General features: G+C 44.3%; 3 protein-coding genes across 7 annotated transcripts in view; 1 reads left to right on the top strand and 2 right to left on the bottom strand.

Moving 5' to 3' along the window:
* Nucleotides 1-10,792, bottom strand: part of LAMP2 (lysosomal associated membrane protein 2) — an 87,838-nt gene extending 77,046 nt beyond the window's left edge. For all 4 annotated transcript variants that reach the window (XR_013272343.1, XM_077477247.1, XM_077477466.1 and 1 more), the window contains exon 1: nucleotides 10,638-10,792. Coding sequence is in view for 3 of the 4 variants with exons in the window: in XM_077477247.1 (XP_077333373.1) it covers nucleotides 10,638-10,683 (46 nt within the window). In the remaining variant the exon portion in view is untranslated. The remainder of the gene's footprint in view (nucleotides 1-10,637) is intronic.
* A 36,132-nt stretch (nucleotides 10,793-46,924) lies between these two features.
* On the bottom strand, nucleotides 46,925-113,827 carry CUL4B (cullin 4B). Of its 2 annotated transcripts, none has more exons than XM_077477027.1 (21): nucleotides 113,629-113,827; nucleotides 112,951-113,367; nucleotides 100,802-100,917; nucleotides 98,889-98,992; nucleotides 96,810-96,879; nucleotides 95,225-95,298; nucleotides 90,771-90,933; nucleotides 89,954-90,043; nucleotides 89,555-89,637; nucleotides 85,902-85,969; nucleotides 84,866-84,984; nucleotides 81,850-82,042; nucleotides 80,952-81,056; nucleotides 77,077-77,187; nucleotides 74,245-74,330; nucleotides 74,039-74,146; nucleotides 70,456-70,569; nucleotides 67,557-67,662; nucleotides 67,287-67,459; nucleotides 60,851-61,003; nucleotides 46,925-49,159 (listed from the first exon to the last, which is right to left on the bottom strand). In XM_077477027.1, the coding sequence occupies exons 1-21, from the start codon at nucleotides 113,810-113,812 to the stop codon at nucleotides 49,064-49,066; spliced, it is 2,733 nt and encodes a 910-aa protein (XP_077333153.1). In that variant the 5' UTR covers nucleotides 113,813-113,827; the 3' UTR covers nucleotides 46,925-49,063. The 2 variants fall into 2 exon arrangements, with proteins under 2 accessions (XP_077333153.1, XP_077333241.1); XM_077477115.1 differs by lacking the exon at nucleotides 113,629-113,827 and adding an exon at nucleotides 102,245-102,401 and having other exon boundaries at nucleotides 112,951-113,082.
* Nucleotides 113,828-134,676: 20,849 nt separating this feature from the next.
* Nucleotides 134,677-144,179, top strand: part of MCTS1 (MCTS1 re-initiation and release factor) — a 34,817-nt gene continuing 25,314 nt past the window's right edge. Inside the window, exon 1 of the mRNA XM_077476906.1 lies at nucleotides 134,677-134,859. Coding sequence (XP_077333032.1) covers nucleotides 134,849-134,859 — 11 coding nt within the window. The 5' untranslated portion in view covers nucleotides 134,677-134,848. The remainder of the gene's footprint in view (nucleotides 134,860-144,179) is intronic.

Raw genomic sequence — 144,179 nt, 5'->3', positions numbered from 1 at the left:
TTTTTAAATGGATGGTGGCTCTCCACTGCCCACCATTATACTTAGGCAGCCAGGGGATGAACAAGAGAAATCACTTGATTACCCCATTCACTCTGTATTCAGACTGCTGTGTATGCTGAGAGGACCTAGTCACTGTCTGGATGATAAAATGCTACCCGGCTCTTTTTGTTGAGTTGGATAGTGCCAACAGAGCCATCCAAAGCTCTAAATTTCAGCTAAAGCATGAAGAGCGGTATTTTGTATATATATATTGATTACCGACGGCGGCACTCACACGTTATAGGACATCAAGTTAAGTTCCCTACTTTAAAGCGAAGCTACAGTCTCCCCCTCCCTATTATTCTGAAAGCTGGCTTCCTAGCATTAACCAAAATAGAATCTACTGAATCCGAAAGCCCACACTCCTTCAGAATGTGGCTCTCAATAGCCAAACCGTTAAATTTAGCTTTTGTAAGGTAGGATCGAATACTGGACCTTGCAAGCGAAGGTCTGGCGATGGTGGTAGAGTCTATGTGTCCCCTACTGCCATCTTTACAATCTCTGCATACCAAGATGTCCTGGGCCACAAGAATCGCCACCTTCCATTCCTGTTTGATCCTGAGAAGAAGTCGCGGAAGCAACAGAACAGGAGGAATGCATAAATCAGTGAAAACTGATCCCATGGAAAAACCAAGGAATCTGTTCCGCATGCCAGTGGATCCTTTCTCCTTAACACAAAGTTGTTGATCTTTTTGTTGAACCTGGACGCAAACAGTTCCACGTCTGGAATTCCCCATCTTTGACATATTGATAGAAAAAGGTCGGGGTGAAGAGACCATTCTCCTGGGAACAACTGTTGGTGACTCAAGTAGTCCGCCTGCCAATTTTCTATTCCTGGAATAGTGGAATGATTCACCTCTCTCTGGGCCGCATGACTTCTCGTGCCCTCTTGGTGATTGATATAGGCCACTGCTGTGGCATTGTCAGAATGGATCCGGACAGGACAATTCCGTAATCTGAGTGTCCATGCTTTCAGGGACAGACAAGCTGCCTGAATCTCTAGAATATTGATGGACAAGGTCATTTCTGATTTGGACTATCTTCCCTGGACAGACACGTCAGACTGCTCCCCAACCCACAAGGCTGGCATCTGTTACCACTTCCCAGGTAACTGGTAGAAAGGATTTTTCTTTTTGGAGATTCTTGGTTATCTACCAAACTGAGGCTTTGACGTACTTTTTGGGATAAACACATTGGCAAGTCTAGAGCTTGGACCTTCTTGTTCCATGTTGACAGGATACTGTTTTGCAGCAGTCTCTAATGTGCATAAGGAACGGCCTCAAATGAAGCCACCATCTTTCCCAACAATCTCATGCAAAGTCGAATAGAAGGATTCTTCTTTGCTTTGACCACCTGAATCAGTTCCCTTACGGAGCTGATCTTTGCCTGGGGCAAAAACACCCTCTTCTGAGCTGCATCTATGATCAGTACTCCAATCTCCTAGATTGTTTTAAGGAAGATTTCTCTAGGTTGAGAATCCAAGCTAGGTATTCCAAGTAGCTGACCAAACTTTGGTTTAAGAGGGCTACCGACTGATCTATCAAGAGTAGATCGTCTAAGAAAGCTAGAATCGTAATACCCCGAGCCCTTAATCTGGCTAAAGGGGGAGCCAAGAGCTTTGTAAACACTCGAGATGCAGTAGCTAGACCGAAAGGCAGCCTTACAAAATCTGGAAGCGTAGATATTTCTGGTGACCAATTTTTCAACCATAGAATTCTACCCACATGCACCAGCCCTAGCATAAGTCATGAGGCCTGGAAAATAGAATCTCTCAGTGACTATTGTAAAACATAGCACCTCTGATATCCTGGCCAAATCTTGGACCTGCTGATCAGGAATAATCTCGAGCACCTGTTTAAACTGGTCTTTTAGGCTGGGTTCACACCGCCGCGGCAGCGAGAACCGGATGGGATTCGCACCGCACTGCAGTGCAAATCACATCCGATCTCTGTGCGATGCGAGTTCAGCCATACAGATAGTATGGCTGAATTCGCATCGCACCCGCCACAAACTCGCACGGGACCCTTTTTTTGGTCCGCAGCACAATCGGATCGGATCGATTCCTGTCCGAGTTTGCAGATCGCACTGCGATATGCGGACTCATCTGGGGGTGTCATTAACATTTCACTGACACTCCCAGCAGTCCGCATAGGGCAGTGTGAACTGCCGGCGGGAGGCATGCGATGCGGGAAAACGCCGCGGATTCGCAGTGTTCCCGCATCGCTCCGGTGTGAACCTAGCCTTAAAGACTGACACACCGATTGCTGCCAGCGCAGGCTGAACCTGCTAGAGAAATAGTTTTTAAATAGGAAATCCAACTTCTTATCCATTGGATCCTTCAGCATTTGAGCATTGCCTCCCGGACAAGTCAAGTTTTTATGCATAGAGGATATAGTAGCGCCAATTGCTGGAATCCCCCATTTTTCTTATTAAACTTTTCCTCCATTAGGATAAAGTGTTGAAAACTTTTTTTGGAGGAATAAACTGTTTATCTGGGTGCTCCCACTTAGAATACATAAGCTTTTTTAGTAATGAATGGATAGGAAAAGCATGAATAGCTTGGGGAGGCTTTAGTGATCCCAAACACAAAGTGGGCTCATCGACTGACTCCGCTACTGGCAGCAAAAATGTGAAACAAACCAATTCAATGAGAGATTGTACCAACAACCTTTCTTGTGAACCCGATCCTTCCGTATTAAACTCTTCAGAAGAGGAGTCATCAGCCTCTTCCTGGTCCCGTGAGAGAAATTCATCTCTTGCCTCCTGTTACTCAGTTTGAGGGTCCTGGGTAATGGAAGGGGACCGGTCACACTTAGGCTCGGTTCACACAGGGGCGGCATGACTTGCAGCGCGACTCACAGACGTGACCTACAAACGACTTCTGTATAGAAGTCAATGCAAGTCGCCCCAAAAGTAGTACAGGAACCTTTTTTCTAAGTCGGAGCGACTTGAGTCGCTCCTATTAGAACGGTTCCATAGTACAGAACGGAGCGCGACTTGTCGGGCGGCGAAGTCGCCTGGACAAGTCACCCCTGTGTGAACCGAGCCTTAGTCCGACTCTGGGATGTGATTAACACATCAATCTTTTGTTCCAAGCCTAAAATGGTTGAGGAAAAAAACCTCTTCAGTAATATATAGAGGGGCTGCTGTTTTAAGAGCAGCTCGAACACCAGACATCCCTGATGGCTCACTCTGACCAGCCATTTCACTCTCAGGGGAGGATTCCTTCTTTTTAGAGATTGTTCTAGGCTTCCTTGTAGCTGTAGAAGTCCTTTTTTTTTAGGTGTTTTTACCCCCCCCCCCCCCCTTTCCAACCATAGCCCGATGGACAAAGCAGAGGTACTACCAGAAGGAACGCATCCACTGCTTGAGCAATAGTCCAGCCCTGCAGCTGCTATTAATGCTCAGCCTGATGCAATAGTAAATGTGTCAAAAGGAATGCCTGTGTCACCAAACCAATTGCATGCCCCTCTTTGCTCGGGTCCCTCTGTCAACTTGCAGCAGCAACAATGGAGCTTTTAAAAAGCACATTCCCGCACTGGACGTTGGAGGACGCCAATGTTGCACTAAGCCCCGCCCCCTGTCACGTTCAGCCCCTTCCTCTTTTTTTTTTTTTAAATCATTCTGTGAGGAGGACAATGGAGAGGAGGTTCCGTTAACAAACCTTCAGGAGCCAGGGACCCCACAATCCTGGACCTGCAATAGTAATCCCGCCAGTAAAACTTTTTGGCTCCAATACCAAAAGTACTGGATCCCGGGATCCAGCTCTCTATAAAGAGAAGGCAAACCCTTGTTTCTTTGGACACGAGGCACGGGTACCATTCAAATCGGCCTAAAAGGACACTTTGAATGGATCCGGCTCCATAGCTAGCCCCAGCAAGGATTGCTTCAGTTGAGCTCAGCACAGCACATCTTCACTCGTGACCAACACCTCTTAGACACTAGCGAAAAAAACTGAGGTACGCCCAGTAGTTGGAGGGGTTATATAGGGAGTGGACTTCTTGTCTTAGGCTTGATTCACACTAACGCGTTTTTTGATGCATTTTGCAGAAATGCAGGGAAATTTTTTAACATGTGTTCCTATGGAACATGTTCACATCAATGCATTTTTGTGCCTCTGCGTTTTTTGGAAAGGGTCGGGGACATTTTTTCATGCAAAATGCAGCGTTTTGCATGTAATAGAAGTCAATGGACCTGCATCAAAAAACACAAGTACCGCCTTTTTACCACGTTTTTACAGCAATTTTGCCACGATTTGCTTTTTTTCCCCACTGTATATATCTGGTTGCTAAGCAACTACAGTGTAAAAAAATAAATAAAAAAACGCAAAACGGGGAAAAAATAAATCGTGGAAAATACGTGTGTCCAAAAACGCGACAAGCACCGCAAAAACGCTCAAAAGCAACATGCATAGATGTGAATCGAGCCTTAGGCTGTGCCAGTGTCCATCACCTGAAGGTGGACTATAACCCACAGTAACTACTATGGCTCTGTGTTCCCTGATGTATGATAAGAAAGAAAGATGTGGCAGCAGAGGGTACATGCTACAGAGTTGCATGGTTTACCAACGTTATGGGAGAACGCCTCTCCACATGGTGAAGAGGTGCGACACCACCCTGCCTCTCCACCTCATCCAATCAGAGAACACCTTTTTTACATTAGGAAAAAATATAAGGCATTCTTGAATGGTACCTGTGCACAGGACCCAGAGGATAGCGTGGATCATTGTTAGAGGTCGACCGATATAACGGCGGATATTTGGCGTTTTTTGATTAATCAGCATCGGCCGATTGTGCTGATAAAAAAGGCTGATTAGCGCGACTTGCAAAAGACTTCTGTAATAGAAGGCAATGCAAGTTGCCTGAAGTCTGTGGAGCCACTTGTCTCCTCTCTGGGCAGTCTGCCAAGAAAAGATCAAAGAGATACAATGTTTCTTCTTCTTCAATGAACTAAACTTGTGTGTAGAAGTTCTCAGTTTAACCATTTAAAGCGGGAGTCCACCGGGACTCCGCGTTTTTTTTTTTTTTTTTTTTTTAAAAGCCAGCAGCTACAAATACTGCAGCTGCTGACTTTTAAAATAGTGACACTTACCTGTCCAGCGCGCCCGCGATGTCGGCACCCGAAGCCGATCTCTAGGTCGCCTGTCGGGTCCTGCCGCCGCCATCTTGGGTATGGGAATCAGGAAATGGAGCCTTTCGGCTTCATTTCCCGGTTCCCTACTGCGCATGCGCGAATCGCGCTGCGCAATAAGGACGCTCCCCGCTGCCTCTGGGATCTGTGTGTTTCCCAGCAGGCAGCGGGGCACTTGCGGGAAGGGGCGGGCACTTGCGGAAAGGGGCATAAGTTACGCCCCTTTCCGCAGAGAGCTATCCCGGAAGTGGGTGCAGTTACCTGGATTATCCAGGTAACTGCACCCCCCTCCCCCCTGAAAGGTGCCGATTGTGGCACCGGAGGGTTCCGATGAGCGGAAGGTCCACTTTAGGGTGGACCTCCGCTTTAAAGACTAAATCTTTTCTGACACTTGTTGCTTACAAATAAAAATCCTGTCTTTTCTGCTAGAAAATCACTTAGAACCCCCAGAAATATTATATATATACTGGCACTGTACATGTTTGTTTTATGTGTGTGTGTGTGTGTGTGTGTGTGTGTGTGTGTGTGTGTGTGTGTGTGTGTGTGTGTGTGTGTGTGTGTGTGTGTGTGTGTGTATATATATATATTTTTTTTTTTTTTTTTAGCAGAGACCCTAGGGAATAAAATAGCGGTTGTTGCAATATTTTATGTCAAACGTTATTTGCGCAGCAGTCTTTCAAACGCTTTTTTTGGAAAAAAATACACTAATGATAAAAAAAAAAAACGAAAACAGTAAAGTTAGCCCATTTTTTTCATCCAAAAGTTTTGAGTACCTGTTTTTTGTGTAATTATTATATAGGTTTTTTTTTAAATCTAAATTATACATACAAGTGAACTGATTGGAGGTTTGTTTTGTTTAATAAATGTTTAAATGTAAGAAATTTTCTGTATCACTTATTACTTAAGGCTGCTTTCACGCTGGAGCAGGCAGGCGTTGACGGTAAAAAGCTGCTAATTTTAGCGGTGCTATTTGGCTGCTAGCGGGGCACTTACAACCCAGCTAGCGCCTGAGGAAGGGGTTAAATGCACCCGTGAAGCACCGCTGCCAAACTGCATTGCAGGTGCTTCAAAAGCGGTGCCCATTCATTTCAATGGGCAGGAGTGGTGGAGGAGCGGTATACACGGCTCCAAAGATGCTGCAGGCCCAGAAGTGCAGAATCCCATACTAGGTATGTGATCCGGCACAGCAAAGCCGCCTTGCCTCCGTATATGTACACTAGAGTGCGATTCTCATTTTAGTCAGAATCGTGTAGTTTTTTTTGCTTATGTAGCGGGTGTCTCACTCTATAACCCACAACCCCGCCAAGCTGGCCGAAACAATCTACACAGGCTTTCCAGCTAGGGAGAGCTGCCTGACAGCAGCTGCAAGGGGGATTTTTTTACCCCCCCCCCCCCCCCCCCCCCCGCCAGCAGCTCCCCCAGGGGATATCATTATACTTAGAATAAAGATCACGATTCTTGCAGCATTACATCTTCTTTTACATTATACAAAAGAAAATTAAAGCGTATTTTTTCCCCAAAAAAATTGCGTTTGAAAGAGCGTTACGCAAATACAGTGCAACAAGCACCATTTTATTCTCTAGGGTCTCTGAGGGAAAAAAATATATATATAATATAATGTTGCAAGTAATTTTCTAGCAAAAAAAAATACTGATTTTTAAAATGTAAGCAACAAATTTCAGAAAAAAGTTTAGTCTTTAAGTGGTTAAACTGACCTCATTTACAGATGGACTTCATCCCTTTGATCCAAGAACAAAAATGTTTACAATGTTTCTCTTCATCTCTGCTGTTGAGATAAACTTGGCAGGCTGCCTGGATCTATTTTTTGTCAGTTGTCAGAAGTGAGCAGAGAACTCTCTTCACTTGTTTCATAGAATCTGGAAATGCCATTTAGGATGGGGAAGGGAGTAGAATCGAGATTTCGATTCTTCAGCACTTCACACCAGATGCAGTTCCGTGCGCTTTTTTTCTGCAAAGAAAAAAAAAAAGCATGCAGTGTTTTCCATGTATTCCAATGGCTCTAGTTCACGCAAATACAGTCAGTTCCAGTCAGTTTCTGCACCTGGACCTGACTGTATAGGTGTGAACTAGAGCCATTGGAATACATGGAAAACACTGCATGCTTTTTTTTATGCAGAGAAAAAAAAAAAAAAAAAAAAAAAAGAAGCGCACGGAACTGCATCTGGTGTGAACTAGTACTATTAATCGCGCAGCTCTAATGTACAGTAAAGGTCGGCAAGCGGGTAAATTCACAACGGGGTCAATTGTACATAAAAACAAAACCCGCTAAAAGCAGCAGCACCGCTTCATTGCTCTCCAGCTACTGCAAGTATTCCATTGGTCAGATGAGCGGAATACCCGTTTTTCCACATGACACGCGGTGGCTCCTTTCAGCGTTCTATAGAGACGTACAAGCCAGCAAGAGACGACACAGCGTACAGCAGAAACAAAGGGAAATACTCGCAGTGAATGGGCAGCAGCAACAAGCCCAGATGGGAGGAAGGGGCTGGAAAGTTATTTCTATTCACACTTCTTTTAGCGCAGGATAGGCAAGCATTGAGAGGTGGAGATCTACCTGGAAAATCACCAGGATTCACAGCCCGCTTTTTTTTTTTTTTTATTTTTTTTTTTTTTACCACTTCCCAATCGGGCCATAGCCAAATGATGGCTACAGCACGATTGGCTAGTTCTGGGAGGGCGTGCACCGACTTCCTCACAAACCCGCACTTCCCACACACCCCTTGGGGCATGCACCTGGAAGTGTCCATGATCGCCGGGTCCTCCCGACCCAGTGCATCATGGATCGGGGTAGAGGGCCAATGACTGTGGCCCTTTACCACAGGATCGCCAATGACATAGCAGTCACTTGTCAACAAACCGGCGCATGTCAGGTACAGCGATCTCCTCACAATCAGATGGCATGGGAGTGAGCACCCCATGCCATCCGATTCTGGTGTGGACAAAAAATAAATAAAATAAAAGGGTTCCTGCACAAGTTTGGTATGCATGCAGTGCAAATTGAGCCACACAAACCCACGGCTCAACTGGCGCCCCACTCAAACCCACGGCTCAACTGGCGCCCCCACTCAAACCCACGGCTCAACTGGCGCCCCCACTCAAACCCACGGCTCAACTGGCGCCCCCACTCAAACCCACGGCTCAACTGGCGCCCCCACTCAAACCCACGGCTCAACTGGCGCCCCCACTCAAACCCACGGCTCAACTGGCGCCCCCACTCAAACCCACGGCTCAACTGGCGCCCCCACTCAAACCGACGGCTCAACTGGCGCCCCCACTCAAACCCACGGCTCAACTGGCGCCCCCACTCAAACCCACGGCTCAACTGGCACCCCACGGCTCAACTGGCACACCACTCAAATCCACAGTTTAAATGGCACCCCACTCAAACCCACGGCTCAACTGGCACCCCACTCAAACCCACGGCTCAACTGGCACCCCACTCAAACCCACGGCTCCACTGGCACCCCACTCAAACCCACGGCTCAACTGGCACCCCACTCAAACCCACGGCTCAACTGGCACCCCACTCAAACCCACGGCTCAACTGGCACCCCACTCAAACCCACGGCTCCACTGGCACCCCACTCAAACCCACGGCTCCACTGGCACCCCACTCAAACCCACGGCTCCACTGGCACCCCACGGCTCCACTGGCACCCCACTCAAACACACGGCTCCACTGGCACCCCACTCAAACCCACGGCTCCACTGGCACCCCACTCAAACCCACGGCTCCACTGGCACCCCACTCAAACCCACGGCTCCACTGGCACCCCACTCAAACCCACGGCTCCACTGGCACCCCACTCAAACCCACGGCTCCACTGGCACCCCACTCAAACCCACGGCTCCACTGGCACCCCACTCAAACCCACGGCTCCACTGGCACCCCACTCAAACCCACGGCTCCACTGGCACCCCACTCAAACCCACGGCTCCACTGGCACCCCACTCAAACCCACGGCTCAACTGGCACCCCACTCAAACCCACGGCTCAACTGGCACCCCACTCAAACCCACGGCTCAACTGGCACCCCACTCAAACCCACGGCTCAACTGGCACCCCACTCAAACCCACGGCTCAAATGGCACCCCAGAGATACTGCATGTAATTTTCACAGGAACGTGCTGCGATTCTTGTGTGAATTACTTGGCGTCCCGCACGAGTGTGAACCCAGGCTCACGGTGGACAGTGTCAGTTTATTTTTTTAAATTATGTTTTTTTTATTATTTATACAGTTTTTTGCGTTTTCTTAGGAGCTTTGTTGGAGGCCTTTGGTGAAATATTTGGGACCTAAACAGACCCCTGATGTCTCACTTTCAGACCAAGAAAACGACCAAGGACAGAGATTCCCCAGTCTCTTTCTCTGCAGCCTCAGCTGCCCTGGACAGCGAATGAATGGGAAGTGCTTTGCGCTGAGCTGCTTCCTGTTCATTCACAAACAGAAGCATAGTAAGCAGTTTACTATGCTTCCGTTATGAATGAGCAGAGCGAGTGATCAGTACTGATCACCCACTGTGTTGATTCAAAGAAGGAATAGGCCAGTAAATGACATATTTACCAGCCTCTTGCTAGCTTTCTATCCTTAAACGTCCTCCACAGCAGCATGCACCGTGGTCCAAAAGGTGAACTCATCCTTTAAGTAAATGTTTACCATCTGCCATTTGTATGTTCTTAAAACACTCAAAGCACTTAAAGTGTAACTAAATGTAAAATAGTTTTTAGTTTCAGATAGTGAAGAGAATAGCTAGAAGACCTGTTCTATATTTCTGTTTATATAGCAGTCTGATGACCATACACTATACAATCTGATTGTACATCCTCCTTTACAGCTACCATTGACCATGTAGGGCAAGGAGCCTTGTTGGTTTGGTAAGTCTAGAGGAGATTGTGATTAGATTGTATAGTGTATGGTCAGCTTAAGGAATGTGGATTGAGCTTCAGATAGCAAACGAGGCCTAATAGAGGGCAAATCTTCCAATGGGGACACGCCAGGATTCCTTCACTTTGCAGGGATTTCCTCTCACTTCCTGTGTTGGCTTTGGGACAGGAAGTGAAGGGAAATCTCCCCAATGAGAGGTCTGGGAGGGGTTAGAAGCCTCCCTTAGGCTTTCTGAAATGGAAAGAAAAGTTTTATCCTTAGTGCTACTTGAAGAAGAGGTCCGGCGCCCCTCCACCGGTCTTCTCCTTCCAACAATAAAAGCTGACAGGGGCTCCAGTGATAATAAGACACAATGTGATGACAAGTCTCCCCCGACAGCATGTTGTGTAATTGCCCGCTCATGTGACTGCTGACAATGACAAGGCTGCCCATTGTTTTCTAATGCGATGGTCTCCCCCGGTGTCACCTCCCTCCTGAGGATCGCACAAGTCTCTCCTCCATCTGTCATCCCAGCCCCGCTGTTTACCGCCCCCCGGCAGCCCTACACCCGCCTCTCCCACTTACCGAGGCCCAGCAGGCACAGCGTCACATAACACAGACAGCGCTCCATCGTCTCCGTACAGCTCGTCTACTCCGATCACACCGACTGCACCACACTCCGCACAGTCACATGACAGCCCGACCCCGCCCACCGCTCTGACCTCACCTTTATTTCTTGTGTTCACAGAACTGCATAGTAAGCGGGCGGGCGAGAAAACATCTCATTATATTCTCCTCTAGTCACACCCGTACTCTTACCTGCAGCTTGTGTGACACCAATGTAACCCCGCACTGTGTGTATCTAATAATATCAGACGGTATCAATGTTCAAAACGACGTGTTATCGGTGAATGCAGGAGGGGTACGGCTAACAGAAAATTTTTGTAACAGTAAGTGCTGAGTCAAATGTGTCTGGCAGGAGAGGTCATTGTGTTACACAACAGCTCACTACCTGAGCCGCTCATCCAATCCACAGTCACACTTCCTCTTCTGGTGGGCACTCATCTATGGTCACACTTCCTCTGGGCACTCATCCACAGTCACACTTCCTCTGGGCACTCATCCACAGTCACACTTCCTCTGGGCACTCATCCACAGTCACACTTCCTCTTCTGGTGGGCACTCATCTATTGTCACACTTCCTCTGGGCACTCATCCACAGTCACACTTCCTCTGGGCACTCATCCACAGTCACACTTCCTCTGGGCACTCATCCACAGTCACACTTCCTCCTCTGGTGGGCACTCATCTATTGTCACACTTCCTCTGGGCACTTATCCACTGTCACACATTTATGGTCACACTTCCTCCTCTGGGCACTCATCCACAGTCACACTTCCTCTGGGCACTCATCTATTGTCACGCTTCCTCTGGGCACTCATCTATTGTCACGCTTCCTCTGGGCACTCATCTATTGTCACGCTTCCTCTGGGCACTCATCTATTGTCACGCTTCCTCTGGGCACTCATCCACGGTCACGCTTCCACTGGGCACTTATCCACTGGCACACTTCCTCTGGGCACTGATCTACGGTCACACTTCCTCTGGGCACTGATCTACGGTCACACTTCCTCTGGGCACTGATCTACGGTCACACTTCCACTGGGCACTCATCCATGGTCACACTTCCTCCTCTGGGCACTTATCCACGGTCACACTTCCTCCTCTGGGCACTCATCCACGGTCACACTTCCTCTGGCCACTCATCCACGGTCACACTTCCTCTGGCCACTCATCCCCTTCACATTACCTCTTGGCATTTATCCACAGTCACACTTCCTCTGGGCACTTATCCATAGTCACACTTCCTCTGGGCACTCATCTACAGTCACAATTCCAATGGGCACTCATCCACGCTCACACTTCCTCCTCTGGGCACTCATCTATGGTCACACTTCCTCTGGCCACTCATCCAATCCACAGTCACACTTCCTCTGGCCATTCATCCCCTTCACAGTCACACTTCCTCTGGCCTTCTGCGCAGCCAAAATCTTAGTAAATGTTAAGCAACGTACATGCTATTGCATGGGTGGAACAGGCACACCTCTAAACTTGACAATTTTTTTTTTTTTTTACGCTGGCTCACCTTTATGTATTTTTTAAGGAGATTTGCACACGGGTCATGTTAGTATATGTTACATTGCCAACATGTGACATACACCTTGTTAAAATTATGTAAAAAGACTCTCACTCCTCCTAAAAGGGCATTTAACCTTCCCTCTCTAATGCACATGATTTCCATGGGCTACCTTTTGCTTTTAAAGGTGAACTCCACTCCATTCTCCAAAGGCTGTGAGCTGCCTTCACCAATCCAAACCACATCCTTTTTCAGAGCATACAACAGGGCCAGCTAGGAAAGGGACGAGAAGAGCGATCACCCAACCCCCTCCTGAACCATACAAGGCCACATGCACTCAACATAGCTGACTGCCTTTGGGGCATGTTGGGCTCAGCCCAATACCAACCACAAAGCACCTTGTACCCACTAGTATAAAGGGGTTTTCCACATTCTGTAAAGTCCCCTGTCTGCAGACCCCACTACCCCAGCCTAGGGTTGTGTGGAAAAGGCCCTTGTCCCCCTGTATATGGGAACAAGGTGGTTGAATTTTAGGGTGCCCGAGCCCCTCCTGCCCCCAAGTATCCACCTCTCTTTCATGGGCTGGCTTGCTGTGTGTTTGGTTAGGGGTTTGTTAGTGTGTGGGAGGTGCACACAATTTTTTTTTTAGTTTGGGGTGGTATTTTTCACGTGGGGGTTCTCGTTTTAAGCCTTAATAGACCCAAATGGCCTTGTATGTATTGGGGGGCAGGCTATTTTTTGTTTCATGTTAAAATCTTATAGCTGCAATGTAGATTTGTAAGTTTTCTCTAGAGCCGTACATCTTTGAAGCAGCATTTTGGATACATGCCACAAATGCACCACTTTACAGGCAGAGTAAGCCCCCCCCAAGTTAATAGGTTTCAACCTCCCTGGTGGTTTTCCAGAGTGTGTCTCGGAGTTAAATTTCAGCACCATTAGCGGTAACCCCCGAGCCTCGGGATTGCATTGCAGGATCCTGGTGCGGTATACTTACCTTGTCCCCAGGATCCTGCAATGTCCCCCCACTGTGTCCGTGGGCTCTGTCCTCCGCCTGATGCCTCTCTGTGGTGGGCTCTGTTCCCTGCAAGCACCGCGACGCACGGGGGGCGGAGCCCGGCAGCAAATTAAATTTTTTTAAAAATCATAATACATAAAGTACAGTTTAATCTTACAGATTACATTACTGTATGAAATTATTTCACATCCCTTTTGTCCCTAGTGCTTTGTCCAATGCCCTGCATGCAGTTTTATATTATATTTTATATATAGATATATATATATACTGTTCTTTCTGCCTGGAAACTTTAGATTGTCCATAGCAACCAAAAAGTGTCCCTTCCCATCAAAAGTGTTTTTAGACCAGCTAGAAAACAGCGATAATAAATTAAAACACTTGCAGAATTGAGCGATAGTGAATCGGAAGGAAATTAATTTATATTATATTATTATTTTTTATAATTATTTATTATATTATAATTTATGATTTTGTGTTTCAAACTTTATCATACCCGGGGTGTCTACTAGACTCTTGTTTGGACAGATTTAAGCATCTTAAAACAAAAAAAAAACATTTGAAAAAAAAAACCTTTTTTTACTCACCAGAAACCCCTGTTGCTAGGCAGTCTTCCTAATCTGCCTCTTCCTATTCTGCGGCACTGTTTCTTCAATTCCTCCTCCTCGGCGAGCGGCCCCGTTGTCTTCTGGGACATGTGTGTTTCCCAGGAAACAACAGGGCAATTCCCCAAGCGCTACGCGGCTCACGCATGCACAGTAGGAAATTGGCAGTGAAGCCACAAGGCTCCATTGCCTGTTTCCCTTAGTTAGGATGGCGGCGCCGGCAGCACCCGATCCAAGGGATGGATCAGCCTCAGGGCGGCCGACATCGCGGGCTCGCTGGACAGGTATGTTTCTTTGATTTAATTGTCTGTGCTGCTTTATTTTGCAAAACCTTCCTCAAGCTGTTGTGACTAATAAATGTTTAAATCCTTAAGAGACTGTCCGTTTGTGGGCGCAGTCCTTTTAACTCCTGTTATTTTCCTCTGCAAAATGGTCAGACCTCAAAACCATATTCTGTTAGTGTCTCAAATTAACACACATGTGTTTTTTGCTTTCCTTGCTCTTTTCCAAGTCCTGTTTTGTTGACCAATAAAATTTGTAGCTTTATGTGTTTTGTTAATTTTCATGCTACAGATTTCCCAGCTGCAGCTCAAAGTGATTGTAAGGGGGTTTTTTTTGTTTTGTTTTTTAATAACAAACATATACTTACCTCCACTGTGCAGCTTGTTTTGCACAGAGTAGCTCCGAACCTCGTTTTCTGCGGTCCCTGTTGGCTCTCGCGGCTCCTCCCCACATCAGACATCCCCCTAGGAGAAGCACTCTCCCGGGGGGTTACCTTGCAGGCGCGCTCCCAAGTCCATCATTCGGCATCCATAGCCATCGAATTTATGCCTCAACCCGGCCCCCGTGTCACTGTATTTGATTGACAGCAGTGGGAGCCAATGACAGCAGTGGGACGCTGCTGCATTAAAAAATGTTTTCCACCTTAATGTTTGCCCTCAAGGAACGAGCTGGAAAGTCTTGTAAACTACCATTCGTAATCTAGAATTAACATCCGTGATGCAGCACCTGATGAAATGTCAAACTGCAGCGCACATTCTCATCTTCTTTAATGGGACAATAATGAAGCTGCTTTGCTGGGGATACTGATGTGGTTATGCCAAACGTATTCTAAAAGGCATTTGTTTTGTACAATCTGAAAATCGCGAATCAACACTCATCAAAATTATATTAGCAGAAGGGGTCCAAAGAGTGGCACTTGAGAAATTAACTTCTTCTTTATACTCTCATAGTACGTCACTACGTTCTAAACGACAATTTGCGGATAGTTAGTATGCTAGACAAAATCCTCCAAATGCACGTGTAAAGTCAGGTGTCCCAATACTTTTGGCTAGATAGTATCTGCCAAGATTTACAATGGCGGTGGAACCCTCCTACACGTAAATACTACATTTAGACATAGTTTTAGGACCTGAGTCAGGAGTTATGTTTAACATCATAGGGAGATGAGACAACTTCTCTACATGACGCGGCATGTTTGGGATTCAAACCCAGACCCTCAGAGATGCTAAGCAAAAGTTTAAACCTCTAAGGCTGGATTCACACCTATGCAGTTTTAGTGCGGTTTGCATTTTGCAGATTTGCACTACAGTCCATTTACCATGGTTTCCTATGGAACAGGTTCTGTAGTGCAAATCTGCAAAATGCAAAAAGCACTAAAAATACCATAGGTGTGAATCCAGCCTAAACCACGGAGCTGCTACATGTGAAAACCTCCTACACATAAATACACATTAGCACAAGAATCAATGGCTGAAACGTGCATTGAACTATATAGCGACGATTTTCACTCTCAAAAACACATTTTAGCCCAGAGCTAATTTTGGTATTTAGCGAGCCCTGTGAAAAAGCCATGGGAGTTAAAATGAGAGTAGATTGCATGTCTGAGCATGCTCAGTTGTGTTGGCACTTAGTAGTACAAGAACGGGGAATTTATCTCTTCTTAGACTTTTAAAGATATTTACGTGTAGAAATAATTTTTTCACAGTTTAAAAGTAGATTATCTTTAAACAATATACAGCATATTTCAGTATCATTTAGGCAATTATATTGTGCTCTAAACATTATTTCCATGTGCACTACTCCAGGGTTTTAGCAGAGTAATGCCCCATACACACGGTCGGACATTCCGACAACAAAATCCATCAGAACGTGGTGATGTACAACACGTACGACGGGACTATAAAGAGGGGCAGTAGCCAATAGCTTTCGTCTCAGAATTCTGAGCATGTGTGGCACTTTGTTAGTCGGAATTGTCTACACGCAATCGGAATTTAAAACGATCAGATTTTGTTGTCGGAAAATTTTAGATCCTGCTCTCAAACTTTGTGTGTCAGAAATTCAGACGGAAAAAGTCTGATGGAGCCCACGCATGATCGGATTTTACAACAACAAGATCCGATCGCACATTTTCGGTCGGAAAGTCCGACCGTGTGTACATGGCATAAGGGTTTGGGCACTATTTGTCTTCAGGGAGCTATAGTAAATTCGATTTTGGGAGTATTTTTTCAACATCGCTATAGTGAATACCGTTGTACCGTCTAATTAGCGCCAATTCGTGGCAATTAGAACAGCACCGCTATAGTAAATAACCCCCTGTATCTCACAATAGTGAGTACACTGCTCACATTTTTGTAAATATTTTAATGAATAATTATATATTTAATATATAATATTATTTGAATATTTAATTACATTTAATAAACATCTGAAAAGTGAGCCGTGCCTTTGTATTCAGCCCCCTTTACTCTGATACCCCTAAGATCTAGCGGAACCAATAGCCTTCAGAAGTCATTTAATTAGTAAATAGAGTCCACGTGGGTGTCATTTAAATTCAGTATTGTGACAGAAGTCACTTTTGGGTGCAGGGTGACCAAGAAAGGAATGAACCCTGAGAATGATTGTATTACTTCAAATGGGACAGTAATATTCATTAACAATAGCTCTCAAGCAATATGAAGATTTTATCCCCTGTACACTGTGTGATCTATGGCCAGGAAGTATAACTCCTAATATGTGCATTCCAGGAAGTTCAATGTAAGAGACCGACTGTCTATTGCTTAACCACTTGCTTACTGGGCACTTAAACCCCCCTCAGTCCTAGACCAATTTTCAGCTTTCAGCGCTGATGCACTTTGAATGACAATTGCGCGGGCATACAACACTGTACCCAAATGAAATTTTTATCATTTTTTTCCCACAAATAGAGATTTCTTTTGGTGGTATTTAATCACAGCTGGGAGTTTTATTTTTTGCTAAACAAACAAAAAAAGATGCAAAAAAAAAAATCATGTTTAATAGTTTGTTATAAAATTTTGCAAACGGGTCATTTTTCTCCTTCATTGAAGTGCGCTGATGAGGCGGCACTGATAGGCTGCATTGGTGGGCACTGATAGGCTGCATTGGTGGGCACTGATAGGCATAGTTAAAGCGGAGGTCCACCCTAAAATGGACCTTCCGCTCATCGGATTCCTCCCCCCCTCCGGCGCCACAATTGGCACCTTTCAGGGGGGAGGGGGGTGCAGTTACCTGGATAATTCAGGTAACTGCACCCACTTCCGGGCTAGCTCTCTGCGGAAAGGGGCGTACATTACGCCCCTTTCCGCAAGTGCCTGCCCCCTTCCGCAAGTGCCCCGCTGTCTGCTGGGAAACACACAGATCCCAGAGGCAGCGGGGACCGTCCTCATTGCGCAGCGCGGCTCGCGCATGCGCAGTAGGGAACCGGGAAATGAAGCCGAAAAGGCTCCATTTCCTGATTCCCATACCCAAGATGGCGGCGGCAGCACTGGAGTGTCGATCTAGAGATCGGCTTCGGGTGCCGACATCGCGGGCGCACTGGACAGGTAAGTGTCACTATTTTAAAAGTCAGCAGCTGCAGTATTTGTAGCTGCTGACTTTAAAAATAAAATAAAAAAACGCGGAGTCCCGGCGGACTCCCGCTTTAAGGCGGCACTAATAGGCACAGATAAGGCGGCACCGATGGGCACAGATAAGGCGGCACTGATGGGCAAAGACGGGGACAGATAAGATGGCACGGATGGGTGGCACTAAGGGGCACTGATAGGTACCAATGATAGATGGGACTGATGGGCACTGATAGGTGGCACTGATAGGTGGCACTGCTGGGCACGGATATGTGGCACTGGGGTGCAGCACCTTTGTTGAGGCAGATTGTGGGCACTGCTGGGTGGCACTGTGGGCACTGCTGGGTGGCACTGACAGGGGGGACACATTTTTTATTAATGTGGCAAAGCAGGGGGCAGGTGGGCACTGGCAGGGGGCAGGTGGGCACTGGCAGGGCTGGCCGTGATCGGGACTGATGTCCCGATCACGGCCGCCGGTGATCGGCTTTTTTTTTTCTCCTCGCGCTGACAGCCGATTGCCGGCTCCGTTATATCACATGATCAGCTGTCATTGGCTGACAGCTGATCACGTGATAAGGGGTCGGGATTGACCCCTTGCATGGATCGGTGATCAGGCGAGTCTCGTTGACTCGCCGATCACAGGGGGCGCGCAGGCCGCTCGTGCAGAGGACTACATCAATAGACGTAGTCCCGGCAAAGGAGATCCGCGCTGTAGCCATCATTTGGCTATAGCGCGGGTCTCAAGTGGTTAACGATGTTGCTTTTGGCTCATAGGTAAATCGTGTTAATCTTGTCTGAGGCAGTTTTCCCTTCACCTATTAATAAGTGTGCTAATTAACTCACCTGTTGTCCACTATGGGAGGTATTGACAGACAGAAAAATGTGTATTGGGGGCTCATTATGTAACCATTGTGTGATGTTGTGGGTGGATCCGGGTCATTGTTCACGTGGCGCCTGCAGTATTCTCAAGTGTATAAAAAGAGCCTGCATTCGTTTCAATAAAGAGTCTGATTCCTGTTTGACCCTCCATACAGAGCCTTGTCTCGTACTTGGGGAGGGTGGAAGAAATATTCATGTGTTTCTTGTTCAGCTGATTGGAGCGTTCGGTAGCTGCCTTTGTGTTTGGAAATGGAATGTCCTAAACGGCTTTAACCCCTTTCATACTCGGGTGTCGTTACAAATATAACTACAGCTGTTCTGTGAAGCCCTCAGGGGATTGTTAGAGAACCTTAGTGAAGAACAAACAGCATCATGAAGGCCAAGGAACACACCAGACAAATCAAGGATAAAGTTGTGGAGAAGTTTAAAGCAGGGTTAGGTTATAAAAAAAAAAATATCCCAAGCTTTGAACTCATGGAGCACTGTTCAACCCATCATCCGAAAATGGAAAGAGTATGGCACAACTGCAAACCTACCAAGACATGGCCGTCCACCTAAACTGAAAGGCCAGGCAAGGAGAGCATTAAATAAGGTGTACATCACCCTGAACACACCATCCCCACCGTGAAACAGGGTGGTGGCAGCATCATGTTGTGGGGATGCTTTTCCTCAGCAGGGACAGGGAAGCTGGTCAGAGTTGATGGGAAGATGGATGGAGCCAAATACAAGGCAATCTTAGAAGAAAACCTATTATAGTCTGCAAAAGACTCGAGACTGGGGCAGAGGTTCACCTTTCAGCAGGACAACAACCCTAAACATACAGCCAGAGTTACAATGGAATGGTTAAGATCAAAGCCTAGTCATGTGTTAGAATACCCCAGTCAAAGTCCAGACCTAAATCCAATTAAGAATCTGTGGCAAGACTTGAAAATTGCTGTTAACAGGTGCTCTCGATCCAATCTGACAGAGCTCAAGCTTTTTTTTTTGCACAGAAGAATGGGCAAAATTTTTACTCTCTCTATGTGCAAAGCTGGTAGACATACCCAAAAAGACTTGCAGATGTAATTGCAGCGAAAGGTGTTTCTACAAAGTATTGACTCAGAGGGGCTGAATACAAATGTACACCACACTTTTCACCTATTTATTTGTAAAAAAAAAAAAACATTTCACATTTATGTACCACTGTGTGTTGGTCTATCACATTAAATCCCAATAAAATACATTTACGACTTTGTTACTAAAAATTACAAAATGTATAAAATTTCAAGGGGTATAAATACTTTTTCAAGGCACTGTATGTTTGGGGGTTCTAAGTCATTTTATTGCAAAAAATACATGATAGAAAATTGATTTTTACTTGTAAACAACAAGTGTCAGAAAAAGGCCTGGTCAGCAGTGGCGTAACTAGAACCTTCAGGGCCCTGATGCAAGAAACCATGAAGGGCCCCCCTGAACCCCAGCCAGGGCCCTTCCCTCCGAGTCCGGCGGTGGAACTCCAGGGCATGGTCACAGGTATGACCTTTGTGAGCCCTGTAGTTCCTCCACTGGTTGGGGAGAACAGACATCGGACTGAGTGGCAATGCATGGAGCAGGAGAGGGGTACTCTGAGGGGCTGGCCGAGGACACAGGTCATGCGGGGAATGCACAACTAAAGAGCAGCCAGTGCGATAGTAGAGCATGGAGCTCTGCTAGTCCCCCTCCACCTCCAGCCACCCGTGTGCATGGTGCACTGGTACCCCTAGCTGCCTATGCTGCTGCCGGCCATATGTAGAGGGGGCTGCATGGGCCCCCTGCATCACAGGGCCCGGTTGCGGTCGCGACTGCTGCACCCCCTATAGTTACGCCCCTGCTGGTCAGGCAAGTGGTTATCATCAAGAGTTAACTGAAGTTCAGGCGTTTGTTCAAACAAAAAGGTACCCCATGTGTAAAGCAGTGACCCTGTTCAAGGTGCCTAGCATACGCTAGAAGAACCCACCCCAGGCCAGGCCTCCTATGTGACCCACATTTGTACAACAAGGAGGGGGACATAGGAGAAATATCAACCCCCTACCCTTACAAAAGGACCATTGCCATAGCAATACCACATGAACAGGAAAACAGAACCAAAAGGAGAAGGTTATAGACTAAACAGTGGCTGAAGAACCGTGATACGTTTTCCTACATTACATTTTTACAAGAACTGAAGGAGAATAATCTGGATGATTTTCAGAACTATTTATGGGTGCCCGATGAGGCCTTTCAGGTGTTACTAAGCTATGTGTGATAATAAAATAGGATATGATGTTCAGACAAAGCATTACAGCAGAGCACAGACAACCCTTTGTGTCAGGTCACCTTAAGGCGAGGTGACAAGTGCACACCGTAGGATCAGGAGTGCACAGGAAGGTTGTGGACCCTACGGCTGACTGCTGCAGACGGGGGACAGATCCCACTGGGGTTAGAGCGTAAGATTCCCTGGGGCGCGGAGTCTAAGAGCCAGCAGGTGTTCACCAGCGCCTCTGGTGGTGAGGATGGACTTGGCTGCAACTGGCTCCAGGTCGCGACCCCCAGGGTCCCCCAGCTCACACCCACAGTAGGCAACAGGAGGATAGGGATGGTGAGGGACAAAGCCAAGGTTGGGGCCACAAGCAGACAAGAATAGTCGGGGACACGCCAAAAGGTCAGGATCACAGGCAAACAGGGATAGTCAAAACATGCCAAAGTCGGTAACGGAAAACAGTAGAAGAGCAAACGGCAGGAAACAGGAAACTAACACACAAAAGCAATACACAATGGTTGATCAGCACTGATGGCCTGCAGTGCACAGGATAATATAGGGCTCCCGGATAGGGCCTGGGGTGGAGCCATGCTTAGAGGAGAGGTTATAAAAACCACCAGGTGGAAGTGTCTGGCCTCTTAGTCTGAAGACATGAGGGGAGGTAAGCAAACACAGGAAGATCACTGCATAACCATGACACTTTGGTTCCTGGCAACAGGAAGAAGCTTTGAGGACCTCAAATTCAGGACAGGAACATAAGCCCAGTCGCCAAGGAGAATTATGCCACAAACCTGTGAAGCTCAGAAGGTCATACAAAATGAATATTTTTTTTACATTTTATTTATATATATTTCACAGAGGGGAATGCCACAATCAGAAGGTAGCCAGGAGACAGAGGCTCAAAAGGTAGGTCCTCCATGCAATAAGTGGACTAAACTCTCCACGGTAATCTGGAAAAGGGAAACCTAGCAGTAACACTAACATGGCAGATGTAGGAACGGCAGTGAAGTAAACAGAACAACATCACGCAGAGCAGGACATCTCAGGTTCGGCGAGCATTCAGCCAGGTGGAAACAGCATCAGGGGAGTCAAAGAAACTGGTACGATTTCCATCCACGATTCAGAGCCTGCTTGGATACAGCAAGCTAAATTTGATGCCCTTTTCTTGGAGGCGTCTGCGGATCTCCTTGCACGATCTGCGGCGTTGTTGGATCTCTGGAGAATAATCTGGAAAAAGGAGACTCTTAGAATTTTGGTAGCGGAGGTCTGGCTTATTCCTGGCAGCCGCCAAGTCTCAGTCGCAGTCTCTATAATTCATCAGGCAAAGCAGGAATGTCCGCGCTGAAGGATGCAGAATCGGCAGAGTGGGGGGGACCCTATGGGCTCTCTCCACCACAAATGTGTGTGAAAGATCTCGCAGATCCAGAAGTTGAGCCAGGAAGGTTTCTGTAAACTCTGCTGGCTTGGAGCCTTCCGTAAGCTCTGGCAGGCCCAGGATCCGCACATTGCAGCGTAGATGATTTTCAGTGGCTTTGTCCTGGAGTGCTCTCACCTGCAGCTGTAGTGCATTGAGGTGAGTAGAACCAATCCAGACCACATCCTCCACCCATGATATGCATTCCTCTGCCTCAGACATGCAGGAGCGGAACTTGTCCATGTCTTGTCTTATTAAGCTGACATCCATAGTCAGCCCATCAATCTTTGCTGTAAGGGCCTCTTTAGTGGCATGGATCGCGGCCAGGATCTCCACCCCTGTGAGGCCAGCAGCCGCCGGGTTCCCGGGGGTGTCTGCATTCGAGCTGACAGTGCTAGGCCTCGTGTCCAAGATGGCCGCAGAAGAAGAGGGGTGGGGAGTATCGACCTGTGATCTTGTGGCACGCAACATGTCCTGGGGCTTTCAGATCGTTGGAGGAATGTAGTTCTGTCTCGGGGGACCCAGGGTGAAATATGGGGTGACTAGAAAAGGAGGAAAACAGCCCGGATGGTATGTCAGGATTCTTACAGGATCAGAGCTGAAGGGCCTCTTCCTCTATCACATCCCAGCCACACCCCCATACAAGAAGAATATTAGGTACTTATTAAACTATAACTTTTTACAACTGATATATAAAATACAATAGAGATTTCAGAGGTCACGTGAGAATTTATTTACCAAACATTAGTCTAACACAAAAATGTTATTAAAGTATAACTAAAAAGGCAAAACTTTTCTTTTTAGTTTTGGATGGAGTGGGGATCGATTAGAACACCTGTCACTTTTTATTGCGGTCAGTGTCCCCGTTAGGGAGATTTACCCCAATTGTCCTGTTTACCACTATCAGTGAAAGTAAAATAAATTCCCAAATTTTGGGTTGTCCCCAGAAAGGTAATAGAGGAGAAATCTTTCAATGGGGACACTAGTTCCAGTGACCGGGGGGGGGGGGGGGTCCCCAAGGAATTCCCTTTATTTGCAGGGATTTCCTCCCACTTCTTGTTAGATTATGGGACAGGAAGTGAAGAGAACTCTCCACAATGGGACACACCATACCATACCATACAAATTATACCAAAATGTGCCTAAGCAAGCTTTATTTGTTGCAAATGTCATAACAATCATTTAAAAATGGTAACAAATTAAATCTAAAACAAACTCTGGATACATTGCCAATGACGTATGATGATAGTCCATTTCCCAGGTGTTTTGTGTACAATCCTGTTGTGGTAATAGTACATGACAGTGATGTGCTTGTTGAGGTTGGCGAGATAGATTCCCATGTGTGGTATTTTATTCTGCCAGGTGTTTATTTTTAATTTTTTTATGAGCTCCCCTTGCACTCCCTTATTAAGCAGCTAAATCTGTATTGATTCAAGCAGTTGTCTTTGGTTTTCGGACATCCAGTGTGCGTTTTTTGCAGTTAGTTCCCCATAAATCATCACATTCATCCCTCTTCTGATTCATCACAGCAGATGCTTGTAAAAGGAAGGTGCTAGTTGAATCTTGTAGCAGTATTATTTTGTGCATTGCAACTGATGATGATGTTAATGTTTGTTATTCATTGAGGAATAGAACCTGTGTAAAAAAAAAAGGAAATAAAAAAATCATATAAAGTATCTTTCTTTAAGTTTAACCGATTGCCTCATGGCGATATACGTCGGCAGAAGAGCTTGTACAGGCAAACTAATGTACCTGTACGTTGGCCTTTAGGAAACGGCCTGCGGACGTGAGTCAGGTCGCAGGTCCCACAGACTCGATCGCCGCGGAGATACCCGCGATCGTCTCACGGAGAGGAAGAACGGGGAGATGCTAATGTAAACAAGCATCTCCCTGTTCTGCCTAGTGACAGTGTCACTGATCTCTGCTCCCTGTGATCGGGAGCAGAGATCAGTGACGTGTCACATGTAGCCACACCCCCCCCCCCACAGTTAGAAACACTTCTCAGGACACACTTAACCCCTTCACTGCCAGTGTAATTTATACAGGAATCAGTGCATTTGTATAGCACTGATTGCTGTATTAATGACAATGGTCCCAAAAATGTGTCAAAAATGTCTGATATGTCTGCCATAAAAAAAATCGCTGATCGCCGTCATTACTAGTAAAAAGAAAAAAAAAATTAATAAACGAAGTCCCAGTACTCGCATGCAAAACCGGAGCGACCACCACTTTATCAGTAGTTTGACTGCGGGTCTGAGTCTGCAACTTGTCTGAAGGGAGAAAAACTCTTGCTTCCCTGGAGTCCAACAGCAAACCTAGGTACTCCAGAAGCTGGGTCGGCACAATCACCAACGTCTTTAGGTTCAACAGCCACCCAAATTCCTGCATGGTCTGCATGGTGATTGCCACATCCTCCTCTAATTTTGAGGTGGAAGATGCTCTCAGGAGGAGATCGTCTTGGTAGCCTACGATCGCGATCCCACATTGTCACAGCAAAGCCTATACTGGAGCCAGTACCTTGGTAAAGACTCGGGGGGCTGATGCCAGACCAAAGGGAAGAGCCACAAATTGGTAATGGGCTTCCCCGACTGCAAAACGCAGAAACTTTTGATGCCGAAGGCATATGGGTATGTGCAGGTACGCATCCTGGATGTCTAAGGACGCCAGGGAGTCCCCTTGATGGAGTGCAGCGACTACTGAACCTCTGCACTTTTAAAAAGTGATTGAGGGCTTTTAAGTCCAAGATTGTGGTTCCCAAGAAGGAAGGGGTACATCCAAACAGATTTGAGTAGAATCCCTGGAAGCGTTCAGAGTCTGGAATCGGTACAATCACCCCGCGATTCAGCAAATCCCTTACCGCCCCCAACAGGGCCTCCCGGCGAGCCCGGGATACGGGTATGCCGGAGGTGAAGAATCTGTTTGGCAGCCAAGATAGAAACTCCATCTTGTAGTCTGTGGAGATCAGATCGCAGACCCATTGGTCGGATAACCAGGAGGACCACCAGGCTGCAAACTCCCGAAGGCGACCCCCCACCCGAGACATGGGTGGGGGCAAACCTTCATGCGGTAGCACTTTTATTCGCAGGCTTGCGGTTCCAGGGACGTTTTTGACCATCCGTGGGCATCCTGTTGGGCTGGGGACATTTAGTCGAAGCTCTGGGCGGACAAAAAAAGCCGTTTGTGAGCGGAAAAAGAGGGCCCTTGCCTACGGCGTGGCTCCTTAGCTTTCCTGGCCTGTGGGAGTAATGTACTCTTACCACCAGTCGCATTTTTAATAATGTCATCTAACGAGGCTCCAAAGAGCCAGTCGCCAAGGAAAGGAAGATCCGTCAGGGCTTTTTGGGATGCCTGGTCAGCAGACCAGCATTTTAGCCAAATTAGGCGCCTCAGCACCACAGCCGACACTGAAGCCCTGGATAACAGAGGGAGAGTATACAGGGCCGCGTCACAGACGCACTTAAGGACTTGCACTAGTTGGTCTGCTAGTTCCACGCAGACAGGGGAAGCCTGTTGCTCTCCCAATTCGCGGTGCAAAAGTTTTGCCCACTCAGTTAGTGTCTGCGACACAAGTGCAGATGCCAGTATAGGTCGCACTGCTGACCCCACGACCAAAAACAAGGAACGAGCCACCGCCTCGGGCCTTCCTGTCCGTGGGATCCTTGAATGCAGGAGTCCCCTCAACCGGGATCGTGGTTACTTTATTTAACCTGGATACTGGGGGGTCCACGACCGAAGGCTTTCCTCAAAGGGGTAACGCACCTCCATGTATTTGGGGACCGAAAAGGTCAGTTGCGTGCGACCCCATTCCTTCTCAATTAACTTGTCAAAATAAGTCAGATGCGGGAATACCTTAGGTGAACGTGCTGGCTTGTGGGACCCAAAAGGGACCGGTACATCAGAAGATGAATCCGCTGGCTCCTGAATCTTCAGGGTATCACGCACAGCTGTGATAAGTGCTCCAACAAGCGATTTGTCGCGCACGGACCCGGACGGGGACTCATCCTCTCTGTCCGAACGGTCCTGGTCAGCGTCATCTGACAAGACAGAGCAGAGGTCACCGGCCTCAGCAGGACCAGTGTCTGCGTCAGAGCTCTCCTCAGAGGATGGGGGGGGCAGGGGCCGCTTTTTAGCACCTTTCTTCCAACAAACCGCCTCTATCTTGGCAACGAACGTATTGAGGACCGCCGTCAGGGTGTCCATGGGAACCACGCAGTCCGCAGGTGACCCGGTTGCAATTGCCTGGATTTCGGGGGAAGAAACACCAGTTTCTGAAGCCATGCTGACCCTACCCTGTCTGCCACCCGAAGGGGACTTAGGACAGTGACAGTCCCAACCTCCTTGCTGCCGCTGACTGAGGGGTTCTAACCCACCGGACTCACCGCCCTGAGGAGTTCCGCGCTGTATACAGCAGTGCCTGTAGCCCCCCAGCTGATGATGCTTGCTGCTGTGAAAGGTTCACCTGTTCAGACCTCCTTTCATGCAGGAGGCTACAGTTTTAATTTCCTACTTACTGGCTCACCATACTTTGATGAGAGTGGGACTCCAATCAATGGGAGTCCATGCAGTTTAAATTCGGTTCGCTCGGCCTCTGTCCTCCAGGCTATTTGTTTGGCTCTACATCATAGCCACGTACTTTGTGGACACTCACGGCAGTCTTGTGCGCAGGCTATATCCACACTGCTTTATTTCCCTTCTGTTTGGTAACGATCAACGCAGGCATATCTATTCAGGACCAAGACTTGAGGATCCTATGATAACCCCTACTGCTGTCCACGAGAGTATCACTCACTCAGAGACATCGGTCATTCCTGAGGCGGTTATAGTGTTACATCATTGCAGAGGAGGTGACCTGGCATCCAGTATATTTACTGCAGGGATTGATGGCCCCCTGGTGGCTTGATATGTGTGTTTACACCATTGTTCCAGAGAAGTAAAAGAGTGGAAGACCCCCTGGTGGTGGAGAACAAGATAAACAGCAGAATTCCCGTAGTTTGATGCAATTTAACAAAGGAGTGGAGGTGAGTTCTGAGAGCCCAGATTTTGATCTCCCTGATTATTTTGTTCTCTTCTATGTGTGGGAACCAGCTTTTTCTATATATATTTACTGAGACATTTTTTTATTTACTATTTGAGAGACTTTCCATAACCGAATTGATGAGATGATGCATGCGTTTTGTAGTATTTAGTATTGCCATATGCTTTTTTACATCACTTAGAATTGCTACTGGTGACTTACTCCGTGTTGCCTATAATCATTTATATATTCTAGTTAAATTTTTTTTATATACACATTATTGTTTGCGCAGGATCATTATGTACTTTATTTATGTAGTATTATGTGAATACTATTAGACCCTGCTGCATATGTATAGCACTTTTAGGTGTATTTATACGTGTATATTTTATATCACTTCGAGCACTTTATTACTGATGATATCACTATTATTGAGGATACTTATTTATTTATAGTGCACTGGTTTTTATACTATTAGCACTGAAAATAATATTAAAGAGGTATAAGGCCTTATTTATCATTTATTATTTCTTGTACTTTTTTTTTATTTATTACATGTAGAACTTTCTCATTTATTTAGTAGCGCGAAGGCCATCTATACACATTGTTTCACCGCTTTTTTTCTTTTACAAGTAATGTTTACATTCCTTGTAATAGGAATAAAAGTGACTTTTTAAAAAAAAAAACAGTGTAAAAAAAAAAAAGGCAAAATAAATAAGAAAAATAAATTTTTAAAACTGGCCCTGTCCCGCCAAGCTTGCGTGCAGAAGTGAGCATATACGTGAGTAGCGTCCGTATATGAAAAACAGGGTTCAAACCACACACGTGAGGTATCGCCACAATCGGTAGAGCGAGAGCAATAATTCTAGCCCTAGACCTCCTCTAACTTAAAACATGCAACCTGCAAACATTTTTACACGTCACCTATGGAGATTTTTAAGGGTAAAAGTTTGTCGCTATTCCATGAGCGGGCACAATTTTGAAGCGTGACATGTTGGGTATCAATTTACTTGGCGTAACATTATATTTCACAATATAAAATAAAATTGGACTAACTTTACTGGTGTTTCATTTTTTTATTCAAAAAAGTGTATTTGTCCAAAAAAAAAAGTGTGCTTGTAAGACCGCTGCACAAATACGGTGTGACAGAAAGTATTACAACGACCGCCATTTTATTCTCTAGGGTGTTAGAAAAAAAAAATGTGCATCCAATAAAGGTGAGATTCCTGTTTGAACGAACACACAGCCTGCCTGGTGTTTGTTCTGAGCTATCAGAACTGTATTTGAACGGCACATAGCTGTAGTTTGAATCCCAGAGCATCTGGGATTCATAACCAAACCATCAGACGTTGCGATCTACAATCTGATTCAATAGCTGCAGAAGAGTGTCGGGAGAGTAGAACCGAGCGAGCAGAGGCTTTTTACATTGGTTGGCAGCGGTGGGATTTACTCTCCAGTTACTGGGACACTCCAAACTACCACAATGAATGACCAGCTATGCAGCCTGCAGGAAAGCCAAGCTGAAAGACTTACTTGAGAGCCGTGGAGGGACCATTGGGACAAAGAACACGGCCACCCTGATCAGTGAGCTAGCCGAGATGGATCAGAGCGATGGTGATGCAGGACCTCGGTCAGTTGAAGACTTGTTTCAGCAATGAGTTCAAGAGCGGTTGGCATTATATGGTGCTAACCCATCAGAGACCACAATACAGAATGCCATTAGAGACATCCAGCTGCAGGGTGAGCAACAAGAGAGAGAACAATAGTGGCAACATTATTATTATTATTAGTAACGATTTATATAGCACCAACAGTTTACGCAGCGCTTTACAATGTATAGGGGGGACAACACAATTACAGTACAGTTCAATACAAAAGGTACAGGAAGGCCCGGCTCGTAGAGCTTACATTCTAAAGGGAGGGGGTGGTGGTACAAAAGGTAATAGCTGCAGAGAATGATTTGATGGGTGGCAACATGAGTGGAGAATGGCAGAAATACGGCAATTGGAGACAAGACCTAAATATACAGCGCCTTTCCGGCGTTCAAACCATTTAAAAAAGGAGAGGAGGAAATTGAAGCGTTCCTGCAGGACTTTAAGAGACTATGCCAGATACATGCAGTACTGTCCCAAGATTGGGTCCCCTTACTGGCGAGTAATTTAACTGACAGAGCGGCTGATGCATATCGGGCCCTGGAGGACGAGGATGCTAAAGATTATGACCTGGTAATTATGATCGGATGAATATCTGGACTCTCGAAGAGGGGATCGAACCATCAGCAAGCCCCTGGGCTTCCCCTGTAGTATTAGACCCAAAACAGCGTGGCACGATCCGATTTTGTGTGGACTATAGGCGACTGAATGAGTGTACTGTGACAGATGCCTACCCTATGCCCCCAGTGGATGAATTGCTGGACAAAATAGCACAGGGACATTATCTGATGACTATTGACTTGTGTAAGGGCTACTGGCAGATTCCCTTTGGAAGCGGAAGCAATTCCAAAGTTAGCCTTCATCACCCCGTTCGGCCTTTACCAGTTTCGGGTAATGCCATTCGGGATGAAGAATGCTCCGGCTACCTTCCAGCGGATGATAGATGAACCCCTCGATGGTCTGCAAGATTTTGCATGCGCATATCTAGACGACATTGTAATCTATAGCCAGACATGGGAGGAACTTCTTAGACACCTGGGAATAGTGCTAGATAGGATCCAAGCCGCTGACCTGACCCTGAAGCCAGACAAATGTAATATCAGGATGCCTGAGGTTCAATATCTGGGACATAGAGTGGGATGTGGGAAGCAGAGGCCAGAACCTGCAAAAATCAAGGCTGTCCTAAACTGTCCATTTTCCAGAACCAAGACCCGGGTACTTGCATTTTTAGGGACAGCAGGGTACTACAGGAAGTTTGTACCCCACTATAGTGACATAGATAAACCCATGATGGACCTGACCAAAAAGGCTCTCCCTAGACAGGTCCTGTGATCCCTGGATTGCAAGACAGCGTCTCCTCATTTAAAAACCGCCCTAATGCAAGCTCCCATACTGGCGGCACCGATCCTAAAAAACGCTTTGTCATTCATATAGACGCCTCCATGTTCAGACTAGTAGCTGTACTAAGTCAAGTTGCCGATGACGGGAAAGAGCAACCAGTGGCATATCTCAGCAGCAAGTTGTAACCCAGTGAAGTTGGATATGCTGTTGTGGAAAATGAGTGTTTGGCCTTAGGCTGGGCTTTAAAGAAATTGCACCCCTACATGTATGGATGCTCTTTTACCGTCATGACAGACCTTAATCCCTTGATATGGCTTAACCGGGTGGCGGGAGAGAACGGTGTTTTTTGGGGTGGGGTGTTTAAACTGCCATGTATAAAAATGTGTTGTGTGCATCCAGTAAAGGTGAGAGTCTTGCTTGAACTTACATAGAGCCTGCCTGGTGTTTGTTCTGAGCTATCACAACTGGATTCAAGTGGAACATAGCTGTAGTTCGAATCCCGAAGCATCGGATGACCAAACTATCAGATGTTGCGATTTGAAATTGGATTCAATAGCCGCACAGGAGTGTCGGGAGAGTGGAACCGAGCAAACAGGCGCTCGTTACACTACTCATTCAACATGGCATAGGTATTGCATAGCTTCTTAGCTAATGCGACTTCTGAGATAACATAGAAATCTATGGGCTGGTGCAGGAGCCTAGTGCAGGAACTTAATGTACATAGTCCTGTTGAAAATAATGTGATTTTCCTTGTCATAAAAGTAGGAAAAAAGGAACCAGAAAGCATTAAAAAAAATAAAATAAATTTATATATATATATATATACACATACACACATACACACATACACACATACATACACACACACACACACACACATATACATACACACACACCATCTGGACTGCTTTTTTTTTCCATTTGAACCTTCAACAATTTGCGTTTTTTTTTTTTATAAATTCAAATTATTTTTGCTTTGAGATAAGATTACATCAACAAAGCCTATTGGGCATACCCAGGCTTGAAATTGAAAACAAGGTCAAAAACACACAATAACCCATTAACACAAGGTATCTGGTAATCAAGGTCACAATGACTTCATACTACATAGCTGAAAAATGCAAAGTAGATATCTGAGGATTGTCCATCAGTGAACAAAACCCAGCAAGAGGAAAAACTCAGAAGCAAAACAGTGCATATTATGGAGGCATTGCTGACGACGCAACAGTATCCCTGGATTCTGTCTAATTATCCCATTCCTTTGAGAATTTTTGCAGGCATCCCCTAAATTCATGGGCACATTTGTACAATGGGATTGTGTTGTTGACAATAGACTTCCAATAATATAAGGTAGGTGCCGGGGGAGATTTCCATTTTAGTAGTATGGACTGAAGTGCATAAAACAATAATAGACCTACTAGAGTTCTCATTGCCCTGGAGGTAGCTAATAAATGAACTAGTCCTAAGATACATACGTCTATTGATAGTGGCACTGCTACAGTAGTGACCTTGCAGATACAATGAGAAACCACTGCCCAGAACACATGCAGAAAGGTGGCAGGATCTGCCATGCATCACCAGCCTTGTGAGTGATAAATCCTATGTTACCTCTGAGGCATTAGATAAATTCTATGAAAAAATTGAAACTGCATTAGCCTGTCTCCAGCGGAGACCAAGTTACGCATGGGATAGTCCCATACGTCTTCCCAGTGCTCTGAATCTAGTTCTGGAACCTCTGCACGCCAGGAGCCTATCTAAGGCCATAATGTATGGTGGGTTAAAGGGTCCTGTGTATGGAGGAAAGTGGTTTCTCTAGTATGTCCGCAAGTAGTAGGTAAACAATTGATGGAGCAATGGTTACAGACTGGTTACCAAATTGCATTTGAAAGGCATGTTGCAGCTGGAGATAGCTGAATACAAATTAGGGAGGGCATATTTTTTAGGATGTCAAAGTCAGGAGCACACCCCCTTAGCAAATTTGGCTATGGTATTTAATCCCCATAGGGTCAGGGAACAAGGAGAAATGTTCAAGGGAGGGGTTAAGCCAAAATGGTGTATGAGGTGAAAAAGTAAGGACTCCGGGTGCTGAAGTTGCGATGCCTTAACTGCTCAGACTGAGTGGCCTCTATATAGTATGTTACGGAGTGCTTCATAAGAGCCAAGCTGCGCTGCCTCAAGCACAACAGCAGCGTTGGTCTTGTCCACTACCAACCAGTAGTGGGCCAAAGTAAAGCAGCAAGGTAGTAAGTAAATAAATTTGGGCACGCCAGTCCACACTCAGTCCAAGGTCTTTGCAGTATCGTCAGCCAAAACCTAGGTCTTCGCGATCCCCACAAGAATTAGGTCATTACAGATTCAAATTGTCTAAAGTATTTCCTAGGGATCCACACTGGGGCATGGTGAAGGACATACAGAATAGAAGGGAGCAACTTCATTTTAATAAGATTAATCCTGCCCACGAGGGAGAGGGGACCCCGCCAATAAATGTTACTTTGTTATAGTCAAGAGTGGCAGCAAACTCAGGGTAATATAGTATTTTGCTGGGGAGGATAGCACTACCCCTAGATATTTGGCAGAAGAGGTCCACCTTAGGGGCAAATCAGGATCAGCTTTCAATCTATGGGCAGGATGAGGGATTTATCCCAATTGACCTGACAATGGCGAATACATGAAAAGCAATGCCAGGGCTTCCTTAAGGGAGGGCTTGGGGTCTTCCAAAAAGAGCAACATGTTGGCGCTTAACGCTACTTTTTCCACTAATGGCACCTGCCTTAATACCTTTAATAAGGGTAGAATTACGTATGGCCTGAGCTTTTGGCTCCATCATGAGCGCAAATAGCATCAGGGATAACAGGCATCCCTTCCAAAAGGGAAACACTTCAGACAGTTCACCTACCAATTTTACTTGCGCCAGGGAAACCCTATAAAGGATTTTAATCCAGTTACGGAAACGTGGACCAAAGCCCATTACCTCCAGTACAGCAGACATGTAGATCCAACCCACTGAGTCAGAGGCTCTCTCTATGTCAAGCAGGGCCAGGACCCTAGAGGCCAGTTCGCTAGGTAGGAGCTACACATGTGTCAGAACTCTGCGTAAGTTAATGTCTGTCGATTTTCTGGGGACAAAGCCAGTCTGAACAATACCAACTAGTAATGGTAAGAATTTGGTCTCATGACTAACACTTTGGTCAAGATTTTAAAGTCATAATTCAAAACAGAGATTGGGCTATAAGACGCGCAAAGCTTGGGGTCTTTCCCTGGTTTGGGAATTGGTATAATGTGAGCCTGATATATCGATGATGGTAGGGCTTGGGACTAATAGCTCTTTGAATACACCTCCCTAAGCCTTGGGCCTATGTGTTCAACTTGTAATTTATACCAGTCTCCCGGTAACCTGTCAGGTCCGGAAGTTTTTTGAGGGGGGAAGAGAGAGAGAGAGAGAGAGAGAGAGAGAGAGAGAGAGAGAGAGAGAGAGAGAGAGAGAGAGAGAGAGAGAGAGAGAGAGAGAGAGAGAGAGAGAGAGAGAGAGAGAGAGAGAGAGAGAGAGAGAGAGAGAGAGAGAGAGAGAGAGAGAGAGAGAGAGAGAGAGAGAGAGAGAGAGAGAGAGAGAGAGAGAGAGAGAGAGAGAGAGAGAGAGAGAGAGAGAGAGAGAGAGAGAATTGCCTTTGCAATTTTGGTAATGGAAATGTGTCTAAAGAGGCAACTTCCTCAGCGGACAAAGATAACAGATAGACTGCCCAGTAAGGACGGGAGATCTGGGGGAGAGCCTTTGTGCTAGAAGGACTGAAAAAAAAAAACCTGAAATGCATTTAAAATGGCAGAAGGGTCCATAAGAGAGCCCCCAGCATCTGAAAGCAGTTTGGAGACCATCAGATGGCAGGAGTCTCCATCTAGGTTGGCCAGCAGCTTATCTTTCTTGTCCCCAGACTCGAACAGCCTCCCTGCCTGAAGAGCAGCCTCTACATGAGTGAGGGACGCAAGATGAATTTCCAGGTCTCTATGGGCCTCTGCCAAAGTGGAGTAATTGTCTCTAGTAGGTGAGGACACAAATTCAGAAGCTGCCTCGGACTGAGCCTGTTTGAGCAAGGTCCGCTGGGAGTTATATTCAACCCTTGTAGCTTTGATGGCCGATATATACTGACCTCGGGTAAACGCTTTAAAGGCATCCCACCCCATTTGGGGGGGGGGGGGGGTGCCAAGGATTAATTTACCTCCCAGTATTGTGTGTCCTTCAGTAGCTCCTGTACCCTGTCATTATGTAGCCATTTAGAGTCTAGGCACCAACAGCCCAAGGATCTACCTTTACAATAATTTCCATTGAGGAGTGGTCTGAAATGCCAGCCAGCAAGTAGCAGACTACCTATATGGAAGACACCAGCCTAGAGCTGAACAATGCAAGAGCCAGATTTATGTGAAGCGGAGTAGTGTGAGTAAAAACGATGTAAAGGATACTTATTTCTACAGATCTTCGGTCAAAAGGTTTGAGCCTAGGACCCTAGTTCTACACAGGACAATCGCTGAGGATTCGAGGAGTCCAAGTAAGCTTGCAAGACAGAATTAAAGTCCCCAGCCTATACAACTCTAGTGAGTTGCAGAGGCGCTAGTTTCCCCTGGATAGTATACAGTATGCCTGTAGAAAAAGGGGGAAGGACATATAAATTGACAAACGCATATTTCACTGCACCAATCTCCAGAACTAGAATAATGTATCTGCCCCATGGATCTAAAGACACATGTAGCACTTTATATGCAAGAGATTTATTTAGAAGGTTGGCGACCCCCTGGCATAACTGGAATAAGTAGCGTGAAAGACCTGTTGCTCCCAGGCTCTGCAGAGGAACAATATCTTGTTCCCCAGAATGTGAGTCTACTGCAAAAAAAAAAAAAAAAAAAAAAAGAAGAATGAATATGGGGTTTATGAGTTTTAAAGAATTTAAACATCTGGGACTTTCTAAATGTGTTGTTTAGACCCCCTCATATTCCAAGAAACTAACTTCAACTCCATAGGGATTTATAGTTGATGAAAGTAGCAAAATGGACACTGGGGACCTAAGAATATGGGGAAAGCCCAGAACCCTCTAATTGGTGGAAAAGGGAGCCCTCCCACCCGGGGGGGGCAGGGGTCACCACACCTTAGAGTTTAACAGCCCTGAGGGAAATGACCATAGTTAAAAGCACACCAGCGAAGGAGACTGTACAATAATTGAGGCAATTGGTTACCATAGAATACAAAACATAGTGAACATTAACATAGTGAATACAATAAGGTAGCAAACCCCAACAACTATCCCAGTCAGTTTGATACCCTTAACAGGCAGAACTTCAGACTCCCTTGTAGAACTCCAGAATGTGGCAATGTAGTGCCTCTGATGCCTCTTCAGAAAGAGAAACTTGGGGGGTTAGGTACGTAAAATGAGTGTGTGTCTAACAAGGTAGCTCCAGGGTAGAAGGAGCCAGAAGAAACGTCTAGTCCCATGACGATCTCTTATGTTCAATAGCTCAAACAAGAGAAGGACCATAATCAGAGCATAGGTCAAACATCAGCTTCAGAGTAGAAATTGCCAACCTGGGACGGTGGGTATGTCTTCCCTGAGAAACTTAGGAGCCAACCAGTAACAGAGTAGGTAATGAGCTCATAGGGGCTAGATAACAAAAGACTAGTGACTGGATAGACCTCTGAATGTGTGGATCTAAAAGGAAGATGGCAGTTGCAGGGCAGCTTTCTTAAAGCAACCTGCAGGGTGTTCAGCCAGTCGTCTGCATCAGCCGGGGAGTCAAAGAATCTGACTGAGCCATTGTGAGGGACCCTCAGACAGCTAGGATATAACATGCTGTATTTAATGTCCTTCTCACGTAGACACTTACGGACCTCGTTAAAGGATTTCCTCTTGCGCTGCAGCTCGGGCGAAAAATCCAGGAACAGTAGGACAGAGGAGATGCCATACGGAAGCACAGGTTTTTGCGAGCCTCAGAGAGAATTCTGTCGCAATCCCTGAAGATAAGGAAGTGGACCAAGAAGGGTCGGGATTTGCACCAGGGATAGTGTGGCTCGTGGGCACGCTCTATGACATAGGCTGGGGGGGGGGGACTATCCCCAAAGCCCAGCTGTGGGAAAACCAAATTAACATTCTAATAAGATTTTCAAAATTTTTACCCAAAGTATGGCTTCCATAAGCGGCTTAGTGGGCCTAGCCTTTAAAGAGATTATTTCCTAACAAAGCTAGCAAGCTTAACGAGCTAAAAAAAAAGAGCCTTGGCCCTGAAAAAAAAGCCTTTCCCCAAATGAGCCGTGCCCCCAATAAACCCAACAAGCCTTTGCCCTAATGATCCCATACAAGTCTTGGCCCAAACAAGCCTTACACCTAAAGACCCCAACAATCCTGGCCCCCGATGAGCCAAACAAGTCTTGCTGCTAATGTTCCTAATGAGTCTAGCTTTTGATGAGCCCAACAAGCCTTGCACCCAATTAGCCTGTTTCTAATGATCATAACAAGCCTTGCCCCTACCGATCTCAACAAGTCTTGCCACCGACGAGCCTTGCCCGTAATGAGCTTCGTCCCTAGCAAGCCTTCCCCCAACAAGCTTTTTCAATAATGAGCCTAAGAAGCCTTGTCTCAACGAACATTGTCCCAATGGGCTGTGCCCCCAATGAGCCCAATTAGACCTTTTGTCTCGATCAAGCCTTGCTTTTAACAAGCTTATCCAATAATTGAACTAACAAACCTTGCCCCTAACGAGCCTAACCCCAATGAACAGTGACCCTAATAAGCCCTGCCCCTAACAATACACCATGGCTGAAATATTGTTTCAACTCATCACTAATCAACTGTTCACCTCCATGTTCCTACATCTCAGAAACAGGGCATCACACCATCATATAAAGCTATCTTTCTGTATGGGCGCGGACCAAAGAGTTCCTAGTCAGGGGCTGGGGAGGAACTCTGTGTGGAAACAACACAGAAAAAACATACAATATATGTTACTATACATCTGCCCATATAGTGTTCTTATCCACATTTAAAAATCCAACACTTTCAGATTTTTGAGCCATGCAAACACACCACAGTCAAAAAGGTAGAGCGGCTGAAAGACAGCTCTCCCACTCAGTGCTTGAAGCCCTAGAATGTTACTTTTTTTTCTAGTTTTTGTTGGCAGATCATTATCCTACTCCGAGCAGTTTGGTTCTATATGTATGTACTCAGAATGGATGAACTGTTAATACACCATTTTACTAATGCAGATATACAAAGTGCAGAGACAGCAACAGGCAAGAAATGTAAACTACCCAGAACTTTTTATTAAGAACTTGGTATTTGTGTGTGTTGGGGAGAGTGTTGGCGGACATGGGGTGATGCGACTTAAAAAAGGTAGGTGGGTAGTGATGTGGGGGGGATGTAAAGTGGGGGCAAGTTCTGTAAAGCGCAGCAGTTCTGTTGGGGGGGGTGATGTAAAGAGGGGCAGTGCTGTGGAGGGTCATGTAAAGGGGAGGCAGTTTGATGAGAAAGGGCAGACGACACTAATGTGAAGGGGGGAGACTGAAGACACTGTTGTAAAAACAGGGTTGTTATATAGGGGATGGAAAAAGTCATTACATAAGGTACACTGCCCGTAACATGACCTGTGACTAGAGAATCCTTTGACTCATCCAGCCCATTCACAGATCTTGTTCTAGGCAAGGGGTTATGATCTAAAAATCATAAAGATTCAATCAGTACATTTTTTTCTTTCAGCAGGAGGTTCAAATCCCATGTATGTCCAATGACTGAGATCCTTCACATCACATCTCCCTCATCACAATCCTGTTCTTAAATCAGTGTCCTCAGGTCCACCCTGCATATCACAATCTTGCCCCTTACATCACCCCCTTCATTCACAGCAGTGTCCTCAACTCGCCTTCACATCATACCCCCTACAGCAGTATTACCCCTCTCATCCCCTACAGTAGTGTCCTCAGCCTCCTTCACATCATCACCCCTGCCCCCCCCCCTCTGTTTCCCACAGTAGCGTCTTCGCTCCTCTTCACATCAAATCCACAGCATCATCCCTCACAGCAGTATCCTCTGCACATCACCCCCCACAGCAGTGTCCTCTGCCCCAACAGCACTGCCCCCCCTTCACCCCCTCTATATTAGCTCTTTCTGCCCCCTTCACATCAGAGCAATACTGTATTATCACATCATACCAACACAGAGATCCCACCTCTCCCCCATCCTTCAGAGCCAAGTACTCTGCTATCTTACACAGGAACACAGAGCAGAAAACAAGAGGCACACCAGCACAAGATGGAGATTGGGAGTTAACGTTGCATATTAACAAGCTGGTGATTGGTTGCTAGGACTGTTGTGTGCTAGGCACCAGTCACCTGCTGGTTAATCTGAAAGTTCTCGGGCAGCTCCACCCTCCAGTACTACTGTGGTTGAGAATAGAGCGGAATTTCGCTAATAAGATGCAAACAATTTACAAAGTGCAGAGAGAACCATATTCAGACCCGAGAAAGTCATGAGAACAAGCAGAGGGAGCTATGTGGGAGGCTCAAAGTGCAATGCTCTTAACAGCCTCAGAAACAGGCTAGATAGGGCAGAGACCTGGCCCTTGCTGGTCCAGACTGCGCTTCATGAAGGAGGGGGAATGGTACGACAGAAATGTCTCATATGAAAGCCCCGAACCTTATGCCAAGTGAAGTATATCTTTCACATCCGATGTTAAACCTTGTGCATAGTAGCATTATTAAATCAGCCTTTGAAACAAAAGATCCTGATGATCTGGGAAAGTCTATGAAGTGTACCCCAGGAATCTTACCAGGTGGCATACCACATCTACCTGGGCCAGTCCTGAGCAAAGAGATTTACTGGAATGCCCATCATCTTGATCCTACAAAACAGGTAAGAAATACGCTTCAGGGAAGGAAAGGAATAGATCATGGTGTACTGACCCCAGAGCCACCACCCATGGCTTCCACCAGAAAAGGCCTGTGTCTGAAGAGAAACCGGTCCCATTTATTTTGGAACATTGAGGACAGGAGGTTTACATCCTGCGTATCCCACTTCTGACACAGGCCATGAAACACCCTCTGAATGTAGAGACCACTTGTTCAGGTCCAGGCACTGTCTGCTTATTCTCTATATATGGGATGGACAAGGCTGGACCTGAATTATCCCCTTTGCTGTGGTGAGACTTGATTCCTTCCTAATGGTTTATGAATTCACCAGTGTGGCATGGTCTTACTGAATCCAGATTAGATGACCCTCTAGGATCAGGGGGGTTTCCAAACTTTTTAAAGAAAGGGCCAGTATGATGTCCTTCAGACTGGGGGGGGGGGGGGGGGTAGGGGACACTGATGCCAGTGGGAATAGAAAATGTCCTGGCATCAGTGAAAGTAAGCAAATCAGTGGAAGGACATATGCCCCATCGTTGGTAACATTGGGAGAAAATCGTGCCTCATCATTGACGCCATTGGGAGAAATTGTGCACCTTGGTGGCATCAGGAGAACATATGCCCAATTAATAGTGTTATTGGGAAGAATTGTGCTCCATTGTTGGTGTCAATGTCATTTATTGATGCAATGAACTGTGCTCATTGCAACACTCGAAAAAGAAAGAACCCTCAAAGTAAAGCCTATATTTGCTAATATAATGAAAAACTAGAACTTGAAAAGTCTATGTATCCTCGTCAAATGGATGAGGGGGGGGGGGGGGATTGGAGGATAGGAGCGGGAGCTTTTGGCAAAAATCATATACGTTTAACTCAAGAATGAAAAACCTGAATTTAGCTCAACCACCTCCACACCTGAGAAAACAAAACACTCACAGCCCACCATACATCTTAAGACAAAAAGTTTAACGGTTTGAAAAAGTTATGAAAAGCTACATATAAAAACACACACAAACTGCTAAGCGTGTGCACACCTCTACAGTTGTATTGTAGAACCATAAGTCCTATTGTGTTTTATATATAAATGTCCTCTATATTAGCACTAAACTACTCAGCAAGGATGAAGTTGTACACCCTGATAGCTGGCAAGCTTGTCCTGTGAGGAAAAGGCGTGAAGATGAATCACAGAAAGCACGGAAGTACATCAAAGTCCCAGCTTCCAATTAACACATACCGATGGCAAATGGTGAAGACAACTAAACACTGGATTAAATGCTTCCGGAGGCTGATAGAAGTGGTCTAGAGGGGGTTCAAATGTCAGAAACTAGATGTAAAAGTGAAGCTTCTTTCATATATTTGTGAAATCACTCTGTAGCCCAAACTCCCTCCCTCCCACTAAAAATAGATGCACAGTCTATGTAGAGCACTGGGCTACCAATAAGATTCCTGTGGAGTCCTTTGGAGTACATAATCCAGACTAAGTAGGCAGTTACACAGTCCATATTCCTTCAAGATAAATTATTGAATGGGTACTTATCTGGTCCTGGGGTGCTTCATCAAACTCAATGCTTCTCCTGGCTGCTTCAGAGACAAAAATCAAAGAGTGCTCTTTGAATTAGCCTCTGAAGCAGCCAGGAGAAGTCAGGTGAAACTGGTCAGGCGATTTATATGTCTACTTCTGATGCTGTGACTACAACAATATCACCCTGAGGATTTGAAGCATGGCATAAAATGTGATGACCAAGCATCAATTTTTATGAAGCACCCCAGGACCAGATAAGTACCCATTCAATAATTTAATTCCCAACTTATTTTTATTATGTAAATGCAGTACATAGCAACGTTTCCAAAAGATAATTCCTTTTACATTCACCTCTTAACAGAGTACATATCATCACATGTCACTATGCAAGTATGTGCAATACATCACATTCCATTGTAGTACTAATACAGATCAGAACTGGAAACATAAGCTGTAACAATAATTATAACATCATTAACTACTGAAAGGCCCTCGCTAACGCATGAGGGAGTGCGGTTATACCTGCAGGTGTAGAGTTAAATTCGACACTGGGTCCGGGACTAACCGGATTGTTCGATGGATGACAGGTGACTTTCCTCCCCTCACTCTCCCCCCCAACGGGCGCTAATTGTGAGAGTGATGGGAGTATCGTCAACCGAATGTGGGCATGTAAAGTCCCTGTCTATTGCATTCTTCATTACGGTGTCCGAGTGTCCATGAAACCTGGACTATGTCCTGCCTGCTGCGAGTTGTTGTCACTAGTAAAAGGTATTTTCATTATGATGCAATGGCTATCTGGAGTTTGAGGTGGGGGGGGGGGGGGGGGACGGGAAGGTGGCCCAAGTAATCTGACTGCTTATTGGACGCTTAGGTTTAGAAGGCCGGTGTGTGCCCCTCAGGTCAAACTATGGGTTCCCATTCAATAATTTATCTTGAAGGAATATTGACTGTGCAACAATTTTAGTCTGGATTATGCACTCCAAAGGACTCCACAGGAAACTTATTGGTAGCCCAGTGCTCTACATAGACTGTGCATCTATTTTTAGTGGGAGGGACGAAGTCTAGGATATAGCGTTATATTCATGTATTCAATTGTGAAATATCACTACACTTTCAGATTTTATTCCTGACATTTGAACCCTTCTCTAGACCACTACTACCAGCCTCCAGAAACATTTAATCCAGTGTTTGGTTGTCTTCGCCATAGGTCTGTGTTTGTTTGGAGCTGGGACTTTGATTCAACATCTGTGATTCATCTTTACTCTTTACCTCACCAGGATAATCTTGCCAGCTACCAGTGTGTAAAACTCCATTATAGACAATACAATAGCACTTATGGTTCTACTATTCAACTATAGAGGTAGTCACACTTTTTATCAATGTAGGCGTCTTGTCATATGTGTTTTTTTTATATGTAGCTTTCCATAACTTTTTCATACCATTAAACTTATTGAGATGCACGGTGGGCTGTGAGTTTGTTTTGTCAAGCACAGAGGCAGTTGAACTAAAGCAATTATTTTTATTTTTTATTCTTGAGTCACACAATTGTGCCCCATTGTTGGTGTCATCGGGAGGAATTGTGCCCTTAATTGGTGTCAGTGGGAAGACATATGCTCAATTGTTGGTGTAAATGGGAGGGCCAATTGTCATCAGTGGATGGAATAGTGCCCCAAGCCCAGATAAAAGCAAGCAAAAAGCCACACTTTGGAGACCCCTGGCTTTAGTAGGATGGTCCTATGCTGCACATACAGGCAATCACCCAAAGTTTCAGAAAGTTGATTGGGAGACAACACCGATGACAACAAAGATCCCTGAAACAAGGTGCCCAGGATGGGGATTCTCCAAAAGTTCTCCATCCATCTAGGACACTGCAGGGAGGACATACCATGGGTTAGCCTATACAGTTGTTTGCCAGTGACAAAATACTCCTGTAGTTGGTAGTAGAAGACAAAAATACTGTGCCCCTCAATGGACGAGGAAAAAAAAAAAAAAAAAAAAAAAAAAGTCTCTTACAAATGCGGTTTGGTATTTGCGGTGGCCAACAGTGAACCCTTTATTCATGGCATTTAACTGATTACAATAATCTCCAAGATGCTGAGCTACTGCAAAAAGGAAAGAAAGCAAATTTACATCTGATTATATATAATTTAGTGCTAATTTTTATTGTAACTGGTGTTAAAAAGAAACCCTTTTGGAACCAAGCTTCACGTGTCGATATTCCAAGTACAGTGGGAACTCAAAAAAACCAATGGAAAGGGGTGTTATTTTTACCAACACAATTTCAATCTTCCAGTGGAGCAAAAAAGGAAAAAAAACATCGTTTACCAAAGGGAACACCATTATTTGCACTTTTTATGACTCCTTTTGTGTAGTAGGCTAGTATGCTGGTCGATCAAATTGCCAATCACACACCAGGATCAATAACTATGAAAAGAAACTATTTAGCAACACAAAACTGTTTAATATTTATTAAATGACACAAAATACCTAGATACAGACTCACTCTTCTTTGAAGGGACACATATTTACATTATTTATCATCAACTTAGAAAGACCTTGTACCCTTGTCATATGAAACATTAAAAAGGTTTTGAGTTTTGCCATAAAAGGATGTGATGCTTTCACACGCCTTTTTAAATCACATTGAGTTTTGATACAGTGAACAGACACACGTAATGTTTCTTTAAACCTAACACTGGAATGAAAATGTTCCCCCAAAAAACAAACTGGGCAATATTTTCACTCCAAAATACTGAAAAATTACCTAAGTATATTACATTTCTGAATGCTGATGTACTCTTTAAGCTTTGCTCATTTAGCTCAAACCCCCTATAAGCACATACATGTAAAAAGAAGGATTTAAAATTAGGTGACAAACCGCTCTAATATTATCAAGTACTTTTGCAGTGTTTTCTTCCACTTGTGGAAGTGAATATATGCAGATGAGAGCTTTGATACTCTGTAGCTTTTCAGTTAGATAGTTGCCATTTCAAATGGGTTGCTTAACTGAAACCTGTATTATGCAAGTCCAATTCAGATTATTGTTAAACGTGGGTCAAAAATCCCCCCCCCCCCCATGGAGACATTTTTCAAAAACACTACACTAACTTTGCTTCATCTAACACAAAAGAACATCTGTAGTGAAGTACCATGTTGCCACTTTAGGTCAAACTTTGCTTTTGCAGCTAAATTGATGCATTTAAAATTGATTTTTTTTTTTTTTACCTTTTATTAAGTGAAAACACCAATAATCGTGGCGCAATAACAAAAAAAATTTCACTAGCAGCTCCACCAATCATTTGTTGCAGTTGAGTCACCAAATCTTTCTGAGGCTATTAATGCTCCATCTGAATTTTAGCTTTAGAGTGACAAACTTTTTCTATAACGTTTAAAAAAATAAAAAAATAAAATAAAATAAAAATAGCGATTTTCCCAAAAATGGTTAGGGTATATTAGGCAAGGAGCAAACGGCAAAAAAAAATTAAAAAGCACTTGCACTTACTGAGAGATCCCACTTAAAATAGACTTCTCTCTTTTAGGTGATGTGAACAAGGGTAAGTCACACCATGCCAATATAACTCATGACTTCTGTTAAAAATTTTACTTTAATGCACACATGTTGACGACAGGCAGCACTTGGCTGAGTCGCCTGGCAAAGCTTACCCATATATTAAATTAGAAGTAAAGAACAGATTATACAACATTTATATACTTCACCCTCCAGCGTTTGAGACCCAGTTTGTGGTCCAACACATTTCGAAGACTGAACAGATGAATCAAAATGCAACTGTTTAGCAGGGAGTGGCTGAATTTTAATTGGTGTGAGACTATCCCAGAAAAAAAAAAAATTAAAAAAGTTAAATAGATCATTTGATTGACTTCTGTCAAAGTTGTAAAACTTGTCTTCATCAGCCGCTAAAGCCACTGATCAGTGAATTTGTGTATTTTGCCAGCAGTTAAACCCATTGTCAGAATAAAATGTCCTTTTGGGGTTGGGGGGCTCTTCCAAACAGCACACTTGTGTGGATGAGGGAATCTAGGAATCAGTTTATTTTTCTTTGTTCAGCCTGATGGCTAAACAGACACAAAAAAAAATAAAAAGCAAAAAAAATATCTAAATAGTCTATGGCAGCTTAAGGCTGGTTTCACATGGGCCTGTCAGTTTTTCAGGCAGAACTAAAATCAGACCAGCCACTGATCTCTATGGAGTGGCGGATGTCAGCGGACACATGATCTGATCCTGTTCACCAAAAACAGAAGGATGGGGAATCCATTTCCCATTCACGCAGCGGCTCGGATGACAGTCGGAAGGAAATGGAAAGGTGGCCCATTTCCATCTAACCACCACAGAGAACAGCGGGGCTGTGTCCGTGCCTGCTCTGCATAGCGGAGGCGGACCTGTCATTCGCCTGCTGAGCAGGGATCAGCGGACAGATCTCCTGCTGAGCAGGCAGATGCGCATTACAGCGTATGACCAATGTAAAAGGGGCCTAAGACAGGACTCTACAGACCTCCACTAAAGATCCTACAGCAGATTGCCACAGTGTGCCATGCTGAAATGGTGCTACCTGAGCTAGAGTCAAGAATGCCCATTTTTACCTACAATCACTTGATTACTTTAACATGACAAGGCAGGCATGTATAAAGACTAACAAAAGAATCTACAGACCAATTTTCCTGGCAGAATTTTTCTGATCTCTTGTACAAATGGTCTTTAAAAGATAGAGGGTTTGACAAAAAGACCCTCTGTTTATACAGACTGCTGAGGTCCCAAATTAAAATAAAAAAAATCCCATTCTAGGGTTACAACATTTTAAAAGGTTGAATGCGTCTGGTTTAGTAGTCTACATGAGAAAATCCTAAGGGACTTAAATGCCTTTTTTTAGGGATCAGGTGGCGTGTGTGTGCGCGCGTGTGTGTGTGTGTGGGGCAGGGCTGTTGGCACAGCATTAGCAGCACAGGACTTCCTGTGACATTGCTGCATTGGCAGAAAGAACCCCCTGCTCTGCTGCATGGCTGTGAAACACTAGTGGGTGGTTCAGGGGGTGTAGCTCCAGGCTGAAAATGGAGAAGCAAAGTGGGACGCTGTGCACTGGCGCAGCAGCCTAATTCCTTAGGTGTAGTGGACACAAGATAGAGGATGCAAAAGCCGCAAAAATGTAGCTTGTGGTTATTGTCCCCCCCCCCCCCAACCAAAAAGCTTGTAGAGGCAGGAAAAAAATAAAAAATAGCAAGATCACCAGGTAAGTACTACAGCTTAAAAAGCTTGCACTATTCGGTAGAAGAAAAAATAAAAAAAAGGAGATATTTAGTAAGCCAGGAAAACGTGACAGAAAGTTTAACCAATTAGCCAGTCTTAAGTGTGAATGCATGTTCCAACCAAGAACCCGGATAACTAAAATCACCTGGCAGGTAACTGGTTCCTTTATCTCTTCGCCCCAAATGGGAAAAATCTATTATGGCTGGAAATGTTTAAATATGTATCATTGTACAAGACTTGCCTGTGCTTCGATAAAGACAACAAAAGTATGCAAAAAAAAAAAAAAACTCATCTAACCAACCACGTGTCACTTATGTTGCAGGACACAAAATGAATTAAACAAAAATCTGAGAAAAAAATAAAAAAGGGAAGATTTACTTTTGGCCACAAGAAAAAAAAAAAAAAAAAAAAAAGCACTAATATTTTTTTGGACTAAATTTTATTAGGATTTTAATTTGCTGCATTTTGGCACTTAAGGGTAAATAATATTTAAAAAAAAAAATCCAAAATATCACCTAAAATATAAAGTTCACTAAGAAAAAAACACTGTCAGGTGATTTTAAAAATAAATGACTAGTCATAAGTTTCATAAATTGCATGCTGTACACAAGTTCTAAAGTAAACCCAAGGATGAGGCCAGCAAAGGCCCCTTTCACACAGCCATTCTGATCAGGTCTGCTTGTCAGTTTTTCAAGCAAACCTGATCAGATGGTCCATTCACCCCTATGGACTGGAGGGTGTAAAAAAACGATTTGTTGCCCATCTCCGATACAATCCCCCAAAAAACAAAAAGGTGATCCGTCCATTGGAGGTAGTCGGATGTAAAGGCTTACACCCAGCAGCCCATAGAGCAGAGCCTGTCTGTGCCCACTCGGCAGAAACGGAGTGACCACAGACCTGTCATCCGCCCGTCCTGCTCTGATCAGCGCACAGATACCACTGCTGATCACAACAGTCTGCCCTGTGTGAAAGGGACCTAACAGTTTGTATCTAACTAGGTCATTATGCAATCTTTAGGTATGGATATGGACAGTAAAAGCAATGTTTCAAATATACAATAATTTATTTGTATTGCTGCTTTCAGAAAGCAAGAGTTAAAAACACCCCATAAAAGTAATAATAAAAAAAAAAGCCCCCCCCCCAGCCCCAATTCAATTACTTGGACTGTACAAAAGTCTACAAACAAAAAGGAGCCTGGGGGGAAAGAGAAGAGGTGACCAAGCATTGCTAATGATGAAGATGATGTTCACGGTTATTTACTTTACCAAAAAGACCCAGGTGCTTAATCTGCTCCCAAGATGATTTCTTGTCAAGTTCTGTTCAACACTTAGAAAATGCATATTATTATGCACATTATAGTCAGGTTTAAACTCTACACAAAACATTCTGATATAATTCACATAGGGACCATTCAATATAAGCCAATTAAGCTAGGTTGTTTCTTTTTGTGAATAAAAAAAAAAGTAGTACCAGAACTTAAAATATTAACACTTGAAATTCTTTACATAACTAATTTATGGACTAGCTGGCAACAGATGGTATGCTCCTAGATACAGAAATGATGTGAGCACCTTTGTAGTAGATAACTCACAACCAAAGAGAGTTAAACCCAACAAAGGACAAAAGTGAACATATAAAAATGACCTCCTGAATCTAGAGATTTGAATAGTGATTTGGTGTGCTCAAAGTATTACATGCAAACATTTCATCTCTAAGTGGCCATAAGAAAGTTTCACATGACTAGAGAAATCAACTCCTACTTGGTCAGGAGGTTAAACCATTGTAGACAACAATGAAAAAAGGATTACAGGCATTAAACACAGATGATGCTGTACTAGGTTACCTAATATGCTCTGTCAGCCAGTGCTTCTAGCCAATAAATAAGGCATACAGCAAGAAAAGCTGATTACCAAAACATGTCCAAATGATCAGTCTGTCAACCTTTAAGACAGAATAGTTTAATTGACAACATAAAACAAAAAGGCAACACTGGTAATCCTGTACAAGGCTGCATTTACTCCTGCCACAAATTTAGGAGCAAACTATACTAGGTTTAAAGTACAAGGGGCTAGAACATAAATATGATGGGTCCGAGTAGTAAAGCCTGAATTTTAGTGGAACTACCCACTTTAAAGTGAAGTATTACATTTATAAAATTAAACTAACTTTTACCCAATTAAACCTTCAGTTACGGAGAAGGTACCAGCCATATGTCTGGAGCATAGATTCTACTAGTCTTTAATAAAGGCACAAAATGCACAGAAAGTCCTAAGTGATTTTGCCTTGGTTGCAATTCACTCAAATATCACTAGAAAACCAGCTGCTGAAGGCTCACAAAAAGCTCCATCAAGGTCAACAAGCATGTGCAGGAAGTCATGTGACAAAATGAAATACGTTTGTTAGAAATTCCGGACAAGGTAACTGCTAAAAAAAAAAAAAAAAATGTGCCAATCATAACAAAAACAGAACAAAATGTATACTGTACAAACAAGTGTTGCTTATAGTGTTTAGATGAAATGGCCATAAAACGTCATGGTGGAAATCCACCATGTTATGCCCCTGTTTAGTCCACACTTTAAATATTAGTTGTATTTCTATAGGTAACATACCCCAAGTTTACAACAGGAGCTAGTGATCAAAGCTCACAATAGATCTTTCAATGTGTTTTGTACAATGTCTCATTTTGGTAGAGACATAAGCACCAAAATGTCCAGGTTAGGTTTAATTAGATGGCTTCAGAGATTGGGCATCATGGAGCCTTTTTTTCCACGTGTTTAGCTGACTAGGTTGCATGCAGCTTTTAAGCACAAAGGATACTATGCCGATTCCACATCTTTTATAGTCGTATCAGAGGCTGGAACAGGGGGGGAGGGGGTCACGTGACCATGAAACGATCTTCCGTCTGTTGGACGGACCAGAGCTCACAAAATTATACTCTGCCAGCTTGCTGCGCACATCATTGTAAAGAACATGCAAAACAAAGAGTTCAACAGCATTCTTGACAAATGTAAATTGTACTCTTTAAAATGGGCTTTTCAAATTGTTGGAAGAACCTTCTCATATTTCCTTCTTCGCCTATACTTCATTCAGTGATCGATGTTGTATAAAGTTAATTTCTTAGGATCAACAGGCTAATTTTTTATTATCCACTAGGTGCCTATTGAGACAAAGGCTTTTTTTTTTTTAGGCAACGTAATTGTACTGGTTTGGGTTCTCCTTGTCTCTTTCCATGTAGTCCCTGTCTATTAATGACTCTATTCTTTTCTTGAGATCTGCAGGCTGTAATAAAAAAAAAAAAAAAAGTTATATGACAAGATTAGATTACAAGAATTAACTTCAGGATGCATGTACACACATTGGAGAATACAATGTAGTTTAAAGTTGTTCAGCTACCCTAAAACTGAACCCTGGGCTGGCCAAAAAAAAAAAAGAAATAAAAAATAAATAAAAATCTTGTCTAGGGATAGGATCCAATACAGAATCATACCTTAAAGCGGAGGTCCACCCTAAAGTGGACCTTCCGCTCATCGGAACCCTCCCCCCCTCCGGCGCCACAATTGGCACCTTTCAGGGGGGAGGGGGGTGCAGTTACCTGTACAGTACAGGTATCTGCACCTACTTCTGGGATGGCTCTCTGCGGAAAGGGGCGTATATTATGCCCCTTTCCGCAAGTGCCCGCCCCTTTCCGCAAGTGCCCCGCTGCCTGCTGGGAAAACACACAGATCCCAGAGGCAGAGGGGACCGTCCTTATTGCGCAGCGCGGCTCGCGCATGCGCAGTAGGGAACCGGGAAATGAAGCCGAAAGGCTCCATTTCCTGATTCCCATAACCAAGATGGCGGCAGCAGCACCCGAGAGACGATCTACAGATCGGCTTCGGGTGCAGGCATCGCGGGCGCGCTGGACAGGTGTCACTATTTTAAAAAAGTCAGCAGCTGCAGTATTTGTAGCTGCTGGCTTTTAAAAAAAAAAAAAAAAACGCGGAGTCCCGGCGGACTCCCGCTTTAAAGTGGTTGGAAACCCTTACATCTACCCAGTGAAGTGACTAGCCTTAGGTGATACACAAATCCTGTTTATCTGCAGCCATTTCTTCTGTAGATTGTTCTAAACACAAAATAGTTTTTTTTTTCAGCTCTAGTAGCTGAGGGTAGGGATTGGAAGTCTACACAGAGCCTGAGGACAGTTGTGAGCCTTGACTGGAGGGAACTGACACCCCTCTTCACAGAGAACAAGCACAGTTGATATCAATCACAGGCTGTGTGCTGAAGATCCCTCTACAATCACCTTTTTAACTCTTGAGGTTTGAAAATAATGGCTTAAGTGACTCACGCTGTTAACAGAGGAACCAGGCAGCAGAAAAATGACTCAGTGCTTTGGAGAGGCGCAAGTACACAGCATAGAGTTGCACTTTTTTTTTAAAGCCTGAGGTTTGAAACCCCTTTAATCCAAGGTCTTGCAGCAGCCAGCCCTTTCGGTCTTCTTCCCCTGCTCGGACACCACAGATGATTTAGGACAAGCAGTGAGCACTGTTCCTGCATTGTACATGCGTTTAAGAGCAGTGACAAAACCAAAAAGGAAAAAAGAAAGCTGTATCCGGGGAGCATTTCCTCACTACCAGAACCTGAATTGAGAAAGCCTGTGGATTTACTAGTTTAGGACACTGGGTGTGCTGCACACACTTAAAAAAAAATAAAAAAAATAAAAAGTACACAGGGCCATGTGGAGAAGACGGCTCATTCTTTCCGCCCTGATGACATACCTTCCCCTCTCCCACTTGTTAATTTAGGAGCTCTAGCGTACACAGACGCACCAAAAAAAAAAAAAAAATAAAAAAAAAAAATAAAAAAAAAAAAGGGGCTGACCGTGTTTATCAACACCTTTCAGATGCAAAACAGAGATGGTATTTACGCTGCATTGACAGATCAAAGAGAGGTCTCAATTTAAATCCTTTTTCACCTTAAAAGTATAACTAAAAGGCAAAACTTTTTAGGACAGAGTGGAGAGGAATTAGAACACTTGTCAGTTTTTTTATTGCCGTCTGTGCCTCCATTAGGGAGATTCACCCTCTCTATTTGTCCTATTTACCATTATCATCGAAAGTGAAAGTAAAAGAAAACACTACATTTTGGGTTGTCCCCTGAAAAGTAAAAAAAAGGGGACATTTTCCAATGGATACACTTGCTCTGGTGACTTGGGAGTCCCCAAGGAATTGCTTTACTTTCCAGGGATTTCATCTCAACTCCGGTTTGGCTATGGGACAGCAAGTGAAATCTCCCCATGGGACAAAAAAAGCAAAAAAATTTACTGGGGTTATGACCCTCCCTTACTCTATCCAAAATGGAAAAAAAAAAAAAAAAAAAAAGAACTTTCACGATTAAAGACATGTTCTCTTCCCAAAACAAAAGTTTCCATTATCACCTGGCCAACACACCCTTCTACGATCATCCAAAAAAGATCTTCATGCAGAATCCATTTGGACTAGAACTCAGTGCTGGGGAAATCTGCCATAAGATTCAGTTCCCTTTTGGGTGCACTGCCAATATGTCATTTTCTGCTCAGGCCATCTTAGAAAATCTTCTGCTAATATCATGAGAACCTTGCTCCTCGTGCCCACTTGCATTGTAATATACGCTATAGTCTAAGCATTGTCCAAAAAGACCTGAAACTGCTCACCCGGAAGAATTTGCTGAAAGAATAGTAGAGCTAAAGTTTACTCCAATTACAAGAATTTATTGCCTTTTCCTTGTCCAGGTACCCTAAACCATCTTTCCATTGAGATGCGCATGCCAAACCCAAGCACTGGCCTCCATGGTGAGCCTTCTGCTTACTTGGAAGTTCCACACCAACACCCTCCCAACAATTAGTCTCGATTCCTCCACCAGAGGGAATCTTAACTAGCTGGGGAGCTTCATAGAATTTTACAGAGATTGTAGTCATTCGTCCCAATTTTGAAGAATAAACTGTTGTAGCAGGCAGGGATGTAACCTTGTCCACTGATTTGCTGGGATTGACAAAGTAGAAGCAGAATTTTGACCAAACTAATTTGGCCAACTAATCTTAAAACTGTCCCCTCCTAACACCTATTTTGACTAACCTGTGTAAGAAAGATCTTTGTAGTTACCCAATATCAGGCTGCTCCAGTCCAGTCATGTGATCTTTCCAGTTTCAGCCATCGCTGGCTAGAGGGGAGAAGATAGATCGCTCCTAGTAATGCCTGGGAGCGTGACATAATGCATAGGTTTCAGTAGCTCATCTGTTGTCAAACGCTTTTTGCTCTACCTTGCAGCCATGCTGACTGACATGGGAGCAGGATCACGTGACCGGACTGGGCTGAAAACTTCTTAAAAAAGGATATCTTAGCCAGAGATTACTCCCAGGCCATTGGAAGCTGTAACAAAAAAAAAAAAAAAAAAAAACCTTTCTAGGGAGATTCTGATAACTCTAGCTTGAACCTTGTGCAATGACCCCCTGGATGAAAAGGCTTTCCCACTGAAGAACCCCAGTCTTCCTTCCACTGGAAGGCCACATTTTTTAAAATTAGTTTATTAAGGCGTCTCACAAACATGTCAAGACATCATCGGAAGTGAATGTCTTCAAATCAAGCAAAAGGGCAGTAAAACTGTGCATAGTGCATAGGCAGAAAATAAAATGTCAGTACAGTTGAAACAGCTCAGCGCCGACTCCCCTTCTAAAATCGCTGGTTTGCTCACTGATGACGGTCTAAAAGGATGAAAATTTCTACTGTACCAAGGGACCTTTTTCTTCATGGGGAAAGCCTACTTGTCAGCTGTGAGATCTAAGACCGTTTCTAATTCCAGACCAAAAGACCCTGAAAAGCTTTACTTTAGAGGTTGAATGCCCACAACACATCGTTAACCATAGTGCCCTACCAGCGGAATTTGTAAGGGCAGAGGATCTGGCAAACATATGAATTAACTCAGCAAGGGCATCTGCGATATACCCTACAGCTTTGAGGGCACCAAAATCCCATCTCAAGGGAGACCACCATTTATAGGATTTTTATATTTTTTATTCTTTAAACTGACCTTGCAAGTACTGCAGATTCCTAGCTACAACCAGAGTTCATATCCAGCTTTGACATTTGATTAAACCGATTCCCACAAATTAAGCAGAGAATCAATTCTTGTCAATAGCATTTTTAAAGATCCCCAAATCCTCAAATGCTAGGTCTGTATTTTTATAGACTTGCAAAAAAGCTGCATCTAGCTTTTGGTTGCTTACTCCAAACATTATAGGCTTGCCTTCATAAAAAATAAACCTCCTTTAACCAGTTGCCGACCGCCGCACGACGATGTACGTCGACAGCATGGCACGGGCAGGGATATTGGCGTACATGTACGTCCCTTGCCTCCCGCGGGTCGGGGGCCCGATCGGGCCCCCGCCCGGTGCCTGCGGCGGTCGGTTTTCGTCCGGGAGCGATCCGGGACGAGGGGGCAGCCATTCATTCATGGCCACCCCCACGCGATCGCTCCCGACGAATAGGAATCCCCCGTGACATCACTTCCTCTCCTGAAATGTAAACACAGGAGAGGAAGTGATGTATTCTCTCCTCCGTGTCGGTATTTTTCGTTCCGACACGGAGGAGAGCGGATCGGTGAGTTGCACCAACACTCTACACACACAGTAGAACATGCCAGGCACACTCACACCCCCCCGATCACCCCCCCCCAATTACCCCTGCCCCCCAGTCACAGTGACACCAATGTCATTTTTTTTTTTTTTTTTTTTTTTTTTTTTGCATTGGTGTCATTTGTGACTGTAATAACTGTTAGGGCAGTTAGGGTTAGCCCCCTTTAGTTCTAATGTACCCCCCTAACCCCCCCAATAAAGGTTTAACCCCGTGATCACCCCCCGTCGCCAGTGTCACTAAGGCTGGGTTCACATTGCAGCGGTTTATGAGAACGAATGTGATTCGCACCGCACTGCAGTGCAAATCACATCCGATCTCTGTGCGATTCGAGTTCAGCCATTCGCCGCACCCGCCGCACCCGCCGCAAATTCGCACGGGACCCTTTTTTTGGCCCGCAGCAGAATCGGATTGCATGGGTGTTCACACCATGCGATCCGAGTTTGCAGATCGCACTGCGATATGCGAACTGATCTGGGGGTGTCAGTAACATTTCACTGACACTCCCAGCAGTCCGCATAGGGCAGTGTGAACTGCCGCCGGGAGGCATGCGATGCGGGAACCCGCCGCGGATTCGCGGCGTTTCCGCATCGCTCCAGTGTGAACCCAGCCTAATAAGCGATCATTTTTCTGATCGCCGTATTAGTGTCACAGGTGACGCTAGTTAGGCAGGTATTTAGGTTCGCCGCAGCTTTTTATAGCGCCAGGGACCCCCATATACTACCGCAAAAAGCCCCCTGATTGCCCCCTAGTTGTGGTCCCTCCTTCTTTTTTATATTTTTGTTTTTTATTTGTAATCTCAAACTCTCCCTACAGCGGTCCTCCCCGGGATACTAAAAGACCGGGGGAGGCCCGCTGAGCAAGAGTGTAACCTAGCAAAAGGGACAGGCCAGTAAAAGAGAAAAAGAAAAAAAAAAAAAAAAGGGGGGGGAAGGGAGAAGGGGGGGAAGAGGGTAGGTAAGAAGGATTCTGCAACAATATCCCGAAAAGGCCCTCACTCAGCGCTCCTGAGAGCACGACCTTCAGTGGAATACCTGAAAGCATTCCATGCCTGCCATGTCTTAGAGTACGCTTCCTGTCGGTGTTGGCTGGTGAGGATCAGGTCCTCCAGCCTGCTAATATCATCTACTTTGTGTAGCCATTGAGCGACAGTCGGCGGGTTAGGGGATTTCCAGTTGAGAGGTATGCACGCCTTAGCAGCATCCAGTAAGTGTCGTATCACGGATCTGCCATATTTCCGGGCAGGAATATCCGTCATATGAAAAAGAAAATAGGCAGGTGAAAACGGCACCTCCCTGTCGGTGAATGTCTGGGTAATGCGCCACACCTCTCTCCAGAAATTATGTAATCGGGGGCAGGACCAGAATATATGCAGGAGGGTACCTTCTTCTAAGTGGCACCTCCAGCATCTGTCCGAGGTCGTCGGGAAGATCTTGTGCAGGAGAGCGGGAGTTCTATACCAGCGGGAGATAATTTTAAAATTTGTTTCCTGTTGTCCAGTGCATAGTGAGGATTTGTGGGTGTAATTGATTATTTGTCGCTTCTGACTGTCTGTGAAAGTGACCGCAAGGTCTTTTTCCCACTTGGCAAGATATGGGGGCTGGAAATCCCTTGGGGGTTCAATCAACATTTCATATGCCATAGACAATGTGTGGGCGAGGGTCCCGGTCTCTGTGCAGAGCTTCTCCAGGCAGGTAAAGGGTCTCTGTGAGTCAGTGGGTGGCGGCGGCATACTCTGGAGAAAGTGGGATAGTTGGGAGGCCCGTAAAAAGTCAAGGCGGTATGGGCCCCCCGGGTCTGTCAAGTCCGCGAGCGTCTTCCATCTACCCAGTTGACTAAAATGGGACGCTTGGGAGAGACCCTGTCTACAAAGGTCTCGGAAACACTTGTCTCTGAGACCAGGAGTGAAATTCGGGTGACCGATCACAGGCCGCACCGGCGCGTCAGGTGTCGACAGGTCCGGGTCAGTTAAAAGGAGTGAGCAAATCTTTGCAGTATTGCCTATCAGTGGGTGGCGTCTAAGCTCAATAGGTAAGTCTCCGTAGCACCACGGGCTGCCCGTCAATGGAATGTCAGATTGGTCCTGTTCTAACTGCGTCCAAAGTTTGGTGTCCTTATGGCGGCACCAGTCTAGAAGTCTACTGAGATGGGCAGCGTAATAGTATTTCCGAATCTCCGGCATCGCCAAACCCCCCCGATGCTTAGGGTTGGAAAGCATACTCCTGGGTAGACGTGGATGCTTGCCCGCCCACAAAAAGCGGGTGAAAAGTGAATGAACCTGCCCGAAAAAGGCCCTGGGTATGTGGATCGGAAGGGCCTGGAGTAGATAGAGAAATTTTGGCAGGATCGACATTTTAAGAATATTACATCTGCCCAGCCAGGAGTGCATTCCGCCCACCCAGTCATCCAAAAGCTTTTGTACGGTTTTCAGTAAGGGGGGAAAATTAAGTTTAAAAAGTTGCGAAATGGAAGGGGGAATAAAGGTGCCCAGATACTTCAGGGCAGTATCTGACCATTTCAGCGCAAAAGAGGTCTTTAGACGCTGCAAACGTGCGGGTGGTATCCCCACGCCCATAGCTTCGGATTTCGAAAAATTTATCCGCAGATTAGAAAGTTGGCCGTAAGCATGAAATTCCTGCAAAAGGGTCTTAAGGGATGTCTCAGGTTCTGCCAAGGAGAACATAAGGTCATCGGCATAAGCAGACACCTTATGCCTAGTCCCCCCGATCCCTATTCCCTTAATTGCCACGTTACTACGAACATGGCACAGAAAGGGCTCCAAGGTCAGTGCGAACAGTAAGGGGGACAGGGGGCAGCCCTGACGCGTACCGTTCGTAATAGGAAACACGTCAGAGAGCATCCCGTTTACCCGTACCCTCGCCGTTGGCCCCGAGTAGGCTGCTGAGATCCAGCGTATCATTTTGTCTCCGAGGCCTACATGTTTAAGGGTGGCAAACATAAAGGACCACTCAACCCTATCGAATGCCTTCTCGGCATCTGTGCCAAGAAACACACTCGGGGTCCGGGTCTTGGAAGCTATATGGACCAGGTTAAGGACCTTCGTAGTGTTGTCCCTTGCCTCTCTAGACGGGACAAAACCCACCTGATCCAGATGGATCAACTGAGGAAGATATTGTTGTAGCCTCGTGCCCAGAACTTTAGTAAAAAGCTTCAGGTCTGAGTTCAGGAGGGAGATCGGGCGGTAGCTCCCGCACTGAGATAGGTCCTTGCCTTCCTTGGGGATAACCGAGATATGCGCCCGCAGAGTAGTGTCGTGAAGTCTGGTCCCCGTCCCCAGCCCATTAAAGAGGTCTACTAAAGGGCCCCCCAAGGTCGGCAACAGGGTTTTGTAGTAAGCGAGAGTCAGCCCGTCAGGGCCCGGCGCTTTACCCGGTTTCGTACTCTTCAAGGCTGCTTGGATTTCCGACAACGTAATGGGCTCCTCCAGAGTGGCACTCGCCTCCGGAGACAGGGATGACATTTTGGACTCAGTCAGATATTGCGAGACGACGGAGGGCGACGGCGGCAAACCGGATAGGTTGTACAGAGAACTGTAATAGTCCCTGAACTCCTGTGAGATCTGCAGGGGAAGCGACCGTTTTTGTCCCGCCGGGGTCACAATCTCGGGAACGTAGGAAGCCAAACGCTGTGCTTTCAAAGTCTGAGCGAGGTGTCGCCCGCATTTATTACCCGACTCGTATACCGTCCGTCTACATCTCTGCAGCGCAGCCTTAGTTAACCCTTTCACCAGTGATCACCATATAACTGTTACAGGTGACGCTGGTTGGTTAGTTATTTTTTTATAGTTTCAGGGCACCCGCCATTTATTACCTAATAAAGGTTTAACCCCCTGATCACCCGGCGGGTGTCATTTGTGACTAATAACTGTTAGGGCAGTTAGGGTTAGCCCCCTTTAGTTCTAAGGTACCCCCCTAACCCCCCCAATAAAGGTTTAACCCCGTGATCACCCCCCGTCGCCAGTGTCACTAAGGCTGGGTTCACATTGCAGCGGTTTATGAGAACGGATGTGATTCGCACCGCACTGCAAATCACATCCGATCTCTGTGCGATTCGAGTTCAGCTATACAGATAGTATGGCTGAATTCGTGTCGCAGCCGCCGCAAACTCGCACGGGACCCTTTTTTTGGTCCGCAGCAGAATCGGATCGCATGGGTGTTCACACCATGCGATCCAAGTTTGCAGATCGCACTGCGATATGCGAACTGATCTGGGGGTGTCATTAACATTTCACTGACACTCCCAGCAGTTCGCATAGGGCAGTGTGAACTGCCGCCGGGAGGCATGCGATGCGGGAACCCGCCGCGCATTCGTGGCGTTCCCGCATCGCTCCAGTGTGAACCCAGCCTAATAAGCGATCGTTTTTCTGATCACTGTATTAGTGTCACAGGTGACGCTAGTTAGGCAGGTAGGTATTTAGGTTCGCCGCAGCTTTTTATAGCGCCAGGGACCCCCATATACTACCGCATAAAGCCCCCTGATTGCCCCCTAGTTAACCCTTTCACCAGTGATCACCATATAACTGTTACAGGTGACGCTGGTTGGTTAGTTATTTTTTTATAGTTTCAGGGCACCCGCCATTTATTACCTAGTCTCACTAGTGTACCCCTAAATTTAGGGGTGTCTACTTTCCAAAATGGGGTCATTTGTGGGGGTTTTGTGCCATCTTGGCATTTTATGGCCTTCAAAACTGTAATAGGTAGTGAGAAGTGAACTCAAAAATTTACGCCCTTAGAAAGCCTGAAGGCGGTGCTTGGTTTTTGGGGCCCCGTACGCGGCTAGGCTCCCAAAAAGTCCCACATATGTGGTATTCCCGTACTCAGGAGAAGCAGCAGAATTTATTTTGGGGTGTCATTTCACATATGCCCATAGCATGTGTGAGCAATATATCATTTAGTGACAACTTTGTGTAAAAAAAAAAAAATTTTTTTTTTGTCATTATTCAATCGCTTGAGGCAAAAAAATAAAATATTCAATGGGCTCAACATGCCTCTTATCAATTTCCTTAGGGGGTCTACTTTCCAAAATGGGGTCATTTGGGGGGGTTTTGTACTGCCCTGCCAATTTAGCACCTCAAGAAATGAGATAGTCGTAAACTAAAAGCTGTGTAAATTCCAGAAAACGTACCTTAGTTTGTAGATGTGACAACTTTTGCGCAAACCAATAAATATACAATTATTGACTTTTTTTTTTTACCAAAGACATGTGGCTGAATACATTTTGGCCTAAATGTATGACTAAAATTGAGTTTATTGGATTTTTCTAATAACAAAAAGTAGAAAATATCATTTTTTTTCAAAATTTGCGGTCTTTTTACGTTTATATCGCAAAAAATAAAAATCGCAGAGGCAATCAAATACCATCAAAAGAAAGCTCTATTTGTGGGAAGAAAAGGACGCAAATTTTGTTTGGGTACAACATTGCATGACCGCGCAATTACCAGTTAAAGCAGCGCAGTGCCAAAGTGTAAAAAGACCTCTGGTCATTTACCAGCAAAATGGTCCGGTCTGAAAGTGGTTAAAGAGACATGGAAAAGAAAAGGCTTTCCTTCTGGTTACTATCATCCTCTTGACAGCGTCAGACAGGACCTTATGTACCTTTTGGGGACGGTGTTATTTGGGTGGTCACCAAAACGAGAAAATCAATAACAAAAAAAAAAAAAAAAAAAACACACCCCCCACAGTGGATGGAGCTTTACTCTCAGGTGCCGTCCCAAAAGATGATTTAGGAAAAAAGGTGTTATAAAAAATAAAAATAAAAACAAACAATATCAGAAAAGAAAGCATTGTTAGTAATTCATATATATTTTTATCTCAAGTACATTGTTAAGACAAAGTTATTGCCAAATAAGCAAGATCTTAACAGAAATGTAAAAAACTGCTCTGGTACATACGGGTTGTACAGGTGTGAGCTGAGAGATTAGGGTACGTGTTCTTCTCTATTAGACCCCTTTCACACTGCGGTGTTTTTCAGGTGCTTTAGCATTAAAAATGTGCCTGAAAGAAGCCTCATCTGCAATCCCAATGTGAAAGCCCGAGTGCTTTCACGCTGAGGCGCTGCGCTGGCAGGGGGTCCAAAAAAATAATAAAAAATAAGTCCTGCAAGAAGCTGCTTGCAGGACTTTGACGCCCTGCCAGCACATCGCCTCAGTGTGAAAGCAGTCGACAGATTGTATTTGCTAGACTTCATAACTGTATTGCTCATGTAAAAAATAAAATAAAATAAAAGCGCTTAAAAAAATAATAAAAAAAAATAAATAAAAAAAAAAGTGTGACTGTTTTGAGCTACCATGAAAAAGGACAACGAAACTGGCTTGGATTGGCAATGCAGTCCCATGTCTTTGCATCTATAAAATGTGTCCTCTTACATAAGCGTTTCAACCAAGGAGCACCCAGAACTTTTTTTTTCTGAATTTCCTTTGAACTGCAATTATCTACAAGAAATTATTAATGATAGGAATACTCCCCTATAACATAACCAGTTTTAAAAAAGCAGTTTTAGGAAATGCTCTCCAAATGGTAACAGATCTTTGCTCAAAAAACAAAAAAGACACACTTATAAAACACACACAATGCAAAATATTGGGCCTCTGGGTTTTTTGTAGCAGTCTGAGCCCTGTTTTTTTTGTTTATTTCCTGAGTGTCATAAGTAGCGAGCATAAATCTCCCCAGTGAAGTTACAAACAATATTAAATAGGATCCCTATCCCTTTCCCATTGTACCTTTTCAAAACTGAATTAGAGCAGAGTTCCACCCAAAAATGGAACTTCCCTTTTTTGGGAATCCCCCCCGGTGTCACATTTGGCACCTTTGAGGGGGGAGCAGATACTACAGGTATTGTGCTCCCAACTTCCAGGCATAGATAGCTGAGCCATCCGCGGGTATCTACGCCACTTACAGCACCTTCACCACCCCCCTCGCAGTCTTCTGGGAGACACACAGGTCCCAGAAGACAGCAGGGACCAGTGGGGTCGCGCATGCACAGAAGGGAACCAGGAAGTGAAGCCACAAGGCTTCACTTCGATTCCCTTACCAAAGATGGTGGCACCTCCACCCGAGGGACGGTTCGGCCTCAGTTGCCGACATCGGGGGCATTCTGGACAGGTAAGTGTCCTTATTTTAAAAGTCAGCAGCTGCAGTATTTGAAATTTAGGCTGAACTCTGCTTTAACTTTGTGTTGCACACACTCTAGGCAGGAGCAAAGGAACAGAAAGGACCAAAGATCAAACTTAAAATATCAAACATTCTAATTAAAATTCTACAAGGCCTGCAGCTACAGTAGGGTTCATTCCATTACAAATACCAACCTTTACTGGAAATTTAAGCTGGTTGTACACCTCTGACACCAAGAGATTGTGGCCAAGTGTTTTCCTCATCTTCATGATTCTAACAATGGCTGCGTCAATTTGGTATTGCCGGTCTTGAAATACTCGCTCTGTAGTGCTGGCTTGTTCTTCCACCTTGAAAGTGCAAAAAATATCAATGAATGCGCAAAAGGCAGCCATCTGTATTAGTGTGTCATGTTAACACCAATATAATGACGATATACTATCTGTGAACCACACAGACTTTTGAACAAAGATGATCACCAAATCTAAAATTGTCTTGAGCACCCACACACTAAGTTAGTGGTCTTTGGTAAATTTAGGTTTAAAATTTTAACTCAAAATAAAATCAAAAACCAACATCTGCCATCTGTGCCAACACACATCCCTATGATCAGTTTAAATACTTCCTTTTGGCCAGCTTGGTAAAAATAATTCTTCCAATGCCAGAAAAGTATGGCTTCTGGGGTTGCTGTTGAACACTATTATTTGCTACATACAGTAAGTACTTTTGTCTTCCTGCAGGGGCATGAGCGACTTCTCCTCTACAGCTGCCTCAGCCACTCAGAATAGCTATGTATTTATTTCAGTGAATACAAGATGTTCTCCGATTGGCCATGATGGACAAAGCATGCAGAAAATATCCCCATCTCCACCAAGCTGCCATAAATTAAGTATTTAAAGAGACAGAAAACCTGAAGTTCTTCTTTAACCACGTTATAAGACCAGACTGTTTCACCCCCCTTCCAGTCTAGGCTATTTTTCAGTTTTCTCCACTTTCACACTTTGAACGACAACTACTTAATCATTTAACACTATGCCCAAGTTTTGAGACAGATGAACCTTTTTTTTCTGGTGGTATTTACTCACCACCCTCCCACAAATGACCCCTTTTGGAAAGTAGACATGCCAAGGTAATAAGTAAAAGGCATGGTAAGTTTTTTGAAATTGTAATTTTTTGGTCACACTTTTTGGACAATGGGGAAATTTTTTTTTTTTTTTTTTGCACAAAGTTCTCATTTTAACAAGTTATTTCTCACACCCAGCATGGACATAATTACATCCCAAAAAACATTCTGCTACGTTTCCCAAAAATGGGGATACCACATACGTGAGACTATTTCACAGCCTAGATGCATAGAGGGCCAAAAATCCAAGGACACCTTTGGACTTTCATGGGGTGTAAAATTACACATCTCATTTCCTGACTACCCATCACATTTCTTAAATCCCTGAAGTGCCAGGACAGGAGAAACATCCACAAAACGGCCACATTTTCAAAAGCAAAACACCCAGGTATTTTCTGAAAAGCATAGGAGTCTTAATGTTTTTTTGCTAAAAGTTTTTGGAAAATGTGCAAAGAAAATCATTTAACACAAAGGTAGTCAATTAATAAGATATTTCTCACACACAAGATATGCATACTTAAAATTGCACCCCAAAACACATTCTGTTATTCCTCCAGAATACAGAAATACCATGTGTGTGACTTTTTCAAAGCCTAGCCACATAAAGAGGCCCGAAATCATAGAAGCACCTTTAGGTATAGTAAGGTCATATTATGCATTCAATTTCCTGACTACCCATCATATTTATGGACACCGTGACTGACTAAACTATTAGGGCTCATTCACATAAAAGGTTGGGGTGGTAAAACCTTGCAGTTAAGCCACGGTTTTACAGTTCCCCAATTGATATACCTCTATGAAGTATAGTACATGTAGCTCAGTCTCCCTCATGCATAGCATTCCTGAAAGTTCCCTCATTAAAATATTCAAGGGAGCAAGTCAAAACATAAAACTGCAGCCTGCAGATATAGATGTCAAAAAATGTATTAATTGGATTGACTTGCTGCTTTACCTTCTCCAGATGGTTCCAGTTACTAGTCCCTTATATGCAGTTTGCTCAATGGTTGATGGCTATGTTTTCGCCACAATTAGATAGCTCAGGTACTTTCCACTCTACGGTCCCAGTAGCCGATATGTTCTGACAAGTTGTGGTGAACAGTATAAGCCGCCCACCCCCCCCTTCTTTCCCTTTTCCCTTACCCCCTCCCCATTTCTTCTCTATTTCTTTCTTTTCTATACTTCCATTACTATCTTTCCCTTACTTGCTGTTCTTACTTCTAAATCTGTCTCACAGCGCACTCAGGCTGCCCAGTGGCAATCTCTGACCAGTAGTGGGTCTTTCAATCCCCATTCGAAAGCAGCCCAGATTCATCTGATATTTGTGTTAGAGTTTTGTCTGACTTTCCATGTGCTATGTGGTTATCCGACATAGGTGCCCCATCGAACACATGAACTCTGTCCGCCCCTACACCCCCTTAGTTATGCTCTATGGAGTGCGGCTGTGTGTTAACCACCTTCAGACCGGGCCATTTTGCTGGTAAATGACCAGAGGTCTTTTTACAATTTGGCACTGCGCTGCTTTAACTGGTAATTGCGCGGTCATGCAATGTTGTACCCAAACAAAATTTGCGTCCTTTTCTTCCCACAAATAGAGCTTTCTTTTGATGGTATTTGATTGCCTCTGCGATTTTTATTTTTTGCGATATAAACGTAAAAAGACCGCAAATTTTGAAAAAAAATGATATTTTCTACTTTTTGTTATTAGAAAAATCCAATAAACTCAATTTTAGTCATACATTTAGGCCAAAATGTATTCAGCCACATGTCTTTGGTAAAAAAAAAAGTCAATAATTGTATATTTATTGGTTTGCGCAAAAGTTGTCACATCTACAAACTAAGGTACGTTTTCTGGAATTTACGCAGCTTTTAGTTTACGACTGCCTATCTCATTTCTTGAGGTGCTAAAATGGCAGGGCAGTACAAAACCCCCCCAAATGACCCCATTTTGGAAAGTAGACACCCTAAGGAAATTAATAAGTGGCATGTTGAGCCCATTGAATATTTTATTTTTTTGCCTCAAGCGATTGAATAATGACAAAAAATAATTTTTTTTTTTTTTTTTTTTTTTTTACACAAAGTTGTCACTAAATGATATATTGCTCACACATGCTATGGGTATATGTGAAATGACACCCCAAAATAAATTCTGCTGCTTCTCCTGAGTACGGGGATACCACATATGTGGGACTTTTTGGGAGCCTAGCCGCGTACGGGGCCCCGAAAACCAAGCACCGCCTTCAGGCTTTCTAAGGGCGTAAATTTTTGATTTCACTTCTCACTACCTATTACAGTTTTGAAGGCCATAAAATGCCAAGATGGCACAAAACCCCCACAAATGACCCCATTTTAGAAAGTAGACACCCCAAGCTATTTGCTGAGAGGCATTTTGAGTCCATGGAATATTTTATATTTTGCCACAAGTTGCGGGAAAATTACAAACTTTTTTTTTTTCCACAAAGTTGTCACTAAATGATATAGTGCTCACGCATGCCATGGGCATATGTGAAATGACACCCCAAAATAAATTCTGCTGCTTCTCCTGAGTACGGGGATACCACATATGTGGGACTTTTTGGGAGCCTAGCCGCGTACGAGGCCCCGAAAACCAAGCACCGCCTTCAGGCTTTCTAAGGGCGTTACAGTTTTGAAGGCCATAAAATGCCAAGATGGCACAAACCCCCCCCCCCAAATGACCCCATTTTGGAAAGTAGACACCCCTAAATTTAGGGGTACACTAGTGAGACTAGGCAATAAATGGCGGGTGCCCTGAAACTATAAAAAAAATAACTAACCAACCAGCGTCACCTGTAACAGTTATATGGTGATCACTGGTGAAAGGGTTAACTAGGGGGCAATCAGGGGGCTTTATGCGGTAGTATATGGGGGTCCCTGGCGCTATAAAAAGCTGCGGCGAACCTAAATACCTACCTGCCTAACTAGCGTCACCTGTGACACTAATACAGCGATCAGAAAAACGATCACTTATTAGGCTGGGTTCACACTGGAGCGATGTGGGAACGCCACGAATGCGCGGCGGGTTCCCGCATCACATGCCTCCCGGCGGCAGTTCACACTGCCCTATGCGAACTGCTGGGAGTGTCAGTGAAATGTTAATGACACCCCCAGATCAGTTCGCATATCGCAGTGCGATCTGCAAACTCGGATCGCATGGTGTGAACACCCATGCGATCCGATTCTGCTGCGGACCAAAAAAAGGGTCCCGTGCGAGTTTGCGGCAGGTGCGGCGGGTGCGACACGAATTCAGCCATACTATCTGTATGGCTGAACTCGAATCGCACAGAGATCGGATGTGATTTGCACTGCAGTGCGGTTCGAATCACATTCGTTCTCATAAACCGCTGCAATGTGAACCCAGCCTTAGTGACACTGGCGAGGGGGGGTGATCACTGGGTTAAACCTTTATTGGGGGGGTTAGGGGGGCACATTAGAACTAAAGGGGGCTAACCCTAACTGCCCTAACAGTTATTACAGTCACAAATGACACCAATGCAAAAAAAAAAAAATGCAATTGGTGTCACTGTGACTGGGGGGGGGCAGGGGTAATTGGGGGGTGATCGGGGGGTAAAGGGGGGGTGTGAGTGTGCCTGGCATGTTCTACTGTGTAGTGTAGTGCTTGTGCAACTCACCGATGCTCTCTCCTCGGTGCCGGAACGAAAAATACCGACACGGAGGAGAGAATACATCACTTCCTCTCCTGTGTTTACATTACAGGAGAGGAAGTGATGTCACGGGACATTTTCATTCGTCGGGAGCGATCGCGAGGGGGTGGCCATGAATGAATGGCCGTCCCCTCGTCCGGGATCGCTCCCGAACGAATACCGACCGCCGCAGGCACCGGGCGGGGGCCCGATCGGGCCCCCGACCCGCGGGCAGGCAAGGACGTACATGTAAGCCCTTATGCCTGCCCGTGCCATTCTGTCTACGTACATCGTCGTGCGGCGGTCGGCAAGTGGTTAAAGCCTGCCTCGCATACTCCTTGATGATTATGGGTCGGACGCTAGCCCAACTTTGTTATGTCTATATGCAACTCTTCACATGTTATTGATATGTTTTTGACAGATCTTTGTCATGCTTGTATTGTCTCACTGATGTGAATTTTCAATAAAACTTTTGTAAAAGAACAGTATAAGCCGGCCGGCTGTGTAACAAGCTGCCAATCCGCCAATGACTTCTGAGTTAATCAATTTTTTTACATCTATATCTGCAGGCTGCAGTTTGTTTTGTTTGCCTCAAAGTTCTCTCATTAGTATATTCAAGAAGGGAGCAAGTCACTCTATATGCATGAGGGAGACTGAGCTACATGTATTACACCTCAAAAAGGTAACACCCATAACAAGCATTTTGCTAAAATGTCTCAAGCTATAGTTTAGTTTATATTGGTCTCTGCAAGGGGCTCTCGTTTCCAGAAACACATTGCTATTTAACAGCACTAGCCCTGTTTTTCATCATCAGCTACAGGAAATTACTTCCATATCATCTACTACTCTTTGTATTTATCTACCGTAACAGTCTGGATGAATATTTTTCCTGAGCAGTATTGTGATATTTTCTTTGACAGGCATTCATCACTGATGTTGATTTATTGCCTTCTGTAGTCCTGTCAAGTTTATTACCATTACACGCGGAGATATACTCTCAATATACCTCTCCATTGGAGAATCTCCATGTGTTACAGCTATTAATCTGGGATATACTGCATCATACAGCAGCCCAATTGGGAACTGTTACAATCGCATCGGAGATTAGGATTTATCCATATTTACGTTCATTACTTGATGATTTAGTAGTATGTCACCCTGAGCAAACACCCGGATTGTTTGTTTTGTGCCATTTCCAATTTTCGATAGATTGAATTCTACATGGATGTCATTCCATAAGATTTTTATAAATTTTTCAATAAATTCTTTATTACACTGCATGGTCATATTTGTGCCTAGCCAGTTCTGTGTGCTTTTTTTCTGCACTAAAATTGCATGCACAGTGTCTTCCATGTATTCCAATGGCTCTAGTTCACAACATGCAGTCAGTCTCTGGTGCAGAAACTGACCGGAACTGACTGTATTGGTGCAGAAAAAAAACAGAACTGCATGGAACTGCACCTAATGCACACCTGTTTGAACAAGGTGTTAAGAGTCGACCCAGGATCAGTTTAACGGGAGGCCAGTCTTGAAAGGCAGCACTCAAAAATGTACAGTTTTGCACAATCTTTGTGCAGCCAGCACATGCCCACACCACCCTATAGAGTTTAGGAATACTCAACATCTGCTATAACTCAGCCAAAGAGCACCTACACTGCAATGTACAGTAGGGGAGTGGCAGAACTCAAAATCAGAGTCTTAACAGCTAGCAGAGGTGGTTTTGAAGTTGTGTAAACCAGCAATCATTAGCAGTACTGACTTTTCAGAACCGTGCTCAGAGTCACATAGTTTGACACTGCTTCTTCCCTAGGCCAGGAACTATACATTGTATAAATGTAATATACAAAATACCGTTTCCTTCATCTGAATCTGATTGATCCTTATTCTGAAGAGCTGATGCCTGAATTCATCATGGAAAGTAAACTTGTCACCATCATCTACATCTTTACTCTTTGGATTCTTAATAAGGACTCTGGCTCTTCCACAAGCCAATGACTGCAGCGTCCGTCTTAATTCACTATCCTCTAAGAAAATAAAGTGCAATAAATTAGTATATAATCATACATAGTATGATTAACATGAAAACTACAAGAAATATCAACATCAGCGAGCATACGTTACCAATGCCAGTTGCTTGTCTAATTTCTTCCAAGCTGAATTCTTCTCCCTCATTGAACATAAGCAATACAAGGGTTTGAAAGAGCGAGACCTGCAGTTCTTTTTTACCCTGTAAAAAAAATTAAAATAAATAAAACCAGCAAAAATCTATAAATGAAAAACAAAATTTATATACGTAATTTTTTTCTATTAGCATGGAAAAGCACATGCAGACCAGAAAGAATAACACGGAGTAAGCAAATTTAGATAAATTCGATATCTTGTATGTAATAGTGCCAACTTCTATAAAGAGAAAACAAAAAAAAAAAAAAAAAAAAAAAGTATGTAAGGTTTCCCTTTATCATAATCTATGCATAATGTGCAAACAAACATTAGCTACATGACAAACATGGTGGGCTACAAAAAGACCACTCTATAGAACAGCTGGTTTTGCTGTCTAATAAGGGCTCAGTCATTGCTCCGATTCTTTCCAGTTCTGTTTACTTTTCAGCTTTTGCTGAAAAAAGTCAACTGTTAACATGTGCAAAGGAGACTAGAGCTCCACTTGATGGCCAAAAAGGACTATATAAAATGAATCTGATTATTATTAATGTAACAGTTTTTTAAAGTTTGAAGTGCAAATAATCTCTCACAAAAGTGAGTATACCCATCTTATTTTTGTAAATATTTTAATACATCTTTTCACATGACAACACTGAAGAAATGACACTTTGCTACAATGTAAAGTAGTGAGTGTACAGCTTGTATAACAGTGTAAATTTGCGGTCCTCAAAATAACTCAACACAGCCATTAATGTCTAAAGCGCTGGCAACAAAAGGGAGTACACCCCAAGTGAAAATGTCCAAATTGGGCCCAATTAGCCATTTTTCCTCCCCGGTGTCATGTGATTCGTGTTGCAAGGTCTCTGGTGTGAATGGGGAACAGGCATGTTAAATCTGTGTTTTCGCTCTCACTCTCATACTGGTCACTGGAAGTTCAACATGGCATCTCATGGCAAAGAACCCTCAGACCATACGCCGCACACTGCATCAAATTGGTCTGCATGGCTGTCGTCCCAGAAGGAAGCCTCTTCTAAAGATGATGCACAAGAAAGCACGCAAAACAGTTTGCTGAAGACAAGCAGACTAAGGACATGGATTACTGGAACCATGTCCTGTGGTCTGAGGAGACCAAGATGAACGAACTTGGTTCCGATGGAGTCAAGCGTATGTGGCAACAACCAGGTGAGGAGAACAAGTGTGTCTTGCCTACAGTCAAGCATGGTGGTGGGAGTGCCATGGTCTGGAATTGCATGAGTGCTGCCGGCACTGGTGAGCTACAGTTCCTTGAGGGAACCATGAATGGTAACATGTACTGACCTATTGAAGCAGAGCATGATCCCCTCCCTTTGGGAGACTGGGCCTCAGGGCAGTATTCCAACAGAACGATCCCAAAAACATACCTCCAAGATGGCCACTGCTTTGCTAAAGAAGCAGACGGTAAAGATGATGGACTGGCCAAGCATGTCTCCAGACTGAAACCCTATTGAACATCTGTGGGGCATCCTCAAAGAAAATGTGGACGAGTGCAAGGTCACCAAAATCCAAGATCCGTGCTGTCAAAATGGAGGAGTGGAAGAGGACTCCAGTGGCAACCTGTGAAGCTCTGGTTAACTCCATGCCCAAGAGGCAGTGCTGGAAAATAATGGTGACACTTTGGGCCCAATTTGGACATTTTCACTTAGGGGCATACACGCTTTTGACATTAATGGCCATGTGTTGCGTTATTTTGTGGGGACAGCAAATTTAGTTATACAAGCTGTACACTCACTACTTTACATTGTAGCAAAGTGTCATTTCTTCAGTGTTGTCACATATAAAGATATTATAAAATATTTACAAAAATGTGAGGGGTGTACTCACTTTTGTGAGATACTGTACATGTGCAAAAGGAAGCATAAAGTAAAAAATAAGAACAGGTATATTAAAAATAGTCCATCAAATCAAAGTTCCAGGATTCAGAAAACACACAAAAAAAAAATGCAAAGACCCTTTAAGGTGTGTCTTGCATAATTATATAGTAGGCGAGGTTGAAAAAAAGATACAAGTCCAATCTATGTCTGCGATATGTCCGTATTACATTTTATATTCCTGTATAAAATGTTGTCCAGGTGCTTATCTAATAGTTTCTTGAAAAGAACAATGCCCCCCCGGCTGAGACCACCGCCTGTGGAAGGGAGTTCCACATCCTCGCCGCTCTAATGCCCCTTTCACACTGGGGCAGGAGCGGCGTTGGCGGTAAAGCGGCGCTATTTTTAGCACCGCTTTACCGTAGTTTTAGCGGCGGTATTCGGGCGCTAGCAAGGCAGTTTTAAACCCCTGCTAGTAGCCGGAAAAGGGTTAAACCGCCCGCAAAGCACTGCTGCCGGAGGTATTGCCGTGCTGCCCCATTGATTTCAATGGGTAGGAGCGGTGAATACACCGCTCCTTCGCCACTCCAAAGATGCTGCTAGCAAGACTTTTTTCACCGTCCTGCTAGCGCACCACTTCAGTGAGTGAAAGGGGCCTTTTTTTTCAGGCGCTATGTTTAGCGCCGTAGAACCGGAAAACCGCCTCAGTGTGAAAGGGGTCTTACAGTAAAGAGAATTTTCTATGTTTTGACAGTTTATTTGGAAACCCTGACGCTTGGTCAATATTACAGAAAGTTCTTGTGCAAAATAAACAAAAAAACAAAACTAACACCTTCACACATAGGTGAAGCAGGTTATATAATAACAATCTCCATGCTATAATTGCCAAGTAGTCTGCAGCAGTAGCAGAAGATTTTTTGAGGAAACAGCTTAGCTGAAAAGTAGGAGGAATCACACAAATGACAAAAGAAAAATATGGATACAGCATTCAGTAACTAATTGTCTCAACCTACCTCATTAAACTCTGCTTTTAAGACACATTGGCCCAGAGTTGACTGCCACTGTAGTTTTCTGCCACTGTGCTTTCCAAGGTAAAAGGTCTTAAAAATCTCCTGAAGCTTCACCATCTAACAAAAGGGGAGAAAAAAAATAAATAAATAAAAAAAGGATGAACCCGAGAATGACTATTAATATATGTAAACCCTAATACTGAACTTCTCTTATTTACTCCCTTTGGTGGGTTTAACATACAATTGAAATTGTCTGTATGTCTGTTTACTACATGCAAAAAAGTCTGGTAATCAGCAATAAAAACACAGTTTAGTTCTTGGGTTTAGATTCAATTTCCCAGCACCACCATTGATCACCGCCATCATGTGTTACTGTTGGATAACTGAAAACCAAGGGCTTCAACAAAGAAGCCGATTTAACAACATATTCACAAACATTTAAGCTCATATTTAAACTGCAGTCAACTACCAAGGAAAAACAATAATATACATAAAAACAAATATGTACAGTGCCAAGATGAAAAAAAAAAAATTATATTATATAAATTATATATATGAAATTATGACTTTCCTTTAAATTCCAGATCTTGGAATACAATACAGGACACCGGCAACATTCATATACCATGGGTTATAGGCACATACCTTCATGTGACTGGACAATGTCAAGCTCCCCAATAACTTTACCCCACTCTGTGAATCCCCAGTTTTGCAGCAAGCTATCCAGAGTTAAAAAAATAAATAAATAAAAAAAAGGGGTGGGAGTGGCCTTGTACTGTATTCCAAAATATTGAATTTACAAGTCAGTCAAAATCATTCTCATCTTAACAGTACAGTAAACAGACAACCTATCCATACATTATAGGATGTCCCCAAACAAGGAATATGAAAGATGGGCAACAATGAGGCAAACAGAACTAAACAGGCTATATGTAATGGTGGATTTTAAAACAACGATGGGAGGTACCAAGGAGAAAACAAACAGGGAATCCCTTTGTCTGATGGGAGCAGTAGCTTTGTGATATACTCAAATGGCTCCGATTATGTCTAGGAAATGTATAGACAATTTCTTTAGATGCAGAGCACACTGAAGAAAGTGCAATGAGGAGGAATGCTGAAACCATCCTTGGAAGAAAGGATGGTCTTGTGCATAAGACAACCTTGTCGTTAAGTATGAGACAGGGCTCATTACAGGAAAGGGTAGCCAGTTCAGAAACATCTGAAAAAACATGATAGTTACCAAAAGGACTACTTTGCCCTTTTTGGAGCATCACTGATGGGTTCAAAGGGTGGATTTTGTAAGGCAGAGAGAACCAACTTAAAGCAGTAGTAAACCGCCAGAAATATAAAAAAACTCCTTGCAGGTTTAAGTCATAATGTACTAGTATGCATCACATACTATCACATTATGGCAGATTTACCTGTACACCGAGCTCTCCAGCACAGCGCGGTTAAGGCTCCTTGGCGCTCGCATTTTTCTCCCGGTCTTCTAGCTGTATGGTTGGGGCCGTGACGTCACTGCCGCACGCCCGCCCTTGGCTCCAGCAAAGAGCTCTGAAGGTCTGGCACAGTATGCCGTCCCTTCAGAGCTCATGCCCCAGTGACGTCATCAGCTGCATGTTGTGTGAATATCTCCTAAACAGGGCAAGTTTAGGAGATATTCACTGTACCTACAGGCAAGCCTTATTATTAGGCAAGACTGTAGGTACAAATTCAAAAGTTGCTGAAGATATCAGTTCCTGTAATTGCCCATCACAACCACCAATCAACCACTCCTGTGCACCATCTGATTCTTCCTGCTGCCCCCATTAACTGAAGCCCTGCAGTCAGGACACGAACATGTGTGGTGCTGTGCAAAAAAAACTGCAGACAGTTCTGCACAGCTCCACACCGCATACCACACGTGCGTTTCAGTGTGGATGAGACACATACAAAATAATGTTTTCTAAGCGTCTTGCAGAGACCTGCGTTTTCCTAATGCAGAAAACTGTCTGCAGATGGTATTAACAAGCCCTTACAGAAAAAAGTACACTTGACTACATTCTAAGACAAATTAACATATTGTGCAGTGACACGTGTTTAATTGCATTGTAAAAATGCCTGTCACCTTAAGGATACACAACTGTTTGCCCCATTCACACGGTGCTGCAGCTTTCTACAAACCAAAAAAATGCAAACATGCTGCATTTTACCACAGGGCACTGTACAGAACCGCAATTCCCAGCACCACAGTACAGCATGATTCTGTACAGCAACATGAAGTGTACTACTGTACACCTCAAATAAAGTTTAGTGAGCAAAAAATTATATATAAAAAAAAAAAAGGGAGTTGAGTGATGTGCTGAAGCCTGCACGGCACTGCCCCCCTACTGTAGCCAGGATGGGCATCTGCGATTTACCTCTCTGGCAGCTCCCTGTGTGCGAGCCAGCCCCAAGACAAAGGTCTAGAAACTTTTATTTCCAAATCTGCAAAGTTAAATCGGTAATCCGAGAGAGAGCAAACACACTTTTACACAGCGCTACATGGGGCTTGAACTTCTGCAGCCCAAGATCTAATTACACTGTCCTTTCCCCTGCCATAATACTGATAAAAGCACATACTTTAGACCTTACCAATTGCAAGAAGGGAGAAAACTGTTTGCAACAGGTAAAACAGATAAAATGAGCTTTAACCTCCCTGGCGGTATGATTATTTCGGATTTTAGGTGCTAAAAGCGGTACAATTATTTTGCATGAAAATTTGGCGTTTTATATTGTAGTCCTGTAATTCTTAGGAATAACTCTTAAATCTGTCCAAACCAGAGTCTAGCAGACATCCCGGGTATAATAAAGTTTGAAAAATTAAATCATAAAATATAATAAATAACTATAAATAATAAAACAATAATAAAAATTATTCAATAATGTAATCAAATCAAAAACACTGAAATTTGCTGAGTTGCAGAATTGTCAGTCATTACTTTTCAGTATTTGATGACGGATCTCCCCACAAATCGCTGTCGCTCAATTCTGCGAGTGATTCCAATTTATTATCGCTATTTTCTAGCTGGTCTAAAACCATTTTTGATGTAAAGGGACAGTTTTGGTTGCTATGGACAATCTCCAGTTTCCAGGCATAAAGAACAGTTTTTATTATATAAAACTGCATGCAGGACACTGGACAGACCACTAGGGACAAAGGGGATGTGAAATATTTACATACAGCAATGTAATCTGTAAGATTACATTATACTGTATGTATAGTGAGTGTTTCACTTTTTGAATTTGGCGCCGATCTCCGTCCCCGTGCGTCGCAACGCTCGCAGGGAACGGAGATCGGCTCCATGATGAATCCAGCGAGACACGGCTCGCTCGTACAGCGGGGGGACATCGCTGGATCCGAGGGAGAAGGTAAGCAAGCGTCCTCCTGGATCCAGCGATGCAGTCCTGAGTCTGGCTCGGGGTTACCGCTAATGGTACAAAAATTCCACCCCGAGCCAGACTTGGGAAGACCGTCAGGGGGGTTAAGTAAATAGGATACAGACATGCTGGGAAACAGCCAGCTAAAACGAAAGTTTAAATGCAACAAATGCATCCAATACATTACCTCAGGAGGTAGGTGAACTTCCATAGGCACATATGTTGGCCAGTAACCCATTGTAAGGATATTCACAGTTAATTCAATATTACCAGGGACATTCTGATTCTGCATGTACTGCAAGAAGAAAAAAAAAAAAAGGTGCAAGCATAACATTTTGCAAATGATTTAACACTAAAATCAATTAACATTGAAGTTTTTCATTGGTGATATACCTGTTTAAAGTGAACCATAATGTCCTTCGACAGTTCCATGTCTTTAAACATCCCCTCAAGCTTGCTGGTAAAGGCAGCTCCACATTCTACACAAAAAATAAAATTACCACAATAATATTTTTTCCATAATTGCATTTACTCAGAACAACCAAATATCACGCAGCTCAACTTCTGTCCATGGTTTATACAAGTTTAACATGCAAACACTAAATTGCAACCTGTCAGGGTTTCTAACCTATGAAGTCTTTATAAGGTATACTTTACCACACATTTTTACTGAGTCACAGACGCATAACTTATAGCAACTGTTGAAGCCATTTATAAATTATATCAAAACTGTTATTCTAGCTGGAAGTGTTAAGAAAAACACAGTCTTGGTACCACAGAAGACCAGATCTGAAGTGAAACTAATAGCAGTACAATAAAGCATTGGAGGCAGGTAGATCAACTCAATTGGAAAAAGTAGCAATTGGCACAGTCAGGTCCGGTACCTACAGGGGGCGACACGACTTGCCGCGCTGCGACCTCAGCGGCGACTTGCAAATGACTTCTGTATAGAAGTCAATGCAAGTCGCCCGAGGTCGCCCAAAAATAGTACAGGAACCTTTTTTCTAAGTCGGAGCGACTTGAGTCGCTCCTATTAGAACGGTTCCGTAGTACAGAACGGGGGCGACTTGTCAGGTCGCAGCACGGCAAGTCGTGTCGCCTCGTGTCGCCCCCTGTGTGAACCGAGCCTCAGGAAAGGTAAAGGAGTTTTTTTTGTTTACTTCCTAAGGATTGTGTATCATATAGTAACTGAATTTGATATTTGTTGAACAGTTTTACAGGAGCCTTTAGCTGTAATTTACCTTCCCCCATTATATTCATAAAGCATACAAAAAAAGTCTGCACAACAACAAAATGGACTGGTTTTCAGGAGTAGTGCGAGTGAGCTTGTGTTGACACAATAGAAAAATAATCAACTAAATTGTTATACCCATGATTACAGTCTAGACCAGTGATGGCGAACCTTGGCACCCCAGATGTTTTGGAACTACATTTCCCATGATGCTCCACTACACTGCAGAGTGCATGAGCATCATGGGAAATGTAGTTCCAAAACATCTGGGGTGCCAAGGTTTGCCATCACTGGTCTAGACCAATGTCTAACAATTTAAAATGTAATCCATTTCCAAATTCTACGTATAGAAATATAGCTTATAAGGACTAAGAGGAGCATTGAGGTTTAAATCAAAGTCAAATTCACCAAAATGTTAAAGCATCCTGTTCACAATGTGTTGCTTCTATCACTTTTTAATGTGTTTCAAAGAAGCATCCCAATACATTTATAAATAAATCATTCTTTGGGTCACATGAATTTGCAGATTTCCCTTAAAATATAGCTAAAGTTGATTTCTTTTATCAACCTTTGTCAGATTTCACTTAGGTGATGGAGTAGTGGCAGATACGATTGTTATGAAACCTCCCACTGTCAGAATACAATAGCGCAGTGGAAAAGTTTCCCCCACCAACACAGACTGTTGATGGGGAACCAAAAAAAAAAAAAGTTCCTTTCCTTTAACCCATGGCTGCATAATCTTTGGCTAGCCTTAGTCCAGTTCTGTTCAATCAGAAGAGATAATTCAAGTGGTCGTAAAGTCACATGTACAGATGGTCCCCTAGCTACAAACATCTGACTTACAGAGGGAGACAACAGGAAGCGAGAGGAAATCTACCCCTAGGAAGGGAAATTAACTCCTGTAACAGTTATTGGAAAAAAGGTAGCTCCACTGAAGCTTTATCACCAAGGCTTGTTTCCACAACCCACATTTTTCAAAATCCATTTGTCTTTGGGACAGAAGGTGAGGTGAAATCTTCGGAACAGAAGCACAGACAGCAAAACAATACAGGGGTGTTAACTCTTCCCTATGCTACTCAAAAAAATTAAAAAATAGTTTGAGTGGCTGGAGCAAAAGAGGGTACCCGTTCCAACTTACAGATTAAAGCTTAAAGCTACAGACCCTATCTTGTTTGTAACCCGTGGACCGGCTGTATTCATTACTTTGATTCGCTCAGTTTTAGGTCCCTGTTCAGTACAGTGTGTGGGTTTTCCTTAACAAAAAAAAACTAATAATAATTACCTTCTTTGCAGAGCCTTGTTGTGGTGTCATGTGACCTCCCTCTGCTTTCCTTCCTGACCTAAGAGAACACAGTGGGAGGGACTGAGATTCCCCCATGATGAATGCAAGCTGGCAGAGAGAGGTCACGTGTCCGCACAGCAGGGCTCTGCAAAGAAGGCATTTAGCATTATAAATTTTAGGGGGGGCTGAGACACACACACACTACTAAACAGGGACCTGAAACAGGAGGATCAAATTAATACATGTTTCTTTACTTTACATGTACTGGAGAGGCCACAGGGAATAGAATTACACAGGTAGGAGGAGACTGGTTTACACACAAAGGAAGGTGGAGATGCTGAGAAGAGAACTGGATGGAGGCATGTAAACTGACAATGTTATCATGGATCAGCAGCCACGATAAATGTGGTCAGTTTAAACAAGAGACAGGAATAGGCAGGATCAACCAGGTATTGTACAGCATAGAAAGGGACAACTCACATGGAAAAAGTAGTGTTATATCTCGTGCCTTAAAAGGGACAAGAGGATTTTATTTTAGGGTTACAACCACTTTAAAAGTTGTCAGATGTGTCTATGCCCATGCACACACCTAAATACTGAAGAGACCATTTCTAGAACAACAACTTTCTTTATTAGAGAAAGTGACTTTTGGTACAGGGAGGAAGGGAAAGGAAGGGAAGGAAGGGAAGGAAGGACTGACAATCATTCTTACCATGCTTAAGTTTAGAAAGCATCGATTTTTCAGCATCCACAGAAGCACTTTTCCCAACCAAGAGCCTTTTAGCCAAGTCTTTTTTATAGAAGGCCTCAAAAACATCTTTTCCTGCAAAACAACACATAAAAAGGGCTTAGTTATACTCTCACATTTAATTGACAGACCCATGCTGTGTGAACATTTCACTTGGGGGTGTAGAACTGTAATTTTATCTCGATTTCAATCTACATTAACCAGATGTGTATTCAGTGTGCTACATGCCCAAACAATCTTCAAGAAGGAAGGAGAGAAGGGCCCGAGAGAAGGGCCCGAGAGAAGGGCCCGCTCTCAAATCCTCTTCTAAAAATATAAACTTGCAGGGCTTCAGTGTATGAAATTAAAGATCATTGATCCCAATTGTATATGAACACATTAATAATGTTATGTCCAAGTCCAAATCAGACAATTACCCCTTTTTAAAAAGGGAAATAAAAATTAGTGCAGCGCTAGACAGAATGTGACTAGAAGTGTGACATCTAGAACTTACCCAAAAAGATAAGATCTAAATATAAATCCACTATGTCTCATGCATGATACTATACCCAACCTCTCATTTATACCACCTTCAAGTGTTTTTGGCATCTAATCTATTTATCTGGATTTTATGCCTCAGATGTCATCTGGAGGCTGCTCCCCTTCACTGCTCTTGTTTGTTTGGACACTTATGCTATTATTTTGTCATTTTTGTCAGTGTTTGAACAACACTATTGAATTAGATTTGCGTTTATATATATTTTTTTTATGTTATACATTCCATTGGTCCTTGTATTGTGATATAGTATCATTCATGAGACATTGTATTTATATATGACCTTATATTTTTGGTTAAGTTCTAGATGTCTTCACACATCTAGTCACATTCTGTCTAGTGCGCCACTCATTTTTATTTAATGTCTGTAGACTTTGTTTGAGGCCAGCAGCTTATATTTGTAGTTCACCGTTTTTTGGTTTGGCGCAGGTTTTTTTTCTCTTTTTGTACCCTTTTTAAAACAGCTTAAATGATGAAACAGTGTGAAAAAAAACGCAATCACTCTTGTGGGTCTACGCTTACCATAGTCTCCTTTAAAGACCAGGACAGGCTCCAGCCCCCCTGAAGAAGTTAACACAACATGTAAAGGCGCACATCTGAGACTTGTCAGTTCATTTGCACACGAGGGGGTGAAAGAGCAGCCGCCCACCGGTCCACTGACCATATCTTAGGGAGTGTCCAAAAAGAAGCAGAAGCAGTGAGAGCTGTTCTTGCTTTGGGGCAGAATCAATCCTGAGCGAGATTGTCTTTACAATTGTGAGCATTTAAAAAAAAGTTTTATGGGTACTTTTACATGAGAGAGCACTATGGAATTTTTCTTTTGGAGCCATATCTGAATTATCTGTGGTGAATGATTTAGTGGAGTAAATTACCATTCTCTGATGGAGCCTTTCCCTGCCTGAAAAGGGGAATATGCATGTCTGGCCTTTTAGGATTTTAAGATCCAGCTATTGACCACCTCCTGTCCATCGTATTGTCAATTAATGGACGGGAGGCAGTTCTCCCGTTCTGGGAGGACATCACATGACGTCAACCAATTCTCGCCACAAGGGCAAGCAAAGCGGCAATCGGTGGTGCGCTCTGTCCCTGGGACACAGCGTATCACTGATCTCAGTGTGAGGAGAGTAGAGAAGATCAGCTGCATTTCCTTAAAGGGGAGATCTGCACATCTAAATCTGTGCAGCCCCATCAGTGCCCAGCAGTGATACCAGTCAGTGCTGTCTTTTAGTGCCTGCTCATTCATGCCGGCCATGCATGTCCATCAGTGTTGCATATTAGTGCTTGATCATCAGCGAAGTAAGCGAAGTAGTACTTTTAAAGCTGAAAATTGTGGCGGTTGAATAATTTGTCTGATTTGGACTTATGGGCATTACGTCACATGCACTAATATATTACTATTAGGGATGCACCGATACTAGGCATTTTCACGATACTGGAAGTGAAGTCAGTTGGGGCAGGACACATCCTCCTCCCCTCCAGCAGTGGGGTACACGCCTTATGGCACCATCACGGGCGGGGGAAGTTGGGGAATAGTCCACAGCACAATGGTAACAGGCCGACAGCTGGCCACACCGACACTCCTGCTCCCGGCTGTCTTTCAGTATGCAGCACTGTCACGATCCTCTCCTGCCTCCAAACAAGAATAGGGTGGGTGATGTCATAACTCCTCCCATCCTGTTCCTGCACAGAGAAAGCACGCTGGCTGGATGCTATCCAATAACAGAGACTGGACAGGTTGTCAAGGGCAAGGGGCTGGACAGCATCAGCACGTGTGTTTTCTATGTGAGGCAGCTGTGCAATCGTCCCTGGAAACAGAACCGAGTAATGAGGAGAGCAAGTCCTGCAAACAGGTTAGTGTAGTATGTACAGTACAGTGTCAGCAGGGTACAGATCAGTCTTCTACACTAGCACCATACAGTATATTCAGACCAGTCTGTACCCCAACACTGTACTGTTGGTGTTTTTATGGTGGCCAAAAGAAACCTATGTAGCTGTGTACCAGGTACATCAACAGGAAAACCAGAATCAAGCACATGGCTGCTGCACAAAGTAGTTCTGTAACCTTCTCCTTGACCTGGGGAGCAGTGCAAAGTTTTGTCCCTCTTCCTCTCAGGCTCTGGTGGTTCTTGCCCCACTCTTATAATAGGGATCCCTAAAAATGAATGGGATTTTCCTTGTTTAGCATTTCTGAGCGTCAAGCTGAAAATTGCTGACGTGTTTAGAGCCCTTAATGTTCCTTGTAAATATTTAAATATCCCATATAGGTTCCTGGGTTAGTTCAGGGGTGTAAACAAAAGATTGTGTCATGATGGTATCCACAGCTGAATCAAATTGACAATCAAAAAGCTAAACAAGATCACAAGAACTTATGAGGACCAAATTCCACTAGAAGTTCTTACATATTCAAAGATCCTCTTTACTGTATACAGCACCCTTTTTTTTTTTTTTTTTTTAACCACAAGGCTTAAGGGTCGTACACACAGGCCGAATATCAGGCGGTTCAATAGAAACCGGCTGGTATTCAGCCCGTGTGCACGAAGGCCGATTCACCCAGTTGGATTGGAAAAAAAAAATAATAAAAAAAAAAAAAAAAAAACACACAACACACACACCAAACTTAATAGTGTATACTAGGCATTAAAGTGATTGTAAAGCCTGGTTTAAAAAAACAAAAATTAGATATAGCTCTATCTATCTCTATATATGCTCTATCTCCCCAGTGCATTTGATTTTGCACAGAGCAACCCGGGTAGGCCTCTTCTCGGGTCCCTCTTTGCTGCTCCTCTCTTCTAATAGAGTGCCCCCTCAGCCAACAGCTTTCTATGGGGGCACCCAAGCCGAGTCAGAGCTCCGTATATCCATTAAGACACAGAGCCCCGACCCATTACCTCCCTGACCTTTGACAGCTGCAGGAGCTAATGGCACCGCTGCTGTGTCACAGTGAATAAGGTGGTGTCCCCCAAATGGCTTAGAGGGAGAGGGAGAGGGAGAGGGAGAGGGAGCTCAGGTAAGTAATTGCTACATACAGAAGGTTTTTTTTTTTTTGTTTATCTTAATGCATAGAATGCTTTAAGATAAAAAAAAAAAAACCTTCTGCTTTTACAACTCCTTTAAGGTTTTAGAAACATATATGCTACAATCATTGTCAGACAAGCAGGGAGACAACAGCAGATACAGAAAGAATCTTGAACAGTTAATCTGCAAATCTGTACCTATATCACAAGTGTCTCTTTTATAAACTATATGAAGGGATATAAAATAAATTGCACACAATAAGTGCAGGATCACACATTCAGAAACCTACCATAAATGAATCTAAATATGATCATGATTTTATCCAACATTTTTTCAAGCTCTTCATCTGTAGCTTCTTTGTTTCCAGTTCGTAGTTTTGAATCCACATACTTTGCTGTAATGTAATACAAATTATATTAGCATTTTAAATGCATTTCGCTAGCCCTTGAGTGTACAAGAACATAAAAAGGTGCTGCAAACTGAACCTTTTTGGTTTTATAATTATATATATTTTTTTCCCCCATTCAAAATTACATGTGTAACATGTAGCATCCGTTTTAGGCTTACATAAGCCTTTTGTTCGGTGGAAACACATCTAAGCAGCAGAAGTAGACCGAGTTACCATGCCAAAATGTTTAAACTGCCAAAATGTGGTGCAGAGAAGAAAAACAAGGTGTGTAATCTGTATACAGACCCCAAAGAGGCCTTTCTGAACAAACCCCTACAAATGTCCCACTCTGGGACAGTAATTGTCAGTAGTTTCAACTGATGCCCATGTAAAAATGTGTAGTCACCATGGATTTTGCCCTCCCAATTGAACTTTGCTTCTCTGAAACATTAAAACTCTCAAGTGATCCATGGGGTGGGGGTTGACTTGCTTTCCTCTATACCTCGTTTTTCTCCTTCTCCACACTTCTGTCTTTGTAAGCCAAAAAACCCACCTGTGAGTCACACGTATGCTGATTTCCCATATTGCCACACAAGGTGTGTCACTGTATCCCAGCTCAACAGCATCTTATTAGTGTGATGAACATTAATATTTACTGTTCATTTCTATCTAAGAAGAAATATACTGGTGCTCTCACCTCCTTTTACATTTATTGAGATTTCTAAAAACAATAAGAACAAGGGAAAAAAAAAAAAAAAAATAAGATATTTTTGTAGTTAAACATATTTAAAATCATTACCTATAAGCTCAGCTGGTTTGTTTGGTCGCTTGTTAATGAAAGTTTCAAAGGCTTCCTTCATGGCATTGACAAACTTCTCATTTTTCATGAAGCAGACATCTATCACATGGTCAACTTTGTCTTTGAAGTCCAGCAATTCTTGTACCATGGTCTTATCCTTTTCTGGATTAATCACAATTGTACTGCCAAAAGCCTGAAAAAGAAATGGGGGAAAAAAAATCTACTCAAATCCATGTCAGCAAATAAGGTATACTAATGTGACAAATACTGGTTTAAAAAAAAAAAAAAAAACCTGCCACCTACATCTCTACCGATCTAAAATATCCTAGTATGCACCGTAATGGACAAAGGGACACCTGAAACCTTCCCGGATAGATTGCCATCTGCAGGGGGATTAGGACAATTGAAAAAAACTGTAGGCCAGCTCAGGATATCCCCTTCTACTACCAGCAAGCCTTACTAAGGAGTACTGAGAGCATGATCATAAATACACAAAACGTGAGAATTTTGTTCCGCAGTACATTTTTATTGTAAAATCCCATTTTTCTTTATCGTTCATTGAGGGACACAGGCATCTGAAACCTTCAGGACCGCCAAAAAGCAGTCCAACTGAGGGGTGTGTAACTCAGCATTAAACCACCAACAGGGTCAACAAAAAGGGGTCATAAAAAAAAAAAAAAAAAAGGGAAGAAGGAAGAAGAAAGAAGAAAGAAGAAAGAAGAAAGAAGAAAGAAGAAAGAAGAAAGAAGAAAGAAGAAAGAAGAAAGAAGAAAGAAGGAAGAGGGCAGAAGGAAGAAGGGCAGAAACCAGACCTTTAAATAATGCTGAGAGGCAAACCCTGGCCCAGGCCAAGCTGCAGGAGGGACAGAACTTGCCTCTAGGAAAAATCCTTGGTGGTCAAAACTCCAAAATGACTCACACCGAGTGAACTATGATGGCACGTCTGATGATAAAATTGAAAAGTAGATTTCTTAGCTTTTCCTAGAAATCATGGACTCAGATGCCCCTGTCCATTAGAAACTGGGCTTCAAAAGTCAAGTGGTTAAAACAAGTGATGGCTTAGAAGCTGTCAAGCCACAACAAATCCGATATAGAATCTGCAGGAATAAATGCAGGAGTGTGCTTGTGACCGTTGCAATCAGAGTCATTAACTGGGTAATTAGGATCATCAAATCTTGCACGACTGTAGTAAAACCCCTAGACCAGGGCAGAGAGGGCCCAGCCATGCCAGGCCAAATGGGGACTCAGAACAGACTCCAACAGCAAATGATATGATTTCAGGCTGCAGATGAGGACACTGTCAGAATGCACACTGCAGAATTTGAGCTGGGGGCACTTTAAACAATGCGACTGTGCTTCCCATGTACAGAATCAGACAGACATTTTGCAACCGCATGATGGCAAGAAAGCATAGGTTCATGGTATGGAGTCCCTGAAGGATCAGCCCTGCCATCTGTGCTCTTAAACATCTACATCCGCCCACTCCTCAAAATCATCAGGAAAAAAGACCTATGCTTCCACTCATACGAAGATGAAACTCAACTCTACTTTAGCATCACTGGACAAAAAGACCAATACCAGGAACTAGAAAAATGCCTCACATTGATAGATGACCATGAGCTCCTTCAAACTCAATGGATCCAAAACAGAGCTTCTCCTCAACGCAAACACAAATACAAAAACTAAGACCCCATGAACACAGCTCACCATCCTTGGACAGACCCAAGCACCAAAACCAAAAGTCTTGGGAGTCATCTTTGACTCAGGTGTCGATGGATGCACAAATGTCAGTGGATCTCACCATCTTCTCCGCCTGCTACGTAGACTTATCCCCTTCATTCCAGAAAAAGAGAAAGCAGTAGTAGTTTGAACAACCATCAGTTCCCGACACGACTTTGCAAACTCCCTCTGCATAGGACTACCCAAAAACCAGATTGCACGCCTAGAAGTCGTCCAAAACACGGCAGCAAGACTAGTCACAGGAAAAAAAAACCCTGGGAATCCATCTCCCCATCCCCGAGGACCCTACATTGGCTAACCGTAAAGGATCGGATCACTTTAAAGACGCTCTGCCTCACCCACAAATGCACACAAGGAAACGCCCCTCAAGACCTATGCGAGAAAATAAAACACTACACACCCAATCAACTAACCAAAACCATCTCCTCATCCCCAAAACCCGCTACAAATCAAAGGGAGAATGAAGATTCGCAGTCCAAGGACCACGGCTATGGAATGCTCTACCCACTAACATTTGCATGGAAGAAAACCATCAGGCCTTCAGAAAAAAACTCAAGACCCACCTCTTCTAAAGAGAAGGAAAGCACAGGATGGACCAAGCGCCTTGAGACGATTCATTTCGCAGTTGTAGTGCTATACAAGTCATTCATAGCAAGACCACTTACTGTTATCTCACATATATATTAGTGGGACTGCTTTAGGGCATTCCTCAACAGAGAAGCACTACCTTCAAACCGCACCCGAACTGCGGTAGCAAATGAAACACATTAGTAAAAGCAGAAAATTTATGAAAATAGTTTTGTGGGGTTTTTTTTTCAAAAAGTTTTTTTGTTTCTTTAGCAAAACAAAAAAAAACAGTAATGATTAAATACCACCAAAAGAAAGCTCAATTTGTGTGAAAAAAATATTTGCCGACAGTGTTGCATGACTGTGCAACTGCCAAAGTGTGACAGCACTGAAAGCTAAAAATTGGCCTGGGCAGGAAGGAGGTATAAGTGCCTAGTAAGCAAGTGGTTAATCTCTCATGTTGGTGTTTTCAATTGAAAGCAGAGCAAAAACAAAGCTAAAGTAGCTATCCTGGAAGATTTTGGAAAAATAGCAGACTGGTAGTATAGGGCTCTTGGGCTGGCGCACAGTTTTTGAAAATTTGTCAGTGTCAATACCTCCCTCATGGGTGGCAGCATAACCCCAGTTTTTGGCCATCCCACATCCTTCAAAGGATGAGACCTCCACTTAATCCAATTCTATACGATTCTTTCAAGACAAAAATATCTACCTTGATGTACTCAATCCAGTGCTGTAGAAGGACTTGCACACCTCCTCGGACTCTACTAAACAGCTGGTACAATAAGGAGAGGTCCTGTATTCGGTTTTCATCCAAAAGATGATTTAAACCTTTTTATGGACAAAGTACAAAATTAAAACCATTCAAAATCAAGGTAAAACAATGGAACATACACACTAAAAAGCTGGTAGCTATAAATTAAAAGTAAAATTGAAGGAACACATGCAGTGGCGCAAGACTGCATTTGGGTAGCATTAGTTGCACAAAAAAATAAAAAATAAAAACACACAAAAAAATAAAAAAAGGAGCCTCTGAAATCAGGTGGATAATGCTATTGTAGCAAAATTTGGTCTACACCGCCATTATGCATTTTTAGGCATTACTTTCTCAACCAAGGAACGGTTGCAAAGCCCAATATCTAGATCAATGTGAACATGATCTACAAACATTCCCTGGAGCAAAGCCAAAAAATACTTGTCTTCTCTCTGAAATACTCCATCACCCAACTTTAGGAACCCAATTATAAAATTCTTGTCCCGATGCTATGGGACCCCAATGAACCTCCACAATTTCTAGCCACAGGTTTCAGACATGTGTTGGTGCTGTGATACAGATAAAAGGTTTGTTCCTGCCCCAAACTGAAAAACTATTAGACAAAAATATATCTCAGTCATTCACAGATTTTGTCCACCAGGATGACCAGGCCATTTTTCAGTAGCATCCTTCAAATTATTCCCACAAAAACATAAAAAAAATAAAAATAAAAAAAAACCGTCAGTGCCATCTTCGCATCTCTATGCAATAAAAAGAAAAAAAAAAACTAAAAATTGGTCTACAGCAGGAATATGCAATTAGCGGACCTCCAGCTATTGCAGAACTACAAGTCCCATGATGCATAGCAAGACTCAGAAAGCCACAAGCATGACAACCAGAGGCATAATGAGACTTGTAGTTTTGGAACAGCCGGAGGTCGGCTAATTGCATATCACTGGTCTACAGGATTAACAATTATACGTAAATATCATACCTTTCTGTAGAGTAGTTGTTAGATGCTCTCCGAGAAGCTGCTTTTCAACAGTGGCAATTAATGGTTTTCTACACGACATGAGAATTATGTGTTAGTATTGCACAAAACCTAAAGAACAGGATTTTTCGTCATACTTGCCTGTAAAATCCTTTTGAGTACATCATGGGACACAGAGTGAGGCTATATTATTCCTTACTTACTGGGTTATACTCCATCTCTAGGTGAATGGACACTGGTTGTCCGAAGGACTTTGGACAGGAAGTGATCCCCTCCCATACAGCAAGTAATTCAGTTTAATAGCAAGCACTTAATCCTCAAAAAGAGGGGAGGGAACTGTGTCCCATGATGCATTTAAAGAAAAGGATTTTACAGGTATGACAAAAAAAAATAAAAAATCCTGCTCACTGCCTGCATGTCTCTAAATCTCAGTACTTTCTTCATCAACACGGAACACAAAGTGAGGCCATTGTGCCTTACTTACTGGGAGGTCCTAGAGCAATAGCCTTAAGGGGAGGGAGACACCGTGAAAAAAAAAAAAAGCCATCAGACCTATACGGCAGCCCGCAGTATACTGCAGGCGAAAGTCAATCTCGGCTTCTCTAACATTCACATGTTAGGACTCGGTGAACGTAAGCACTGAAGACCAAGTAGCAGCCTTACAAATCTGAGCCATAGATACCTGATGGCCAAAAAGCCTAGGAGGTTCCTACACCCCTGGTAGAAGGAGTCTTAGGTCCGGTTCACACTGAGGCAGCACGACTTAAAGCGCGACTGCCTCAGGCGATCTGGACACAAACGCTGCAGCGACTTGCAAAACGACTTCTGTATAGAAGTCAATGCAAGTCGCCTCAAGTCGCCCCCAGTGTCGTACAGGAACCTTTCTCTAAGTCGGAGTGACTTGTGTCACTCCGATTAGAATGGTTCCATTGTACAGAACGGGACGCTACTTGTCAGGCAGCTGAGTCACCTGACAAGTCGTCCCAGTGTGAACCAACCCTTATGTTTCAGACCGTAGGCCTGAATGACCAACTGATTAACCCAATGGAAGCCATGGAAGCTGCCGATCCCTTCTTAGGTCTTTTTTTTTGGTTTGTGTTGTTTTACCAGGAGTCCGATCCTCAAATCTCCGCAGATCTAGACAAACTGACTGTTTGCACTACATCCACTACATCCAAGGAGTGCAGTCATTTCTCTTCCACTGAACAAACGAGGGCGATAGAAAAAAAAAAAAAAAAAAGGCGAAATAATGTCCCGATTCTAATGAAAGGCCGACACCACCTTAGGCAAGAAGGATGGAACACAGTATTACAAAAGGAGTTTAGAAAATAATTAGAAAAAACGAAATATACAAAATTGACAATGCCTTTAAAATTCCCACAATAGGTCTGCAAATCGTCCTCAAAAGGAGGGTTTGGTGCTGGGCTTAGACGAGTTCTGGACTAGGGTTTTTTCTGGCTCTGCAGCTTGCCCATGGAGCTAGCATTCTGTTGGCAGTGGAACTTCCTTGGAGCTGAAATATCTTGGGAAGCTCCAGAGGTTTTAAACGAGGGATGCCTTGTCCTTCTCTTTATAGGAAGTAAAGTACCCTTTCCTCTGGAAATCAATTGGACGCATTTGTCCAGATCATTACCAAACAAACGTGGAACGGGAACCCTGCCAATAGCTTCTTACAGGGAAGCCCGGCTGACCAGTTCTTAAGCCACATAAGTCTGCGCATGTGTACAGACAAGAGACTTTCTGTATTGAATCCTTTAAAGCATCTACAGCAAAAATGGCGCTTGAGGAATATCTGCCCTATTTTCACCAAGATCATCCTTCTGGTTAGGCCCATCAGGCTGGCAGACTCCAATTGCTGCGACAGCTGGCTGAAGAGCTGAGTTGGCCAAAGAAAAAAAAAAAGGAAGCCTTTAATAATGACTCCAGTTTCTTGTCAACAGGGTCTTGCAAGCCCTGGGCATTATCCACTGGACAAGTTAAGTTCTTGTTTAACCACTTAAGGACCAGGCCTTTTTTTTTTTTTAAACTTGTTTATAAGTAAAAATCAGGATTTTTTATTTTTTTTTGCTAGAAAATTACTTGGAACCCTCAAACAAAAAAAATAAAAAAGGAAAAAAAAGTTAGCCCTGAGTAAATTGATACCCAACATGTAAACATCCCTTGTAATAGAAAAAAAAAAGCATGACAAGACCGCATAAATATGAGATCTGGGGTCCAAAAGACCTCAGATCTCATATTTACACTAAAACGTAAAAAAAATAAAGTAAAAATAAAAAAGTCCCTTTAAACTATGGGTGCGAGAGGATCCGATCCCCTGCCAACGGCTCCAGGAAGCGGCGGAGGGAACCGGCCTAACAGAGTCCATTCACCTAGAGATGGATTATAGCCCAGTAAGGAATAATAGTCTCACTCTGTGTCCTGTGATGTGTGATAACGAAAGTACTGAGATTTAGAGACATACAGGCAATGACCAGTTTTAGAACATCAAGTTAGCCCACATGGTTTTGTTACAACCCATTTACTTATAGTTAGGGGTGCAACGGATCGTCACCTATCTGTGATCCAAACGGGTCAACCTGTTCAGTTCGGCACACCAAGCGATCCGGAGCGCTCCACTGCCTCGGCCTTAGGAAAGTCCGCAGCTTCACCCTAGCTCTGGAGCGGCGGCCATCTTTGTACACCCGGTGGCAGTTTACAATGTGATCGCTCCGTTAAATGACGGAGCGATCACTTGTAAACAAACTGGAGGTTCCTCTCTCCCCTCTGTGTACTGATCTGTACAGTGGAGGTGAGAGATTGGATGGCAGCAGCGCTGTGGGTTGGATCTGTAGTGCCCACAGCACTGTTCTGTGACAATTGCAGTCACATCCCTCCATACTCAGCCGCCATCAGAGTGGGGGGAGATGACGTGGCCATCAGAGTGGGGACTATATGGTGGTGAAATTTTCACAGGTTTTTGCAAATTCAATTATTATTTGCTGATCCAAAAAATTATCCGATCCATGACTCTGATCCGAGGAAAAATCCGATCAGTTTTTTGATCTTATAGTGTCAAACAGTCTGATGTGTCATTACAGGCCGCAGTATTGGGAACATGTTACATGGTGAACTTATCCTTTACACTGGCTGTAAACCCTTACATATACCCAGTGAGGTAACACGCAGGTAACTATCTAGTATCTGCAGCCATCTCTCCTCCACTTCCTTCTATATCAAACAGATAAAAAGGATTTTTCTCAGCCTCGGAGAGCAGGGTGGGGGGATCTGGCATCACAAAAAACACACATAGATAAGTCTAATGCAGCCATTATATTGGGGGGGAGGAGACACTGCTGATGGGGGAATGAAGCCATTTATTTTCATCCCCTCACGTAGCTGCTGGGAGTAAATCGCATGCAAAACATCCAGTAGATTAACCTGTGGACAATCAGCCTGCCCATAATTGGATTGAATCTCAATTCATGTTTGGCAGACTTTAGAGTCACCTGCTAAAATAGTTGCTTCACTGATTTTGGAAAACAAGTGGATTCAGGGCCCAAAATTGTTAAAGGGTTTACTGCAAAACATATATAAAACAATATTAAAAAAAAAAAAAAAAATTGCTTAGTACTGCCTGTCAATATGGATATTACAGCAATGTATGACATAACACTTACTGTGTGCTTTGATCTAAATATGTAATGACACGATCTGCCTCTTCTTCTAAGCGCTTGTTAACATGATGGAGATATTCTGGAACCTGTAAATGTCAAATCAATAGCCAATATAAAAAAGTTCCCAAGGCTAAGAATTAACTAAAAAACCTAAGTACTGTAACAGGTTAGAGTAGTTCTCTACTAAAAATTGGAAGCAAAAAACTAAAATAATTCCAGCCGAGGACAGCCTGCTTCTTTTTTTTTTATTTAAGCATGTAAGCATTTTTAGCCCACTAACCACAGTAACAAAATTGATGCCCTTGCCAAAACCTGGCATCTATAACCCTCTCCCCAGGGATGACACTATCGAGTTAAAATTCTACAAAACACTTTGAGGCAGGGGATATTTGAAACCTTTACCTCTCTTTCTTGCATAAGTCTTTGCCCTTCTGCTGCATACAAACGGTTTGTTTCTTCCAAGAATCTGTGTTCAAATGATTCTTGATAAATCTAGAGAAGAAAAAAAAAAAAAAAAGCCAATAGTGCTATATTTCTGGCAACTATGTGAAGCAAACAAATCTTAGGAACATGCCACACAGGCGATGAGGACACCATTGACAACTTGCCAGTGTCAGGATTGCTAAACAGCATTTCATCTCACTACAAGCAGTTCCAGTGCTAACTGTTATAATAGCAAATTTGTATTGGTGCATTTTGCAAAAAGTTTAACATACACTTCTGTATCTTTGAGCAGATTAAGTGCAATTAAAGCTTTATATTTTTTACAGTTAAAAGCTGAACTCTAGGTAAACTAAAAATTCTCTCTTGCTTCTTTCACACTGTAAGGGCTAACTGGTCCTTTATATCTAGAGGCCCTGGCACAGCAGGTTTACATATCAGATCCTCTTTTCCCCCACAGGTTCCTACCCGCGGATAGACTGGTCTTTGGAGCCTCTTTTCGCCTATGCTCTGGCAGTCTAAGGTCCTGAAGTCAACACTGTTGCAGGGACCCATATCCGTGCAATGGACATGAAGACTCAGAGATAGACCACGGTCTGCTGGGGAAATGAAGGATCAGGTAGGCAATTCTGCTCCCCCCCCCATACAGAACTAAGCAGTTAACCCTTGCACTGCGGGCACAACCACACTGCAAGGGAGGGCCTTTTCTCAGAGTTGAGCTTTAAAACAAAAAAAGAGCCAATAACTAAACACTGTCACAAATGTTCAAACAACTTGCCTGCAGGTCAGACAGCATACTTAGGAGACTTCGCAAAAGACTTCTATCAATGGCTTCACCATTCCTTTCTCTTTCAATTAGTAGTAGAATACCATCAATTGTCTTGTTCTGAACTTTCTGATCACTAATTATGTGGGTTCTAAACAACTCAAGGCCCATGTCCCTAAAAAGAGAAGAAAGTCAAAATTTGCACAAGGGGGAAAAAAAAAAAAAAACGAAAAAAAAAAAAATGAAAAAACGAAAAAAAAAACAAACACACATACAGTGTAGAAGTGGTCACTGCACACGCTTGTTGGGATACTGGCCTAGGTACAACCCATAAAAAAAATATGTACAATATGAAGCAGACATTAGGTGCACTCAATGAGACTTGCAGCAGGAGGAATTCCCAACATCTTGATGGGGCACAGCCTACCTTTCTCATGACAAAGGCAATGGACTTAGAAGTATAAAAACAGCACAAGCCCTCTCACCACCAACAGTGAAGACAGCAAAGTGAAATAAGTGCAAAGAAAACACCCCCCCCCCCCCCCATTACAAAACTAGCTAGCACTATTCACAGATGTCTTCAACTGTTAAATGATCGCAGGGCAGTATAAACACTACAAAAATTAACAAAAGTAGCAAAAAGAAGGCAAAGACATAACGAAATGGAGGTGCTCAAAGCATGGAATATAGGGCACATCGTAAAAGCTAAAAACAAAAAGCACACGTAGGCAAATCTGTGAAAGGAGGAGAGATAAGAGAGAGATAAGTCAGCCTCAGAAGAAGCAAAATCTAAAAGTGTGCTATATAAAACCATAGAACCTGAACCCTGGACTACAGTATGAAACAAGACAGAGACCCCTAAAGTCTATGGGCCAGTTCACACCATAGAAACACAGTCCGGTGCGTTTCAGATGCTTTTCCACATGCACGTTTTTGACGCAGTCCAGTGCATTCTCCCCCCCTTTTTCTTAACCTTAAATAAAGCACATTTTTGTTCCAGCGCGTTTAGGTGCATTCCAGTACAGTCCAGTGCAGGAAAAATGCAGCATGTTCTACTTTTTATTCTGGAACTGGAAGCACTGGGTTGAACTGTGCCACTGAAAACCATATAGCCTAATTTCCATGCGTTTTTGATGTAGAAAAAAAAAAAAAAAAAAAAAAAAAAAAAAGCACACTGGCCTGTATGTGGCGTGAACTGGCCCAGAAAGAGGGAAGTGCACGATACAGGAAAAAATGCAGTTGATCAAAGGTATAGGGGCGAAAAAAAATAAAAAACACACAGTCATAGGAATTGTTACATAATTATAATTTAAAGCGACGGTTACCCCAACATTTCAATTTCTGATCTGCGTTATCACCTTTTGCACTAAAAACATACTGTTGTCTTTGTATTGCTTCCTTTGTATGAAAAGCCTGATGGCCATGCCAATCCTCCTGCTTTCCTATTTCAAAATGACCACGCCAGGGCATGGAAGAACATGCATCTCAGTGTAGTCATTTTGCTTCTTTGCATTCTACTTGGGAGCACAGCCTAGATTTCTGTCTCTGCATTTTACACTCGACTGTGTCTGGGCTCAGTTTAAGCTGATGCCACATAGCAGCATGTAAAGCCCTTGAGGCTTCTAAACAAAAAAAAAAAAGGAAAAAGGTTTTGATCATAGCTGGGTTTTAAGACTAAACATTTAAATACCTGCATGTTACAGCATTAGCCCAGCTGTCACTCGTTCTCTTTAAAGATTAAGAATAAAATTTGAAATACGGAAGTTTTAAAATATTATTAAAAACAAAAAAAATAAATAAATAAAAAGACCACACGCACACACATTAAAAAAGGGGCAATGTTGTCAGTCAGATCACAGATAGTACCAGTATAAATGAACTATCCTTTCGGCCCCACGTCCAAACACTCTGCAAATCTTGCTGCCTCAACATCTCCAAAATACTCCCCTTCCTAACCAATGACACCACACAAAGCTCCTAGTTCACGCCCTGGTTATCTCTCGCCTCGACTCCTTCCTCATTGGATTACCTTTAGATAGGCTATTCCCCTTCAGTCCATCATAAATACAGCTGCCAGGCTCAGTCACCTTACCAACCGGCAAAAATATGAATGCAATCTACTCACTAGGGGGGAGAACCTCTGGGAGTATCTAGGATGGAAAAGGACCTGGGGGTCTTGGTAGATGACAGGCTCAGCAATGGCATGCGATACCAAGCCACTGCTAACAAAGCAAACAGAATATTGGCATGGATTAAAAAGGGGATTAACTCAAGAGATAAAGCGATAATTCTCCCACTTTACAAGACTCTGGTCGGGCCTCACCTGGAGTATGCTGTCCAATTCCAGGCACCAGTCCTCAGGAAGGATGTCCTGGAAATGGAGAAAGTCCAGAGAAGGGCAACAAAAGCTAATAAAAAGGGACTGGAGGATATTAGTTATGAGGAAAGGTTGCGAGCACTCAACTTATTCTCTCCGGAGAAGAGACGCTTGAGAGAGGATGCGATTTCAATTTACAAATACCTATTGTGGGGTCACCAGTACGGGATAAAACCTTTCCGCAGAAGGGAATTTAATAAGACACGTAGCCACTCATTAAAATTAGAAGAAATTAGATTTAACCTAAAACTGCGTAGAGGGTTCTTTATGGTTATAGCAGCAAGGATGTGGAATTCCCTTCCACAGGCGGGGGTTTCAATGGGGAGCATCGATGGTTTCAATAAACTATTAGATAAGCACCTGAACGACCACAACATACAGGGATATAGAATGTATAACAATCAAACACATAGGTTGGACTTATGTCTTTTTTCAACCTCACCTATGTAACCACTCAGTGTCTGCTACCTCTCCGTCAAACCCTCCAGCAACTTCCACTCACTCAACAAATTAAATTTAAAATGCTAACAACTTCTTACAAAGCCATCCACAACTCAGCCCCCAGCTACACCCCTAACCTAGTCTCAAAATACCAACCTTCTCGTTCCCTTCGTTACTTCCAATACCTCATGCTCTCTAGTTCCCTCCTCCCATGCTCGCCACCAAGGCTTTTCCCAAGCCTCTCCTATCCTATGGAACTCCCTACCCCAATCGATTATCTCCTACTCTACTTACTTTTAGACAAACCTTGAAAACCCTTCTCTTCAGAGAAGCCTATTCTGCCTTCACCTAACAACTGTACTTTTACTTTCTCCATCAGCTCATCACCCACAGTTATTACCCTTTGTGTCTCTTGACCCTCCCTTCTAGATTGTAAGCTCTAAAGAAGCAATTCCTCCTGTACCGAGTTGTATTGTAACTGTACGGTCTGCCCTCATGTTGTAAAACGCTGCACAAACAGTTGGAGATATATAAATACTATTTAAGAATAATAAAAATTTTAAATATTAATAGTATAAAAACAGACATTATGTGAATATTCTCTTTGTACTGCTGTAACCAGCGCCTTACCCACTTCTCGCCCTCGCTATAGCCAAAAGACTGCTACAGCGTGGGCCTTAATTGCCAGGAGGAAGTCCCATAGTCGTCCTCCAGTGCTGCCAGCAGGACATGCGTATCGCAATCTGATCAATGAGTCAGCTGATCACAGATTGGAGTAGGGGTCCCCTTACCATGTGATCAGCTGTCAGCCAATGACAGCTGATCCCGTGATGTAAACAGAAAATCTGTAATCTGCTTTTTTTCTTCACACTGATAAACGCGAGGAGAAAAAAAAAGCCGATCAACGGCTCCTGTCAAAAGGGACATCGGTCCTGAACAGGGAGAACCGCCGTCGCCCCATCTGTAGCCTCCAGTGTCGCCCATCAGTCCCATCAATGCCCCCCATCAGTGCGGCCTCATCAGCTAACATCAATGAAGGAGAAACATTACCCATTTGCAAAATTTTATGAGCTACAAAACGTTTTCCCTTCCCAAAATAGTCGGTCTTGTTTTTTTGCAAAACAAAACAAAACAAAAAAAAACAGCAGTGAATAAATACCATCAAAAGAAAGCTCCATTTGTGGGGAAAAATAAATAAATATAAAAATGTAATTTGCTTTTTGTTGCATGACCACGCAATTGTCATTCAGAGTGACAACGCTGAAAGCTGAAAATTGGCCAGGGCAGGAAGGGGGTTAAAGTGCCCAGTAAGCAAGTGGTTAATATTCAAGAGCTGTTGGAGGTTTCTGCATCACTGAGAGCAGGAGTGTTTTTTTTAAGCCACATATTCCTTTCTCTGCACTTGGTGAGAGTTATCATTTATCTACCAAACCCATCCAGTATCACCACATTGAAATAGTATCAGGTCCCCACCACTTTCCATTGCTCCTAGTCACCAAAGTAAAGTATGAAACAGATTTGAGGGCAATATCTGATGCTTGTAGGAGTAAATGGATGGCAAAAGATGCTGCTTTTTTCACCAGACAACCTGTCACACACTGCATCTCCTAACAGGCAATTTTTTAATAGTGGCAACAAAAGCGCTTACCAAATAGATGGCAACATTGAGTTTTGAAGGACGTAGGTTCGATCCAGGAACAGGAAGATGCCTCTTATCATGATCTTTAAAAAAAAAAAAAAAGAAGAAGAAGAAGAAGAAGAAGGAGAGAAGGATATATATATATATAGATATTTATGGCAAAATTGTTGTTTCCCTTTAAATATAAGTAGCACTTATATTGTTAGAACATCAGAGGAATACTAAAAATGTTACATATTGCAGGAATTATTTTATTTATGCAAAGTATTAACCACTTACCGACCGCCGCGCGACTATATACGGCCTGACTTTGAAGAGGGATATTTCGGCAATGGCAGCAGCTGCTGCCAGAACCGAGGTATCCATCTCTTCAGGCAGCGGCTCGGTAAACGATAATGGTGGTCTCTGAAGTGGATTTGCCACGAGATCACGGTTGTTGGTGGTGGCAGAAGGGCCCTCCATCCCGCCACTCTGGAGCCGTCGACAGTGGCGGAGGCGATCTAGTCCTATCCGTGGCTGTGTATGGAGACGAGCGAGGCCAAGATGGCCCCCACCCGTCTCCATACCATAGCAGGGCGAAAGCGACGTCAAAACGTCACTTCCGCCCATACCTCTTAAAAGGCACATTTTTCTATATCTATATCTATCTATCTATCTATCTATCTATCTATCTATATAAAATATATTTTTTTTATTGCATTTAAGTTGAAATATGAGGCCTTTTTGACCCCAGATGTCATATTTAAGAGGACCTGTCATGCTTTTTTTCTATTACAAGGGATGTTTACATTCCTTGTAATAGGAATAAAAGAGACCCAATTTTTTTCAAAAACAGTAAAAATAAATAAGAAAAAAAAAATTTTTTTTTTTAAAGCACCCTGCCCCGATGAGCTCGCGCACGCACACAGAAGCGAACGCATACGCAAGCAGCGCCCGCATAGAAAAACGGTGGTCAAACCACACGTGAGGTATCGTCGCTATTGTTAAAGTGAGAGCAATAATTCTAGCCCTCCTCTGCAACTCTAAACAAGCAAGCTGTAGAATTTTTTTTAAATGTCGCTTATGGAGATTCTTAAGGGTAAAAGTTTGATGCTATTCCACGAGTGGGCGCAATTTTCAAGCGTGACATGTTGTGTATCAATTACTCGGCATAACATTATCTTTCACAATATAAAAAAATAAAAACTAGACTAACTTTACTGTCTTATTTTATTCAAAAAAAGTGTTTGTTTGTTTTTCCAAAAAAGTGTGCTTGTAAGACCAGTGCGACAAAAGGTATTGCAATGACAGTTTAGAAAGAAAAAAAAATAATAAAAAAAAAAACATGCGAGGGTCTCCCAATGGCGTGTCTGGCTCATCCTCCAAACTGGATCAAGGAAGGTTTTCCTTGTTCAGAGAATGCATTAAGTTAAAAAAAAATAAAAATAAAAAAAATAAAACTTCTGCTTCTACAATCACATCAAGTTCTGATGGCAGGAAGCCAGCCTAGAAATGCCTTAAAGATGCATTAATAACACCCCCCCTGTAAGATACAATACTCCCCTTTTAATGTGGTGTGGGGGTGGGGGAGAGATGAGGATGAAATATAACTTACCATTTGTCTGCAATGATCCTGCCAGCATTTATCTATTTTCTTTAGGAAAAGAACACTATCCAAAGAATCTGTAATTATTTTATTAAGGGAATACAAACCAGCAAAATACAATGCAACTTATGAACACCAGCAGAAATGGGAAGTCCATTTTAGAAGACGTGCACATATTAAATCGTGGAAAAAATAAAAATTTATATATTATATATATATATATATATACACATATACATATACATACACACATACACACACACTAGATAGATATACACACACACACACACTTATTATTTTCCCCTGCAAAGCAATGTTATAATGTGACAAAATGAAAGTGTCACCAGCGCAAAAAAAATTATAATCACAAATAATAAAATTGGAATATGATCTGCTGCAGTTAAAAAGTCCTATACCATAGATTAGTAAGAAATATACGTTTGAAATGTAACTGCGCTGATTCAAAAGTGCTTATGTGATATTACCACTGAAACAGTGTCTGCACCGTGTGTGCAAACCTTAAAACCTAAAAAGGGCAACGTAGCAATATGTCAATCTTTAGTGCAAAATATCAAAACCCCAGGACATAGGTATTTTACAACGATCCCTAAAGTCCACTTCCATTTAACATTTAAATTCCATGTGCATAGTGTGCACCAAATCACATCTGTGCTCTATAAAAAGGCTCATCGTCACTTCATGTGCCACCACCTTCTGAAATGGGCACCAGTGCCTAGAAAAAGCTTTGCGTTTGGGTTTATATTGGGATAATCACTCCACTTTCCTGGCATTTTTCCAACTAGGTTGCCACTAGTTACTCCTCATATCTCCATGCCAGTCTTCGTATTTCATAAGAAAAAATGTATTTTAACCAATAAGATGACATCCAAAATGTATAGAATGTGCACTCACAATTAAAGTGCCTTTAGCCCGGCACTAATTCTTTCCAGCAGTGCGTTTTGCTCCGCTGCTTCATTTACCGGGATCGGCGTGTGATTCCAAGTCTCGATCTGGGTTTGAACAGGAAGTGACGTCAGTGTTAGCGATTAACACTTCCTGTCCTAATGTGAACCAGATGGAGGCTTGGAACGCACGCTGAACCTGGCAGAGCTAAACCAAAAAACACACTGCTGGAAAGACTCAGTGCCGGTCCAAAGGCACTTTTAATTGCGAGTGCACATTGTATACATTTTTGAGGTTATCTCATTGGTTAAAACACATTTTGTAAAAGCATGTTGCGCAATGATGGATGTTTACTTCTTATTAGATACCAAGATTGGCATGGAGATATGATGAGTTTCTAGTAACAACCTAGTTGGAAAAATGCCAGGAATGTGGAGTAGTTATGCCCATTTCAGAAGGTGGTGGTGGCACATGAAGTGCCGATGAGCCTTTTTTATAGAGCACGGATGTGAATTGGTGCACACTATGCACATGGAATTTAAATGTTAAATGGAAGTGGACTTTGGGGATCATTGTAAAATACCTATGTCCTGGGGTTTTGATATTTTGCACTTGATAAATTTGCACTATAGAATGACATATTGATACATTGCACTTTATAGGTTTTAAGGTTTGCACACACGGTGCAGACATGGTTTCAGTGGTAAAAAAAAAATATAAAAAAAAAAAAAAAAAATCACATAAGCACTTTAGGATCAGCGCAGTTACATTTCAAACATATAATGTTAGAATGTGCTAGCATGCATTATGTGAAACTTACCATAACATGAAGCTCTCCAGCGGCACACTGTCACCACTGATGGGGCTTCCATCTTCATCAGCTCCTCCCTCCGGGTTCGCAGGCTCCGGTCCTTTGAATGGTCGTGCCGCGATGACGTACGTCACTTCTGCACATGGGTGCAGGAGTCCCCATTTACAGCACAGGGCTCTGAAGGAAATAACACTAAACTGTGTACGTTTGGGACAGATTTACAGTACCCAACTGGCAAGCTTCATTATAGGCTTACCTGTAGGTAAAATTAATCAAAGGCCTTTACCACCACTTTAAATCACATTTCATGATTTTAAAGACTATAAAACAGGAATAATGAATTCTGATTTAAAGGTCCACATAGAAAAGGATATTCTCTGAATTGGTGAATTTGTGCTTTAATGTGGTCCTCACAGATCTGTCGCAACTGTTTGTAGAGGTTTGCAGAGATCTTATAAGAGCAAAGGTTCTCAACAGCCTGCAAGAAAACAATATAAAATGTCACAAGCTACAGGGAATAAGAAAAAAATTAATATACTGTTAAAAAGACACTCTTACCTTTCCCATTCCACTGCAGCCAGCACCAAAATCCCTAATACTGGCAAATGCTGGACTTAAGGAAAAGTGACATCATCACTCCTCATGTGGCAGCACTTTGGCCTAGTGATTGGATCCTAGGCATGGTCACATGTCCTCCTAAACCCAGAAGCAATGGGCATTTGTCAACAGCAATGAAAGCACATGAAGTGGTGGGGAGTGTATGCAAGATCTGTGGATTTGGGGGGGGGTGTTCTTTGCAAAGACAATGACTTTGCCCTGGATGGGTAAGGTGACAGTGTCTTTTTAAGCCCTCAATCATGTGTATAACACATTTGGTAGTGCTTTAAGAAAGCCTGTGCTGAAAGAAACCCACAGGCTCCCACTGCTTTTGTCATTCTAAAACTGGTTAAGGGGATGTCATGTTGTACTAATGGTTGCAAATCCACTTTTAAGCCACTGCCAAGGAACAGGTATGCTGGAACTTTAAGTGGTTGTAAACCCTTACAAACCACTTTCACCTACAGGTAAACCTAGATTAAGGCTTACCTGTAGGTCCAAGAAATATCTCCTAAACCTACACGGTTTAGGAGATATTTGCCAAAAGACAGGCACCGCTGTCTACGGCGCATGCGCACTGAGCGTGCCGCTGTCATCGGCGATATGCCGCGAGTGGCGGCTCCCGTGCGCATGCGCGGGAGTGACGCCATCGCGGCTTCTTCGAATGACAGCGACGGAGCAGCGAGACCCCCCCCCCCCCCCCCCGAGAAGATGGATGCTCCAGACTACAGGGGACAGCGGTGACTTCACTGGCTCCTGTGTCAGGTAAGTGACACATAATGGACTACTATGCGATGCATAATAGTCCATTATGCTTTATCTTTGCAGGGAATCAAAGAGGAAGTAAACTCATCAGGGTTTACTTCCTCTTAAAATCAGAACTCCTGATTGTTGATTCAAGAAAAGCATTGCGTTTCCAATTTTCCAGCCTGGCAATCTTTAAATCCACATGTTCTACAATCACTGTAAATGTGCTTTGTTTGACCATTAGAAAATAATGACCATTCGTGTCCTAAGCTCAATGCATAGGTTCAGGAGGGCAATTATTATGGATGATTCAGAGAGCACGCTACATTTAACAGGATGTCAAAACACCACAGGACATAAATTTCTGGCTCAAAGGAACACTGACGTGTCAGCATCTGAGATCTGTACCTCTACAATTTGAGGAACTATTTCACAGATTAAAGTTTAAAGTGGTTGTGAACCCTTACAATCCCCTTTTTACTACAGGTAAGCCTATAATAAGACTTACCTGTAGCTACCACCTAAACCTAAACAGTTTAGGAGATATCCCCTGTATCAGCATGTGCTGACATCACCGGCACGGAAGCAACAGTGCGTTCGTGCCATTGCTTCAGCCGATGTGCAGTTACCGGCGGCTCCCCCGTGAGTGAAGTCATCACAGTTTCGGGCCAATCACATCGCCGGAGCCCGTAATACCTGTAAATAACTCAGGGAGCGAGGTTGCCAGCCAAAAGCAGTGTGTCGGGACCGCAGTAGGGTCCTCGATCTAAGGCGAGTATTTCAAATAAGCTAGTATGAGAGAAATTTTTATATATATATATATATATATATATATATATATATATATATATATATATATATATATATATATATATATATATATATATATATATATATATAATCTCCATGCAAGGGCACCAGAGGCGCACTTACAAGAACTCACCTGATATAATTCCTCCAAGTTGTATTTTATTGAAGTGCTATTTTGAATGGCTTCAACGGCTTCTTTCAGTTTCTGCCAGGTTTCATCAGTGTAATTTTCAGGCAATTTTGGTTTATCTGTGAACACAAACAAATTGATCAAGTCTACCTAACCCACTAATAAATTAAACTATGCAGTATAAGGCTAGGTTCACACTACTGCAGCTAACACTTAATCTGACTTTTAGTGCAAATTTGTAGTGTGGCATCGCACATGTCTGACAAGTGTTTTAAAAAAATAAAAAAATAAAATAAAAAGTCTATGGTGCCAAAATCACACTGCAAACGCACCAAAGTAGCAAAAAGGTACACTACTGTGCAAAAGTTTTAGGCATGTAGGAAAGATGCTGTAAATTGAGACTGTTTTCAGAAATAGAAGTGCTAATAGTTTATTAACAAAATGGAAAGCAAATTAAAAGAAGAGAAATTCAAATAAAAAAAAATAAATAAAAAAAAAATCAATATTTGGTATGACTACCGTTTACCTTCAAAACAGCATCAATTCTTCTAAGTATACTTGCACACAGTTTTTAAAGGAACTAGGCAGGTAGATTGTTCCAAACATCTTGCAGAACTAACCACAGATCTAATGTGGATGTAGGCTGCCTCAAATCCTTCTGTCTCCTCATGTAATCCCAGGCAGACTCAACGTTGAGATCGGGGGTCTGTGGGGGCCAAACTATCACTTCCAGGACTTCTTGTTCTTTACGTTGAAGATAGTTCTAAATGACAATGGCTATATGTGTGGGGTTGTTGGCCTTCTGCAGAATAAATTTGGGGCCAAACACACGCCTCCCTGATGGTATGCCATGATGGATTTCTCAGCATTGAGGACACCATTGGTTCTAGCCAAACTTTCAACTCCATTTGCAGAAATGCAGCCCCAAAAAATACAAAGAACTTCCAACATGCTTTACTGTTGCTTGCAGACAGTAATTGTACCACTCGCTAGACCTTCAGCCAAAAAACTGCCTGCTACTACAGCCAAATATTTCAATTTTTGACTCATCAGTTCAGAGCACCTGCTGCCATTATTCTGCACCCCAGTTCCTATGTTTTCATGCATAGTTGAGTTGCTTAGCCTTGTTTCCACATTGAAGGTATGGTACTTTTGGCTGTGGGACCACTTCTGGCCAGACTTCTCCAGACAGTAGAGGGCTGTACCTGGGCCCCACTAGTTCTGTGCTGATGGTATTGCTGGACATCTTCCGATGTCAGAGGGAAGTAAGCATGATGTGTCTCATCTGCTGCATTAAGTTTCCTTGGCCAACCACTGCATCTATGGGCCTCAACATTACCCGTTTTTTTGGAGCTCCTTCAAAAGAGCTTGAACAGCGCTTCTTGAAACACAAGTGTTCTTTGAAATCCTTGCCTGGGAGAGACCTTCTCGATGCCATATACCTACCTTGTGTCTTGTTGCTGTGCTCAGTCTTGCCATGGTGTATGATCTGTGACATGAAACCATCTTCCGCAACCTCATCTTAGTAGCAGAGTTTGGCTATTCCTCACCGAGTTGTAAGTATCCTACACAGTTGTTTGTTTCAGTTAATGACTGTTTCAACCTACATATGAAATTGATGATCATTAGAACCTGCTTAGTATAATTGGTAAATCATACATCTGACTCTAATCCTACAACATCCATGACTTTGTGCAAGTGCACATAGTCTACAAGTGCAACAATTGATACTGGTTTGAAGCCAAAAGGTTAGTCACACCAAATATTTGATTTAGATTTTTCTTATGTTCACTCACTTTGTATTTTGTAAATTGATAAAGGAAAAAAACAAATTAAAACATTTTTGAAAGCACTTTACAGCATTTCTTCACACCTGCCTTAAACTTTTGCACAGTACCTTTTCCAAAAACACACTGCACTGAATTTATGTCAATGGGCACTACCGAAAATAATGCCATTCACACCGCTGTGAAATTAGTCACATCTGATATTGCATTAGTATGAACTAGGCCTAACAAGTCTAACCACTTAAGGACCGCCTCACGCCTATATACGTCGGCAGAGTGGCACTGCTGGGCACAAGCACGTACATTGCCCTTTAAGAGCCCAGCCATGGGTCTCACTTGAGACACAGTCCTGAGCTCCGTGACCGTGCCCGCAGGACCCGATCACCGCCGGCAAGTGTAAACAAACCTCTCCCCGTGCATCCTAGTTGTCTGTCATAGGGAACGACGATCAGTGATGTCACACGCCAAGCCACGCCCCCCCTACAGTGTGTGTGTAATATATATATTATACACACACATATACATACACACACACACACACACATTTTTTTTTCAGGGCCATTTATTATAGCAAAAAGTAAGAACTATTGGATTTTTTTTCAAAATTGTCACTATTTTTGTTTATAGTGCAAAAAAAAAATTAATAAATAAACACAGAGGTGATCAAATACCACCAAAAGAAAGCTCTATTTGTGAGGGGGAAAAAAAAGGGACGCCAATTTTGTTTGGGAGCCACATCACACGACCGCGCAATTGTCAGTTAAAGTGACAGTGCCGAATCGCAAAAAGGGCCTGGTCCTTTAGCAGCAAAATGGTCCGGGGATTAAAGTGGTTGTAAACCCTCCCCCACAACTTTGTCCCATGTAAATCAGCATAAAAAACCCCTAATGAACACTGCTTGTAGATATCTCCTTACTTGCTTAGTATTGTTGTAATACTTGTTGTTCTGTAGAATGAAGTCACTGAGCATGCCCAGATCTCCCCTGATTTAAAGTGGTTCTGCACCTAAAATAAAAATATTAAAAGCCAGCAGCTACTAATATTGCAGCTGCTGACTTTTAATAAAATCACACTTACCTGTCCCAGGGTCCAGCAATGTCGGCGGCAGATGACGAGCGATCGCTCGTCTCACTGCAGCCACCGCCGCCATCCTCTGTCAGGGAATCGGGAAGTGAAGCATTACAGCTTCACTGCCCGGTTCCCTACTGCGCATGCGCGAGTCCCGCTGCGCGTCTCTTATGGTCCCCTGCTGTGTCTCTGGGAATTGTGTGTTTCCCAGAACACAACGGGGGGGGCGGGGGTCTGCCCGGAAGTGGGTGCAGATACCTGGATTATCCAGGTAACTGCACCCCCCTCCCCCTGAAAGGTGCCAATTGTGGCACCGGAGGGGGGAGGGATCAGATTAGCGGAACTTCCCCTTTAGGGTGAAGAACCGCTTTAAGGCACACTCTCTATGTCTTATCTATCTGTTATCAGGACTTCCTACAGCACAGCTCTGAACTCTGATAATCACTCAGAGCTTCCTCCTACACACCACGTGACCTCACATAAAGTCTAAATTTGCCCATTACTGCAGTCTTATCAGCTGAAGCTGATAAATCTGACAAAGGGAAACAATCGGCACAAGTAAATACTATGAAATAAACAAGTCAGCTATGAACAGGGAAGCAGGGAGGGTTGCCATAGAAACGTTGAATTGAGAAGGAGGCTTGGTTAACAGTACAAGAATTGCTCAATGTAAGGGCGGAAATACACTCCACTGTGGACTCAGAAAACAATACTTAAGATGGCGCTGCCTAACCCTTGGAAACAAGTTTTTGAAAGTTTCTTTAAACAGTAAGTAATATGCGATTTGGGCTGGATTACAGTTGCTATAGTCTGATAATGACTTATAATGGACTAAATGAAAAGAAGCATCAGAGTGGGAGAGTTTACTTCCTCTTTAAGTGGTTAAAAGATACCAAATGGAGCTATAAAGAGTAGATTGGCTTCAACACAAGAGAGCAGTCATCATACACAGGGCTTCACCCAGGAGTACTAGAGTTCATAAAAAGTATCCATGCTTAGGAGGTGGCCACACACATTTCAACCTCACAAAAGTGAGTACACCCCTCACATTTTTGTAAATATTTTTATATATAGCTTTTCATGTGACAACACTGAAGAAATGACACTTTGCTACAATGTAAGTAGTGAGTATACAGCTTGTTTTGCAGTGTACATTTCCTGTACCCTCAAAATAACAGGGTTACAAGGTCTCAGGTGTGTTAAATTTGGTGTCTCGCTCTAACTTTTATACTGGTCACTGGAATTTCAACATGGCAACTAATGGCAAAGAACTCTGAGGATCTGAAAAAAAATTAAGTCATTGCTCTACATAAAGATAGTCTAGTCGATAATAAAAATTGCCAAGACCCTGAAACTGAGCTGCAGCATGGTGGCCAAGACCATATAGCGGTTTAACAGGACAGGTTCCACTCAGAACAGGCCTTACCTTTGCTGACGAAAGAATCTGAGTGTATATGCTCAGCATCATATCCAGAGGTTTTCTTTGGGAAATAGACTTATGAGTGCTGCCAGCATTGCTGCAGGGGTTGAAGGGGTGGGTGGTCAGCCTGTCAGCGCTCAGACCATAAGCCGCACACTACATCAAATTGGTCTACCATACTGTTGTCCCAGAAGAAAGCCTCTTCTAAAGATGATGCCCACAAACAGTTTGCTGAAGACAAGCAGACTAAAGACAAGGATTACTGGAACCATGTCCTGTAGTCTGAGACCAAAATAAACTTATTTGGTTCAGATGGTGTCAAGCGTGTGTGGTGGCAACCAGGCAAGTACAAAGACAAGTGCGTCTTGCCTACAGTCAATGGTGGTGGAAGTGTCATGGTTTGGGGCTGTATGAGTGCTGCCAGCACTGGGGAGCTATAATTCATTGAGGGAACCATGAATGTCATCATGTACTGTGACATACTGAAGCAGAGCATGTTTCCCTTTCCTTCGGAGACTGGTCCGCAGGGCAGTATTCAAACATGATAAAAACGACCCCAAAACACCGCCAAGCCTGCCACTGCCTTGCTAAAGAAGCTGAGGGTAAAGATGATGGACTGACCAGGCATGTCTCCAGACCTAAACCCTATTGAGCATCTGTGGGGCATCCTCAAAACGGAATGTGGAGGAGCACAAGGTACATCCTCCATGACAACATCAGGGAGCTGGTGGAGTAGAAGAGGACTCCAGCGGCAACCTGTGAAGTTCTAGTGAACTCATCGTCCAAGGAGGGTTAAGGCAGTGCTAGAAAAGAATGGTGGCCACACAAAATATTGACACTTTGGAGGTCATTTACTAAAGGAAAACCCACTTTGCACTGGAAGTGCACTTGGAAGTAAAGTTGCTGTAGATCCGAGGGGGACATGCAAGGAAAATAAAAAACAGCATTTTAGCTTGCACATGATTGGATGATAAAATCAGCAGAGCTTCCCCTCATTTCAGATCTACTCCTTAGATTTAGAGGGACTGCACTTCCAAGTGCAATTGCAGTGCAAAGTGGATTTTCCTTACGTAAATAACCCCCTTTGGGTCCAATTTGGACATTTTCACTAAGGGGCGTTACTCACTTTGTTGCCAGCGGTTTAGAGATTGATGGCTGTGTGTTGAGTTATTTTGAGGGGACAGCAAATTTACACTGTTATACAAGCTGTACACTCACTACTCTACATTGTAGCAAACTAATTTTTTCAGTGTTGTCACATGAAAAGATAAAATGTTTACAAAAAGTGTGAGGGGTGTACTCACTTTTGTTAGATAAAGAAATTCTAACCTTTTACACACACACACACACACACACACACGCGCACACACACACACACACACGGTTTAATTGACTTGAACATACCCTTCTTCAATAATCACCACAGAATGGGCTCAATCTATAAATGTTGTTACTTTCCTAACTACATTACTGACTTTGCTTATAGTTGGCACTCTAACAGGGAGACAGCAGGGAGCCTTCCACAAATATACGGGAGAACGTCTCCCAAATGGGAGACAGTATTCTGATTTTAATAATTTTATTTCTCCTTTTACTTTCATATATCTTCTGTGTATGTCTTGGCATGCCCACCCGAGAGCTTAAGACAACCGCACCTGCCCCATCCACAGCCTGGCGATCCACTGAGTGCTGGAGGGATAGAGCAGAGCCAGCGATTGACAGTCACCATTTTCTGCTCAGTGAAGGCCACATTATCGCTAGAGATGCACCGAAATTTCGGTTGCTGAAACATATCGGCCGAAAATAGCCTTTTCGGCAATTTGCCCAAAGAGAAAAAACAGCCATAATGGAGCCGAAAATGGGGCCGGGCCCCATGTTACGCCAAGCAAAATGGATACCCAACATGTTATGCTTCAAAATTGTGCCCGCTCGTGGAATGGCAACAAACTTTTACCATTAAAAAAACTCCATAAGCGACATTACAAATTTCTACAGGTTACCAGCTTAGCGTTAGAGGTCTTTTGCTAGAATTATTGCTCTTATGATCACGGCAATACTTCACATGTGCGGTTTGGACACAGTTTTCATAAGCGGGCGCAACTTACACTGTCCTTATATAAATGTATTTTGGGTCTTATTACAAGGAATGTAAACATGACAGGACCTCTTTAATGTGTGATTTGGGGTCAAAAAGGCCTCAGATCTCACATTTACACTTAAAAGCAATAAAAAAATAAAATAAAAAAATTGGGCGGAAGTAACGTTTGGCGTCGCTTCAGTCATCCAATGTTATGAGTCATGTGGGGGCCATCTTTCCCTCACTCGGCTCCATGCTACCAAGGGGAAATAATCGGCTAGTCCCACCACTACCGGAGGCTCCAGAAAGCGGCAGGAGGTGCACCTCTCCCCTCCACCGTTTAAAAGTGATCTTGTGGTGAAACCACCATGGAGACCGCTTTTATCTGAAAGAGGACCGCCCGCCTTTTCAGAAAATAACAGGGTTATGGCAGCTATCTGCTGTCATAACCCCAATATTCTACATCAAAGTAGTGACGTATAACGACATTGGCTAGTCCGTAAGCAGTTAGAGTGGATGTAAACCCTCACATATACCCAGTGAAGTGAACAGCCTCAGATGATACACAGATTAAACAAAACTCCCCAAGTAAGTTTTAGATGTAGGTCTGCTGTCTTCAGCTTTATATATTCTTTAGAAAGCTCCAATCACGTTACAGGTTTTCTCTTCCTGTTCAACATGGAGTGTGAAGACTGGGCATACAGCCAACACAGCTGATTGGAGGAAAGGCACACACCCCCTCCTCCACATGGGCAAAGGAAGGAAGTAATGTGCAGAGCTGTGCTCTGACATGGCAAGCGGTCTGCTCATTTAGGCCTCATGCACACGAGACGCTGTTAAACGCGTGTTCAGAGGCAGTTGGACACTTTTTTCAACTGCCCCTGAACTCATTCAATGTTATCCTATGTGTCCATGTACACAGTCTCGTTTTTTGCCATTTTTATGCAGTTACGTTTAACCTCATTTTACCAGAAACAAAAAAATGGGTTCAGACGCAAAACGCAGCAAAAAGTCGCTACCGCTTTTTCGTTTATAAGCGTTTTTAAAGGTGACCTTTTTTTTTACATTAAAAATCTCAAAAATGATTGCAAATGATGAAAAACCATTAAGAAAATATTTTAAACAATTGCAAGTGGACAATCCACAACTTGTGGCAAGTGACGTGGCAGGTGAAGTGGCAAGTGACAAGGCAAGTAGATAATCCACAACTTGCGGCAGGTGCCGTGGCAAGTGACACACTAAATACAAGTACACTGCTGTTCTCACAGCTGCTGCTACTACTCACTCTGGTCTCACAAAATTGCTGAAATAGTTAATACTGTTTTTTGAGCTGGGGAGGGTCTATGATGTTAGCTTAACTAAACACTTCTAGGCGCAAATGCAGTAAATCGCGGTAAAAATCACGGGAAGACGGGCGTTTCTAAATGCCGGTTTCAGCTTTTAAAAACATGTGTCCAGCAGAGTTTGCATCTGCGTCTCGTGTGCATGAAGCCTTATAGCACCCACACCAACACAAAACTAGCTCATCATGCCTTTGCAGGTTTTTTTTCCTTCTTCCCAGATGGGCTTACAACCACTTTAAACCCCTTTCACAAGGCATGGATCTGTCCAAATGGGGGGGGAATCTCTCAGATGAGCAGGCAGATGACAAGTCCATGTCCACTCTGCTATGCAGAGCGGACAGGGACAAAGCCTGGTCTATTATTTGGGGAGGTCAGATGGAAATGGACTGCATGTCCGTTCCCATCTGATTCGATCAGCAGATTTTGTTGCCCTTTGGGAACATGTTAAATATTCCACCCTAAAAACAGGTGACACAGAAAATTACATAGAACCCCCAAACATTATATATATATATATATATATATATATATATACACACACACACACACACACACACACTTTTTTTAGCAAATACCCTAGAGAATACAATGGCGGTTGTTGAAACTTTATCTAGCACGGTTTTTGCGCAGCAATTTTCGAACACTTTTTCTGAAAAATTTTCATGCTTTAAAAATTTTTTACAAATCCCCATAGGCGATGTTTTAACATTTTTTTACTGGTTGCATGTTTTGAGTTACAGAGGAGGTCTAGGGCTAGAATTATTGCTCTCGCTCTAACATTTGCGACGATACCTCACATGTGGTTTTCATATGTGGGAAGGACTTACGTATGCGTTCGCTTCTGCATATGAGCTCACGGGGACAGGGGCGCTTTAAAATTTTACATTTTTTTATTGTTAATTTTACTTTTTTTTTTTTGCTTGACACTTTAAAAAAATAGAAAATTTGATTACTTTTATTCCTATTACAAGGAATGTAAACATCCCTTGTAATAGGATTCGGAATATGGCATGATCGGACCTATTTACAGTGCAATATGGGGTCAATAAGACCCCACATCTCACCTCTAGGCTGGGAAGCCTAAACTCAAAAAAATAAAATGATCTCAGCTTCCCAGCCGAGGCGGCACCAGTTTTTGAATGCAGAGGCCGGGCGTGACATCATAACATCGCGCCCGGCCTCCGAACGATCATAGAGACTCCGGCGACCATCTGGTCTGCCGGAAATCTCTATGATGAACATCCGGGGGCCAGCGGATCCGATCCTGTGTCTTCCATCGGTGAGTCGGTAGAAGCAAGTAAGACCGATCAAGCGGCGGAACTCTTCCTCTTTTGATTGCCCCATAAGCAAGCTATGCGAGCACCCGGGCGGGGTGCACTACCATGCTGAGCTGTGTGCCTCCATAAAACACACTCAGCATGGATCATAAGAAGTGTCAGCTAAGTGTTTGAGAGAGGTGGAACTTTATCCATAACTTAAATTATGTTCTTTTGCAATGAACATACATTCCACAATTCTACTACCAGATTTTGTTTGGGCTGTAAATTGACTCCAGCACTGCTCCTGGTTTCTTCTTGCTGGAGGTTGTCATTTTGCTGGAGCACAAAGCCCCTGAAAAACAGTAAATGATCAAAGCGGAGTTCCACCCAAAAGTGGAACTTCCGCTTTAAGCACGCCTCCCCCCCTTACATGCCACATTTGGCATGTCATTATTTGGGTGGTGGTATGTGTGTGAATAATTTAGAGAGACTCTGTCCCACTTCCTCTCCCCTAGGCGGTCCCTCCCTCTCTACAATCTTCTGGGACACGACAGTTCACAGAAGAATGCCTGTCCACTGGGAGAGCGAAGAGCGCATTCGCACCTGCCAGTGAAATCACAAGCCGCCACGGCCAGGTGCCCAGTTTTAATGGATGCACAGAGGAGAAGGAGAGGAGCGGGGCACTGGGCAGCTGCATCGCTGAACCATGGAACAGGTAAGTGTCTGTTTATTAAAAGTCAACAGCTAAACTATTTGTAGCTGTTGACTTTTTTTTTTCCCCTTTTTCCATTAAAAGCCTGGAACTCTGCTTTAACCACTTAAGCCCTGGACCATTTTGCGGCCAAAGACCAGCGCACTTTTTGCGATTCGGCACTGCATCGCTTTAACTTACAACTGCGTGGGTGTGCGGCGTGGCTCCCGAACAAAATTTACATCCTTTTTTTCCCCCACAAATAGAGCTTTTTTTGGTGGTATTTGATCACCTCTGTGATTTTTATTTTTTGCTCTATAAAACAAAAATTACACATTTTGAAAAAAAAAAAAAAAAAAAAAAAAAAAAAAGAATTCGCAATAAGCTTTTATTGATTGGTTTGGGCAAAAGTTAAGAGCGTCTACAAAATAGGGGTTTAGATTTATAGCATTTTTATTAATTGTTTTTTTTACTAGTAATGGCGGGGACCAGCGTTTTATCGTGACTGCAACATTATGGCGGACACATCGGAACATTTTGACACATTTTTGGGACCATTGGCATTAATACAGCAATCAATGCTATAAAATTGCATTTATTACTGTAAATAATGTCACTGGCAGTGAATGGGGTTAACCACTAGGGGGCAGGGGAGGGCTTAAGTGTGTCCTTGGGAGTGATTCTAATTGTCTGGGGATGGGCTAGCAGTGACGACACTAATCGCTGCTCCCCGATGACAGGGAGCAGGCGATCAGTGTCCAGTCACTAGGCAGAACGGGGAGATGCTGTGTTTACATCGGCATCTCCCCGTTCTTCAGCTCTGTGACACGATCGCGGGTACCCCCATGGACAGAGTCCACGGGCACGGTGGGAAATTCAAAGTAATGCACGGGTACATTACTTTGTCCAGCCGTGCCATTCTGCCGATGTATAAATACAGGAGCTGGTCGGCAAGCGGTTATCAATTTAACAATTCCAAAAAAAAAAGTTACATAGCCCAGTCCGGTGGGATTTCAATGTGAATTGTAGCGTATGAGACTAGAAATCACACCTGAACTGGTCTAAAATTGCACAGGATTTTTTTTAAAATATATATATATATACACACACACACACACATATACACACACAAATTGTTTTTCCTTACATTATTTTAAATTTTGGTTTGTTTCACATGGTGAAGATTTAGAATCTATTTACTGCAGGTAAAGCATTAAAGTGGTTGTAAACCCTTACATATACTCATTAAAGTGACTGGCCTCAAATTAAACAAATCCTCCCACGCGAGATGTACCCGTTTATCTGCAGCAATCTGTCCTGCACAGCCTTCAGCAGCACACAGAATCTGTCAGCAGCACAAATGGGGGTGGGAAATCTGAATTAATACACTGCCCAGCTAAAGCCTGGTACACACTTAGTTTTTTTTTTTTTTAAACACTCAACTCAGCAGGGCTGAACAAAAACAAAACAAAAACACACTGACAGCTCAGGAGGAGCCGCTGTACTCTCTGATGTTAGTATAGTGATCTCCCCTGCTGTGCTATTGTGTTCTGACAGGGGGACGGCCCCCCCACTAGAACACTCTGGTCAGTGTACATACGTGTCAGCACACCAAGAATCTTCGATTACCGTCCAAAGGTTTATATTTCAGAGATGACATCACAGAGACCAGTATAATGTTCCCAAGGGGCCCAGAACCCCTTTGTCAAGCAGGTAACAAAGAGGTCATGCACAACTCAGAAAAGTTACACTTGTCTCTGTCATGTGATCGCTCCGCAACATAAACCTTTGGACGGTGATTGCAGATCCTTGGTGTGCTGCCACATAGGTACACTTGCTTGATGTTTCCAGGATCCAGCTGGTAATCGTTACAGCACCCACTATTGATGAGCCTTATTTCCCCACAAAGTGTGCGATAGGAACATAAACGAGTACACTCCGGTCAGCGCTCTCAGCCATTGGCTAAGAAGTGCCCTGATCGGCAGACCTTTTTCAATCATGCCCTGTGTGGCTTCTGTTGGACCGACTGCAGTACACACGGGGCCAAATGTCGGCTGGTTTCTATAGAACCAGCTGATGCCGCCCGACATTTGGCCCGTGTGTACTACGCTTTAGGGAGAAGAGCTCTTAACAGAGGGGACACCCCCACCCCCCCCTCAAGAACAGCTGTGTCAATCATAGGCTGTGTGCTGGAGCTCTCCTCCCCAGTCTATGTCTTGGTATCAGTAAAAGCTGTCAGAAGGGTCATGTTGATAACAGAGGAACCAGGTAGCAGAGAGACTTCACACTCCAGGCTTTGGATAGACACAGGTACACAGTGTAGAAAGATGTACTTTGTTCAGATTTCCTGTCTGAGGTTTAAAAGCACATTAAGGTACAACGAGAGAGAGAGATGAGAGCCACTTGAATGGCTGCCCACGCATATGAATGGCTGCCCCCGAATACACCCCCCACCAGGGCAAAGCCCCCAAAACAGCCATTTGTGGGCACAGGAGAAGCAGCTCTACCTTTGAAGTTCTTGATGACTAACTTCTTGGCTGAGCCAGGCTTGCTGTTGGCAAAGCTGGAGACTGGGGAGGCTTTGGTGAGCCCATTGGCATGGTGGCCGGCAGCCACAGGGGAGATGAGCAGGTTCTTACTCCTCGGGGGTTGGGGGGTGGCAGAGGAACAGGAGGATGAGGAGGAGGAGGAGGAGGGAGACTCCTCAGCCATCTTCACATCGAGTCCTAGAAAGTCCAGGCTGTCCTCAAAGCGGAGCTTCTTCTGGATGTGATTGGAGGAGGAGGACGAGGAGTTCCTCTGAGGGCCGATGGAGTCCAAGTCGTCCTTGTCGCTGCTGTTGCTGTTATTCAACTTTCTCTTCTTGGAGCTGCTGTTTCCCTCAGCCTTGACCTCCTGTGCGGGAGGGTTGGGGGACGATAAACCTGAGGGGAACATGAACACAGAACACACATCAATCTCCGGAGAGCCTCTGTCCCGCCACACACCACCGCACCACACTACCACCACCACCCCCGGCTCCGACAAGGCTCCGGCCTGGCCACTCTCCGCTTGTTTATTGTCACCACAGAAAAGATGGCCTCACTTCCTCTCACAAGGCATCTCGGGTAGAGCGGCCTAACGAGGCCACCGGCGGCCCCGACCGCCTCCCCCCCAACAACCACCGAGCCGTACGCTTCACTCACCGGAAGGGCTGGCGGCGAGGTCTTTCATAATGCCCGACCGTGCGGGCCTCATCCGTCGCCTTTCCCTCGCCGAGATGCCGCTCTGATTGGTCCCGGCGGGGAGTTCGGGGATTGGGAGGGATTGAGCGGGGTGCTGAGAATCAGCGGGAGGAGCCAGCCTGAGGGCGTCCGCTTCCCCGTCCATGACGTCACTGTGCGAGACGAGGCCGACTATTGGCCGCGACTGTGACGTGAGGTCATCCGCGTGCCGCTCGGCCCCGCCCCTTTCACCTGACTCGTGTAGCGCTGCGGCTTAAAGGAAGTGTGTTGTTATTAAAGGGGGACTCGTGTATGGGGCGCCTCGTGTGTGGGGCGCCTCGTGTACTGCAGTCCTTTACAAAACATTTATCTGTGTGTGGTGTATACCTACCTCATCACATGCTGCGACTGAGGATCTCAGCTTTACTATTTTATCAAAGAGAACCTGTCGGGTCTCTAAAGCTGGCCAAACATTTACATAGACACATATTTACATACACACATTTACATAGCTCCCAACTGTCCCCTATTTAGAGCAATGTCCCTCTGCCCATCTTTCCTCCTCATTCGTCTATATAGTTGTATATAAAATGCACTTTTTATCTATCAAAAAGTGTTTCCCGGTGCTAAACCTTTCATCCAAATTCTAAATTGCTGCATTTGTACATTTTAAAAGCCGACATAAAGGAATAGTAGTGGTAAAAAAAAAGTCCTTGTGGATTTAAAGCGGGATTCCGCTGACCTATCGTTTTTTGTTTTTTTTTTTGTTTGGTGTCTTTGATATCTGATGATACTATTAGTCTAGCATTCACTTGTTCCGGTTTTTTTTTTTGTCCCCGGCTGTTTCCATTTTGCTTGTGGGCATTTGAAGCCCACAAGCACTTATTTCCTCAATCCCGTGTATGCTCAGTGATATCAGCGAGCAGCGAGGTAACCCTCGTCACATGACCCGGCGTCTTCCTTCCGATATCTCACGAGATTTCGGCATGACGGCGTCCCCCACTGATTCTCAGGAAGACTCTAACAAAGCTCCCAAGGGTCTTTGCGGAGCCGGGGAAAGGCGAAAAACACGCCTACTCCCACGGGAGGAGAGCCCGGAAGTCAATATAATAATTACTCCTAAAAGGTAATTACTGCATAATTTTTTTTTAATGCTCATTTGAGCATCTATGGTCCTAAGTGATTGAAATAAGATTAAGTTGAAATTTTGAGTACAAAATCACTTTAATTAACCTTTTTTTTTGGTTAATTCTTCTTTAAGGGGGTGTGACAGGGGGCGTGTCCTATGCCTACATACATTTGTTAGTAGATGTCCCTCATTCCCATCTCAAAATATTGGGAGGTATGCATTTACAATCTCCTTCAACTGTCTTACACTAGGACTTGCCTAACTGGATACAAATCGATTCATTAAAGCGGAACTTCACTCATTTTTTCATCTTTCTATCTATTAAAGGGGTTGTAAAGGTAAATGTTTTTTCACCTTAATGCATTCTATGCATTAAGGTGAAAAAACATCTCACACTGCCGCCGCCCCCAGTCCCCCCATTTTACTTACCTGACCCCTCGAAAATCCCGCGCTCGCCCCCGCCGTCCTCTTCGCCGCTCAGCCTGGCCGCTGATTGGCTGGAGTGGATGGATTGAAAGCAGCGCAGCCATTGGCTCGCGCTGCTGTCAATCACATCCAATGACGCAGCGCGCCGGGGGGCGGGGCCTTGTGATACAGCGAGCGGCTATAGCCGCCGGCTGTATCACGGGAGCGTGCCCGCAGTGCTTCTCACCAATGCGAGGGAGCTCACATTAACGTGAGAAGCACCTGCGGGAGGAAGCTGAGACAGCCGCCGAGGGACCCCAGAAGAGCAGGTTCGGGGCCACTCTGTGCAAAACGAGCTGCACAGTGGAGGTAAGTATGACATGTTTGTTATTTTAAAAAAATAAAAAATTTTACTTTACAACCCCTTTAAGTCTTCTGCCCTTGTTGTTTTAACTTTGGATAGTAAAACATTTTTTTTCTGCCAGTAAATACCGTATACAGCCCACTTCCCGTTTCTTGTCTGGTAAAAAAAAAAAAACCTAGGCTTATGACATCATGCACAGTTCTCTCTCTCACTCTTGTGAGAGTTTGCCAGGAAGGGAGGGGGGTGAGTCAGAAGAGGGCCAATGAGAGCTGCAGAGATGGAGGTGTGTGTCTGTGTAAATCTAGGGCGTAAACAGGCAGCAGCTTCAGCTGCCCGCAGTTAAAATGGCTGCAGCCAGACTGAGTGGAGGGAGATTTCTGCAGTATATTTGGCAAGTACAGAATCACAGTATATATAAAATAATATGCAAAGTGGTTGGAGGGAAGCTTCAGAATGGCAAAGATGTTTCTTTTTTTTTTTTTAACAAATGATGTGAGCAGACTGCAGTTCCTAACCACTTAAGGACCAGGCCTCTTTTTCAGACTTGGTGTTTTCATGTTTAAAACTGTTTTTTTTGCTAGAAAATTACTTAGAACTCCCAAACATTTTATATTGTTTTTTTTCTAACACCCTAAAGAATAAAATGGCGGTCATTGAAATACTTTTTTTTACACCGTATTTGCGCAGCGGTCTTACAAGCGCACTTTTTTTTTTAAAAATGCACTTTTTTGAATAAAAACATAAGACAACAGTAAAATTAGCCCAATTTTTTTTATATTGTGAAAGATAATGGTATGCCAAGTAAATTGATACCCAACATGTCACGCTTCAAAATTGCGCCCGCTCGTGGAATGGCGTCAAACTTTTAGCCTCAAAAATCTCCATAAGCGACATTTAAAAAATTCTACAGGTTGCATTTTTTGCGTTACAGAGGAGGTCTAGGGCTAGAATTATTGCTCTCGCTCTACCGATCGCGGCGATACCTCACATGTGTGGTTTGACCACCGTTTTCATATGCGGGCGCTACTCACGTATGCGCCCGCTTCTGTGCGCAAGCTCGTCGTGACGGGGTGTTTTTTAAAAAAAATTTTTTTTTTCTTATTTATTTTAATTGATTTTATTTATTTTTACACTGTTTTTAAAAAAAAAAATGGATCACTTTTATTCCTATTACAAGGAATGTAAACATCCCTTGTAATAGAAAAAAGCATGACAGGTCCTCTTAAATATGAGATCTGGGGTCAAAAAGTCCTCAGATCTCATATTTGGGCTAAAATGCAAAAAAAAAGAAAATCTGACATTTAAAAAAATATATATCTTTAAGAGGTATGGGCGGAAGTGACGTTTTGACGTCGCTTCCGCCCTCCTATGGTATAGAGATGAGTGGGGGCCATCTTAGCCTCACTTGTCTCTATGCCCAGCTAGGAAGAGGACCCGATCGCCTCCGCCACTACTGACGGCTCCGGTAAGCGGCGGAAGGTGCGGGAGGGCGGCGGGAGGGGGGGTGGCACCTCTCCCGCCGATAGCGGTGATCTCACGGCAAATCCGCCGCGGAGACCACCGTTATCGTACAGCCGACCGCCGCCTGAAGAGATGGATATCTCGGTTGTGGCAGCAGCTGCTGCCGTTACCAAGATATCCCTCTTCAAAAAAAGGACGTACATCCCCGTGAGGCGGTCCACAAGTGGTTAAAGTTATGCTAAAGGCTTCTGCATGGGTGACTTGCATTGTATTTTCTTTTGAATTTCAATAAAAATGATCGTACCAGAAGTGATACGAATACTCTATATTCCCATCGCACACGTTCCTGGATGAAGCTTTAAAAACATTTGGGTGCTGCAGCAACGGCCAGCTGCAGACTGGTTCAGAAGTCACAATGCAGATATTTGCCAGCACACCATGGGTCAACAAAATAGCATCCAAATTGATGTTTTATTGCATGATCACATCACAATGTAGTGCAACGTTTCGGAGCCACGCAGAGCCCCTTTGTCAGGCATGATGAAGGGGCCCTGCGTAGCTCCAAAACCTTGCACCACTTTGTGATGTGATCATGCAATAAAACATCAATTTGGACGTTATTTTGTTGACCCATGGTGTGCTGGCAAATATCTACAGAGGTGATACTAAAAGAAAACTGTTTATTTAAAGTTGAACTATAGGCAAAACTTTTTTTTCATTTTGGATAAAGCAAGGGATGAATATAACCCCCACCAGATTTATTTTGAGCTTGTTTTGGCTGGGCATCTCCTATGGGTCACAGGAGTGCAATTAGTTTTGCACTCCTGTGACCCGTTTACTGAAGTCCGCTCTCTGCTGACATCACAGGAATCAGTCCAGGCACCGCGTCTTCATGACAAAAAAGTCTGGATCCGCCAGGTGCCTGGACTGACACCCGTCTCTGCCTCTCAGCAAGCCACTGAGAGCCTAAGACGGCCGCCCCACCCCCTCAACAGCTCAGTGCTCCAGTGAGCGGGGAGGAGCAGAGCGGAGAGCTGCTGATTGACAGTCAGCAGCTCTTAGCTTGGGGATCTATGAGAACCGAGCCATCGGCCGTGTTCGATCACTCAGTTCTGAGAGGCACTGGGGGACAGATGCAGCATCGGACCGATACTGCGTCCATCTAGGTAAGTACAATGAAAGAAAAAAACTCAAATTCATACTTCTCTTTTAAAGTGATTGTATTTTTACTTTTACCTACAGGTAAGCCTATAATAAGGCTTACCTGTAGGTAAAAAAAATCTCCTAAACCTGTATGGTTTAGTAGATATTCCCCTCGCAATGAGCCACTGACTGCAGCGGCGCATGCACACAGGGGATTCTCAGCTGAAAGTCTGGCAGACGCCGGAAAGAAATCTCCCACGTGCATGTGCGGGAGTGACGATATCGCTGCTCCGGCCACTCACAGCGCTGGAGCCGCGATATCCGGAAGACACGCCGAGGGAACATGTCAGCTCCCTCGGCGTGTATCAGGTGAGATGTCGGGGGCCTCGTTCTAAGGTAAGTATTTCATAATGAGCTATTATGCGGTGCATACTAGCTCATTATGCCTTTTCCCTTCCAGGTCTGAAAAAAAAAACATTTTCAGCGGGTTTACTACCGCTTTAAGTAAAACAAATAATAAGAACCAAATAGTTGTGCACTGGAGGGTGGGTGGGATGCAAAAGAGCGAAGTCCCTGAAATGGGTGAAGATCCGCTTAAGCTCTGATGATTTGTTCAGAAAACAATGGTGTGTGGAAGAGGGTCAGGGCCCTTTCACAGGGACGTGTCAGGGCTCCACTTTGCTCAGCAGGGGATTGCTTCCTCGATCCCCGCTGAGCAGGAAGATGACAGGTCTGTCTCTGCACACTGTGCAGGGACGGACCTGTCAGAGCGCCGCTCTCCTCTATGGGGGAATCGGATGAAGACGGACCGTAGAGTCTGTTTTCATCTAATGCTCAGAAGGTTGGAAAAATAAGGTTTTCCTCCATCACACTTTTTTGGATCAGAGCAGGTCAGATGTCAGCGGACATGTCACAGCTGACATCCATCGCTCCATGGAGGTCTATGGAGCGTCCGTTCAGGTCCGCCTAAAAAACTGACAGGTGGACCTGAATGGTCCATCTTTGTGAAAGAGGCCATAGTGTGTATTTCACAGGTGGTAATCTCAAATGAAAAACGACAGAACATCAGGTTTTTTTATGTAAATACTTTATTGAAAGATTTTTTTATCTACTTTGTATCTGTTTACTGCAACATTGTATATGTATGTTTGGGTTATTAGACAGTATCATTTGTTAATGTAACAGTTATGTATAATGAAGCACAGGTTATCTTGCACAGATCACACTTGATTTCTTTGCTATGTATTTTCGTGGATGGGCTCATTGACACAGATGCTTTGGCTCATGAAGCCTAAAAAACAGGAGTTTCAGGACAAGAGGGAGGCACAGGGGCAGCACACAGCAATCTACTGGCGGCATATCTGAATCAATTTAAGGTTGAAGAACGCAGTGGCTGTACATGGATGAATTGTGTTCCAAGGGGTACTCTTGTTTAGGGCCAGGAATTTTTCGATAGGGGCATAAGTCCCTAAATAAAAAAAAGGTAACACTGTTGCGCTGTATAAGGAGAGGGGAGGGGAAGGGGCAAAAGTAAAGGGGAGAGGGGTAGGGGGAGGGGTGGATAATCGGGGGTCGATAAAAAAAATATATATATATCTATCTATATATATATATATATATATATATATATATATATATATATATATATATATATATTTTACACCATAAAAGTAATTAATCGTGAACACATTATATATACCCTATAGTCAATATAAAATCAAGCAGCAGTTGGTGGGAAAAATGTGAATCAAAGTGTCATAAAAATCTATATAAAATAACTAGCAAGTGCTAAAAGTGCAAAAAACTTCAAATGAACTCAAAAATCTATATAAAATAACTAGCAAGTGCTAAAAGTGCAAAAAACTTCAACTAAACTCAAAGTGACTGGTGCACACTTCAATAAAGTGACTGGTGCACACACAAATAAGATGATCAAAAATGAAAAAATCCCATTCAAAAAATAAATACGTAAAGCAATTCATATAAATAAAGTGATAAGTGCCAATATGTCCAAATAATTAGTCGCATAGATGAAACTACGCTGAAATAAAACTCAGTGCAACTATTGCTGTTGTGCTGTTCAAGCAACAGATAAAGTCATATTTTGTGCTGTGCAAATCACGCAGACAATTCAGTGGAACACTCCTCCTTTACCCTTCGTGGGATAAATGGGTGGATGTCCCCTTACCTTACCACTGTAAGGTTACAGTGTATAGCAACATATGATGATCCCTATGAAGCTTCCCTTCTCTTTATATCAGATGATATGGTGGCAGATGAACCTCATAAAATGTAAGAGACGTTGCCAGATAGTGTAGTATTTTCATCACTCGTTTTTATTTAATAAAATAATCTAGCTACTCACATTTTTGGAGTTTAAAACAGGCATGAAATGTAAATACAGCGATGGACAACAGGTCTGGGCGTCACTTCCGGTGTCTCTCTCTCTCTCTTTCCGCACGTGTTCGTCACCGTCACGTGACTTAAGAAGTCACGTGACGGTGACGAACACGTGCGGAAAGAGAGAGAGAGACACCGGAAGTGACGCCCAGACCTGTTGTCCATCGCTGTATTTACATTTCATGCCTGTTTTAAACTCCAAAAATGTGAGTAGCGGGTTAGCGGGGGTGATGCTTGAGGAGTATACAGCTGGTTAGCTGAAGTCTAGTGAGGCACTGGGACCTCAGTGAGTGAAGATCTAAAGTGGGACACTGTGAGATGTAAGAAAATATCCATACAAAGTTACATGTATGACTCACTATTGACTGTTGCAAGTTTGCCATAGGAGACAGCAGTTCTACAAATACAGTGACTGTATCCAGCTGGAAGGCCCTTAACCTGTATAGCCGTCTGCCTATTTTGTCTCAGAGTTTCCCATTGCATCTGCCTAAGGGTGTCCTGACCCCAACGCTCTCTCCTCCAGTTCTTGTTAAGAGACAATGGGGGTGATTTACGAAAGCCGTGCGCCTCTACTGATAGCGCAACGCACATTTCCATATTTACAGAAGCGCAAATCCCCCATTTACTATAGCAATCTCAACACACTGGAAAATGCAATTTGTGCACCACTATGGACATGGAGCACGGCATCTCCCAATCAATATTGACAGAAGATGGAGGTGCCAATATTATGGGGCGATGTGAGGAAGTTTAGTAACAACTGCCCAAGTAACAAATATGCCCAAAATAGAATGAGAAAGTAACTTTTTCAGAGAAAGCCTGCTGTGCCCACAAGTACGTTTAGAACTGCGTGAGATCAATGTAAGCAGTGTGTATGCACAAGTGGCTGTTGCGCTCGTTCATTGCGCGGCCAAAATGTTAGTAAATGTTAAGCAACGTACATGCAATTGCATGGGTTGAACGGGCGCACCTCTAAACTTGACACATTTTTTTTTTTTTTACATTGGTTCACCTTTATGTATTTTTTTAAGGAGATTTGCACACTGGTCATGTTAGCCTGTTACGTTGCCAACATGTGACATGTACCTTGGTAAAATTATATGATTTCCTTGGACTATCTTTAGCTTTTAAAGGGGGAACGCCACACTCCATGCTCCAATGCTCTTGTCTTCCCCTCTAACCCCTTGGATTTCCATTAGATAACTTTTGCTTTTAAAGGGGAACTCCACACTCCACTCTATTCTCAAAAGGCTGTGAGCTGCCTTCAGGAAGAATACATATTGGCCTAAACTGAGGAAAAAATTAGCTTTTTTAAAAACTTTTTTTATTTATTACAGCAAAAAAGTACAAAATATTGTGTTTTTTTCAAAATTGTCGCTTTTTTTTTTGTTTATAGCGCAACTGCAGAGATGATCATATACCACCAAAAAGAAGCTCTATTTGTGGGGAAAAAAAGGAAGTCAATTTTGTTTGGGTACAGCGTCGCACGACCATGCAATTGTTAGTTAAAACGACGCAGTGCCGTATCGCAAAAAATGACCTGGCCATTGAGCAGCCAGTTCTTCCAGGGCGTTCTGAGGTGGTTAAAGGGGTTTTCCACATTCCGTAAAGCCCACTGTCTGCAGCCCTTCACAACCCCTGAATATGAGAACAAGGTGATTGACTTTTGGAGTGCCCATGCCCCTCCTGCCCCAATATCCACCCCCCTTTCATAGGCTGGTTTGCTGTGTGTTTGGCAAGAGGTTTGTTAGTGTGGGAGGGGCACAATATTTTTTTTGGGGTGTTATTTTTCACGTGGGGGTTCTCATTTTAAGCCTTAACAGACCCAAATGGCCTTGTATGTATTAGCCCTTGTACACATGGTCGGACATTCTGACGGAAAATGTCCGATCGGACCGTGTTGTCGTATAATCCTACCATGTGTGGGCTTCATCGGACTGTCCGACCAACAAAGTTTGAAAGCTGGATATAAAAATTTTCCGACAACATGATCTGATCGGACTTTGTCCGATCGTTTTTAGAGAATTCCGATCGGACAAAGTGCCACGCATGCTCAGATCAAATTCCTAGACCAAAGCTATAGTAGTATAGTATACGTAGTCCCGTCATAACTAAATAACGTCATCACGTTACGAACAATCGGAATTTCCGACAACTTTGTCCGACCATGTGTATACAACACCAGTTTCAGACAAAACCTGATGGATTTTGTTGTCGGAATGTCCGACCGTGTGTACAAGGGCTTATGGTTTTCTATTAAAATCTTGCAGCCTCAATGTAGATTTGTAAGTTTTCTCTAAAGCCGTACATCTTTGAAGCAGCATTTTGGATGCATGCTACAGATGCACCACTGGTGCATCTTGGTGGCATTGATATTAGTCTCTCAGGGTGGGACCTGGGCCCCCATACCCATTTTAAGGCCAATAACTACAATATAAGCCAGCCAAGTGGGGACTTGCAAAATTAACAAGTCAGTTCCCATAGACTACAATGGCATTTGTTGTATAACTTTTGCCCATGTTAGGCTCTTTGTTTGTCCCCCTGGACCGGGGGTGTTTGTCCCACCTGTAATTTTGTAGCATGCTGGATGATGTTCTTAATTTTGGACAGGGGGTGGCTTATTTTGTGCTAGCTGCATTTGGGTTGTTCTGGCCATGCTCGGGGGACTTTATTTATTTATTTATTTTTGTGTGTGACCAGCACTTGGATTTTTCTGGGCATGCTCAGAGTGTGATTTTTGGGTCAGTAATTTAAGGACATCCTTAACAGGTGTACCCACTTTGAAGTTCTGTCTCTACATTGGGTAAACTTGAATTTTGTGAATTTTGTGTAGTGCAAAGTGGATTTGCCTTTAGTAAATAAACTCCAAAGTCCAGGATACCTAATATTTTGGGGTGTACGCAGCAAAATGCTAGAGTGCAATTTATCTAATGGGGAGACTATTTAGACTGACCTGTATGTCCCCAAGGAAAGACATTGGAATGGTTTTACCCTCACCTCCTGTTTGGCTATGTGACAGGAAGTGAATAAATTTGAAGGCGAAACTGGCAAAATTTGGGACATGTCTTCACCCTATTAGGGGTGCAGACATCCCCAAAAACTGACAAGACTTCTAATCCCTCTGCACTCTATCCCCAAGCAAAAATAAGAAAGGATTTTATTTGGTTTAACTTTGCAAAGACACTTTCCGAAGTTCAACTGTGATGCATGTCAATGGCCTATTTAGACCTTGTTTAATAGAAAACACCAGTTGCCTTTCACTAGAAACATTTGTTAGTCCAGTCCTGGAAATCTGCATCTGCTTTACTATTAATTTCCCTAAAAATTGGGTTCCTGGAGCTACAGTAGATGCGTCAAATGCATCTTGATGCGTGACCGCTGAGTATGTGAGATGCACAACTGCTGTGTGTGCAGAGGTATGTGCCCGTGGCGCATATCTAGTTCCTGGAAGCTGTGGCCAGCACACAGGAATGACATCATGCCCCTACAGGAAGTTGCTTGCACTGCTGCTAATTTCTTCCCACCACCATGCCCTGCTCACTGCAAATTAAGATAATTTTTGATTTTTTTTACATGGGGTGGCGTTTGTGTGGGTCATATATGTGGGTCATATATGTCTAAATGATTTGGCCTCAAAACACACACCTAGTTCCGGGTGTACAGATTCACTTCTGGGCCAATGTATATTGCTTCGTGCTTCAGTGTGTGTATGTATAGAGATTATATATATATTTATATTGATGTAGTTTCTTGTGTGCACCAGCAGAGAGAAGTTGAGTAGAAGCCACACTCCCAATTCTGGAGGCATAATAATGGTCTAGCACAGCGGTCCTCAAACTATGGCCCTCCAGTTGGTCAGGAACTACAATTCCCATCATGCCTAGTCATGTCTGTAAATGTCAGAATTTTACAATGCCTCATGGGATGTGGAGATCCGCAACAGCTGGAGAGGCGTAGTTTGAAGATTCCTGATCACTCTAGCATGTCTTGAAAAAAGGTGTTTTTTAATGTGCCTTGTATAATGCTCAAGAAATATCGTTAGGAAAATACAAGTGGGTCATGGCACATTTACATTCCAAATTTGGCACTTAAGATGGTCATGTACTATGCAATCTGATTGGCCAATCTCTGTACAACTCAATTTTTAGGCAAAATAGGTAATAGGAAGACGCACTTGAAGAATTGATTCAATCCTGTCCCAGATTGACAGAGTTCTGGACAGCGATTCGAACCATCTCCCAAAAATTTACAGAGTGGCAGATCCCGAATGACCCGGCGTTCTTCTTGCTGCATGTCTCGTCGTTGTCCCCGCTGCATGTCTCGTCGTTGTCCCCCAGGAAATACAAGCAGTCAATACTGCGCCACCTAACGAAAGCCAAATCCTGCATCCCACTACTCTGGAAACAACAAACTCCACCGTCCACAGCAATGTGGTTACCGGAAGGTAGAAGATGTCAATAAAATGGAAGACCTGATAATGACAGCCCAAGACAGGCAAGATGCTTATAGAAAGACTTGGTTTCTTTGGAATATGTTCATATACTCGGAAGAGGGCAAAGCCCTCTTTGGAACTTGAGTTACTGATTAATGGCACATAGATGGCCGCAATTAGAATGCCAACCCCCTCCCCCCGCCCCCCCTCATACCCTCCTTCCCCCCCTTAACTTCCCCCCCATTCCCTCTCCTACCCCCTTTACCCTCCCTCCTCTTCTGTACACCCCTCTCTTATATTCTTATCTTCCATTATCTATTTTCCGACTCTCTGTCCAGTTCGTAGCCCGAGACATGTCCGCTCCAACTTTTTGGTAGGATGTTGGTTTAGGGTTTAGGTATAGCGGATGGCCATGGCTAAATTCTGCTATCCCTACTTCTTTGATTAGACGAGACCATATCCATACAACTAAACTATTCTTCATGACAAACTGGATTGTTATGCGGTGTAATATTTTCGACTGTAATGTTTATTTGGGAGGCTGTGGCCTTCATTGTTTCAGTTACTACTGTATTCTTTGGGGCTCTACCCCACGTATGTTAAAATAATAAAAATTATATTTGCAAAAAAAAAAGAATTGATTCAAAATATAGGAAATCAAACAGGCTCTTGCACTAAATCTAATTTATTTAAGATCTAACTGATTGCAGTCTATGGTCACCTTTCAAAATCTGAAAATATTAATTTAGATTTAGAAACACAGGAATGAGATTAGCATCAAAAGGGTTTGTAGCGCCGGCTCCTGAAGAGCTATGTGTTTTTGAAATTTAATATTACACCTGGACCGCAGTTTGGGTTTAATTACTCCAAATTTTGACCTCAGCATCCATCAGTCTGACTAGACTACAGGATGTTCTGCCTGGCCATTGGGGAGGGGGGGGGGGGGGGGTGGGGCTGCCACTTCTGGCAGGCATGGTAACACAGTCTGATTGGGTGTTTTTTACAGTAAAAAAAAAAAAAAAATGTAAGATGGTCAAAGGATGGGAGGTGGTTAGCAGAGCAGTATACAGGGGTTCAGCAGGGCAGAGGATATCAGTTTGTATGGCAGTGTACAGAGGCTATTCATGCAGGGCCGTCTTTAATATTGATTGGACCCTGGGCAAAACTTTTCTTGGGGCCCCTCCCCATGCAGTTTTGCTCTCCACCTGCTCTGAGACATACAATAAATAGCAGCTACTCAAAATCAGTTTACTGAATCAGATCAGGCAGCTATTGCAATTGGTTGCCAGATGTTACAGTGTATTATTACCGCTCACCGACTGGTTGCTAGAGGTTACAGCTCACTGGTTAGTTGCTAGAGGTTACAGCACATGATTTCTGCTTGTTGCTAGAGATTACTGTGGATATGACCTCAGGGGGGCATGATATACATATAAATGCTATTTACATACGAATGAAGTCACTATTTACATATGAATGCCGTCACTATTTACATATGAATGCCGGTAATTTACATGTAAACACAGGGTCTACAGGTGAGTCATCTGTACACAATAGGGCAGACCTTGGCAGCATTAGTAGTAGCACTTCATACTGAGATATTGGGACACAGCACAGAACTAAAACCTCAAGGGGTGAGGGAATTTAAACCAGGATAGCAAGTAAGACCCGTGTGAGAAACCAAAACAAAAGAACCAGGAAATTACAATGGCAACAGAAGATTAACAGGTAAAGTAACATCAACTTTATAAACATAGTGAGTCAATTCTAAGCAGTAGCAACTTGTCTCTCCATAAGTTATGGCAAGTAAAAAAAAAAAGGGGGGGCTTGTAGGGTGAGGGGGAAGACAGATTGGGTAGATAGGGTGGATTAGGTCTAGATCAGAAGCTGGTGAGAAGAGGGGGTGAGGACATCCCCAACTGCCCTCCCCTCTGTCTGTGAGTCAAATAGACAGAGCAGCATTATCCTTGTAACACATGGATAACTACCTGGAAGTTAAATGATTAATGGATAAGTCATGTTGCATCAGGCATAAGCTCCTTGACAAGTAGAGAGCTTTTAAAGGACATCCAGGGTTCCCAAGTGGCAGTAAATTTCGCAACCTTATCATAGGTGATGTAGATCTGCACCTCCATCTCCGCTATGCGGTTGATTCGCTGAATCCATTCTATTACAGAGGGCGGGGAAGTCAATCGCCAGTGCACTGGCACGCACATCCTGGCAGCGTTGACCATAAGTAGCTTGCTTCACTATTGTTCTGCTGCTGTGCTTATGCTTAATAACAATTCGGGTTCTCTGACAATTCAAATGGACCAGCTAAGATTGACTGTTTTCTGAAATGATTCAGTGTGTGTGTCTCTCTCTGCTAGCAATCTTAAGTGAAAGTAAGTTGGCTGTATGTGTGTACTTAGTTCTAGCTATTTTACTGCTCCTCCTCTTTGGTTACAAACAGCCAATAACATTCATCATCATCATTATTTTTATTTTACTTCCCCCACCCAATTCCAGAATCTTTTCTCTCTGTCGAATATTTTCTCTATATAATCTTGGACTAATAGAGTTAAGGTTAGGCACATTCGACCACAGGTTCAATAGATACAGATTGTTATTGTCAGAGTCACTTCGAATCTCCTATTCTATATCTAACTGTTGTAACAACGAAAACTAAAATAAAGCATTTATGGCGGATCTTTCGTTTTTCGTATTCTGTGCTTTAGTTATCGTTTGTCAAAACGAAAATACCTGAAATTCGGACGAAAATGTGTTCGGCCGAAAACAAATGCACATGTCTAATACCCAGTAGTCGCGTGCCACCACATAGGCCACTGGTATCCTTGAATACCTTCCCACCCCCATCTCCTAAACAACCACCCACCCCAATAAAAGATATCATCCTAGCACACACTCCAGCATTCCTCAAAATTTTCACCACGCAAAACAATGTATTAACAAAAACACTCTCATATTCAGAAAACCCAACCCACCATTACATTCACGTCTACACACATTCTTTCTTGACTCTTTCCATTTTTGACCCCTATAAAAAAGTAAACAATAACTTATTAATTTTCCTCAATCTTATCTCCCCAGGAGGGAAGAAATTGCTGGCGTACAAAATTAAAGGTAAGATTACTGCCTTGACTGTTAAAACTTTCCCATAAATCAACAATTTTCTTAGACACCAAAACCTCAACTTCTTGGCTATCTTTTTTCCCCCTTCATTTCAGCACATTTCCCCTTTCATTCCATGGTCAACACAATACCCAAAATCCTCACTCCATCCTCAACCTTCCTAATCTGATCATCCACACATTCCCCTTGTACACACATCCAAACTACACTTATTCCAATTCACACTCATTCACCCACATACACAAAAAATGAGAGACAAAAGTAACTTCACCCTTCTTACGCCCACCACTGACTGACACACTGCAACCACGTCATCCATATAATATAAACATTTCTCAATTTCCCTCCCATTCCCAGGCACCAAAAAGCCCCTCGCCACCTTATCCCTCTGTATCAACCTTAACCACTTAAGCCCCGGACCATTTTTCTGGCCAAAGACCAGAGCAATTTTTGCGATTCAGCAGTGCGTCAATTTAACTGACAATTGCGCAGTCTTGCAACTTGGCTCCCAAACAAAATTGACGTCCTTTTTTCCCCACAAATAGAGCTTTCTTTTGGTGGTTCTTGATCACCCTGCGTTTTTTGTTTTTTTGTGCTATATACAAAAAAAAGAGCGACAATTTTGAAAAAAAAAAAACATTTAAAAAAAATGTTGCTATAATATATATAAAAAAAACATTTTTTTCCTTAGTTTAGGCTGATATGTATTCTTCTACATATTTTTGGTAAAAATAAATAAATAAATAAAAATAAGCATATATTGATTGGTTTGCGCAAAAGTTATAGCGTTTACAAAAAAGGGGATTATGGCATTTTTTTTTTTTTTTTTACTAGTAATGGCGGCGATCAGTGATTTTTATCGTGACTGCAACATTATGGCAGACACATCGAACATTTTTGGGACCATTGTCATTTATACAGCAATCAGTGCTTTAAAAATGTGTAAATTACACTGGCAGTAAAGGGGATAACCACTAGGTGGCAGTGTAGAGGTTAAATGTGTCCTGGGGTGTGTTTCTAACTGTGGGGGGTGTGGCTGTGTGACATGTCACTGATCTCTGCTTCCGATGACAGGGAGCAGAGATCAGTGACACTCTCACTAGGCAGAATGCGGAGATGCTTGTTTACATTAGCATCTTCCCGTTCTTCCTCCCCGTGAGATGATCGCGGGTATTCCCTGTGATCCGACTCACAGAGATCCTGACCAGCGCATAAGCGATGGCACGGCGGCAAATTTAAAGGGATGTACAGGTACGCCCATTTGCTTGTCCGTTCTGCCGACGTGCATCGGCGTGCGCCGGTTGGGAAGTGGATAACAGCGGATCAATAAAACAAATAAAGAGAATAGGGGACAGGGGACACCCATATCTCACACCAGATTTAACCAAAAAAGCCTGCCCCAAACTCCCAATTACCAGAACCTGACTACTGATCCCCCAATACAACCCTTTTATTTTATTACATTTATTACAGCTGCTGTGGTATACCCATCTGCTTCAAAACTTACCACAAAAAAACATGATTCGCTTTATCATATGCCTTCTCTAGGTCAATTGATGTCATAATAATCAAACTATTCCTACCATTACAAAAATGAATTATATCCCTAACTAAAATTAAATTCTCCGAGATCATTTGACCTGGCACTGCATAGGTCTACGTCTCGCTAACCATCCTACTAATGACCTTAGATAATCTCCTTGCCACCATTTTTGTAAATACCTTGTAGTCTGAATTTAACAAGGAGATAGGCCTCCAAATTCGAATATCCTTCCTATTCCCCTTCTTATAAATTAATACCACTATCCCTTCTCATAGATTCGGATATAATACCTTCCCTAATCATGTAACTAAATAACTCAAACACTTCCCTCTTAATATCTCAAAACAATTTACAAAAACTCAGTTGGTAAGCCATCCCCTCCTGGGGTTTTATTAGCGCCCATGTTTGTCACAGCTTCCCACACCTCCTCCTCCTCCTCGTTCACCTCTTTCTGCAAAAAAACTGATCCTTATCTAAATTATCCTCTACTACATCAGTCATTCTACTATCTGACTCATCAACACACATTTCCTCATACAACCGTTCATAAAATTTAGTCACGCATTCCAGCACATTGTCTCCCTTACATTCCCTCCCTTCTTGATCATACACACCCTCAACTGCCACATACACCTGATCGAATATTACTAAAAATAAAATCCATGGCATTTATTCTGACGGATGTTGGCTTAAACTTGTCTTGCATACACATGGTCACACAAAGTTCTCGGAAATTCCGAACGTCAAGAACGCGGTGACGTACGACAAGCCAAGAAAATTGAAGTTCAATAGCCAGTGCGGCTCTTCTGCTTGATTCCGAGGATGTGTAGAACTTTGTGCTTCGGAATTGTGTACACACAATCGGAATTTTCGACATTAGATTTTGTTGTCAGAAAATTTGAGATCCATATCTCAAATTTTGTGTGTCAGAAATACCGATGGAAAATGTCCGATGGAGCCTACATACAATCAGAATTTCGACAAAAAGCTCCCATCGAACTTTTTTTGTCGGAAAATAAGACCGTGTGTATGTGGCAAAACACTCCTTTTTCCTTACAAACCTTCTTGAAAAAAAAATCTAGAGCATTTTTCATCCTGCTCCAGATGTTTTCCTCTCGCTTGAAAAGTAATTTGTTTTCCTCTTTCAGTTAATACCTCTTGAATCCTCTTCCTAACATTGTCTATTTCAACGGCCATGTCAAAGCCCATATTCCTAAATGAATATAATGTAGCCAACCTGACTTGTAAAGAGATGGAGATACCACCGCTTAGAGTGCGGCTGTCTAGAATTTTCTACTCACCTTGATTTGCAACCTGACTTGTAACCTAGAATATCTCCTTTTCTCACTGCTACTTTTATCCCTACCCTTTTCCATTTGACCCAATCCCACCAACCCAATATATTACTGAAATCTTTTTTCCTATTAACCCATCTACTATATACATGAGTAAAATTGGCTTTGACATGCTCATCCTGAAACAATAAACTATTTAACCTCCATACCCCTAAACCAAACTTAATAGTATCCCCCATACTCAAGTCAACATACACTGCTACATGGTCTGAAAAAACTAAAGGCCTGTGCTTAACATTAGCACATTTGAACGCATCAGAATACAAACATAAATCAATTCTGAATTTGGTGCGCCCACTCTCTGAAAAAACATGTGAAATACTGATCCACCAAACCCAGAATATGAGCATCATTGAGATGTAAGTCCTGACTTATCCCATTCAGCATGGTGCTACCTACATCTAACTTAGTCCTATCCGCTACTCCTATCTGATCTTTCACAAAATGGATTGTATTAAAATCACCCATGATCACACTAGGTCTCCTTCCCACTGCATGTAACTTTAAAACTTCAAAAACTCAAGACATTCCTCCTATCAATTCACAGGAGCATATAAATTAAAAAGCCTAAACTTCTGGTTAAACAAAACTAAATCTGCCATAATTAATCTTCCCGGCACTAACACAAAATGTGATGTAATGCAAATAATCCTATTTGTAATGATAATGCCTACCCCAGCATTCCTACTGTCACCAACTGCCAACCATATGTAATCCAACACCCACTCTGAAGGCTTGGGCAATCGATTAAAAAAATATTTCTGTAGAGGTGATGTCTCCTCCATTGACCCTCAGGTCCTCACTCTGTCTAGCAAGAGACCCAAAACCCCTCACATTGAGGGACATCAGCTTGATGCTCATTCACATGAAGATGTGCATCATTCACCCCCAGTCCTATCACTTATGCCAGAAAACTGACATACAATCCTCAGGGCTACAACGCTTTCATCATCCGGAAACTCCTGACTGGGCGACATTGTGGCCGGCTGAAATATTCCCAATCCCCGGACTTAGTGCTGGTGATTCTACCTCCACTCCGACATCCCCCACTGCCCTCTCCACCTCAGCTCCACTCTGCGCTGTTAATGGCTCCACATTGGTGGGTGGCACTTCTCCTCTCTCCTCCACACCCTGGTGTCCACTTTCTTCCTCTTCCACCTCCACCCCCCCCCCCCCCATCTTTCAGGAGAGTTAGACAGCACCTGTGTGGACACTGGTGGTCCACTCTCAACAGTGCGCCTGACAGCTTCAGTATAAGAGACATAGGGCCTTCTTACTTTTGGACAATTCTTCACTGTGTGATCACGCTGTCCACATATATCACAGGCCCGCTTAACCAAGCAAGCCCCAGCCTCATGTCCCTCTTCCCCACAGTTCCTGCAGTGCATCTCCACATTACATTCATCTCCAGTATGCCCAAACTTATGACATCTCCTGCAGTATGTTGGTTGACCAGGATAGTAGAGAAACCCTCTATTTCCTGCTATTGAAACATTAGCTGGTGGATGCCACACTCCACCAATCCCTTCAGAATCCACCTTCAGTTTGACAAAAAAATTTAAGATCCCCAGACGATTAGTCAGCCTGAAGCCTCCCTTCACTGAAGAGCAGTATCTCTTCAAAATAAGCCACTTCCAAGGCAATGTCCAAGGGTTTAACAGGTGAACAACCAATGGCTTCTCCTCCATAGCATACAAGGGTTCCACTATGAAAGGCCTTACAATGAACTCCAAACTCACTTTCTGAAAATGACCAGGCATAACTTGAAACCGCAAGGAGTTCTGATTCTCTGAGTCCCTGATTCTCTGAGTCCCTGAGCATGCCCAAAACAACCCAAATGCAGCTAGCACAAAATAATCAACCCCTCCTCCAAAATTAAGCACATCATCCAACATGCTACAAAATTACAGAAATTGGCTGGCTTATATTCTAGTTATATTCTAGTTATTGGATTTAAAATTGTCATGGGGTCCAGGTCCCACCCTGAGAGACATATATCAGTGTCACCAATTTTGACAACCCCAAAAATGAAACAAGGAGTTTTAAAAATGCTAAATTGTTTAAAAGCTAGTAACTTGGGGGCTTACTCTGCCTATAAAGTGGTGCATCTGTAGCATGTATCCAAAATGCTGCTTCAAAGATGTACGGCTTTAGATAAAACTTACAAATCTACATTGCAGCTGCAAGATTTTAACCCAAAACAAAAATATAGCCTAAAATAACCCCCCCAATACATACAAGGCCATTTGGGTCTGTTAAGGCTTAAAATGAGAACCCCACGTGAAAAATTCCACCCCAAACTCGGGTCTGCCTAAAAAATGGTCAGGCGGACCTAATCGGTCTGCTGGTGTGAAAAGGGCCTTTACAGCCAAAGAAGCTGCCACCTTTCTCTGTGTTTGATCTGCAGCTGCCTGGATGCAGTGACACCAGCCATTTAGTAGTTTGACAGTTTGATTGAGAACACAGGCAAATGTGACAGTTGGCATTCTCAGCATGCCAGGAATGTAACTGGCCTTTTTTAAATGGTAAAACTGATGGGGTTTAGTTGCGCTTAGGCCCCTTTCACACTGGGATGGTTTTCAGGCGCTACAGCGCTAAAATAGTGCCTGTGTAGCGCCTGAAAAAAACGGCCCTTTCACTCTGGTGTGAAAGCCTGAGGGCCTTTCACACTGGAGCAGTGCGCTAGCAGGACGGTAAAAAAAAGTTGTGCTAGCCGCATCTTTGGAGCGGTCTTATTCACCGCTCATAACCATTGAAATCAATGGGGCAGCATGGCTATACTGCCGGCAAAGCGGCGCTTTGCGGGCGGTTTTAAACCTTTTTCAGTCGCTTGCGGGGGTTAAAACAACCCTGCTAGCGGCCGCAGACCGCAGCTAAAGCGCCGCTAAAAATAGCGGCACTTTACCGCCGACGGTCACACCGCCCCAGTGTGAAAGGGGCCTTACCGTCGTTTTAGCGGTGGTCTGCCGCCGCTAGCAGGGTGGTTTTAGCCCCCGCTAGCGGATGAAAAAGGGTTAAAACCGCCGGCAAAGCGCCGCTGCAGTGACGCTTTGCCGGCGGTATAGCTGCGCCGTGCCATTGATTTCACCACTCCAAAGATGCGGCTAGCAGGACTTTTTTCACCGTCCTGCTAGCGCCCCGCTCCAGTGTGAAAGCCCCTCGGGCTTTCACACCGGAGTGAAAGGGGTCGGTTTTTTCAGGCACTACACAGGCGCTATTTTTAGTGCTATAGCGCCTGAAAAACCGCCACAGTGTGAAAGGGGCCTTCAGGTCGTATTGTATCACTTTACAGCAAAGAGTAGGACAGGTTATGTTTGCGCAGAGACATGCTCCAAAAAGGTGATAGAAATGTCAATAAAGTAATAAAAAAAAAAAAAAAAAAAGACTTTGTAAAAATGACAGACTTGGAATTCTTTAATTCTTCCTCAGCCTCATGACACTTTTTTTAGACTGAACAGAAAATGGTCTAACCTACTTTGTACATTTCATACATTGCATAACAAATGTAAGCGCCAGGTCACAGACTCGCACACACACGACATTATGTAACTATTACACTTTATTAGCAAACAAGCGGTTCTTCGTCATAGTAACAGACACTTTAGGGTCCGTCCTCACTAAAGAACCGCCCCGTGACATCACTACCGCCCAAAGTTCACAACTTCCGGCTGGGTTACCTCACTTCCGCCAGGATTTGTAGCAGCCGATTACCGGTGTGGTGTGATTGTGCAGGCGGCGTGGTCGGAGGGCCACTGCGAGCTGTACTCCGGATGTGAACGTGCTCCTTCTCCTCCTTACACTTCCATTAGCCGGGGGGCCTTTGGAGACCGACAGCATCATGTTTAAAAAGTGAGTGGATCTCAGATGACACATGTGAGCGGATTCCAATGAAAGGCGAACTGCACGGCTTACCAGCAGCTGTCACTCAGAGATGATGGCGAGCTCGGCTCTTTCACCCCAAGCTGGCCATCGTGTTTGTCAATAATTTCCCAATAAGAGATGAACGTGATGAGGGTGTGCTGAGCATGTGTCCAATCCCTCACCCCCCTAACCGTAGCGGTGCCGAGCGTGTGTCCCCCTCCTCATCCCCCCTGACCATAGTGGTGCCAAGCATGTGTCCAGTCCCTCACCCCCCCTGACCATAGTGGTGCCAAGCATGTGTCCAATCCCTCACCCCCCTGACCATAGTGGTGCCAAGCATGTGTCCAATCCCTCACCCCCCTGACCATAGCGGTGCCGAGCGTGTGTCCAATCCCTCACCCCCCTGACCGTAGCGGTGCCGAGCGAGTGTCCCCTCCTCACCCTCCCTGACCGTAGCGGCGCCGAGCGCCTGTCCCCTCCTCACCCCCCTGACCGTAGCGGCGCCGAGCGCGTGTCCCCCCTCACCCCCCTGACCGTAGCTGCGCCGAGCGCGTGTCCCCTCCTCACCCCCCTGACCGTAGCGGCGCCGAGCGCGTGTCCCCTCCATACCCCCCTGACCGTAGCGGCGCCGAGCGCGTGTCCCCTCCTCACCCCCCTGACCGTAGCGGCGCCGAGCGCGTGTCCCCTCCTCACCCCCCTGACCGTAGCGGCGCCGAGCGCGTGTCCCCTCCTCACCCCCCTGACCGTAGCGGCGCCGAGCGCGTGTCCCCTCCTCACCCCCTGACCGTAGCGGCGCCGAGCGCGTGTCCCCTCCTCACCCCCCTGACCGTAGCGGCGCCGAGCGCGTGTCCCCTCCTCACCCCCCTGACCGTAGCGGCGCCGAGCGCGTGTCCCCTCCTCACCCCCTGACCGTAGCGGCGCCGAGCGCGTGTCCCCTCCTCACCCCCCTGACCGTAGCGGCGCCGAGCGCGTGTCCCCTCCTCACCCCCCTGACCGTAGCGGCGCCGAGCGCGTGTCCCCTCCTCACCCCCCTGACCGTAGCGGCGCCGAGCGCGTGTCCCCTCCTCACCCCCCTGACCGTAGCGGCGCCGAGCGCGTGTCCCCTCCTCACCCCCCTGACCGTAGCGGCGCCGAGCGCGTGTCCCCTCCTCACCCCCCTGACCGTAGCGGCGCCGAGCGCGTGTCCCCTCCTCACCCCCCTGACCGTAGCGGCGCCGAGCGCGTGTCCCCTCCTCACCCCCCTGACCGTAGCGGCGCCGAGCGCGTGTCCCCTCCTCACCCCCCTGACCGTAGCGGCGCCGAGCGCGTGTCCCCTCCTCACCCCCCTGACCGTAGCGGTGCCGAGCGCGTGTCCCCTCCTCACCCCCCTGACCGTAGCGGCGCCGAGCGCGTGTCCCCTCCTCACCCCCCTGACCGTAGCGGCGCCGAGCGCGTGTCCCCTCCTTACCCCCCTGACCGTAGCGGCGCCGAGCGCGTGTCCCCTCCTCACCCCCCTGACCGTAGCGGCGCAGAGCGCGTGTCCCCTCCTCACCCCCCTGACCGTAGCGGCGCCGAGCGCGTGTCCCCTCCTCACCCCCCTGACCGTAGCGGCGCCGAGCGCGTGTCCCCTCCTCACCCCCCTGACCGTAGCGGCGCCGAGCGCGTGTCCCCTCCTCACCCCCCTGACCGTAGCGGCGCCGAGCGCGTGTCCCCTCCTCACCCCCCTGACCGTAGCGGCGCCGAGCGCGTGTCCCCTCCTCACCCCCCTGACCGTAGCGGCGCCGAGCGCGTGTCCCCTCCTCACCCCCCTGACCGTAGCGGCGCCGAGCGCGTGTCCCCTCCTCACCCCCCTGACCGTAGCGGCGCCGAGCGCGTGTCCCCTCCTCACCCCCCTGACCGTAGCGGCGCCGAGCGCGTGTCCCCTCCTCACCCCCCTGACCGTAGCGGCGCCGAGCGCGTGTCCCCTCCTCACCCCCCTGACCGTAGCGGCGCCGAGCGCGTGTCCCCTCCTCACCCCCCTGACCGTAGCGGCGCCGAGCGCGTGTCCCCTCCTCACCCCCCTGACCGTAGCGGCGCCGAGCGCGTGTCCCCTCCTCACCCCCCTGACCGTAGCGGCGCCGAGCGCGTGTCCCCTCCTCACCCCCCTGACCGTAGCGGCGCCGAGCGCGTGTCCCCTCCTCACCCCCCTGACCGTAGCGGCGCCGAGCGCGTGTCCCCTCCTCACCCCCCTGACCGTAGCGGCGCCGAGCGCGTGTCCCCTCCTCACCCCCCTGACCGTAGCGGCGCCGAGCGCGTGTCCCCTCCCTCACCCCCCTGACCGTAGCGGCGCCGAGCGCGTGTCCCCTCCCTCACCCCCTCACCCCCTGACCGTAGCGGCGCCGAGCGCGTGTCCCCTCCCTCACCCCCTGACCGTAGCGGCGCCGAGCGCGTGTCCAATCCCTCACCCCCTGACCGTAGCGGCGCCGAGCGCGTGTCCAATCCCTCACCCCCTGACCGTAGCGGCGCCGAGCGCGTGTCCAATCCCTCACCCCCTGACCGTAGCGGCGCCAAGCGCGTGTCCAATCCCTCACCCCCCTGACCGTAGCGGCGCCGAGCGCGTGTCCAATCCCTCACCCCCCTGACCGTAGCGGCGCCGAGCGCGTGTCCAATCCCTCACCCCCCTGACCGTAGCGGCGCCGAGCTCGTGTCCAATCCCTCACCCCCCTGACCGTAGTGGTGCCGTAGACAGCGGCGCACTGAGCATGCGTGGGAGTGACGTCATTGCAGCTCCGTCTAATGACAGCGGCGGAGCAGCGAGACCCACCAAGAAGATGGAGGCTCCGTACACAAGGGGACAGTGGTGACTTCGCTGGCTCCTGTGTCAGGTAAGTGACACATAATGGACTACTATGTGATGCATAGTAGTCCATTATGCTTTACCTTTGCAGGGAATGAAAGAGGAAGTAAACCCATCAGGGTTTACTTCCTCTTTAATACTGCTTTAAAGTGATTGTAAGGCCGGGTTCACACTATAGCGATGCGGGAACGCCGCGAATCCGCGGCGTTTACCCGCATCGCACACCTCCCGCCGGCAGTTCACACTGCCCTATGCGGACGGCTGGGAGTGTCAATGTTATGTTAATGACACCCCCAGATCCGTCGGCATATCGCAGTGCGATCTGCCGACTCGCACAGGAATCGGATCGCATGGTGTGAACCCCCATGCGATCCGATTCTGTTGCGGACCCAAAAAAGGGTCCCGTGCGAGTTTGCTGCGGGAGCGCTGCGAATTCAGCCATACTATCTGTATGGCTGAACTCGCATCGCTACGGAGATCGGATGTGATTTGCTGTGCGAATCACATCCGGATCTCCCCCCGCAGCGGTGTGAACCGGCCTAAAGGTATTTTTTTTTTTTAAACATGTCTATACTTATCTGCTCTGTGCAATGGAATTGCACAAAGCAGCCACCAACCTCCTCTTCTCTGGTCCCCTGCCGCCACCCCTAGCCCCTCTTCTCATGGGGGCACTCGTGCGTGCTCGCAACCGAGTGCCCCCACTTTTTTTTTTTTATTCAGCTGGGAGGGCCAAACCAAAAAATCTGAACTGGTTTCCCCTCCACACATTGGAGGTGGATGGGGAAAGCCTCCCTGCTGTGTCTTTGTATTCTGACAGAGGGGACTCTTCCACCCTTAGAATTTACTGATCACCACTGCGGCTGATATAGCAAAAATATACCAACAAGTCCGTTCATGAAAAATCAATCAACAGCCTTACATAAATTCAGCCGATTCCTGCTGAACTGTGCAAATTTTGTCCATGTATGGCTGGCTGGGTTTACTTTTTACATTTCCCGGATTTGTACCCATTTGTAAAGCTGGGTATACACAAGTAGAATGTCCTTTTTAAAATCATTCATTTTAACATTTGATTTTGGAGTGAATGGATTTTACTGAAGGGAAAACTACACACGTTGCTAGAAATTCCTACATTCAAGAAAAAAATTCCATCCTGTTCCTTTGAATTTTCTTGTCGCTACCACTAAAAGCAAGCTTTGATTTGACCCGCTGATTAGAAAAACAAATGTTCTTACAACATTCTTAAAGAAAAAAAATTGAAGTAATTTTAATAGTGTATATACAACTTGCCTAGGTGAGTTCTCTCCTCTCCTCTCCTCTCCTCTCCTGCAGACTTCTGAGACAGCTCACAGGTCCCACAAGTCTGCGGGGACCGTTCACAATGCGCAGAGCGGCTCACGCATGCGCAGTGGTCATCTGACTGTGAAGCCACAAGCTGTCACAACCAGGTGCCCACAGTTAAGATGCCGGGAGAGAGAGAGAGAGATTTTTTTTTTTTCTCCAGTCATCTTCCAGGACGGCACACCTGAGAGATGACTGGTCCACCTGACAGGAAACACAATCAACAACGAATTTAAAAGTCCCCACCCCTCCCTCAGACCCTCAGTTCTTGATTGTGTTTCCCACAGGATGACAGCGAAACCAAGTTTCTTTCTAAAAGTTTTTTCCTTGGGGTCTGGGACCCCGTGTTTTTCTCGTGAGGTTCTTTTTCTTTTTAGGGACTTAAACAGACAGGGTCTGTGGTGCTCCCTTGTATACCCCCAGGAGAAATCTTGGGGGGGGTATTCCTCACTCAAGGTCTCCTTAGGGAGCCTTGTATGAGCCTCGTGGGACAGGGGAGTTGTCCCAGTAGGCTATTCCCCTGTTGTATTGGCCTACCTGCACATTCGTTGGTGGAGTGGTGAGGTGATGCCTTTCCTTATGCGGACGCGGATGGCGTGCGTTCCAACGCCACAGCGCATGTCCGGAAGTCCAAGGGCGTCACTTCCGGGTATCGAGTTCCGGAAGTTGAGATGGCTGGACGCACCGACGTGCGTTCCAGCCTCAGTGCGCAGGACCGGAAGAGGCCGTGCGTCGTTTCCGGGCGACGGACCTCCTTAAAGATGGCGCCGATCGGCGCGTTTTTTCAAACAGAACGGGTGTGCTGTGATACACCCAGTCTCCTCGTCCTGCAAGATGCTTTCCTGGCACTTGGAAAAGACAACAAGGGGATGCTCGAGACCTGATCCAGCGATCCTGCAGGGCAGCAAATCGCCATGGAAGAGGAAGGTCCGTCTGAGCAGACAGTCGTTGAGGTCGCCACTGGGGGTGAATGATCCAACTTTATTTAGGGGCAGGGTTCTCGGGGTAGAGCTCCTGTGCCCCTTTTAGGACTTGTGTAGCTAAATTGTCTATTTTTTGACTATTCCCAGGGACCGAAAGCTCTGCCCAGGGGTCAGCTGCTAGGTCTAAGGGGAAGGTTACTTCAAAGTCCAGGCGTTGTGGTTACTGTAACGCTAAGTTAGCACAAGACCACTCCAAACCTTTCTGCGATCGATGTATCATCAAGCTCGCAGGCAAGGAGACCGCTCAGGTCATGAAGGAATGTAGGGCCTTACAAGCAGAAATGTTGGCTACCCTTCAAACTTTTCAGTCCACCCTTGTGAAGGGTTTGCAGGAAGTACCGTCAGAGAGAGCGACTCCTCAGTTACAGGAAAACCTTTCCACATCTTATGCGGAAAGTTCCCAGGGCCAAGTCTCCCTATTATCTGAAGTGGAGGAAGGCCAAGTACCAGATTGTAGTTCTGGAGAGGAAGATTCAGACCAAGATAGCCAGGGGGAGGCTAAGCTTGGGGGATTTTTGTTCTCGAGTGAGGACATGGAGGGTTTATTAAAAGCCATTTACGCCTCAGAAGATATTCAGGTTCCCTCTGCTCAAGTCTCAGCTCAAGATAGAGTATATAGAGGTTTAGGAAGGTTACAGACCAGAACCTTTCCCATCCACCAGTCTCTGAAGGAGATAATCCTTAGAGAATGGAAGGAACCTGAACGCAAGCTTCTCAAACTGAAAGCTTGGAAAAGGAGGTGTCCCTTTAAAGATGAGGAGGAGGAAATTTTTTTTAAAGCTCCTCGCTTGGATGCAGCCTTAGCGCAAGTATCTAAGAGGTCCGATTTATCCTTTGAAGATTCCGGAAATATCCAGGATCAGATGGATAGAAAGTCGGAAACTTTACTCAAAAGAGCCTTCGAGGCGAATGCGGCAGCAATGGCGCCTGCCCTAGCTTCCGCCTGTGTAGCCAGAAATGCTGACACCTGGCTGGGCAAATTAATGGATCATGTTTCCCGCAGTAGGGAGGCTAAAGAGATTGTAGACTCGCTGGAAGTAATCAGTCGAGCAGTAGCATATGTGGCAGATGCAGCTGTAGAAACTGTTAGGACCACAGCTAAAGCAGCAGCACTTTTGAACTCTTCCAGGAGAGCTCTATGGGTCAAGACCTGGGATGGGGATTTTACTTCCAAGTCTCGCCTATGCGGCATCCCCTTTGAGGGTTCCTTGCTGTTTGGTTCAGGCCTAGATCAGGTTTTGTCCCAATCTACGGAGAAGGACAAGAAATTTCCTGTAAGGCCCAAGAAAGAAAGGGGTAAGAAATTTTTTCGAGGCCCCTATTCAAAGACCCATCATAAGGGGAAAGCTGAACCAAGGAGGAAATGGAACTTGGGGAAAGGAAAAGAAAAAAGTGCAATTCTTTTCTCCAGCTCCGGAGCCTCTCAGAAAGAAGGCAAATGACGCCACCGTAAAGGTAGGCGCAAGACTCAGCGATTTCCTTCCACAGTGGGAAAGGATTACGCAGAGTCCATACATTCTAAACCTTTTAGAAGTGGGGTACAGACTGGAATTTCAGACCCATCCCCCACAGGAATTTCTGGTTACTTTTCCTCCCAGGGACCCAACCAAGGCAGAAGGGTTACTGAAAAATCTAAAGGAGCTAGCAGAGCAAAGGGTTATTACTCCAGTACCAACCAATCAGCTTACCCAGGGTTTTTACTCACACGTATTTGTGGTTCCAAAACCCTCAGGAAAATTTCGGTTGATAATAAATTTGAGAAGACTCAACCGTTACCTGCTTCACAAGAAGTTCAGGATGGAGAGTATTTACTCAGTAAGAAAGCATCTGCAGAGAGGAGTCTTTATGGTCACCCTGGACCTAAAAGACGCTTATCTACACGTACCCATTGCTCCCGAACACCAGAAGTACCTACGCTTCGCAGTTTGCATACAGCAGAAGATACAACACTGGCAGTTCAGGGCTCTTCCCTTTGGGCTGGCGGCAAGTCCAAGGATATTCACAAAGGTGTTAGCCGAAGTAGTGGCATACCTACACCTGCAGGGGATAGGGTTAATACCCTACCTGGACGACTTGCTGATCTACAGTGTGGATCAGAGGCAAGCAGTAATAGACAGAGACATCGTGTTGGAAACTCTGGAGACCTTGGGCTGGATGGTCAGTCAGGAGAAGTCCTCACTGACTCCATCTCAGTCCAAACTATACCTAGGCTACCTGTTAGACTCGCAGGCACAGAAAGTATTCTTACCAACAGAAAAGGTAACGAAGGTCCAGAATGCGGTTGTCACCCTTCTCGAAAGAGGAGAAGCCTCTCTGAGATATATAATGAGATTGCTGGGCCTCATGATGGCCTGCATTCCGGCAGTAACCTGGGCACAACTCCATTCTCGGGAGCTTCAGTCTTTTCTACTTGCCTCATGGGGAGAAAAAAGAGAAACATTAGAGAACAGAGTACCCATCACAGAGGAGGTATCTCGTTCTCTGCGGTGGTGGCTCGACCCACAGAATTTGTTGAATGGTCGCCCCTGGTCTCAGGTAAACCCTTTGGTCTTAACCACGGACGCCAGCGCCTGGGGTTGGGGGGCTCATCTGGGAGACCGATATACCCAGGGGTCCTGGAACCACAGCCAAGCCAGGGAGTCTTCCAATTTCAGGGAGCTTCTGGCAGTAGGCAAAGCCCTAGACTATTTCCGAGAGGAACTGCAGGACAGGGAGGTTCAGGTCCTCTCGGACAACCTGGTCACGGTGGCATACCTAAACCACCAAGGAGGGACAAGGTCGGACAAACTAAGACGGTTAGCGCAACAGATCCTTGTGAAAGCAGAAAAGAGGGTCCTTTCACTGTCAGCGATTCATATAAAGGGCTCACTCAATCTGCAAGCAGATTTTCTAAGCAGACAGCCCATCCTTCAAGGGGAATGGGGATTGAGCAAAGAAATCTTCTTCCTGGTGTGCAGACATTTTGGCAAGCCAGAAATAGATTTGTTCGCTTCCCGGGAGAATGCGAAGGTTCTCAGGTTTTTCTCCCTTTACAAGGATCAAGAAGCAGAAGGGATAGACGCTCTTGTACAAGTGTGGGATTTCAGACTGGCTTATGCCTTTCCCCCATTGGTGCTCCTTCCCAGAGTCCTACATAAATTAACCTACTCAAGGTCAGTCCTGATACTGATAGCACCCTGGTGGCCCAAGAGAGTTTGGTTTCCCACCATTCAGAGTCTCGCGATAGCTCCCCCGCTGCGTCTGCCGGTGCAACGAGACCTACTCAGTCAGGGTCCAGTCTTTCACCCCGACCCGGGTCGTCTCTCTCTGACAGCATGGCTATTGAAAAGGAAATACTCCGAGACAGGGGCTGTTCGGAAAAAGTGATAGATACTCTTCTCCTCAGTAGGAAAGGCGTCACCAGAAAGATTTATGCAAAGGTCTGGAAAGTCTTCTCCCACTGGCTACAGTCTAAGGAGGGGGCTCTCCAGATGATACCCACCATCCTAGACTTTCTTCAGGAGGGGGTGGACCAGGGTTTGGCAGTTGGCACCCTAAAGGTCCAGGTGGCAGCCCTGTCCGTGTTTTTTGATAGGAAGCTAGGACAGGAGCCGCTAATAAAAAGATTTTTGTCGGCCAGGGAAAGGGTAGTTCCAGTTAGGTCGGTCAGTTGCCCTCCATGGGATCTGTCCCTGGTATTAGATGCCCTAACAAGGGGACCTTTTGAGCCGGTGGCTCAAATTTCGGTTAAGCTTTTATCATTTAAGTTGGCCTTCCTCCTGGCTATCACTACGGGCAGGAGGGTGAGTGATATACAGGCTCTGTCGATTAAAGAGCCGTTTTCGCGCATCCTAGAGGATAGGGTAATCCTCACTCAGGATCCTCTTTATTTGCCAAAGGTAGCTTCATTATTTCACAGAACACAGGAGATTATTCTCCCGTCCTTTTGCCAGAATCCTAAGAATAAGGAAGAGGAAAGATTTCATTTCTTAGATGTCAGGCGTTGTCTCCTAGTCTATTTAGAAAGGGTGAAAGACTTTAGGAGATCCAGTCATTTATTGGTCACTTTTTCAGGGAAGAAAAAGGGTCTTCAAGCATCTAAGTCTACGATAGCTAGATGGGTTAGACAGACCATATCCATCGCTTATAGACAGGCAGGTAAACCAGTACCAACCCGCCTTAAGGCGCAT

This window comes from Lithobates pipiens, unplaced genomic scaffold, assembly GCF_037356315.1.
Source record: "Lithobates pipiens isolate NorthernLeopardFrog02 unplaced genomic scaffold, aLitPip1_a1.2 Scaffold_1, whole genome shotgun sequence".
NCBI lineage: Eukaryota > Metazoa > Chordata > Amphibia > Anura > Ranidae > Lithobates > Lithobates pipiens.
Note: the sequence above shows the minus strand (reverse complement) of the source record. Positions and strands in the feature narration are given on the sequence as shown.

What these genes read in the sequence shown, in the direction of transcription:
- CUL4B (XM_077477027.1), bottom strand. Translation starts at nt 113,812, where the DNA reads ATGGACGGGGAAGCGGACGCCCTCAGGCTGGCTCCTCCCGCTGATTCT. An exon ending in CAAATTCACCAATTCAGAGA is followed by an intron (nt 96,880 to 98,888) that starts ATATCCTTTTCT and finishes TAAAATAATTAC; the next exon opens with AGATTCTTTGGATAGTGTTC. An exon ending in GTATGCTGTCTGACCTGCAG is followed by an intron (nt 90,044 to 90,770) that starts GCAAGTTGTTTG and finishes TTTCTTCTCTAG; the next exon opens with ATTTATCAAGAATCATTTGA.